Raw genomic sequence first — 114,757 nt, 5'->3', positions numbered from 1 at the left:
GGAACTCCGTTTTTGGTAAGGTCAGACAGCTGCAAAATTGTACACGCAAGTCATTAAATGTTTTTTTTTTTTTTTACTATTATCTATGTATATAGTCCGTTTAATATACAGCTGCAATTCCAAAAACTTGAGATGCTATTTTTTTCTATGTAAAATATAGAAAAACACAATGTAATGATTTTCAAATCTCATAAGCCAATATTTAATTCACAAGAGAACATAGAAATCAGCTGATCTTGAATTTCATAGCAGCGATCAGTCTCCAAAACATTGGGATGGGCGGGAACAAAAAGCTGGAAAAAAGAGATAGTAAAAAGAAACAGTTTGAGGAACATATTGCAACTAATATGTTAACTGGCAACAAGTAAGTTACATGACTGGGCACAAAGAGAACACCTTAGAGACACAGAGTATCTCAGAAGATGATCAGAGGTTCAGCAATCTGCAAAATAAACTGTATACAATTTGAGGCAAAATCTAAATATTATTCCGCAAAACTGAATTGTGAAAACTTTGAATGTAGGGTCCTCTACAGTACATAATATTGTCAAAATATTCAGAGAAATGTCTGCCTGCAAGGGTCAAGCCCGAAAATCTGATTTTCAGGCCCTCAGGCATTATTGCATGGGCTCTTCCACATGAAAATACAGATTAAAGTTCGACCGTGCAAATAAGAAGTCATACGTGAACATGACCCTCAAAGGCAGTCATATTCTCTGGGCCAAAACATTCAAAATGTACTGAGGCAAAGTTCAAAACTATTCAGATTGATTGATAGATAGATAGATAGATAGATAGATAGATAGATAGATAGATAAATAAATACTTTATTCATCCCAATTTGGGAAATTGGGTGGTCAGGCGATGTAATTTGAAATTCTTTTTTGGAAATCATTGACCTTGCATTCTCTTGACTTAAAAGGAAAAGGACCATCAATCTTGTTATGAACACTTAGTTAAAAAATCTCTGACGGTATGGGAGTGCATTAAGTGCTTATGGAAATGGGAATTGGCGCATCTGGCTTCATCAATGTCGAAAGGTATAAACAGGTTTTAGAACAGCATATGCTCCCATCCAAACGACATCTTTTTCAGGGAAGGTCTTGCATATTTTAGCAAGACAATGCTAAACCATATACTGAATCTATTGCAACAGCGTGGCTTCCTTGTAGAAGAGTCTGGGTGCTGGCCTGGTCTGGCCTGCCTGCCGTTCAGTCCAAGCCTTTCACCTGTTTAGAATATTTGGCACATCATAAAACACCAAATTAAGGATAGTTGAGCAGCTAGTCCTTTATCAGAAAACGTTCTTCTCCGAACTGCTGTGAAGAGGGGAATCCAGCAGTGGTAAAACAGACATGTTGCTGCCAAGATGAGCATCGTAAAATATCTCCCTCTCAAGATTTGATATGTTTTCTATGTCCTACTGTGAATAAAATTTCAGTTCATGATATCTGCAAATCGTTGCGTTGTTTTTATTTGACATAATATTAAACATCCTGACTTTTGTGAATTGCAGTTGTAGAATATTTATAGACAAAAAATGATGTGAGACAACTGGACACCTTTACAAAAAAAAAACTGACAGTGTACAAATTCTACATGAATGTATATTTGTTAATATTTATGGCCTCTCATAACCTAATAATTATTCATCTTGGAGCATACTGTTGGGGAGCTGGTGGGAATCCAAACAATGACAGCTTCCATCCCAGTGGCCTGCACTCAAAACTGAGCTCAGACTTCAAAACCAGCAATTACTTTTCTCCTCCTGTTCTTATCCACATCGTGTTTGTTCTTGTTGAAGGATGCATAAAAACTGACCTCAGTACAGCTTAGAAATAGAGATTTGTTAAATGCTTTGTTAAATATTTATTATTTATAACAGTTTAAATAGAACAATCTCTCCAGTAAGTTTTGCCGCATCACAGTTGAATTTCTAAATGCATTTAATATGAAATAACAGTTTTCATCCTCCCCTGTTAAACTGTTAAATGAACACAGACCGTGAGACTGAACTTAGCAATGGGCACACATATATCCGTGTGGATATTTTGATATCAGTGCCAAACAAGAACATATTCTAATGCAGTTAAACAGGTATAGTGCAGTTCTATTATTTCTATAGTTGTTTTGTTTTTAGACATTCAGGCACATGTATGTACTGTACAGTCCTGGAAATGTCTGGCATCGCTTTATCGTCGCAGATCATTGCTCACAATGTCAATTTAAGTCCATTCTCAACAAAAGACTTCCATGCGAAGTGCAATGATCGTTCCAGCATCTTCAAAAACTGACAGCAAGCTGGAGCTTAAGTTTTCAGCAGTAGGCACTACCAACAGGCAATCAGGTGAATGTCTGTTTCCACTGAATGGATCACCCCAATGGACGATGCACTTTTTCTCACACCGAAAATGAAGAGAAATCTTTATTCACAGCCAGCTGGATTTCTCTTCCTCAAATTTCTGCGGATCAATGAAAGGCTTGTCGATGGATTTGATCATCAGCTCGCCACAGTACGCGCACTCCGATGCGATGATGTCATCAATGTCCGATATTATTTGTTCACGGCTTGTACCGGCATTACCCTTGCCCAGACTGGAAGTGTCTCCTTCTTCTTTTGGGGCCGGACGGTGGCGTGATTTGGATTGCGTTGTTGCTGCCAGCTTTTTCTGCAGCTCCTCCAGGCGACTCTGTTTGTAGGCCGACAAGTGAGGCGTCACTTCCTACAAGGCAGAAGAAGAAAGAATATTATCCCCATGCTAGCATTGACATTTTCAGAATATATCTTTCGGAGTAGGTTTTGTCAAAAATTGGTTACCTGTTAAAGAAAAGCTAAATATCTGGTGTGCAGTGACATATAATGATGTCATGAAGTGTTTGCATTATGACTGAAAAGGCAGTATGAAAGCCCTGTTTACCTGGAACAGGCAGTCATAGTGGAACATGTGTCCACACAGGAACAAGTAGAAGGGCCTGTTGAGTAATGGAAAGTCACACCCAGCACACTTTTCTTGGGAATCCACAACACCATACTTGTTCCTCATTTCCTGGATGTCCTCTCTGATGCGTTTGGCGCTTTCCGTGGCCTCCTCCATCTCTTGCTTTAGCTCTTCAATGTGCTGGTTGTACTCCTCCAGGGAACTGCAGATGGCCTCCTGAGAAACCACGATGAACGAAAGATCGACTTTAAGGGATATACTACGTGTAATTTTATTTTTATTTTAACAGTGTAATGAGCTCACTTTCACTATACAAGGGAGATCATTAAAGAATCAAGTGTAACAGTCAATTCACAAAGAAAAAAAAGAAGAGACGTGCTTGTTCTGGTAACAGACCTTAAAGTGGTCAATGGTGACAAAGTCTGGAAAAAAAGGCAGGATATCTTCAATCTTCAGCAAGTCGCAGCTGGACAGACAGTTCATGGCTTTCTTTACATCTTTCTCCTCCTGCACCACATGTCTGGCGATCTTCAGCCAAAGCTTTTTCCTCATCTCCTCGTCATCCTCGGGCAGGTCGGCACAGGACTTGGCTAGGTCTACATCGACCTATTGACAATAGATAAAAAAAAATTTAAAAAATAAACATAAGAGACATCTGTAAAATTTAGTCAAAGTTTATGTTTTGCTAATAGAAAGCTATTTTTTTTTCTCTTTACATGCAGAGCTGACCCAGGTACAGGCATCACTTACTTGTAAAGCGAGATCCACTGCCTCCTCATACAGTTCCATAATCCTATAAACTAGCACACAGGCCCGGAGGTAGCCATGCTCCGCACACAGCCTGAGGGCGTACTTCAGATCATAATGGATCTCTGAGGCGTGGGTGCCAGCCTGCTCCAGATACCACAATAGTGAGTCTGGCTTATACTTTGCGTAAAGCGAGAGCAGGTAGTTGTGAATGGCCTCCTCTGTCACGTTCAGCTCGTACACGCAGAACTCCATGTAGCGGATGGTTTCGCTGATCTGCTGGGTGCTGCCCATCTGGCTGTAGTTCATCAGAGCCGGGATGAGCTTCTTAGGATCCAGCCTCTTGCCCATCTGGATCCACGCATCTACCACATTTTTGGGAATGTGCTGCATGAGGACGGGGGAGAACTTGTAAAAGAGATTTTCGTCGCAGTGCTTGGAGAGCACTTCCAGTGCAGCGCTGTAGTTGTCGTGCTGGCAGTGGTGAGATATCACCCGTTCGTAGTCCTGCATGACGACTGAGAAGTAAACCATGTCGTCCACGTTGCCGTGGCTGGCCAGCAGGTCGTAGATGGTGCTGCGGTTGTTGAACAGACACTCCTTATTCTTGGAGCTGCTCATGAACTGGCGGAACTCATCGCGAGTCTCCTGGAAGATGAGGCTGTTGCCATCACTCTCCAGCTGCCCAAGGCGGTTCAGGTAGAGTTCTGCTAGCCAGGTGACCAGCAAGGTGATCTGTGTTCTTTCACTCTGTTTGAGATTATTTAGCTTCTTCAGTAAGAACTCCTTCAAGGCCTCCTCTTGTTTGGCTTCGATGAACTTGAGTGCAATCTCTTCAAAGTAGTTCTGTGTTAGTGCGTAGCACTTGGCGCTCTCCAGGTATCGCTTATTCTGGAAGCAGTGCTCAGCCTCTTTGGCCAGCACCATGTCCATGCACTCAGGACGGTCACGGCAATACTCTTTGGCTAGATCAAATTTATTCATGCTCATGTACATCTGCCAGACGTCCCTGGCCTCGCGCTGAATGTGATATCGGAAAACTGCCCGCTCAGTGTAGATCCACACCAACCCGCCCACCGGGTCTTTGATCATCCTCTTGAGGGTGCCAAATTTATCTGGGAACACATCCTCATAGACCACCTGTCCATTCAGAGTGCAGATGGCCTTAACTCGGTCATGAAGCAGGAGCAGGAAGTGGAACTGTGTCAGCACTATGGAGATGGGTCTGTTGAGACTTAGATCAATGTCAGGAGTGTACTCCCATACCTGTTTAATTGACAAAGATGAAATACAGAACTCAGAAAATATGTAAAACATAGAGATAAACACAACATGGGTAAATGAGGAGGGTTGCTTGGGACTATATAAAACGTAGAAACTTTTAATAATCTCCCACACAGAGACAGATATTTACCTGCACATCACTTAGCAGGGAATCAGGTCTGACGTAGTCTAGCTGACCATAAAGAACTCCATTACCCATCATCCAGGCGAACGCCTTCGGGGAGGTTCGAAGCTTTGAAGTGTAGAAGGTGATTTCGCTGTATCCCATGTTGGCTGGGAACTCTTGGAAACTGGGCAGCATGTCCTGGTTCTGGTTGAAGATGGAGCTGAAGCCTTGCTGCTCCGATCCCTCTGGCACCTTGCCCACAAACTGGAAGAGCCGTTTGCGGGTGGTGGCTATGATAAAGTATTTGTTCTCCAGGCCTCGTTCTATCTCCAAGCAGCAGATTGGTGCAGGTTTGCCATCCTCCTCCAGGGAGTGGACCTACCTCAGGAAAAAAAAATTAAAAATTAAAAAAATACAACTTTGCCAAGAGAAGGAAGTGAAACATGTGGGTCAATCTTTTTCAAATGTGGCTTCATTTTCTAAACATAATAAATACGTGATAAAAACTGACAATATGTCGGACCTGTCTGAAGTATTGATCTGGATTTGTGTTGAAGAGGCTGCCCTCATTTGCAGAGATCTCGGCCTCAAAGATGGTGCCTTGACTGGTGCCAACCAGGATGGGTCCTGTGCTGGTCTCATTGCCCAGCAGCTTGTTCCAGCCCACGCTCTCTATGAGGTGGCCCCTCCAGCGGGAAAGACTGCGCACCTTCTGGGTGTTCCTATTGAGGTATAGGCACTCACTGGTGCTCAGGCTGATAAGCAGATGGGAGCCTGCGGTGGCAAAATATGGAGGAGGATAGAGCTGTTGTTTTTAATATGTCATAACCATGACACTGCAACACTAATCTTATGAATTATGCAGAGCAGTTGGGTGTGCAGCTTGACGGTTCGGTGCGCAAGCGGAAGGCAAACTGTAATAACAAGTTGCCTAATTATGCTTTTTAGACAAATCTTTGTGGTTTCGCTCACCTGTGGGATCCAAGAACAGTCGATGCACTTTGCTGTCATCTTTCCTTCCTAATTCAGTCTGATTGGGCTGATCTGGTTTGGCCAAGTCAATCCTGCAAGTAACAGGAACAACTCTTAATTCAAACTAATCAAATCAAAACAATGCAAACACCAGTAACACTTAATGCTATGTTTCCCGTATTCTTAATAGCGCTTTTTGCCTCAACAAGGTGTCCTTTCCCAGACTCATGCATAGCTGGTTGTTGCAGACCGCCAGATGGTTTATCTTCTCGGGTGGAGTGAAATCGATCCTCTGCTTGTTGAATATAGGCTTCTCTTCCTCCAGTCTCACATTAACAAAGCCTTCAACGACAAAACCGGTCCGTGTAAGCATAAGCGACGTTTCAACAAAATGACGCCTCGCTTTCAGCGTTTTATTACAGCGCAATTATCTTTTCTGCGCAGCCTGCTATGTGGCTCATGGTGAAAAGGGGCGACTTACCTGAGTGCGTTATCCCGATGTTGGCAGGAGACAAGCGGCTATGCTGCTGCGAACTTTGCCTGCTATTTTGGGAGTCCTCGTACTCGTCGAGGATTGAAGCCATGATTAAACGTACAACGAATAAAACAAAAATTAACTCAGAAAAAAACAACAACACGTAAAATGACTGGCGAGGAGTCAATCCAAAGACGACATGCCAAAGAAGCTAGTGGCTAGCTAGCTAGCTACAATAACGTCTACCAGTCATCGGCTCACAAACGTGTTTCCTTTCTCCGCGCGGGTCTTAGCTTATAAGAAATATTAACATCATACGTTTTTACCCAGCAGTATAAACATGTGAATTTAAGAAAATGCAACCATTCAGGCTACAATAGCATCCAGTTTAGCTTTCGAGTGCACTACACAGGGTGGACCATCATAATCAGGTGATACATGGAATCATGTGATCTGTTTTGAGGTAGTGCCGTCTTTAACAGTAGGGGGCGCACTTTGTCCGGATTTAGACGTTTGTTTTTAACTGTTGAGGAAGAATTGTGCAGAAACCTAAAAAAAACTTTTTACAAACTCAAGCTCAGGGGTATACATGCGATTGTGTTTTGTACTAAACTCACCTTCATTTATTCTGTCAATGCAGTCAAAACTCTATGGAAAGACTGAAAATGATTAATTATTTAATTTGTTATGAGTTTCTATTTAGCAAATGAGCCTATATTGTGTTTTCGTGGCTTTGAATGCCGTTGTGATCAACCTGATCATTCTCCCAGCAATATATCTCACATTCACAAATTCAAATGTAATAATGAATGTCCTGTAGAGAGAGATGAAACATCTCTCTATTTCTATCTGTGTCCATCTAAGTGCTGCTCTCTGTTTTCCTTTTCTCGGTGGGAGTGTCTATGCAAATCGCAACCTGTTTGAATAGCATCATCATTCCTCCCAACACATGTTGCCTCTCCTCAGGCTGAGCCGCGTTCTCCAGTCACAGACGGACATTCAGCCAGGCGGCAGTGTGTGTTGCAGACCCGCAAGCCAGCTGACGCTCAGTGTCTTCTTTCACGCAGACTAAGCAGAAGGAGAGTTTACAGACAGACGTTTCATGCTCTGCTCGACATGCCACCCCAGATGGATTACTTTTACCACGAGTCCCGAGTCCCCTCAGCTTGCGGGCTTACCCGGGAAGATGAGCTGGATCCCGGTGTCATCAGCTGTATGCTGGTCGGAGACGGAGAAGTCGGGAAGACGAGCATGATTGTGAGCTACATCTCCAATGGATACCCGACAGAGTACAGACAGACAGGCTTTGATGTGTTCTCCGGTGAGTTATTTTGACTTAAACTGAAAAAAATTCTCGTTTTTATGGCAGCTAAACATGTGTGATTTTTATTTTATTTTTTTAAATTTTTTATTAATGTGACATAAAGTGAAGTTAGCTGAAACTGACTGATCCTTGTTTCTGGTTTCCAACAGGTCAGGTCCAAGTAGAGGGCTCTCCGGTCAGAATTCAGCTTGTAGACACTGCTGGACAGGTATGTCTACTAATTTTTTTTTGTTTTCGATTGCAGATAATGTAGAGAGAAAAATTATCCCTGGGGTGTTTTAAATTGGAGTTCTAAAATCACATCTGATGAGTGTCAAATTATATGTTAGACACAGTTATTTATATCCAATTTCCACTGCTGTTTTTTTCTTTATTAATTAAGGCTTGAATTTTGACGTACAAACTCTGCAATATCCTTGCTTAATCCAAAATGTGACTCAGTAACAAGATTTCTCCTTGAAAGTTATGGCTGATCTTTTCCTCTCACTTTAGTGAGTCACTCTCAGTCAGCTTTTCCTCCATCATGTCTGTTCAGAGTTTGATTGACACTAACCTTTGCTCTGTATTCCACGCAGGAAGAGTTTGATGAATTCAGGGCTCTTTCCTATGCCCACACGGACGTCTTCCTACTGTGTTTCAGCATGGTGAACCCCACTTCCTTTCACAACATCACCACCAAGTGGGTCCCAGAGATCCGGGCCCACAATCCGTCCTCGCCCATCATTCTTGTCGGGACTCAGTTGGACCTGATGCTGGACGTGAACGTCCTCATCAATTTGGACCAATCTAACGTGAAGCCAGTCCTGAGCTCTCGGGCCCGGAGCATGGCGGACAAGATCAGGGCGGCAGACTACATTGAGTGCTCGTCACTCACGCAGAAGAACTTGAAGGAGGCATTTGATGCGGCCATCTTTGCTGCAATTAAGAACAAAGCCCGCAAGAGCAAGAAGAGGAGGTTTTCGGACAGGCGCACTAAAGCTTTCTCCAGGTGCAGCTGGAAGAAGTTCTTCTGCTTCGTCTGAACTCTTCGTGTCAACCCTGTGGGTTGTGGACAAGACTTTTAATTTATCCAAATGTCTTACTTTCACTTTCATCACACATATGATTGATGGCAGCCTTTTTAATTTTTAACAAAAATTAGTTTTGTCTTGGATGCCAAAAGTAATGGGGACTTACGTCAAGAGGATTCTTCGCATTCACAGCAGTTTCACTCCACATCAGACTGATGCATATTCAGTGTTTGATACAGGAAGGCAAAAAACAGATCTTCCTGTTTTTCCAAAAAGTATGTGTGTCTGCTATGCTGCAATACTACGGGGAAAAGGGCAGTCATACGAGACTTTGAGGGGTATAAACGTATCGACTTGCAGAACCCAGCCACAGAGAGAAAAGCCAGGCCGATATGTAAAAAGCTGTGAATTTGCATGCTGCCTGGCCACCGGCTGCAACCTTTAAAGCAAGTGAGGGGAAAACGGAAAGTGTCAGGACTGTGCGTTTGGGCAGATGGGTGTGGGACTGCACCAGCCTATTTATACGCAGCAGCTGCAAGTTCTGCTCACAGTGAGACTTGCTGCATTCTTACCTCCTTGTGAAAGCTTCCCTGTCTGGTTTGGTTGGTTGTTTAGAAGTCTTCAAGTGAGCCAGCTGAGAATCTTATCAAGCCTACCATTTGTTTTTGACCAGACTTTTTATCACCTGGTGATACACGGCAGGAGGATTTTTTTTGTTTTCGTTTGAGGCAATCACAAAGATGTGTATCTTCACTGTCTTAATCTTTCAGTCAGGAGAGGAGCTGGTTTGAAAACCCTCTTGTCTGCGGTGCAAAGTAGCAAGAGAACAGTAACCTTTGGCTTTTTGTCCCTGACTCTCATCAATCTGCATCTGTAAAAGCAAGCCCTGTAGGAGGCTCTGCCTCCACCGTGCAGATCCTCCCACCACCATCATCAGCCTGCCTTATTCACCTCTAATTGTCCATATCCACAATATACCCCTGATCCCCTCAAACCCAGTGAGTGTAGAATTAGAGGATGCTTAACAGCCTCTATGTGAATGTAACTGTAAGAAAATTCTCCTTTAGAAAGTAATGTTTTGCCCTGCAGCGTGTTAAGATATGATGCTTGTGAAAGTGTAAATAAGTGTGGGATTTGCTATGCTTCTTATAGAAGCCACCTTGATGTTTCTGTTTATTGAAACAAGTATGTAAGCGAAATATGTGATGAGGCAAAAATTAAATATCACTGTCTTAGCCCGCAAACTATGTTTTGTCACCTCTTTGCGTCACTGTCATTGATCTCAACAAACACATTCTTCTAACTTGTGTGTCTTTTTTACACGGTGGAGTGATTTGATGTAAATAAACTAAGAGAAACTTCCATGTGTGTGTTATGTATATTTTTAGAACAGCTCGCCTGCAATGTTGTGACTGTGCAATTCACAACCACCTATCACGTCTGATAGTAGCAGCTAATTTACACTGAAGGACACACTCAACAGCTCACTCACAACTCCACCAGGTAGTTTTCCTGAACCACCTATACACCCAAACATATGATAAGTAACCTCAGGCCTCCCGCCGTGCATTGGGCTGGCCGGCTCTAATGCAATCCACATGACTGTCGATGGGGTATGGCAGTTGCCATGCTGTGACTGATTGCTGTGTCTGAATGTGTCTTTTCCAAAGGGACCTGTGAGAGTGACAAGTCACAGGAGAGTGATTGGGAGGATTCACAGATGAAGAATAAACATTATCAGCAGGCTTCTTTTCTTTCTTTCTTTTTATCACAACAATGGAGTGCTGGACATTGCTTATAAAACCTAAAGGCATCATTGGCTTTTGTCTGAGAAGGGAGACTCAAAGCAGCATAAATAGGTCTGATATGCTCGTTTATACTCTGAGCTGGGGGGAGATGAACGTGGAGAGAGGGCCGTTTCTGCCATGCCACAAAAAGTGAGGATGGGTTATGAAAGGGTTATTAAATATTCAAAGACCTGACAGCTCTGCAGTGTCCTTGTCCTGAGCTGGGTGAGTCACAACTGAGCTGGTGGATAAAAACACACATCACCCCAATACATCGGCAATCTGTTTACCATTAGTCATTGTACCATCCATCATGTGGTTTTGTGTCAGGGCTCTGTTTGAACTTCCGTTGTCAGTGGGTTAGTGTGGGACATCCTGCGTCTGACCTCATATGGAGGGGTCACAGGAGGGTGCTGGTGTTTTGTCATCTGACACCCTGTCACAAGTGGACCCACAATGAACTTTGATTTGACTTTCAGGGACGCTTAGTGCCCCAGGCAAGACAGTTGGGGATTGTTGTTAAGCTGCCCGAATCTGATGTAAAGAAAAGCCATGTATTTAAGGTGTATACACATTATACGTTTGTTTTTTTTTTGATGTAATACTGAGATGCTAACAGTTTTTATCTTAAAGCCCTGATAAGTGAATGCACGCCACCTGTCCGGCGCCAAAGGAGGATGCGAGACTTTAACTTTAAAAGATGTGATTCAGGGATATGAAGCAATGAAATAAACTAGTCAGCGTAGTGTGAAAAGGTTGAACTATGCATGGATATAACAAACAGTTGAAATAAGTTACTCAAAGCATATTATGTGCATTATGTTTATATTATTATTTGAAGTCTGTGGGTGGTGGGCATCTTCTTCAGTAAGAAGTGGAATAAGCAGATCAAATATGTGATTGAAAAGGTGATTATGTCAAAGCTTTTTACAAGATTAGCACATCTGTCTCTCATTGTGCTCACCACTATGTAGAAAAAAGCAAAATACCCTGAGTGAGTATCAAAACTTTTCCTCAAAAGTTTTCACATGTGCTTTTCTTACATCATACTTAAAAATCTGCATGATAACAGAGATGGCTGTTGATTGTGAGTAACACAGTAAGCAGGCTGTCATGCATACTGCTAAACTCTCATAGGAACAAGTCAAAAGAATAACACGTTTTTTTTCCTAACCTAGGATTTGTAGACCAAAGTTGAGCCAAAATGAGGTAATGTTTGATTGAAACCGATATGGTCTCAAAAACAACACCCTATTAGATGCTAGTAGCTTATATCCCTGTGTATGCTGGCTCTTTTAGCTAACACGGTTTAAGATTTAAAAGGTCATAAGAGATTAATGTCGAGTCTATATCCTCTTGCATTGCTCCAAATTTTTTAAATTTGAAATTGGTTTTAAAAAATTGTACATTTTGTGCATTTGTACAATTTGTGCATCCTTTTAAAAATAGCGAGTTCGCCACTACAGGTATCAGATGAAGGGTAGGCTATCGGCCGAATCCCCACACGTTCAGATCCACTTCTTGGTTCAGTTCGGACTCATTCTACCAACTGTACTTGTGTATATGAACAGTTTTCCTGTGCAATAAAAAAACATTGATATCAGGGTTATCACGTGACTGCTTTTGCGATTTACACCAGCTGACTTGGCCATGTTCCCATATTTAAGCACTTAATCTAAACCATGTCCTGATCTTGTCACAAAACCTGTGTACAAAATAAATAAATTCCACCGACATTGTAATTAACTCAGATGTGCTCTTAAATGTGTTTAAATCGTGCTCTACATTGGTTCAAATGTAGCTAATTGATTAATTATCATTTTGTGTGGAGTGTGTGAATGAAAGTGATGGTCTCTCAGGTCAGGGAAGGCTGTGAGACTCTTTTCAGAAAGAGACTTGAATGTCACATCTTAGTGATTATTCTATACTGGAATTATATTACCCTAATCAAATGAAAACAAAACACAGATATTTTTTTTTGTCAAGTTGACAAAAGAAATGTAATGATATAAATGATAACACACATATTCTTCAGTCATTTTGGTTGAACATGATGTAAACACAGGGACTTTTATGTTGTGCAGTCATCGTGCACTCATTGAGCAACTGCAAAGGTAATGTTGGACAGGTTTTAGGTTCCCAGGAGTTCAGTGAACTGTTCCTCCTCCCCCCTCTGCTCCTCCTTTTCTTCTCATGGTTAGTCATCCATTTTTTCTCTCATCTTCTCACTGAAGGCTGGTCCTCCTGCGAGGATCCCCTGCTTTTAGTGATTGAGTCAGAAGTAGTCAACCAGCTCTTCTTCTGGCTCGAGGCCAGTATCACTCTAGGTTTCACTGTAGGCCCAGACTGGCAAGGAAGCCTGGGAATCAGCAGGTGCACTGACAGGTCTGCCTGGCTCAGGACAAAGCCTATTGGTTAGATCCTCCCGCTGCTCTTTGGCCACCCAAACTGGCAGTTTAACAGTTGTGCACAGGAGAAACCTTGGCACCATTTACAGTGCATCTTTCTCACAGATATCGAAACTGTCTCTTGTGTTCTTATTGTTGCTTTTGTTGTATTTCTCTGTTTTTTTGGCAAATTGTGTGCGTCTTAGAATAAATGACACGTGTGTATGCTACATTATGATTGGGTGACAGTGTTTAAAATTAAGACTAAAGGTAGACATGCCAAAACAACTAAGTATTTTACACAACATAATTAAAAAATGTCCTCATAAACATTAAAAGGAGATTCTACATGCTATTGTGTTCCTGTTTTGTTATCATAAAGCCATTTCCATAACAAACAACCTGTCACTCACACCTAACGTGCAAGTCTGTGGATATAACAATAAACTCCCATTATTTCTGTCAAAACATAAACTGTCAGTTTCGATGTGAAGCATTGCCAATGAGAATTCACCTAGTTCATGAATGGCTGCCTGGAGGCAACAGCAGTTAGGTCTGTATAACAGTCAACAGCATAAGTTCCCCTCCATGCATCTGCAGGGCTGCTCGTGCAGTTGAGCAATACACAGAGAAGTCGATACGTAAACCCCAACACTTTCTTTCAGCGTTGAAAGAAGTGGATAATCGGATGCTTTTGTTGATTCTTTGCATTTAGGGACTTAAAAGTAATTCACAAAGGTTGAAATGCAGAGAAAGCCCTTCGATTCATTGTTGGAAGCAGTATCTTCTACTGTGTGTGATCAGTTTAACCTGTATCTCAATCTACCATCTTTGAGAGGGACATAATGACTTTTAGAGTGACCGTCAATGACCACACATGATCAAAGGAGTGCAAAGATGAAGTCCACACACAGATGAGATGAGATGAGACAAACGACGAGATGATTTGCACTTCAAACAAGCCTCGTCTCCAGGCTCATTGTGCCACCGACGACTAAAGGACGCCCAGGATGTTATCAGTCGTCCACAGCTCAGAACACCAAAGGAGCTGTCCAAAAGTGGGGAAATCAATTGATCTGGGTAAAAGGGGAGAGTGAGCGTGTAATGTTACACTTTTTTATGTGTTTCTACTGAACAATTAGCTTTTTTCATGAACTCAATGCAGCACCGTGAACTTTGGGGCTGCATTGGGTCCATGAACATCCGCAACAATCCCTCTGGCAGAATTTACCCAGTTAGTTCCACGGTCATATTTCTAGAAAATCACCTAATGAGAGCTTGTTGGAATACAACAGCAAATCTTCCGGAGAATTTGCAGAGAGCGGATTAGCTGATGAATGCTGCCTCATACGCGTCTCTCCTGACCTGTATGTTGCTTTCCATTCACTTGCTGGTCTTTGCACATAGGTCAAAGCACACGTGATACCGATCAACAGAAAAAGTGTCATTATTACAAATTGGAAACTTCATTTGTACTTCTTGTAATGTCATGGTCGAAACACTGTGATTTACACAGCGTAGCGTCCTGCATCTGGTGTGCTACCCCGGCGCCACTTTAGAGTATCTCTGGTTTTGATTGGGCATCTCCAGCGGGAAATCTCTTAAGTGAATGTTTAAATGGAAAGTGCTGAAAAAGTTAGAATTTTCCGCACATTCTCCAAATTTTGTCTGATGTTTATATCTGAAAATGGCTACATTTTTTTGCTACAAATTTTTGACTTCATTATCACAACGTGATGGTGGTAATAACACATCCAGCAGCAATGCAGTACTCACACATGAATTCAAACTCAGTATACCTTTTTCATTTCATTCAGAACCCCATGCTAGAGCAGACATAAGTCTGAAACATATTATAAAGGTTATAGAGATAATAACATAAGGCCTAATAAATGTACAATTGAGGATTTGTAATTTGTTTGATTTGTGCTCGCAGCTCTATCTGAAGCTGTTGTTTATTGAAACAATCAAGTCCAGCCTTCTGTGAACCTGAGATCATTTCTAAGATGAGCAATGAGTGATGTCTTACTCACCAAAGGTGTCACAGTCTTATCAACACACTGTCCTGATGACCACTAAATGAATGTACTGTCTATCCAGAACAGGGATTGGAAATTTGTCATGCCAAATCTTTGCACCTTTCTTCAGAAGAGAGACTGATGATAAATTCTGAGACACCTCAGCAGTCCTGTCTGCGGGGCTGTAGGGAATGAGACAGGCCGGCGTCATTATCATGTGTCAAATACAGAAAGTTGTGGATTGAAGTTGTCTGCGTTTGTTTTTCTAGAATCAACTCATTTGTGACTGATCACGGAACTACAGGACAAAATTAAACTGCAGCACAAAAAATAATGAAAGTGTGTAACTTGTTTTTGTGATCGTAATGTAATCATAGGATGTGTTTGTCTGGTGGTAACCAGACCTGGACTCGGATGCCCAGTTGTAGTGACCGACAACAACCATGATTATGAGTTTAGGAGCTACACTGAAGAAATAGATAGATGAATACAACTATCATCCCTTTTACTTTGGTATGTTAACATCGAAAGAAAGAAGCAGTGTTTGAATGTTTTACTTCAAAGTAGTATTAAAGTAGTATATTCCAATGCATTACCATCAGGCACAGTTAACGTGAAGTAAATTGTACCACAGAGTTTGGTTTCATGCTGAGAACAGACAAATAACTGGCTGTTTATGAAGTGGCTTTGAGTCATAGTTTTATAAAGTGACAGTTATCCATGTTTAAAATGGAATACTGAGTGCAATTTGCATACAGGAAGTGTGTGATCTGATTGGATGTGAGATTGTAAATTGGGTGTGTCTACGTCTGGGAAGCAAGGGGGTGAGGTGTTCTCACAGTGGCGTTGGGGGATGATTAGGAGGAGGGAGTCAGGGGGTGTTGTGACATCCACACAACTCACATGGTGGCAGTGAAGCAAGCAAGTGCTTTAAGCAAGTCTACACAACACCCATTATCCCGAGAGCACTCTCCTGTATGTCTGTAGGCACACACATGTACACATACAGGAACAAATACAGACATATGCAATGGCACATACAAGACAAGCATGCACACGGGACAATGTACATGTTTACATAATCACAAACTTCGGGAGACAGACGTTGATTTGCCTCAACAGGACATTGGTCCAGAAAACAATATACATAATGCATACAGTAGGTAGTGTATGTTTCAGTCATGTTTTCAGAGAGCAATAAGCTGTGTCTGGACTTGTTCAGCAGAAAGTGACTCTGAGTAGTCCGATACTCACAGAAGAGTAAATCGGCTTACTCAGTTTGTTTATGTCACCAGCATAGAGGGAGTGTGTGCACGTGGTCGAGGCAACTTCATCACAAAAAACAGATTTACCATGATAAGAATCACTTCTAAAAATCGTCTGATTTCTCAATATGAACAAACTGTGCAACAACATAATGCACTTTATGCTTTATCTTAATCCATCTGGCTACATCCTGTTGCTACATATTACTCAACTCTCAGCTAGAAAGTCAGTCTCGGCATAAAAACAGTGAGATATTTTGTTACGTGAGTGGTAAATAGAGAAAAGAAAGTAGGGGTGTTGTGTGTTTTCAATATCCTCATTAAAAAAGTACAGTTTTAATTTTTTTACTTGCCAGGTAATGTTGAAAAAAGAAAAAAGAAAACACCTAACAACCAATCAACCAAATTCTGCCAAATGGCGTCAGGCGAGTAACATGACTGGGCATAAAAGATCACAGAAAGTCTCACAGAAAGGCGGTTTGTTATTATTTTGCAGTTCAAACCCCAGCACACCTCGGATGGTGCATGGAAGCTAAATCACATATGCAAGTTTTGGGGCAACATCTGCTGTTGCGGTTGATGTCTAGTTTGCATAGGAAACCTTCCTGACTGTGCAAAGTGACCCGGAAGAGCAGTTTGAATTCCCCAAACGCTAAGGAAAGGAGCTCCAATTCTTATCTCCTGTAGTGTAGGATACAATGGACTATCCTTTATGAAAGGTTTATTAGTGTAGTTGGATTCACGATGAAGTGCAGTTGTCTTTTCTGAAGGCCTTAAGAATTTTTTCCCACCACTTTTCCGTAACCCGATGACATTCTCCGTCAAGGTCAAGGAAAAAAAGCTTTAAAAAAGACCAATTGCAGGACATATTAAAAAATAAAGAATTAAAAAACTTTAAAAAAAATTTATTTCAATATAGAATTTGAAATGATTATCAGAATAGAATAACCGGAAGGCATTAGTTGTGAGGACGGGACTCAGACATGAACAATGCCATCGTCCACACTCTCCAACCTCCAAAAAAATGCTGACTTGGTTTCCTGTTAAATGTGAGGTCACAGTCAAACTGTGACAATTTAAAAAAAACTCTATGGAGTAATTTTCGTGTTCAGAAGGGAAAAAAAGTGAAAACGTGTCCATGGACGCAAATCGATAGAATGAATTTACACAACTATTTCACATGTTGCCGTGATACTGGATTGTAATATGACGATACATGTACCTGTTTTAGCAAGGTCTCTTTTTTCCTTTTGGAAGAAGTGAACTTTGGCACTCAAGCTGCATTGACTGATGGGAAATCTTGCTATTCAGCTAACCGTGAAGTAAAGAGCCATTGTTAAGTTCTTTCCTGTACAGCAGAATTCCATTTTAAGCGAGTGTCTCTGCTTCCCCACAATTTAGAATCTCACTTAACAGGCAATTTCTGGGCAATTGGAAAGCACCCTCGGAGTGAGGCACATCCTAAAGATTGGATATAGTAAACATAGGACAAGAATGCCTTGAGTAAGAAATTCATGGACCAAGTCTACCTTTTTTATTGACCCCCAAAACATAGAAGTGAAGAACTGAAATATAAAAGGGTTACAGGTCCATATGTGATATTTGATGACACAAAAACAGTTCCAATTCATTCCATGACTTGAAGTCTCACAACTGTTTGTTTCAAGAGAAGAAGAGGGAATTCAAGTGAACCGAAATACAGCGGCCAGGATAAAAACTTTTCTTAAGCGGTTTTACTCACTTCTCGTGTATACTCAATAACTGCTAAGAAGCCCTAAAAGTTTCTGATATCATAGCCCAGGCAGGCATCCACTTTAGAGCGTGGATGTGTCATGAGCGTCATGTGTTCACGTCAGAAAAGGAACTTTCCACGGGCGAACCTGAGGAAATGGATAATCACACAGTGTGCAGGATATACATCTTAGGTGCTTTTCCATGTTTGGAAATAAAGAGCAACCATGTTAATCAAGATATTAAGTCATCTCATCTCACATTAGTATATAACATTTCTTTGTCTGAGAAAGAAAGAAAGATCAAGATTCATTTTATTCTTCATTAAAAGAGTGTTATAAGAAGACAGGTTTGATCTACCTTTGTAGAGCCCCACTCATGTCACATGAATCAGTGAAGGAGCGCATTTCAGTCGTACCTCTGAAACTGTGGAAATGACTGAAAGGGGTCTGGGTTATAGTAATCTTTCCTCTTCACCGTGACTGTAGTCTGCTCCTCTCTTTAATGCTCTCTATTGTCTCTTAGAAACTGATGTCATTCTGCGTGTGGAGTGCATACCATTACTGTGTGGTTAACGATGAGGGTATTTGTGAAGAAGCGTCTTCATAATTCCATTCTCTGCAACACCTGATTACAGAGCCGGCATACTTATCCCTGACACACGTACGCTGTCTGTGCGTACACATCTACAGTCAGACATGTGGACTGAGGAGGCCTGTCATTACAGCATATTTGTTTTCCACGTTAGGATGATTCATGCCTCGGACTGACACAAAAGTTTGACATAAAAACTACAAGCAAGCTTCAGATAAAGCAATAAATGACAATATTTCACAACTTTGTAGGCTTGTTTGTAGTCCGCTTCCTCTATGGGAAAAACATAAACTAAGGCTAATAATCCAAACACTTCATCAAGTAGACCAATCTTCTTTGCAGTCTTTTAAAATGGATGTCCTTTTATGTGTATGCAAACCACAGTAACATTTAGGCACCACTGAAAGCGAAAAAAATTGTGGCGCTCTCATCATCAAGAAGTGGGATATGGCTCATATATTGTGGAGTAACACAATAAATAGATATACAAAACACAATCAAATCACTTATTTCCAACCTGATAAAAGCCCAAATATGGTAGTTTAGGCCTGCCTTAATACACGTACACAAAACCACATACTCAGAGACTCTGTTTGGCTCGGCCTGGGTCTTTTTTTTCTTTCCTGTAAAGGCAAACAGAAAGAAACGGATGTGTGTTTGCAGGTAGCTCTCTGCTGTCAGCTTCCCTGACAGACCTGTAAAGCAGGCTTCTCGCTTTTATCTCCTGCCAGCTGGTCTGACAAGAAGTTTGTCTCACTTACCTCACATCTACCAGGTGTCACTGCAAGGGTGTGGCCGCTGGAGTCATCGGTTTCATTGTACTTTTTAAAAAACTGATTTGCGTCTAAACTGCCCGGCAGATTAGAAAACGTAGAACAAAAGAGACTATTGGCAACTAGTGAATGTGTTTCCAGTATTGTTAAAAGTCATCATTATTAAAAACAGAAGCTGCAGGCAATCTGGCTCAGGTGAAAAAAGCCTTGGGTGAAAACATTTCGGCAGCCATAATACTGAGGTTAAAAGCTGCAAACGGCTAGAGAAAGGGCTGCGCTGCTGGTCTTTCCTGTCTAATCCTAAAAACTTGTCTTTGAGTAAATGGAGCAAATCTGTAAATAAGAGCAGATGTCCACAGAACATGTCAGTTGATGGATTACACACTACCAAAAATGTCCATGTCACACTAAGAGTGGATCAAGCTTGTATGGGGGGATGTGCAAATAAACAGTCGATGCCGTTCTCAAGTCTTTCTTTTTCAAAACTGAGACCAACCCAAGCTACGCTCTGTGGATAGATAGCACAGCAATACTCGCAAACAATACTAAAAAGATTATGGTTAGGGCTAAAATACCTTATTTTTACAATGCAGCACCAAACCTTCATGGGTGCTATTTTGCTGATCAAAGCTGCGTGATCAAACTTTGCCACTTCCTGGTAGACTTTCGGCGGTAACATCTCTTGGTCATAGTTAGGGCTAAAGAAAAGATACAAGATTCAAGCGTTTATTGTCATATTCACTTACAGTACATGTTAGAAACACATTCCTGTACAATGAGATTCTTCCTTTGCAAGAATGCAAGAATGCTTATAGATTGGAAGGGCACAATAAAGTAAAGGCAGAAAAAATACAATAGGAATATACATACTTAAGTACGTAATTACAAGTCGTAACTACCTGTATGAATGAACAATCCATTGGCATGTTTTGGGGAGTTGGACAATGTGCACATCAGTGTCCACAGGAGGGATATTCTGCACGTGAATCAGCAAAGTCTGTGTCGCTAATACAAATTTGTGGCTACACAGACACCTGCACAGAGCCTGGTGCTAAGATCATGTCGGTGCAATGTTGATTGTGTTGTATTAAGCAGCATTTGCCCATCTATGGATGAATGCTATATAAAGACAGATTTGTTTTGGCAACAGAGCAGGCACATTTAAGGCATTAGGGAGGAGAACAAGGAAGCCATACGGTTGGAGTCCTGAGTGCTGAGAGCTTCAGTTTCAACTTTAAAGATTAAACCGAACTGATCTGAGGAACCTCACGCGTGCCCCTCTAACTTAAACTTGGAAGTAATCGTTTGAACAAAATAAACTTGTTATCAGGTAAACATGTAAGACGTCCCACAAGAAAAGACAGTTCCTCTCAATACCACTATACAGCAATGTTTGATAGATGGAGAGAATGAAGTGACAGTCAAAACTCCTCTGACATTACCTGTGAGGCAGGGAGGGATTTTTCTTTCTTTTGTTTTCTTTTTCACATTCAAATTTAAGCTGACATCATGTTACTCCTGCTTGTTTGAACCAGTAGGCAGAGTGAAAAAACGGACACCAGTCAAACAATTACATATAATGCATCTTCCCACGGCAGCTTGTAACTCTGTACACAAAGGTAACAATACAAAAGACGTGACATTACATTGAAAAGAGGCATTACAAACAGCTGACAAACCTTTTGCACACCATCACTGTGTCAATCTCTTTAAAACTAGTTACTTTTTGAAAAGGTTAACTGACGGGAAAGGTTTTCTTTTGAGAAGCGATTACAGTTTAAATTTTAGCATGCTTAAAAAAAAAAAAATCAAACATATCTAAGCTTCATGATTTAATACGTAATCCTCGCATGTTTAATCCAAAAGTATACAGATTTTTATTTATTTTATTTATTTATTTTCCTGAGGTGGTAATTCTTCGAGAAATAGCCAGCGAAGACTTTGCTTTTGACTTTTACTGGGACAGAAACAACAACAAAAAAATAACATGCTGGTTGGTTTTGGATGTTTGGAGGCAATGTTTGTCAGGCTAGCTGCTTCTGAGTTTCCTGTCTAGTTCATGCTAAGCTAAGCTAAATGGTTACTGCAGAGATAAAATAAAGCCCAATTCACATCTACGCGGGTATTTTTAAAACACGATGTTTCTTGCTTTGTTCTCAAACAAAAAAAGAAATCCCATCTGCATAGCACTGTTTCAGACCTTCCTCCAAAAAAAAGAAAAAAAAAGAAACCACAACTCATTTGAAGGGCTATCAAGGGCATGCCAAACTAATAGACATTTTCAGCTGTTTCTTCTCTGAAGTTTTTGGTAAAATACTTGACCAACTTTAGGCACAGTCTCTACTGCCACCGGAAGAACAGCTTCATGTAGACAAAGGAGGTAATATCTCACAAGCAGATGTCACAAACCACTCTCTGGTTCCCCCTGTTTACAATTCAAGAGTGCAGAGGTCGTTAATATTAGGATATTTCTATCACGTTGAACCAAATCTTTACTGCAAACATGTCTCATAAACTTTTTTACGTCATTATGTTCAGCTGTGTGAGTAAAGTTGAACTTGTGCCTGTGGGTGCACCCCAGGTGGTAAAGGGATAACTCCCCCTCTCAGCGGGTCTCCAGCCCCCTCTCTAAACCATTCGGTTCTCACACCCAAAATACTTTAATTGGATTCTACACGTGCCTTAACAGTGAGCGATGAGCCTGACCTAAAAGCACACACGTTTATTGATGCGGGTGAGAACAGAGAAGCAACACAAGCGAAGTGAATAAGGCTACGGCTACACGAAAACGAAACGAGGTTTTTTTTGAAAACGGGTACGAAAATTCTTGCGACCACACGGAAACGCGCTGCTGTCCAGACGAAAACGATGAAACGATACAGTACACACGCCACTGTGTCACGCCACGCTGTGAGACAATAGAGAAGTGTTAAAATTGGCTCCCAGCGTCAACGTGTGACTGACGCAAAAACGTTTTAGCTGTAACAATGGAAACGAAACGAGGCCGTTTTCAAACTTTCCCACTCTGGAACCCGTTTTCAAAAACTATCGTTTTGGGGTAGTGGGAACGCCGGCTCCGTGTGGCCGCGACAGCGAAACGATAAGAAAAAGTATCGTTTACAGTGAAAAACGTTTCCGTGTAGCCGCAGCCTAAGGCCGCAGCCTAAGGCTGCGGCTACTCGTTTTTCACTGTAAACGATACTTTTTCTTATCGTTTCGCTGTCGCGGCCACACGGAGCCGGCGTTCCCACTACCCCAAAACGATAGTTTTTGAAAACGGGTTCCAGAGTGGGAAAGTTTGAAAACGGCCTCGTTTCGTTTCCATTGTTACAGCTAAAACGTTTTTGCGTCAGTCACACGTTGACGCTGGGAGCCAATTTTAACACTTCTCTATTGTCTCACAGCGTGGCGTGACACAGTGGCGTGTGTACTGCCTCGTTTCATCGTTTTCGTCTGGACAGCAGCGCGTTTCCGTGTGGTCGCAAGAATTTTCGAACCCGTTTTCAAAAAAAAACTCGTTTCGTTTTCGTGTAGCCGTAGCCTAAAATTCGCTGAAAATACTATGGATGAGCATCAAGTGTTAGTTTACAGTTGTAGCCCTCCTAAAAACAGGGATAATTAACAGTTCCCACCTGTGGCTGAAGCAAGCCTCACTGAGCTTTTGCCCTGCCACATCTTTTCTCTACCCGTGGGGGTAGCTACAGCTTTATTAAGCCTATTCAGAAACCCTGAGGTGTGACTCCTGGCCACTGCCCGGTTTTCTCCTCTGGCTGGTTCCTGGCTGTTTCACACCTCCAGGAGGGACTATTATCCTGTCAGAGGGGTACTCTTCACAGCGGGGTAATGATTCATCCCGTGAATATCACACTCCTTTACTTATTTTGTTGACCTCTGCAGCGTAGAGTTCACACAGAAGTGCAAGTGGTGGTTGCAGATGGTTGATGGAAATTACAACCAAATAGCCACAACATTTAGGACATTGCGTAAACTGCAAATTAAGGCAGAATGACCCGATTTGCGCATCGTTTAAGCTGTATTTTTCAGGCACTGAAGCCATAGCCTTTTTCAAAAAATATAGGGTCATTTTAAATCTGATGGTGACAATAAGTTGTGATGTAGTGGAATATCTCATATTGAATAGCCACAGATCTGTAGAACGGGTGTAAAAAGAGCCCTGAGAGTCTATAAGACAATTGGGATTTGACTCCGTTTTCACTCAGTTTGATAACGTACAGTCTCAGGAAAGATAGTAACTGCCTTGTCCGGCCTGGTTTGGGAGGACAGGACAGAAACACACACAGAGACAATTCTGTGGTGGAAATCACTACATGGGCTCAGCAACACTTTTGGAAGTTATGGTCACTAACCACTGTTTATGACTGTATCCACAAATGCAAATTACAACTGCACTAAGCACAGAAAAAAAAAAAAGAAAATCCAGCAGCACTGCCCCCTTCTCTGAATGTAAATTCATTGAGGAACTGAGGTGAAGTGGAAAAATGTTCTGTGGTCTTTCGAATCAAAATTGGAACAACCTCTTTGGAATCATGGATTCATTATTCTCCAAGATAAAGAAGAGAGAGACCATCTAGCCTGTTAGCTGCTTAGAGAGCCCAATATCTGTGATGACATGGGGGTATATTAGTGCACATAGCATGTGTAAGCTCCACATCTGTTAAGGCACCGTTGATACTGAATAATATTAACACTTTTTAAGCAATGCATACCCCATTACCCGTGAGCAGCTTAAATTCCAACATGTTTCTCTATGACACTGCAAAAAGGAAATCGTTGAGCTTTCAAACGATACATTTGATATATTCTTTGTCCCGTTTTTTTTTATTAAGCATAGGTTTGAATTGTTAGCAACTAATTGTTTTTATTCATATCTTGCAGAGTTTCGACCATTCCTCAGAAACAGCGTTACCTGTTACCAAGTGGATGGAAAAAACTGAGCGCGAAGAGGACACACTTATGGAGCGATGGTGCACAATGATTCAGAACTTATGTTGGTCTTTCATCACTTAAGGTAACAAGTTGGATGATGGTTCACAGGTCCCTATTTAGAGTTGATACCACTGTCATGTGAAACCAAATTAGTTCTGAAATAATCCACAGAAACATCTTAATATTATTCTCGTGCAGCAAGGATGCGTTTGAAAATGAGCCAATCCTGATATGATTATCATTCGATCTGTGAGGTGACTTTTAATGACACTCGGAAAAAGGGGTCTGACATCTGAAATTGATGTAACCAAGTGCCTCTAAGAAATAAAGGAAGCAAAAACACATTTGAGGAAGATGCAGCAGATGTCTATTTATAAGAATATGTAGTACATATAGCAAAGCACTGACACTGTGTCAGACCTGCCTATAATTCCTCTGGTTCCTCTTAGAGAATAAAGTCAAAACAAGTTACACGATGTAATTTACAGTGCAAACAAACACCGAACAGGACAAGTTGCACGTGCATCTCAAGGTCCTCCAAGACCTAATTCATGAACCTAAAGCCCATAGGTTAAATTAAATGTAATGCTGCCCCCTACTGGTAAATGCGGGGCGCACTCCACAAAGACTCGAAAAAAACAGCTTTGAAGTTATGTTTTATTTAGTTATTTTTTGAGAAAAAAATACAATGGAAGAATACCAACAAAACAAAGGGACTGGTATAGCTGGTCAGTTTAAAACTAAGTATATAGATTTTAAAAGGTGCTTTAATAGAATTTAAGTTTTAGCTCTACGGGTTTACAAAACTTGTCTTAAAGTGATAGTTCGGAGTAGATTCACCCTAGGGTCATTTGAACCGTGACATCCAGCCAAGTAGCCCACCCAAAGTTTTTCCGATCTTGGCTGAACATCAGCCGAGTTACTGAGTTATCCCGAATAGCTTAGTACAAGCGCTAACGGACCCTGGCAGTATCTCCAAAATTACCACACTAAAATCACATGCCATGACACCAAACTTCTACAGTAGTACAAATATGGTCTGTACTCACAAAACGATATATTTTTGAAGTTTGTACATAGTCCAGGAGTTTATTATTATCAACACAAGCCTAATAGCTTCTCTGCTGCTAAAGCTGCGTCGACGTCACTTCCTTGATCTGGGAGCTTCAATGTAAGATGAGGGTTGATCTACTACTGTAGACAACAAAGCAAGGCTGCTCAATTTCTCCATTGATAAAATGAATTCACAACTCTACAACATAAAAATTCATAAAAAATCATGTAGAATATAGCATATACTTTGTTGTCTACAGTAGTAGATCAACCCTCATCTTACTTTGAAGCTCCCAGATCAAGGAAGTGACGTTGACGCAGCTTTAGCAGCAGAAAAGCTATCAGGCTTGTGTTGATAATAATAAACTCCTGGACTATGTACAAACTTCCAAATGCATCGTTTTGTGAGTACAGACCATATTTGTACTACTGTAGAAGTTTGGTGTCATGGCATGTGATTTTACTGTGGTAATTTTGGAGATACTGCCAGGTTCCATTAGCGCTTGTACTAAGCTATTCGGGATAACTCAGTAACTCGGCTGATGTTCAGCCAAGATCGGAAAAACTTTGGGTGGGCTACTTGGCTGGATGTCACGGTTCAAATGACCCTAGGGTGAATCTACTCCGAACTATCACTTTAAAGGAGAAGTTCGTTTTTTGTTTTTTTTTAAACCTGGACATAATATACATTCATCTACTCACTGATAACAGTTTGGTAAAAGTCGGCGTCCTTCGGACGATATTTAGATATATAGGGGCATCGGCCAATGCCCCCCCTTCACTCCTGCTATATGGATATATGCGGATCTAAATATCGTCTGAAGGACGCCGACTTTCCCCAAACCCTAAGTTCTCCTTTAAGACCAGTGGTACTTTCCCTTGCCGATTCCAGCAACTATATCAAAAAGTACATGGCCAAGGAACACATCCACCTCCCTTCATGTGTGTATTCATAAGAGCAATAAGGAGAAAACATTTTCCAAAAAAAAATAAAAATACACTGTGCATCACTTGAAGATGTAGAGGGAAAAGAACGCTTTCTGCTTTCATCTGGTGAAAAAACACATAGAAAACATTGGGCATCCACAAACGCTGCTTATGTATGACTGGTGGGTCACTGGCACTTTGAGAGAATCTCTTGACAGCTTTTGTAAACTTTCACCAAGCAGTTGAGCCGTGGCTTCGAGCTCTGAAAGGCAAAGACAGGACGCCCATAGGGAAATAGTCAACCTTTAACAACATTGCATGTATTAAAAAAACGATTTAGACTACAAAAACAAGACAACAAACTCAACCAAAACAGGATTTTTTAGATATGGGCACACCTTAAATTCAAGCTTACCTGAAACAACGGCACAACACCTGACACTGCGTTATGTTCTGACGGGTCATTCAACAGCACACAAAGATAGTAGATGATCTGATGCTGCAAAAAGATGCATTAGATATCAATCCAAATGCTCTTAAGATACACATATTATGAAAAAAAACCAAACATCTGCACACAAGTGACAGAGACATAAAGGTGCATGCGTACCATGTAAATAGCTTCATTGATGACAATATCTTTGATTTTGCTCATCTCAATGAAAGTGGTGGTCTCGCGGCCTGAGGCGTAGCTGGAGGACACCTGGATGCCCAAGGAGCCAATGATGAGAAGCGACTCGTGGTCTACTTTGACAAAGTGGATGTGAAGCATCATGCCAATCAGGGTGATGAATATCGCGCTGGTGAGAACAGCCGTGTTCTTGAAGAGGAGTGAAAAGGGTCAATTTTAAAAACGTTCATTTGGCTCTTGTTTAGCGATAACTGAAGCACACCGTCTTACCTCTGTAAAGCAGAACACGACATAGGCTATAAGCCACACAGAGCAGGTGTACACTGTCACCTTACCGATGGACATTTTGGCTGAGCTCACAGTGAACTCCCTGCAAAAGCTAGAGTGACTGTGGCAGTCCAGAGATATGGCTTTTCCACTTATGTCGGTGAAGACTTCGTCCTCCATTGCGCATAAAAAACCCTCAACTTAATGAAAAACGAGCTGAATGAAAGCGAGCATTGATTGAGTTCTCAGACTGTTAGCAACAAGCTAACCTCGGCTATCTGTTGTGAACAGAGGTCAGCGGCATACGAACGCAAAACAATGATAAGACTGTAGCAACAAGGGAAGGGTATAAAACTGTAAGAATATGGCTTGCTCGAAATTATCACAAAATAATAAAAGCACAACTAAAACAAGAGGGAATATCCCAAAGACAAGTGAAGCTGTACTGGTGCAATAATCAATCTCCACTTTGGTTGCACTATTTTCTTCACCGGGGCATCCTTAGAGAAGTTGGAGCTTCAACGAGCGCTGCTGAGCTCCTGTAAAAGGCAGCAAACTGCTTTCGTAAAAATTTAGATATTAAATGCACTTATAAATGTAGCACTTATGGGTCATTCATAGGCTGTATCGGCTCGTATCATAATGTATGACGAAATGTGTGTCAATTTCAGTGTTTGTGTTTAGCTGGCCATGTCGGTTCGGTGTGCGCGGGTATATAACACAAACGGACCCTAAGGAAGCTGGAAAGAGCAAAGAATTGTGGGTAATGTTGATACTTAGCTCGATGAACGTTCTCTTGTGATTGGCTGTTATTTTGTTAGGCGACAACAGACCCACCAATTACAGCTAAAGAAAACGTCCTGACTGATCCAATTTGGCAATACTCGTTCTTTTCGCTTTTTAAAATTGCTAAGTTGCTTTTGTAGGGATACTTTCAGATTTCAAGCGGGGAGTGAATGCTAGCAAGTGTACTATGATTATAGTTAAATATCCCTCGTCCTTAGAGACCGGCTCTCCGTGCAAATAGGAAATCCTTCATTTCCCAAAATGCAATGTATTTCTACGACTTTTGACCTCTGGGTAAAAACAAGCCGATCAGCTGATGTAAAAGCAACAACATCTACTAGGAGTTGCTGATACAACGTAGCTTAGCTCGGCCGGTTAACTTTCTCCCCGACGTTAGCTATATGTGGCAGTCGGCAGGATGGTGCAAGATAGGGGACGCGTCCGGTTTTAGACTGTGTCGAGGCAGCGTTTTAGTTGACGAAGCGTCCCGTCGGACTGTTAGCAACTGCTAGGTCAGCGGACCGAAATGAAGGTTGTTTGTTTCATCAGGAGTGTTTAACTTTGTGTTGTAACCAATGTTAGCGAACGACCGTGTATTATTGAGTATCACGGTGTGTTATGACGAGCATACAGGGCTATAATAACTAGAAACTTGGCATCGTTTGTCGAGTTGAAGCGTCTTTACAACAAGACAAAAGATGCGGGGCTGCTAATACTAGCGAGCAAGCTGTTATGCCCAAACAAAAAAAAGTCATTAAGGGTTACGAGTTTACTTACTTTTGATTAGTTATATTAATATGAACCAGTTATTACATCAATCAGTAGTAAGCTATAGTAGTAAGTAAGTCATTTTGGGTATGAGTGAATTAGAATTTATTTTTGTAGGGATTTGAACAAAAAGGTTACATGACACTTGCTCATAGAGATTTACCTAAAGGTATCATAAACGTATGTCCTCCTGTACGCTGGTTTTGGAATCCCTGTTATTCGCAGGTCCACCTGAAGTTAAGGTCCCCATTTGTTATCAAAACTAGGGGTAACAGCCTGTCCTCAGGTTTAACATGAGTGGTCCAAGTCCAGCTGTGGATAAAGGATTGAACCCAGTGCTCGTCTGTCAGGAGAGTTATGCCTGTGGTGGGTCAGATGAGGCTGCGTTTGAATGTGATGAATGCGGCAGCTTGCAGTGTGCCCGCTGTGAACTGGAGCTCCATCGTCAGGAGCGTATGAGGAATCATGACCGGGTTCGGATCACACCGGGCCACGTTCCCTTCTGTGACTCCTGCAAAGGTGACAACAGCTGCGCTGTCAGACTCAGAGCTGTGGTACGCTGCCAAGGCTGTAAGATCAACCTGTGTTTGGATTGCCAGAGACGCACTCATGGTGGAGTCAACAAGAGGAAGCACCCTCTGATACCGTATCCTCCTGCCAAAGCTCCTCAGGACAGCGGTGTTACTGCTGGGGAGACGGAGATGGAGATCCTCAAATCCAAGCTGGAGAAGGTGTGCAGCTTCCTGCTAGTTGATGAGAAGGAAGAGATGCAGGTAGGCGCCTGAAAAACCAATCAAACACTTAGCAGCACAACATTTTTTGTCATGTTATGATACAGAAGATGATTTTGTCTGGATTCCCAGATGAAGGATGAGGAGGACTTTGTTAGCAGACTGGACTGCCAACCAGATGAGCTCCTGAAGGTGGTCTCCATCTTTGGCAACACCGGGGAGGGCAAATCCCATACGCTGAACCATACCTTCTTTCTTGGAAGAGAAGTGTTCAAAACCTCCCCCACCCAAGATTCCTGTACTGTGGGTGTTTGGGCAGCTATGGACCCTCTGCACAGGGTGGTGGTCATCGACACCGAAGGGTTGCTTGGCGCTGGTACGAGACATAAAACTGATTTTTCTTAATTTTGTGAGATATAAAAAAAAAAAACATTAACAACCATCTTTTTTTCACTCATCAGGAGCTAATCAGGGTCAACGAACACGTCTTCTCCTCAAGGTACTGGCTATCTCTGATGTGGTTATCTACCGAACACACGCTGACCGTCTCCATGACGATCTCTTCAAGTTCCTCGGTGATGCATCAGACGCCTACTTGAAACATTTCACAAGGGAGCTGAAGGCGACTACGACCCGCTGTGGCCTGGACGTTCCGTTGTCCACCCTGGGCCCTGCGGTGATCATCTTCCATGAGACCGTCCACACCAAGCTGCTAGGATCAGGTATCAACCCCGTTCATGCTTTTACCATACTGACAACTGGAATGCATCCCATTCCTTTGTTCTCCGTTTGACTCCGTCTGTGTATGTTGTCCAAATTTAGACAAACCGTCTGAATCGGCCGACCGTTTGCTCCAGGAACGTTTCAGGAAACTGAGCCTGTTTCCGGAAGCTTTCAGCTCCATCCAGTACCGCGGGACTCGGACCTACAACCCTCCCACGGACTTCAGCGGTTTGCTGCACAGCCTGGAGCACCAGCTGGATAACAACACCACCCGCTCGCCACGTTCTGCAAGTGTCATCTACAAGGCCCTGCAGGTAGCTATGCTTGCTTCCAACAATGTGTCTGTATCATGTCGTAATGGGATATCTCACATCTTCAAATCTCCTCGTTGTTTCAGGCCCTGAGTGAGCGCTTCAGTGGAGATATTACAGATGAGCATATGACCAGCAACTCCTTCTTTCCGGATGAGTACTTCACCTGCTCCAGCATCTGCCTCAGCTGTGGGTATGTGTCTCTCTGCTCACTGTGACTAAGCAGAAATTGGTCTTTGCAAAACACAGAAAAAAACATTCTCAGCTGTTACAGCAGCAGTCTAAAGTTAGTTTGGTCTTCGGCGCGTAAATGCGGCCCCATCTGGTTGAGATCAGGTTACCGACTCGTCCATCTCCGAATATTCTTCACCCTTCAAGAAATCCTGAGTTGCTACAGCAGCATGTCGGAAGCATCCTCCAATCAGCTTTCATTCATCCACGCTGAGCTCATTAGTGAAATTTTATTTTTTCTGTCTCTTTGTCTCTGACTCGGTGACCTCTTTTTTTTTTTTTTTCAGGTCAGGCTGTAAGAGAAGCATGAATCATCTGAAGGAAGAACTCGACCATGAAGCCAAACATCGTTGCCGCTACTCTGCACAGTACGACAACCGCATCTACACTTGCAAGGCGAGTACAAGCACACCGGCGCGCGTGCATGTGGTGAAGTACGCCTGTTTTGTCAAGGTTGTAAGCGTCTGTGCTGAACTCCTCAGGCCTGCTATGAAGGAGGAAAGGAAGTAATAGTGGTTCCCAAAACGACAGCCTCCTCTGACTCACCGTGGTTTGGCCTGGCCATCTACGCCTGGTCGGGGTGAGTGCACAGAAACCTTTGGAAGATGATTGAAAACCGCTTCATTTCCAGCACAAATCTGATTCAAGTAAAAAATAAAGCATTGGCAAACATTTCATTGTGCGTTCCACAGTCATTGTTAGCTTGTTAATTGCTATATATATATATAAAAAAAAATGCTGCGCCACAGTCTGTCCACTTGAGGCTGAAAGCGATCTGTTTTTATTGTCTTTGTCCAGATATGTAATTGAGTGTCCCAACTGCGCTGTAATCTACAGAAGCAGGCAGTACTGGTATGGTAACCAGGACCCTGTGGAAACAGTGGTCAGGACGGAGATCCAGCACATCTGGCCCGGGGTAAGGCCACAGTGGAACGAAGTGAATTAGATTCCGCTTAAAACCAAACGGAGAAAAAATTGAAGCCAAGACTTCAAAGACCTCTAAGTCAAATCCTCTTAAAGGGTTGCATGGGGGAATGTAGGCGTCGAGGAGACTCTCACACAACAGCATTAATCAAAGTGATTGGTCAAAAGATGAGCGTTGAAATGAAAATGCCAGCGAAGCGTGAATCTACTGTGCTGCCTTTTAGAAATGTACAGTCGGAGGTTGTCATGTTACTTTGAGTTACCCTTCTTCAAATGTGATTTAAATTGTCTGCTGGGAACATGCGCCGTGACTTGCTGCGTTTGCTCTCTTTTCAGTCGGACGGTTTTCTGAAAGACAACAACAATGCCGCGCAGAGGTTGTTGGACGGAGTCAAATACATTTCTCAGTCCGTGTCTGAACTCAGCGTCAAACCTGCCAAAGCGGTCACCTCCTGGCTCACCGACCAGATCGCTCCCACCTATTGGAAGCCCAACTCCCTTATCCTGGTGCGTAGCCAAAAAAGTGTTACGAGAAGTCTAAAATAATACGAGCACAAAAAGTCTTATTCTGTGGATTTCTCTGCCCGAAGCACAGCATTTAAGACACAACCCAGGGATGATCGAATGAGTTTAACAAGACGATGCAGAAGATATTTATCACCAGTGCTCTTTACAAGGCGACAACTGGCTGTAAGCTCGGGTATGTCATTTTTTTCCCTAAATGCATCTCTCATTTGTTGCAGAATTGTCAGAAATGCGCTGAGGAGTTCCAGCCCAACGACACTAAGCACCACTGTCGTGCCTGTGGGGAGGGTTTCTGTGACGCCTGCTCCTCTAAAGCCCGGCCAGTCCCGGAGAGAGGCTGGGGCCTCGCACCCGTCAGAGTCTGCGATGCGTGCTTCCACAACAGGGGCATCTCAACCGGTCGGTATATATACTAATCTCCATATTTGAATGAGACAAAGTTTGACCACCGTGCGTCGGTTTTTTTCAAGGTTTCCTGGATCGGATTCTTGTATCTGACTAAATTTTGCCCTGCTGTAGAGTTACTGGATGCTGCCTTGGAGGAAGAGGGAGGCACCCTGATAGCCAGGAAGGTTGGAGAGGCTGTTCAGAACACTTTGGGTGCTGTAGTTGGCGCCATCGACATCCCTCTCGGTGAGCACAAGTTCTGCCTGCATTATCAGTACAACGAACACTTCAAACTGAAAATATCACAAATTAAAAAGGATGGTTAAATGATGTTGAAACCAAATGAGAGCCATGCTAACTAGTGCCTTTTTTCACGGGGGTCTCCAGGCCTAGTGAAGGATGCAGCTCGCCCGGCCTACTGGGTCCCAGATCAGGACATCCAGTCCTGCTGCGAGTGCCAAAGGGAGTTCACGCCACGTCTGTCCATCCACCACTGTCGCGCCTGCGGCCAGGGCGTGTGCGATGACTGCTCTCAGGAACGCCGCCCCGTGCCATCCCGCGGTTGGGACCACCCGGTCCGGGTTTGTAACGGATGCACCCAGAAACCTGGGGACCTCTAGCAGGACAGGAAGCAGGGGGTCAGAGCAGGAACGGTTAAAGACGCGAGCCACCGCGGAAAAACTGGAAGGGAGAACATTTCGAGTCTGGATAAAATACTTCAATTGGAGTTTTCTAGCTGCCTTTAGACTGTGGGAAGTTGGACTGATGTTTATTACTTTTTAACGCTGGCATTTCAGTCCCTTGATTTTATCTTTTTTTTTATTATTATTATTTGATTTTGATATGCTTATTATTTACACTGTGAGGTATACCAGTCAGAGCGAGACTTGAAATTACAAAAAGACGGGAGACAAAACTACTCGGAGAAAAGATCACGCTCGATTGCAGCTGACTTCAAGCGACTTTCCACGTGTCCTCTTTAATAGATCCTTTCAGAATTGTGTTTGGGCACACAAATCCTTTGCCCCTTTTTGACAATCCCTGCCAGTTTGACACACTAGTACTATTAGCACCTTTTTCCTCTAGTTCTGAGCTACTCGTTTAAACCGTTTCAAAAGAGGAGTACTGACTGATATTATACTGACTGTAGCCATGACTTGTTGTAAGATGGGTTTCTGCAGGATCTCTTTTAGCTAAAGGTCAGGATTGGCTTTTTAGGATGGAAAACCCTGGGAAGTTTTAAGCACATTTAAGATTTATACTTGTCTGAACAATTCTGAAGCTGTTTTCCTCCAACCCTTCCCTCAGCCCTGACGGCATTACCTCTCTTGCCACCCTTTTAACTCACGAGGGGTCATATTAGAACAGTCGGAAGGCGCTGGTGTACTGTAGCATCAAGATGCATTCCATATCGTATAATTACTTAGTAAAACTAGCAAGACTACCTACATCATCCCTTGTTCCTGTGTGGTCGTGCACCTAAACGGGCCGATGACAAGACAACGGCCTTAATAACGCTGTCCACCATAACTGCGTCACTTTTACACGGAATATGTTGGGGATAGTTTACTGCAACAGGGAAATGTTTCGATTATATCGCTTTTAAATGTCAAAACTACTATCAAAACTTTCACAAGACTAGTTTGACTGCGGCAGAATCAAATGCAACAGGGACTGCTTTTATAGAGTGGCTGGCTCACAGTAGCAATAAGGCACAGAAAAGACTTTAGTCTTGAGGCTGGCCCCTCAAAACAGGCTATCTGAGGAGTAATCTTTACTCGTCAACTCAGGCCGCGCGGCTGGTTAGCTGGGAACTTTTGACGAGCCGCAGCGCCGAATAAGCCGTGTTTGCATGCATTGCGACTGGATATCATATAGATATGACACACGATGCAGTCGGGCGTTTCACTAAAGGCCTGGATATAGAGATTTGACTGTGTGAGAGTCGGCTTTGGTTGTGAAGTCGACACATAAGCTGAAATGGCCGACTTTGACTCGAGTCAGAGAATTCGCTTACCGCTGCTTCTATCTCAGTAAGTGACGATCACCTTATATCACACGGAACCAGTCAATAACTCATGTTTATGTATTCTCATACAGTAAGTATTAAAACTGCAGAAACTCTTATCTGTGTGTGTGTGTGTGTGTGTCATTGCAGCGCAACAATGATGCAACTGGTGAGCATGTTCTCTAAAAGATTTATTCTCGGACCACGGCATGACAGTTAGAAAGCACAATGATTTACAACCCACACAGATCATTGCTTTTAAAATTGGATTACTATCATCCTAAATCCCTATTAAATCATCGGCAGCCATGTCGCAAGTAAGTGCACTTCTGGAAGAACGCAGCACTTCTGTAGTCAAAAAAAAAAAAGAACATTCCTCTGAGATTCAAATGTAATTTTTAGGCCATCTTTCCAGTCCAGTCTTTATTTTGGATAAAGAAGATTCCTAACTGAGTGAATGAAAGCATCCAAAGTGGTCACTGGTTGAATTCTCGCAACACGAAAAAGGTGCTTCAGTACATGTAAAGGTGCCATCCGATTATTTGCTGCAGCGATATACAAAAGGATGGGCCATCGTTTTGTATAAAATCATCAATCTAGTTGGGACTTTAAAGGAAATGGCATTAAAAAAAAAAAGAAAATAAAGGAGAACCAAGGTGACATACTGGTGTTTAGAAGCACCAACACTTCTAATCTGGAACAAGGAGTGGTGTAAAATGAACATAAAGGGACCTTTAAATCGGATGAAGTGATATTTTTCACAGTGTTGCCCACTTTTCTATAAACTGAAAGCAACAAAAAAAAAAAAGGTTAAAGATTGCACGGGGTTGGGCGTCCACGGCTCTTTTTACGCCTGACATTAACATGCATCTGAGGAGATCTGATCACAAATGGACTTAAAACGCAACCGGAGGCATCTAAACTCTGCAGATTTCATTCAGGTCGAGTCGAGGAAAAAAAACAAAACATAAACCCTGAAAAACCGCTCCGCTCGCTGTAAAAAAGTTACTTTGCTGCCTTTAAAAAGTATCCAGGGCCGAAGATCCACGCTTTGTAGTCCGGCTTCAGATCATGCGAGTTCACCACAGCAGAAACGGTCGCACAGCACAGTCAAAGTGGAGTCTGACTAAGTTGCCCCGTCAGTCCCCACGAGTTCTCCTCCGGCCTCGTGAAGTTTTCCATTAAGAACAACAAAAAGGTGTTGAAGGCGGCATAGGACAGCATTAATTTCAACATTTTGACAGCACCCAGGAGTCGTCGGAACTTATTTTAAATGGACTGCATATTGGCTGATGAGTTAGTCAAAGCACAATTTTAAACACCCCTTATTCATCTGGGAAAAAAAAAAAAAAAATGAAAACGGTCATCTGTTAGAAAAGGCATTTCCACTCTGTTCCTCGAGTCCGGCCACCACCTCTCCTCCCTCCTGGTAGTCGGTGTTGTACGGAAAGTAGTACAGGTCGTGTTTGACGGCCATGAGCAGCCCTGGGAGACCCCTGCAGCCGCCTAAATTGGAGGAGAAGACGACGCTTGGGATCATGTCGTTTGCAGCTGGATGAGGGGACGGGATGGTCCGCAGAAGGTGGCCGTCCTTTAGGCTCCACAGCCTCGTGTAGCAATCTTGACCCACTGTGGGAAGTAAAGGCGAGTCAGTTAAACAGTGGACGTCTGGCATCGTTTAAATCTTAGTGAGTATAACTAAATATGGGAAGCCAAAAGAGACATAATCTGACAGTTGTTTTTCTTCATATAATTTGCATTAAAATTATGCCCTTAGCAAAAAAAGTCAAGTTTTACAGCAGTTAAGCCCCTCCGTCTGTTTGGAATAACCACAAAACATTTCTGTAACCTTTTAATGAGGGAAAACAAATGATGGTGCTTTTGGCTTTCCATACAGATTCATTTTAGTCTCCTACCTGCCAACAGAAGCCCTTCACGCTCATTGACATGGATGGGAAGGTAGGCATGCTCATTGTAATGTCCTTTATACTCCTGCACTGGCTTTGTCACTCGTACATCCCACAGCTTGATCTGCGCATCGGTTCAAAAAGCGGTTAGGTTCAAAACGATTCAGTCTCTTAGCTTTTCCAAACAATTCCTTCCTGTCGCTATCCAAATCGCAGGACCAGAGCATCATGAATACGATATTGATTAAAAACGCATCGCTATCACCGGAAACCAAAATAAGTCATCAACAGTTTAGGAGGAGGACTCATTTGAATATAATAATCTGACCTGGCCCAGCATGTCAGCAGCCAGGAGGTAGTTCTCATCCTGCAAGACTCGCACGGAGGTGATGGCCGATTCTTGATGGAAGCGCTTGGCTTTCCAGCTGTGATCCCTGCGGCCGCGCTGCCGGAGGTCGATGCTGAAAATCTCCCCCGATCTGCATCCGTTAAACAGGACGGGAACCTGGGCACATGACGGTATTATATTTCCTTCTGCTTGGAGTTGTTCTCGGCCACGTTATAAAAACGGCATACAGTGAATCTACATCGACTCTAAATGAAGTTGGAATAACAACTGCCTCACCCTGAGGGCAAACTGCTGAGCCAAGACATCGCTGCCAACGCTGTACGTCTGCGTTCGTCCCGTCTCGGCATCTTTCACAATGACCCTCCGAGACAGGCCTGGAAACGCACGCAGAAACATGACAACCACAAGTCCCGTCAATAATGCTCATCACGGAGTATTCCACACGATGATTCACCAGCACTACCACGCAGCTACAGCTGAACACCTTCCGCATCTATAGAGGCTTGGTGGTTATCAGATCTGATCAGGTGCAAGAAACAGAATGACCGTGCGACTGACCAGTGCTGAAGGTCTTGTCAAACTGAGGATTGAGGCACCAAGCACAAGACCAAGCTGTGGATATCTTGAAGCTACACAGCATCCCAGGCTGATCTGAGAAGAGAGAGTGAGAGGTAAGTAAAACAAGAGTTTCTACAAACCATGCAAGGATACCTAAGCTTGATATAAATTTTAAAAAAGCCCTTTGAAACAAATACCCCCCCCCAAAAAATAAATCTATGAATCAAAACTTTGCAGAGATTGAGCCAAAGGAAGATGTTTATCAGATGAATACTACATGTTTTACCAGAATTGTAGGGCGTGGCTGTATAAATGGCGACACAAATCCAAAGTGAACATCCCAAACGGCGTGAGACAAACCTGGGTTAGAGTTGCTGAAGAGGGAAGCGGGGAGTAAACTGACGCAGCCGGGGGTGTCCGCTGCTCCCACCAGACACAGCCTGTTCGAGGGGTTCAGTCAAGGAAAATGTAGGCTGCCATCACCGAGCACTGGTTAGATTATTATTATTATTATTTTTTTGTTTCATTTGTGGGTTTTTTTCACTCTTACAACGAGTCCAACATAAAAACAAGCGCGTTAGGAACACATGTAAAACAGTTCAAACGTAATGCTTAAAGAAGAGTTTCGAACAGAATGGCATCATTTACAATCAACCTCTCAGGAAAAAAAAATATTCTAAACTACATATTACTGTTGTCTCACATACCTTTGCTTCAAAAACGTTTTAAATCTACCAGACATATTGCCGTCACAACAAGGAATCTGCCATATTTCAAGCCACGTGCCTAACAGAGCTGAGGCATCGTTCTATTTACTGTCTGAAAGTTCTTATCTTTGGAAAACTGTAGGAAATTACTGCTTTGTGTGGATACGAAGTAATTCACATGAAGTGTTTGAGCTGAGCTGAGCTGAGTAAGAGCACTACTTCAGCTGAGGAAGGATACAAAACGTGAGAATCCGGGTAGTTGACCGAGGCCCAGCAGATGGAATTCACCTGAAACACAGAGACATTAATATCAAGACAACGGACCGAACAGACTTTAGAGTGTTGCTCTGAGATGGGCCTCTAGGGGGATTCGGGATAAATCTACACATCAGGCACAAAGTAAGTGCCTCAGCGCTGGTGAAATACTCCCACCTTGCGGTTGGTGAAGTAGAGGTTGTCACACATTTCCACAGACAGAGAGCCCCGGCTGCTGCTGCTGAAGTTCATGATGCCGTACTTGCAGCCGCCGTGAGAGACGTCGTTGACCGTGAACACTCGCTCACAAGCGGAATCCCCCTGAGAGAGACAAGGAAGTAGGAGGATCAAGACGCAACAAGTCACGCACAATAAAATATCTATAGTCTGAGGTGATATATTAGGTCCAGGGTGTTTCCCATGAGTGTGTGTGTGTGTGTCTTCTCACCACTATGAGTCTGAAGTTGTCGGTGTTTGGGCTGCTGTTGTCTGTGCTCTGGATCTCTAGTTTGTGGCGTCTCATTCCACTAACCTTCACCTCATGGATGAGCCTGAGGACCAGTTGTAACCATAGCAATACCCATTAGTGATGTCTGCAGACGATCGCCCCCGCGACAATAGTTTACATACTTGTGAGCATGCATGGTTAGTCTTTATTCTTTTTCGGAGAAATCATCTGGCTTGTCCACAGATCAAACTGTAAAATCCTACGCCAAGACTGATTAGCATCGCCATTAGCTGCCGACAAAGCTCCAAAGGAAAACTCACTCTACACACACAGAACTGATTAGCATTGAAGTTGGCCTTTGGTCTGTTGGGGTTGGATCCTGTAATGCTTTACAGCTGGGGGATATGAAGCAAATATGCACACAGCAGTGGTCTACTACCTGCAGTAGGAGTTCTCAGGTAGCAGCCCAACATGTCTTTTCTGCAGCAGCAGTGAAGTGTTCAGCCCTTTTCGGGGTGCTTTCTGTAAAAGAACAAGATACTTGCCCTGTCACTTCACTTGCATGAAAACCAGGATCCCAGAATGTGTATGCATGCTTTCGGCAAGGGTCTTTCCTTGAATGCAAAATCTGTCCGTGTGGCAGGGCAGGAGCAATGAAGCAGGGCTGGATCTTCAAGTACAACAAACAATAACAGAGAAGGGAAGAAATAGTTTTTCCTCGCAGACCTTCAAAGACTTACTTTTCTTAGTTTCTCATCCTCTGCCAACATCTTGTGTCTCTGCTTCTCTCGTTCTTTCTCCTGCAGCTGCTCTCTGGTGAGCGGGTTGCAGTTGTTGTGTCCAGGCAGCAGACGGAAGTAGCGGTTTTTCTCAGGGTCAAAGTAGAAACCTGGCAACTCTGACAGAAGCAAAAGAGGTCAACTGAGCACTCACATCCTACTTTGATTTCATTTGCAAAGCTTATTGCTGCAATATTCCTCACAATCAGCTCGTCGCTGAATCCTGAATCTGATAAAATGCCAAATTGCTCCCATGAGGCCACCACAGTATTTCTGTTCTAGAGCCTTCTGGTGGGTCTCCTTTACTATTTTTTTTCCTAAAGTCCCTGACAGAGGGTGGAGTTGGGTACAAACCTGGTGCTGTGCTGCTTGATTTAGAGGAAGATGAGGAAGGTTGGGGCAGAGAAGCAGAGGCAGACTGGCTCTCATATCTCCTCTGGGTTGATCTGTTTGATGGTCCAGCATCATTATGTCCATACCTGTCAACAGAAAATACGTTAAAAATCAGTATCAATCATAGGATCCGAGGCATTTTTGGTATGAAGCACTGTATATGCAGACCACATTCTCTTTAATATAACTACCACTGTTCGTCGCGTCCTGACATCTGCCGGTTGCCCCTGTACCATCCATGGCGTTGACCAGCACCTCGGCGCTTGTGCGGTCGTCTACCTTCTCGCCAGTTCCACTTCTTCATCCCTTTTCCTTAAATCCCCAAATCAGGGTTGTCATACCACGTTGTTCTTCATTTACTCCTGCAAGAGTCTACAACGTGCAACGTGTTTACTTGTTAGCTTAGTTAGCAATGTTAGCTAAACACTTATCTAAGCACGTTTAATATATATTTACTGGATTTTCAACGTGAGTTATATAGACAAGTGTTCCAATAGACCAATGAATAAAGTTCAAGATAAACAAGCTTATATTTCTCAACAAACTGATAAAAACGACTATAGTACTCAAGCCTGCTGAGCTTACCGATTCACACACACACAAAAAAAAACAGTATTCCATGTACCTCGAAAATGGGAAACAACTTGAGCTTTGAAAGCGCGAAGTGGGGGAAAACATCACTACCCCCAGGTTTTCTCTATTGCTTGAACAAACAATAGTAAATAGTCATATAGTTCCCTTAACTGAGATGGTCGACGAATATTAAAAAGAGCAAAATATTGTTTTAAAAAAATAATTGTTCGAGAACAGAGTATCAAGAAATATTTTTCATTTTAATATGCAAGCCCCTGCATAGAGAAGTCATGTGAGATGAAAAACTTTCCTGGCTGACCGATGGGGATAACTTTTGGAGTTTTTTATTTTTAGCCATTTAATTTTTTTTCCCAAGTTGCAGGTTAAACCTTCTGTTATCCCAGTTGTCATCAAATGCAACTTAACTTCCTTCCATGTTGTCCCGCCTTGCGTGTCATCCATTGGCTGATTTCTCAAAAGAGGGCTCTGTCGTTTTAGACATTCATTGGTTACTTTCTTAGTCAGACAGTGCTGCATTTTTAGCAGAAGGGAAGTCAGGATTTCCAAAATTGGACTTTTTTTCTTGAAAAGAAATTGCCACAAGAAGCTGTATATCCCTGCCGGTAACTGGGTTATCTCAGCACTGACTTCAAAATTCCACCTCATTACTCAAAGTGGGCAACTTGCCCAGGAAAAACACAATCTATTATTTATTAATTTATTAATCTTGATTAATCACACTTAAGACAAAACACCGTTAGCCTTTTTTTTTTTTTTTACCTAATCTGTTTGTCAAGCAAGCCTAGTGACTTACATGACAGCCAACAAGTGTCAATAACAGAGCAACAAAGCAAAATGTAGAAGCCAGTTTGTTTGTGGTCTCGGACGTCAGAGGGGACTTCGAATGCAGCATATGCAGCGCGTTAGAAATAATTTCCATTTACCAGATTGACGGATATTTGACATGAAAACACAACACATAGTTCACACCTGTTCAACATGTGAACTCCACGAACTTGACTGACTTTTGGTCAGTGGTAGAATAAAAAACAAATGAACTTATAGGCTGTTGCATTATTGATAAAGAACTTCAAAGCACCGAATCCAACAAAACACACAAAAAACCCCATAATGAATATTGTACCATATATATAGCAGTCACGTTGTTTAAAACTGGTCGCTTTCGCGTAATAAAGCTAAATCAACTTAATTTCGCGATGACTCCAATGTGGGGTCTGTTGACATATTTCCTTGAGGCCACGCCTAATGTCTTGATGCTGGTGTTGTATTGGTAGGCAGCACAGTGGACAGGACAGCATTGGCTGTTGTGTTTTTTTTCACAAAGGTCCCAAACTACACCGAGATTTGGATTATTGCGTTACAGTCCTGCATGAAGATGGCGACTGTCATTCATAATCCTTTAAAATCGTAAGTATATTCCTTTTTTTTCTTTCTTTCTTTTCTGTTATTGAAGCATCGCATCGTTTGACTATATGCAGATACGGCGATTTATTTATATATGTTTTTTTTCTCTTAATGAGTGTGCTACATGTAACACATTTGCCGTGCACTTGAGCAGTCTTCAGTTACCGTTGCCTACTTTTGAGGGTTGCGCAATACTAATACAAAAGCGTGCACTTCTGCACAGTATGTGGAGAAAAAGACTTATGGTCCAGCCCGCGCGCACACATTCTCTCTCGTGCACTTGGTTTCACGTAGGAAGTTGTGCACGGTTGATTTGAAAGAAGCGACTGGCAGAAGTTTGCATTGGAGAGTCAAATTTCAATGCAAGTAATGCCGCAAAGCTTCTGCTTGATGCTTGCTGAGGGAAGTTTTTTTTTCTTTGTTTTTTTTTTCTTTGACCTTGTCAAATTCATGCACACCAGGTTAGGATAGGCAATTCACACCGATTCATGCATGTAGAGGAAAACCAGCAATGCGCGATTTTTGTGATCCCTGTAAACACCAGTTTTAGAAAGAAAATAAGTAAAAAAATAAATAAAAAAAAGAAAGAGAACAAAAAACCCCCCAAAAAACCTCATGTTCAAACAACCCAACTTTAATTTTACACGCTTGCTTGTTTCCCTGCTGGCTGACAGCTTGTCATGTGGGATGTGCAGAGTTTGACAGTTAGTACAAGGTGTATTGTGCAAGAAGCTTTATCAAATCTTGTAATCAATACATGCTTTTACTGGAATGAAGATGCTCTTTTTTTTAACATTTACATCTGATGTTGTTCACGTGCAGTTTCCAGCTGCCATTAGCATCACTTCTTTTAGAGCCAATAATATGAGGACAGTTACTTTCTGGATTTTCTTTTTTAATGAAAAAAAAAGGGGGGTAAATGTCCCCTGCAGTCCCCACAATGCTCTTGTTTTGTAGAGCCCCTTTGTTTTCAATAAATACTAAAAAAAATAAAAAACCTTTAAGCTGTTGTATTCCATCATAACAGATTAGGATGTTGAGAGTATACTTTATGTGTTTGCTTTTGTGTGTCTGCAGTTGGGCACGTAGCTCAGCAGATTAGCAGCGTCCCGGTATTTTTCTGGATCCATCTGTTCAGAGAGAGGTGGATGTTAAGAAAGAGAGACTGATGCTGGGGCAGAGGGAGGATTGAGAAGGGGTCGGTGGGGGGTCCCATCTGTCCTTCATGGGCAGCACACCTCCACGTAATAGCTGCGAAAAGGGAAAACAATGTGCCTATGTGTATATCTGGAGCAGGGCTCCATTTATCTTAACAGACATAAATGCATAGAGGTAACATTATAATCCAAACTCTATGTGAGATGATTGTGGGGGGAGAATATTGGCAACCTTTTGAGGTGTAATGTGGTCTACTTTTGAGTGTTCGAAACAATAGACCCCACTGCTCATCTGTCTGCAGGATGTGGACGGTAAATCATACACACACTCCGTGAGGAGGCGGTAATAATCCTGCCTCCTCTTCTCTGAAAGATGAATTCTAACCATCAGCACCTGGCAGTAAATACGTCTGGCTTACTCGGCTCAAACGTGTTTAGCAATGCATATTTTCTTGGCTGATTTAAACTAGCATTTACACAAAGACGTCTTTGTGATTCAAACCTGGGAGGCAGTGGGACTGAATGAGGGGCTGACATGAGAAGTATTCAAATCAGCAGTGTAATTCATATGCAGAGATGTGCGTATTACATGTCCTGCTGCTGTTTCGTGATTAGGTTTTGGGTGTATAATGTGAGAAGGAGCTCAGGTGGGAAATGGTTTGGTTGTGCGTGCACGAGGACTGAGCGGACGTGAGCTGAGATGTAAAAGAGATCAGGAGGGGGAGTTCATGTGTTTGGGACTCCGCGTGTTTGTTGCATACATGTGCAGCCGTGCGCCCCTCCCCCAAGTTTGTTGGAACGGGAGTGAGTGATGGAGGTGGTGGGGGGTGTCTGTCTGGCTGTATTTAGGCCTAATGCATACATTTTATACTACACCCACAGCACGGGGGTGAACCCTGGCCTTTGTCTAATCGAGCTCAGGGAATGGGAATGTCCCAGAATGGTTTCCAGGCTTAAGGAATTATATACCCAGAGACATTTTTTTTTACATAGAAAGCCCCATGCAGTGATTAATCTCTTTTTTTATCTGTTCTGCACATGGAAGTGGCACATTTCCCCCCCCACCTCATGCTTATGTGTGAGACTTGTGTTGGGTGCGCAGGGTATCTATGGTATTCTCATTTGGTGTGGTATTCTTCACTTATTACATTGTGTCTGTTACTGGACACCTCCCCCCCCCCCCCCATTTTAATCCAGTGATCCCACACTGACATGAAACCAGCTATCGTTCAGCTCCCACTCTTTCACCCCCTTCCGCACACTCACCCCCTCCATGGCCAAACAACAACAGATCATCTGATTCTGGGTTTCCCCTCTGCAACACTCCTTCCTTTTTCACTCCCTTTGTGTGCCTTTTTGTGCAAGGACATGTGTGTGCTTGGGCATACACACATCCGTGTGTTTGAGAGAAAATGAGTGTGACAGGGTTTGAAAGGGAACACGTGTGCCTCAGGACATGTCAGACCTCATCCACCCCCAGTCTCCCCTGCCACTCTACCTTATCGCCCCCCTTGTCCTCCTAATTCAGCCCCCTCTCTGCTTCACCCAGTGCTTAGTCTACCAAGTCCCACAAAGACAGCTATCAGCAACCACATGCAGTCCCACTGTTCTCTACTTCCTCCAAGGCCTCTTACTTATTCAAAGCCAGAGCTGGACTTAATTTTCCCGATCTTACTTTTGCCCAATTTGTGGCCATCCTCCTTTGTTTCTTTACAACATCACTATGTGTTTATTGTGTTCATATCTGCAGATATTAGAACATTTAAAAAGATCTAGATACCCATACACTGCTGCCGATTAAGTGTTCTGAATGCTGAGGATTAAATGTTGGGAGGCTCTGCGGCTCCGTAATCTGTGACACCCCGCCTCTCATCAGCTCAGCTCAGCTCAAACATCAGTGAGATTGTTTAGTTTTCCAAACTTGAAAGTTTTCTTCAAGAAACTGCATATTTGTGCGGCAATAATAATCTGAAAGTTGATGAATGTACAGCTGGCCAAGCAAATATACTGCTACAGCACAGAAAAATTTTGACAAAATGCAGCATGCAGCAGAGATGAATGATTAATTAAGCAACTACTGAATATACTTATATTTAAAATATACTCAAGAGAGCTGCTACTTAGGTATTACTAACAATATTAGCTCGTTAGTCTTATATGAGTATTTCTGTAGTAATTTGTCAGAAAACATGAAATAATAGAAAGAAATTAAAGTATTTTTCTTAAAAATAGATATTTAAGAAATGTTCAAACTTTGAAGTACATCTACTGTTTATTATAGTTTGCATTTGAGTCTTGTATTTATAAAAGCAGATATTAATATCCATTAGACTGTGTTGGTCCTATCTATACATCATGAAATTCATGAAACCACCAGTCCATTTTTCATCCCCACTTAATCTTGTTCAGGGATGTGGGGATGCTGGAGCCTTTCTCAGCTATCATTTGGTGACAATTTGGGGACACGCTGGACAGGTCACACAGACACACTCTCTATTGGAATCTTCCATTAACCTAACAATCATGCATGTTTTTGGACAGCGGGAGGAAGCCGGAGTACTTGGAGAGAACCCACGCAACCCACATGGCAGCTCCACAGAAAGGCCCCAGCAGACATGCGAACCGGGAACCTTCTCGCTGTGAGGTGACACCATGGTGAGAATTTCTCCTTTTTTTTTTTTTCCTACACTCATAACTTCAGAGTAATAATGGTTTAGAGGAGTTTTATGAAAACGTCAGAAAATGAGTGATTATCAGCATTAACAGATGAAAATGCCTGAATTAAGACGACAAAGGGGTTTGGTGTATTCCAAAATACATTTAGGTATTTCCCATATCGTTGAGTATATTATTGGAAAATTGATTTACACTGATCCCATCATTTTACCCCTTTCAATTTAACTTTAATATAGTATATATATTTATCTATTTTTAGTCATAAATCATATCACTCAATACATAATATCAACATGTTTTACACCTCAGAAATCACAGCCAACATCAGCCAAAGAAAGCCATTACCAGGGGGCCTGTATGTGTGTTGTAGGCTGTTTGTGTACTATGATATAAAGTGGAACTGACAATAATAGTAACAATGACAGAGCAGATTGACCCAGACTGTGTGTGTGTGTGTGTTTTAGACTACACACGCACTTCCTACTGGAAGCAGAGTAAGACAAATGAATCTACTTGATCTTAAGGGGCACATTGATGAAGAAGCCTTACGTTTATGTAACCTATGTGACGCAGAATCAACACTTTAAAAGGGATACTTGTTTTTTTTTTATTTTACAAATAACAAATTTGTCCATCAAAATAACTGTCTGTCAGTCCCTTAAAGGCCAGTCATGGTCTCATGGGTGTTTTAATCTCAGCTGGGTCAGTCAGTTGACCCAGAAAATGTCTCGCAGTATTTAAATGATTTAGCTCACTGTGCTAACTGAATGACGGTCAAACTGTGACATAACATTAAAAAAAAAGGAAAAAAAGTGTCAAACATTAAATTTGCAAATGCGGAGCTACAAAATGGCTAAATTGGCATTTCTGCTTTAATAGATCGCGAGGAGATTATTATAAAAATGGTTAAAAATGTAATCAAACCAAACAGGTGTGCCAGCTTTAAAGGTAACACATCATATGTAACAGTGTTGGATTTGAACTTTTCAGAAACAGGAAAGAACCAGAGTACAGTGTTGAGAGATGAATACAGATATGAAAAATGACTGAATTACTGTGCGGATGATGAGTTTTTTACTGACTGATTATTCTATGCAAGATGAGGATGAGATGGAGGAGAGTTACGAGTGAAAGTTACACTCTAATTTTCAGTGGCAGATGAGATTAAGATTGACAGCCGTCATCCAAACACATTGACTGACTTGAGCCTCCAAACCCCCTCGGCTGATGAATAAATGTAGCTTTGAATATTTGTGATGTCCAATAAGCTCTTCTTTGGAACTCAACTGTTTTTCCTTTTCTTTTTGTAAATCAAATCAGCCCCTCAACGGTAGAATGATTTCTGTTTGAATGAATGAATGAATGAATGAATGAATGAATGAATGAATGAATGAATGAATGAATCATAGGCACCTGTGAGGGTGATGGCCTCTGATGTCCAGCACAGATGAAACAAGAAAAAGATAGAAATGTTGGGAGAATCCGGTTCTCCTCACCTCTTCTGTCTACGAGCTTGTACCTAGGCAGACTGACCTGTAAACAAAATGGCCTGAGCTGATGAAATGGCACTCTGCCCGTCGTAGCCTCTGTACTTGGCAGCGATAATATTGTCTCTCATACACACAAAGCTCCACTGTGCAAGTATGGGAGCAATTGATTCAATCAAATTGGTACACACTGACACAAAAAACACACAACTGTAGATTCCATCAGTGTCCAGGAAACTGTTGTCCAAGAAGAATGTGCTGCCTAACGTGCGTGCAGAGCTCCACTTACATAAGGTCTATCACCGTGATCATCCATACATTTAACTAATGGGTACAAACAGTGGCGCTTTAGAATTTCCGAATCAGGTTTGAGAGGGTTGGGAGGACGTCTCAGGACACGAAGTGCACAGACAGATGGTCTTGGAGGCATGCACATACCCTGTTTCTTTACTCACGTAATGAAAACACCACACGGACAAATGCACAGCAGCTCACTTATGTAAGAGTTTGCAAAGCTGCCTGGGGAGGCTTTACAGACGCTTTATTGTTGGAAATGGGACAGAAACATACAGCCAGTGTGTGGGGAAGAAAATGGGGATAGAAAGATGACGAGAAATGCCTGTGGGTCCACATACACACTTCAGTTCAGGCAACGAAAAGCGACAGCAGAGATAACATTTTACCTCTGGGAGCATGAGTTATGTGACAGGAAGTCTCTTCTGGAGAATTGCCTTTGACCGGATCCCTTAGACTGCTGGTCTCATACTGTATAAACATGTGTTACCAAAAGCACCAGCTGCATTCCTCATTTCTGTAGGTCTCTTTGACAAAGAAACTGCAACTTACAACCACGTGCGTTTAAGGCCAAACACTTAGGTGCCGAATGGGAGAGCCACTTCAAGTTTTTAGTTTTTACATGTTAGCGATTCCAGTTTACTATAGTTACAAATCATGAATAAATATATAAATGGTTTAAATAGAGTGCTTCACTGATGATGATTCTCTTTGAATTCTTTCAGAAAAAAATGTGTGGGAGAAAGATATCTATACTTACAATGAGCAGTTTGATATTTTTATGGCTCTTTGCCGACAGACAGAGAGAAAGATTTTCACAGACGCTCCAGACAGGACAGCTGACAATCGGCCTGTTAGCTGTGCAGCATTGTCAGAGATTATTTCGCCCACTTAGTACAGTTTCTCCTTATGTTTTGTCTCCAGACCTTTGTGTCTAGTTTTTATGATATAGCTAGTGAGTTATTTGAACTGTTGGTTGTGTTAAAAGGTAGGAAGAAACATTTTATGGGCTCTTATAACCCTAAGCCAACAACCGGTGCCGCTTTCTTCTGGACTGGTGAGCTATATCTTCTTGTACAGGCATTTTTTAAAATATGTCCTGCCTGGCAATGTTTTCATATTGGTTTGGTGTATATGGTTTGGAGCCCTTAAAGGTTGGTTCTGTCCAATATTGAAAATTGGCAAGAGGTTTTTGGACTGCATAACATCCATCCATTTTCTATACCCGCTTAATCTAATTTACGGTTGCGAGGGGGAGACTATCCCAGCTGTTATTGGGCGAGAGGCAGGGTACACCCTGGACAGGTCATCAGTGCATCAAATGGACCACGCAGAGACAAACAAGACACACAACCATGCACGCTCACACTCACTCCTAAGGCCAATTTAGAGTCACTAATTAACCTAACATGCATGTTTTTGGATGGTGGGAGGAAGCCGGAGTACCCGGAGAGAACCCACGCGTAGACGGGCAGAACATGCAAACTCCACACAGAAAGGTTCAGCATAATGTGTTATTTAAATATAAATAATTCCCAAAAGACATATCGTGCGCAAGAAGGAAATCACGTAGCGATACCAGAGACAACCAAGTGAGCATCAAGTGGGACTTCATCACTTGTTCATTAAAAAAAGTGTTCAGGTGCAAACTTTGAGATAGAAGCACCTTGTGTGACCAACTTCTGATGCTGTGAACGTTTTGCTCACTTGACTAATCCCATGAGCGGTCAGCTGTTTCTGCATCCGGAGAATATACCGGAACTTTACTCGCTGACATTGTAGAATAATCACAACGTACCAAAATAAAAAATGAAATGTTTGAAGACGTCTCATAATTCTTTTTCAGATTTTATATGACCAAGGCAGCTGATTTAGTTCGTGTGTTTCCCCCTGTGGTGTTGTTCCCAGTATGGGACCACGAGCCCGTTTAGTACAGCCTAACTTTGCCTAAACCGGAACCTTTTGATGACACCACAAAGTTTATTTTTTCCAAGCCAGTCTATCGGAATTCTTTCTGAGGTTCCCTTTGATCTTGCTTGACATTTATAATCGGACACAGCAAGTGATTAAAGATGACATCATAAAAACCTTATTGTTGTGATAAAGGAGTTCCACTTATCTCCTCTTGAGTTTTCCAGGGCAGCAGAAAATCCTAGGTTTAATACCCGCTTCTCTGGTAGGATTGCTTATCACTGCCTCTTATTTGATTTTTGTTGTTTTTTTAAAATTTTTATTTGAATTCAACTTTTTTCTGCTTTCATTATATTACCACATGCTCTTGATTTTGTGCACTCAGCTTGAATTGTGAAAACATGTCTTATGTTGGGTTCTTTTGAGCCCCCCACTCTTAAAAGTTTCTCTCTAATCTCTGATCTTTGTCCAGATGGGTCTGTAGACGAAGTTAAAGTGCAATTCACATTTTACAAATGTAAAGAAGAGGGTATAATGGGAACCTTGATCTGTTTTCCATATGTTGAGTGTTGCAGTTTCCCCCTTTTTGTATTCATATTCATGTTTCTTCTTTCCTTTTTTTCCTCGTTCTTCTCCACTTATGTGTGTACCCCTGCTCTGCTTCATCTTTTCGTGCAATACATAGGTCACGGCTCAGCCTCCTGCCCTTCCATCCTTTTCTCCCTTTTTCCATCCACTCTTCCATATCCTCGCACTCTCTTTGAGATTCATTGCGACCAGAGTCGTGGCCTTGGCCCTGCTTGGCATTCCTTACATGCCTGTGTAGAATATCCACAGACTGCCAATTTCAGCTCAGCCCATCAGGGAGAAGCGGGTGATGGTCAGGCAGATAAACATGTATGCACATAAACAGAGATACAGACACAGCCCTGTTGCTTTGGATATACTGTAACCCCACAAGGATTAATTCTGCTGTCTTAAGGGATAAATTCTTACTTACGTTATACAAACAGCAAGGTCTTCTGTATGTATGTGGGGTTTTTTGTCTTTGACAAAAGAGAGCTCATCTTGGTTTGATCTGTCTGTGTTTAATAGTCCTGGCCTCAGAGTTTAGAAGTTATTAATGGCTCACAAACTTATTTATGTTCTCTTATTGGTCAATAGTGTGTGTGTGCAAAGCCCATCTGCTGTGTGGACTTCGATCTTGCACTTTCACTAATCTATCGTTTTGACAGGATGAAGCATTTCTTCTGTTCTTATGGCTCATCATTTTCATTAGGTTTTTCCATGTTAGCTCAGCTTGCGTTGACTTTTCAGCTCACCAGCTTCCAAAGCCAAACTTCCCAAAACAAATTAAGCCAAAATATGGGGAGAAGTAGCTGCTTATGACACACTCATCCTTGATTTCCCAGTGATACTAAATCATCAGCCTCCCTCCATATGTTATTGCCATCCAAAACGTTTGTTTGCATTTAGATGGTCGGTCAGCAGTTATGACTCATCACACAAAAGGCAGAAATCAAAGCGACATGCTTCAAACTCCCTTGATCAATGGCAGAAGCAAGACAATAATGTTGTGGTGAACTTTATTTCCACATAAAAATGTTTTTTTTTCTATTTACTACAGATGTTGAATGAATGGGGAAACCGTTGCAGAAATAAATATAAGTTAACCTGATACATAGCTGAAGTCCTTTCTGCTTTTCTATCTCTGTGACTGGTTACCGGCCGTGTTCTTTTTCAGCCTGAGTCCTTGTTTCTCTGTCTGTCTGTGTCCAGTCTCGGTGACCAGTTCTATAAGGAGGCCATTGAACACTGTCGCAGCTACAATGCCCGCCTCTGTGCTGAGCGCAGCGTGCGTATGCCCTTCTTGGACTCACAAACCGGCGTGGCACAGAACAACTGCTACATCTGGATGGAAAAGCGCCACCGGCGGCCAGGTGAGAAACACCGCAAGGGCGAGAAAAGCTGCATACGCACGCTTTTATTAACAAAGTAGTTCTATGTTTTAGGAAATAAATTTTTGTGCTAATTTCTCGAGCAGGCTATTCAGTCATTCAGACATAAGACACTATTTTGATGTTCCACACGACTTTTTTTAGACATCATCAAGAGCGACAGACAGACTTGGTCAAATCATGGGGTAGGAAAGCTTGAACAGTGCTGTTATTTATTCCTCAGACCTCTGCTTTTGTGTATGGCTATTTCTTAATGTGACTGGATCAGTTGAGACTTGTGTTGTGTTGAAAGTGACACATAACTGTCAGTAGGTCTTACTTAGTAAGATTGTTGTCACAATTTGTTTTGGGAACACGCCAGCGTGCTCACGACCCTGACACATTGAGTTGCTGCCAGATTATTGGGAAAGAAAGCACGTCTAAAAGCATGTCTGTTTACGATATGTTGCACATTTCATTACATGTAAACTCAATACATTTTGCAATTATGGATTCAAGTTTGAAATATAGGCAAAAACTAGCAAAAATAAAAACCATAGAATTAAGAGATAGCCACTGAAGAAGAATTTTGTTGAGCTATTTTCATTGTTTTAACACCTATAGGCTCTTAATGTCAGTTTAAGTTATGCCTTTATTTTTTGCAACTTATTTTTTTAGTTCTAAATATTGCATTTATTTATTTTAAATCAATTCCAACATTTACATTTTCATGTTTCTCTCCCTTTTCCTTTGCTGAGCCTGGCCGTAACATCCCTCTTTGTTGTTTATGCCAATTATGCATTCAATGAATAGCACAGCGATTTAAAAACTCCCAGACGCATCAACATAATAAAATGGCCCATATGCAGTAAAATTGTACATGAAGCTTCATGTAAACAAACACATGCACATTTAGATTCACACACGCACTGTATCAATGTTTGGCTCGTGAGAATAGGAGCATCTTGAGTTTTCTTTCGGTTCTGGAAATGTAATGAAACTCAAGTCAGCAGACCACGTCTTCCAGAGAGCAAGTCCAGCTTGCACCCATCCTGAGAGGCCTGATCGGGTTATAGATAAAGTTTTACATTGATCTGAGTTATTTATCTAACAAGTTAGTGTGGACAGGAATGATTTACATGGGATATAATGACATATGACTGAAAAGAGAGTTATGCGAGCATGTAAAGTAAGAGGGCCAGTTGGCCCCACTCCATACTTCCACTGCTCTTGCTTCCAGTAAGTTTGAAACACACTGACCTGTACAACATGTCTTGTTTTTGTATAGGTACGAAAATGTGTGAAAATATGATGTTTGCAATTTTGTGGAAGTTGCTATAATTCTTGGCCTGAATCAGGCAGCTGTTGGAGGATGTTGTTACCATGATCTTTACAGGAAACCAACGTAAACTCCAGTGTGAGACACAATATATTAGTTAATGAGCTTTATGAGTGCTAATGCAGTTTTTTTTTTTTTTTTTTTTAAACCTATGAACAAGAGCTAGGTTAATGTATTTCTTTCCCCATGCCTCCAGCCCCAAGCTAAATTAAGCTAGCCTGTTGGGATTTGATATCTACTGCACAGACCTGAGAAACTTTCAGCAATAGTGTAAATATGCTTTTTTCTAAAAAATATTGAACTAATGCATGCATAGGACATATGAAATATAGATACTACCCTTCAATGAAAAACTCAACTCATCTTTTCTATATTTCAGGAGTTTCCACTCACTGCAACTAGCAGTCAGAATGCATTATGCACATGTGGTTCATCTGTACAGCTGAAAGGGACAATCTGCTCTTTAGTTAGAGCTGGACACAAATAGCCCGCTCTCCATCTTGTATGCAAAGCCCTTCAGGCGACACCCTATACTTTGTGGCAGACCTAACTCACATTATATGCATTTATTCTGGATTTATCCCTCCCCCTTCGTCTCTTGATTTTTTTTTTTCTTCTGCTCATTGCGCACGTTAAAAAAAAAACTTTCACTTCACTTTATCTCTGTCTTCTACCAAGCTAATGGTGTAAAATGATTAAGGGAAGAGAGACCACAATATTTATTAGAATAAAGTGAAGTATGCTTCTTTTAAAAAAAATCTATCTATTTACTTGTTTATTTTTGTACTTGTAAGCCAACAGGCATGCAAACAGGACACTAAAATTGAAAGACTAGAAATCGAACATGTGAGTAAAAGAATATTCCCTGCAATCTGACCATGCTAGTAGGATTTCTCTGAAGATATGGACCATTAGCCTGAGCACTGCTGAAATCGGGACATATTAAGTGTTAGGAATACAAGTAGAGCCTGTGTGTGTGCGTGTGTGTGTCTCTACATGTGTGGGTACGTGTGTGTGGGGGGACTCAATGTGAGGTTTGTTAAAAAGGTTAGCTCGCTAGTGGTTGTTAAAATTCTTCCTGTGTGTTTCTCTGCTTGTGTTCCTGTACACTTATATATATATGCATGTATGTGTGTGTGTGTGTGTGTGTGTGTGTCTGCACCCAGGCCAGGCAGCAGGACAGATGTATACCTACCCTGCTCGTTGCTGGAGAAAGAAGAGGCGACTCCACCCTCCTCTGGATCCCCAGCTCCGCTTGTGTGAGCTTCGACTAGGTAAGACAAACAATACACACAGCCCAGCAACACATTCACACATTTTCACACAGAAAGGCATAACTCAGTTACACACAAACAGCCATTTTAACTCATGCATCCCACTGCTTTTGCAAGCTGCTTGAATAAAAATGTGTTTTATTTTTGCGTTCTGTGCTGTTTTGTGGCTGCACGGATCTTGTTGCATTAATGCTTGCTATCTCACCATCTGGCTCTGGTTAGCCTCTCTCTCTCTCACCAGGTCTCTAGGTTCATTCTCTCTCTCGAATCAATGCCCTTTCTCACTGTTCCATGGCTGTAGACACGCATGCACACACACACACACACACTCATGACTCTTGCTCCTTGCTGCAGCACAGAAGCACCCTAACTGGGCCTCTGTAATCATTTGTCCATGAGGCATTACAATGTAAGCGAGTCTTATGAGGTGGCACTGTGTGCTTTATGATGTGAGTGTGCATCCATGCATGCATACACTATGTGTGTTATAGGGGATTTTAGCAATGGAATGCCCCAGGAACCTGATAAGGGGGAGAAATAAAGGCAAGCCTTTGTTTCTGCTTTTCTACTCCATTGTCTCCCCTTTGCTGTCTTCCAGACGCAATATAATACCCTAGTGCTTTCCACAAAGAATGGTTTCTCTTTAAGCAGAGGACAGGGAGCTCTTCTCATGGAACCAAAAAAAAAAAGAAAAGAAGAAGAAACTCCCAAAAAGTTGCATCTGAGCAACCAACCAAAGTGAATATCAGGAGAGAAAAACAGTGATACACTATAGTTAACAGATAAAGTGGAAGTGGAAGCGAGCAGCTTTTTAGTTTTGTTTTTCAGCTGGTTGGGTGAAGGTTGGCCCAAATATCTATAATAACATGGTGGAGGAATGTCAGTTCTCCCCTCTTGAGATTTTGCAAATGCTTTATGTTTATTTAATACTTCCTGAACAGAGAGGATTGCCTCTGTGCGTGTGCGGGAACGCAGAGGATCTGTCACAAGAATGCTTCAAACAATGTGAATCCCGAATTCGATTTATTGTTTTGCTTTTTTTTCCCTAGAAACGTAGCTTTTTGGTTTTTCATGTCACAGCTCACATCGGGGATCTGGAGCTGATTTGCTTTCTTTAGTATGCCGCATATTGTATCTCCAAAAACGTTGGTATGTCGAAAGCAAAAACACTTCAGAGACACATGGCATTAATTTCTCCCAGAGAATCTTGAATACTGATTGGTCTGACCGCAATACACGTTTCAACTGTGTGATGCTCCCTCTCAGATGCCTCCGAGCCCAGAGAAGTCGACTGTTGAGATAAAGCATGAAATATTTTCGATTCATTCGGTCTGCAAAGAAATAAAGGTACAAGTAAATGTAAGAAGCACTCTTTTTTCCCCCATATTGTCCCTATTAATTTCTTATGTGGGGTTGTAATATTGATAAAACATTCAGACAGTCTGGAGAAAACTTTACAAGGCAAAGCACCGATATTGAATGGCTGTTGCCGGCGACAGCGCACCGTTAAAACTCAACAAGATTTTGCTGTAGAAATCACTTAATGGGCTCAGGAACACTTCTGAAAAGCACTGACAATCAACAAAGTTTGTCGCTGAATTCATAAACACAAGTTAAAGCTCTACAACACAAAGAATGATTCTGAATAAACCAGATCAAGAAATATCACCTCCTCCTCCTTCTCTCAGGCTGAGCTCAGCCTGGTGCTGTCGTCTGATGAACCCCAATTTGAAATTCTCTTTGGAAGTGACTGCCACCACTTCAGTGTTAGGGGAGAGAAACCATCCAGCTTGGTGTCCATGCACAGTTCAAAAGCCGGCCTCTGTGACGCGAACGCTGCACAATGTATACAGGCTTTGAAAAAAGGTTTTAGAGCCTTTAAACTTTTCTGCTCTGTGAAGTTTTGATTCAGTAGATGCTAAAAATTTTCGGACAGCCAATCTTTCAAAATTTTGAAATGCCTAGATGCAACATTTTTCCACTGACTCTCTCTGTCCCCTGATTCCCTGCTTCTTTTAAACCAGTCCAATGTGTCTGCTTGATATTCTCCACTCTGAAGACTAATATCAACATGACCAGAGTTGCATTTTCAAACTTTCCAAAGCATTCTCAAGAGCCAAAGGAGGTGATTTCAAAGGTAGATGGATAAAATGAACTCATACAGAGTTTAAGATTAGTGAAGGGCCTCTTTAAGATTAGCAGAGAATTCAGATCAGTTGGATTTCTGTGTGCTTGTATAAATGTTTGCTCATATGGCCTCTGGTATGAAGGTTGATATAAAATGTAGGAGAAAAACTGAAGGTGTAATGCAGAGCAAAGATGGAAGTTGTCACAGAAGAACAGACTTAAAGAAGGAGGCATATGGGATGGGGAGGGAGGTGGGGGGGCTGCCCGGATGGAAACTAACTGTCAAGGCAGTTCCTCTTCAAAGTCACAGATGCAAAAAGACAAAGAAATGAGAAGGAGGAAAGGGGAGGGGAGGGAGTGCTCTGAGGTGCAGTAGCTTTGTGTTCAATACGTGTCTTACAGCCTCAGCAGCCGGGCTCAGTCCCTGCCCTTCTTTCTACATCCCCGCTTTCTGTTTTTATTCCGGTTTTAGAGTTCAAAGGGGAGGACAGAGAGTCAGCGCAGCAGAGTACATCTCTGCGGAAATGAGTAGAGAGAGAGGAAAGATAAAGTCTGACGGGCAGAAAATAAAGACGAGCAGCGCACCACGGGCTGCTCACCTGGCGCATCTTAGTTTTGATTGATGTATAATCTTGTAGTCTGCCTTTGAATTGTTACCAAAAGCCAATTTATTTCTGATGCAGACAGAGAGCACACTGTAATGTCCGCACTGATTCTCTTGATTTGACTCTGAAGGAAACGATTCTGGCTATGTGTAACATCTGCATCCTGATGCAAAAGTTTCAGCGCTGCAACATGAAGCATGATAAAAATAAAAATATATATTTCGCTCATCTGTGCATACTTTTTTTTATTTGTACTATTTTTTTCCCTGTTGTGTTTGTTTTACGATATTAATCTCACAAAAATAATTATTTACTGCCAGTTTTGCACACCTTTTCTTTACCCTGTTGCCAATGCTATTTCTCTCTGTTGTTCTTTTGCTTCTCTAACCCACAAATGTCCTTTGTAGTGTCAATAAAATATCTATCTATCCGTCTTTCTGTGTAGAAGAACCCTACTGCACAGAAAGTCCTGTAATTAAGGGTTAAATCAGTGCGTCTTTGCTTTGAGGCTTTTTGCTCACTTCAGGTCTTTGTCTGAAAGAACAAGTTCAGAAAAAAACATTGAAAAAGCATGATCAAACACACACACAAGCCTTAATCTTTTCTTTCTGTTATTCTCTCCCAATGTGCCTCTACAGAAGCAGAGCTGGCCCCCAAGCGAGAGGGGCCAACGGGGGAGGCCACAGCTTTGGAGGCTCTCCTGAGGGCGGACAGCCTGCTGGAGAAAAAAAACAACCTCAATAAAGAAGACGAGACCTTGCTGGAAATACAGGTCTTATTTTTGTTTTTATTATGAAATGAAAAGTAAAAAAAATATATATATATATATCTATATATATAGATAAGCAAAATAAGCAACATCCAACCTTATCAAGCTCTATCAATAAAATGTGTTCTAAACCTTAAAGCCGTCGGAAAAAGAAGCCCTTCGGACCAGAGGAGCGTAAATGTATCCATGTCTTATTGTCCTCTTTTCCAACCTCTTCAAGCCTAGTGTTACTTTGATGTAACCCCCATACGTGTTTGCACTCTGCAGAGAGTACTGGAGGCAGAGGAAAACGGGGACAGTTTCCATGATGATGAAGAGTTTGATCTAGAGACTCCAAAGAGAAAGAACAGGAACCGAGGCAAAGTGAGTGTCCGAGAAAGAAACAGAGGTTATGTGTGTGTTTGTGTCCTAAAGCAGAGGAAAAATAAAATCAAGGTAATATTTTCTGCTGGTTTGATTTGTGCTGCAGCGTGCACTCGTTGCAGAATCACATATCTGATCGATGTTTGTTGCGTCTCCTTCCAGAGCAGAGGATCCACACGCAGAAGATCAGAAGCTGTTAATACAGACGACCAGGATAAACCATATGTCTGTGACAGTAAGGAAACAGAAAACTTGTACTTTTTTTACACCATGTGCTACTTTATACCATAAAGTCAGGAGCACAGTGTTTTCTAAAAGTAAAGAACATCAGTTCAGCAAGACAGTGGCCCTCATTTATCAAGCCGTCGTAGAAAGCATCGTAGATATGAGCGGAGAACTCGTCGTACGCAGAGGTTCAAGTGAGATTTACAGAACATGCGTACCACACCAATCCCATCGTAAGATCGAGCGGCTGTTGATAAATCCGGCGGCCGAAATCCATCGTAATGATCATAACCACGCCTTCTACAAAACGGGGCTGAGAGGCCGCACCTCTAGAGTTTGCGACATGGATAGACGAAAGGCGGCAAAGAAACGCTGTCAACAGCGTTGACAGCCGTCCCAGCTGTCAACAGCGTTGGCGTTGTAAATCGCAGACCGGACGAGGTATGTATTTTCCCCTACTGTGATGGTCAATAAAATGTGATAAACTCCAGATTAAATTAAATCTAAAATTGAGCGATGTTTTACTTTTTCTCCAGTAAGATCAGGAAGAAGTGGTCCGATATGAAATTGGCCAAAAAAGAAGGTCGCAGCTCTCCGACGCAGCATGTCACAAACGGGAGGAGGAGGAGGGGGGGGGGGGGGGTCCAGGTTTGGATTTGAGTGCCTTGGAGGAGAGGGTGGCTGGCCTGATCGGAGCTACGAAACTTGACACTGATGCGCCCATGTCAGAGCTCGAGAATGGTAAGAATGACTGCACACCCAAGACGTTTAAATAAAACAGTTGCTTTAATTTTCAACACAAATGAGGTTCCTAATCAAACTAATATTTTTCATTCACAGATGAATCCAAAATGGCATCCGGGCAACCTGACCCGCGCGACGAATACGCGGCCCCGTCAACATCCGAAGCCTCTGCCTGCCTCTGCCCCCCGGTCTGCAGCGTCACACCGGCCAGCCGTGTTAACCACAGAGGTCCTAGAAAGACAAACAGAGATCGTGAAGTGGATGATGGCTTTAACACACACCGTGCAATCTATCGACAGTACATTGAAAGACATAAATGAAACACTGAAGTCACAGAATAAATGCTGAAAGAAATCGTTGTTCTCCTTTCTTTTTTCCTTGAATAACAGAATGCTTACCAAAAGTCAGAATCGCTGAAAACGTTCCTCTCTCCTCCTGAGCGCTCTTGGCTGTGCAGGCTGGTGGAAGGGATCTCTGGGTACGGGGTCCTCTGGATGTACATCTGGAAATGGCACTCCATTTTTTTGGGCAATGTTATGGAGATCCCCGCATGCAATAATAATATTGCATACCTTTTCGGGCGTATAGGGTTCCCCCCGCAGCCGAGAGACAGATCCAGCTTTAGGAGCCCTATACACCTCTCCACAGTGGCACGCGTGCGCGAATGCGCAGTGTTAAAGCGCCTCTCCTGTTCGGTGTGAGGGTGCGCGGTTGAATAATGAGCCATCACTCTCCCAATTACGGAGTTGTACTTGTTTAATTTATTTAATTTGCGTTTATGTTTATATTTATGTTGAAGTCAAATAAAACATGGGCCTTCTTTAAAGTGATAAGTCTGTCATTTTAACCTAGGGATTTGTTGCGACTCCTGAGCACGCACTAGTGACGCTGCTGTATTGTAGTCACCGCAAGTCAAAATGGAAAAGTGCGTACACGGCCTCAGACCTGTCGTGGCGATTTCATCTTTCCTGCGCTCACGATGGATTTGATAAATGCCAACCTTTGCGCAGAAAAGAACGTACACACGACCTACGCACGTTTTTCGTCTTACGCAAGTTTGATAAATGAGGGCCAGTGTGTTTAGAAAACAGATAAGAGATGTGCTTTTCTCTCAGCTTTCCACGATAGCCTTGATTGTCTGGTTCTAAGAGCAGTTTTCTGCAGCATGAAGAGTTTGCTGTTAATCCAGACCTGACTAGCATGCCGCTCTCGTACTCGGACAGAATCCCCTCAGGAATGGATTGCTACGGGGGATGGTGGATAGACATGCTGACTGAACCTCAAACAAATGAATCTCATCCTCATTTTATGTCTCGTTCTGTCTTTCCGTTATTGTTTGCCTTTGTTTCTTCTCTGTTCCAGATAGGTACAAACAAAAGCATAACTCAAAAAAGGCTGAAGAAGGTATCTGAACTTGCCGCCATCTTTTCCTTCTAGGTGCTCCATTAGCTATGGTTATGATCAGCCTTTTTTCTAACTGGCATCTGGCTTGGGAATGGCTGGCTGAATGCTTTAAATGCTTTAAATGCTTTACTCCTCTCCAGGCTTTCGATTCTTGGTTCAGTACAAGCACTGCATGACACTAACGCTATGCCATGCGCTTCTGCAATCGCTTGCTGAAAATTAACTTAAGCACCAGCTCAGCTACTGCTGCACTGAAGAATGCATGTTTCGCAGGTTGCTTTGTATCTACTTTGCAAATATAGCTCCTGTAAAAGTGTTTACACGAGGTGCATTTATTAACTCCTTTTTTTCTTTTTTCAATCAAAATGAATTTTAATTAAGTTCAAACTGAAGTGGCTGCTGGAGAGCTGTGTAATGAGGAACTTCTTTAAAAACCACAGCCTTAATGTGCCCACTGTAAAGACTTCTACATGATATCAGGAACACAAAGCAAGACTTAAAGAATTTGACGATTTCGCATTGAGCACGAGATCATGTGGTGGAGCCGAGGGATAGCCGTTGCCCCCACACTCTAAAGTCTTGCCACCAGAAACAAGCAATAGTGAAGTCCTTCAGTGGGCTGCTCGTGTACTCACAGACCTGGTGACATTTAGAAAAATCCTATTTCATTAATAAATCAAATCAATCAGTCTGCAAAAGTGCAAAAAAATCCAAATAAAAACCAACAAAAGCAGAAACAGTAAAAAGAAGCTTTAAAACCAATACCTTTCAAGCTGCTACCCCAGCTCGAATTGACCTTTAAGTCTTAATTTAAACAGGAAAAGAAAAACTGAGGTATGGGGGAAACATTTCCATATTCATATCCATATAATTTGCTCAGGGCTCTTACACACCAAACCGGCATGAAGAAGAGTGGCGAAGAGAGGCCCCCTGCTGGGTCTCCTAGTATGCGTCACCAGTGTCAACTTAAACAAGACGGCACTTTAACACAAAGTAAAGACAACATTTAACTCCCGGGACATGCAGTCATCGCCTATGCAATTAGATTTAGCTTGTCAGCGCAGAATGGGGGAGGTTGTGCATTAATTATACAATAAGGAAACTACAAGACTGCAGAGACATTAAACCCCCCCAAAAAAGCCATAACATTTGTGCTTTGTTTTTCCATGGGCTGTGCAGTGGTGTGGTGGTTAGCCACCATGGTGTCAAACAGAACTATGTGTCATAACTATCAGTTTGTACTCACTACAGGACCACATAGTTGCGAAAGTGTAACTTGGTTAGGAGAAATAAAGATGGCAAATCACAAGGGATTTTGAGGGAAAACGTTAGCTGTTAGCTGTTTCCTTGCTTCTTGTGTATTTACTCGCTACACTGAGCAGCCAATCAGAGTGAGTTTTCCCACCAGCGGCCACAACGTCAGTTCTACATTTTGAATCGGCTGGAGAAAAACGTCGGCAGAACCTGGCCAAAGGGTGCACACACCAAAAACATAAGAGACAGCCATTCAACAACCTTCCAGTGGTGCCTGATGGCCATTTGTCGACTTGGTGTATTAAGCTTCTTAAACACTGTAGGAAGATAAATGAACTGCAAAACTGTTCAATTCTAAAATTCACTCAGGAGTTACATAAATGTGGTACACTGCTACATCACGCCTCTGTATGTAAAGAAGAGTTACCTAAATAAAATGTATTATAAACTCTATTACAATGTGCCACACAGAGAATTAGAGAAATGTCTGTCTGGCTACCCCTATTAAGATTTTATGGCTCCACCACAGATGGAAATGCTGCCATATCAGTATTGTTCTGTTTTTTTTTAACATATATCTGATTTATGACATCAGTACAATTAAGGGTGGATAAAGAAGTTTATAAAAGCTTGACTTATAGCCTCTGGCCTTTAATCTCGCTCATAGTAATGAAGAAAAATATCATCAATGTAAAGCTAACTTGGAATCCTCAGTTTTTTTCTATCTATGAAATGCCAAATTTTATCTTCACTGTCTGTCGCTGATTTTTTTTTTTTCTCATTTAAAGTATGAAACATTTTCTTGGCATTGAATATTTAGCAGACAAAGCTTTTGTCTTGCTGCACATGAATAATGGAGCTGCAATGTTTTATCTGCAGTCTGTGGAAAGCGCTACAAGAACCGGCCCGGCCTGAGCTACCATTACACCCACACTCATCTGGCAGAGGAGGAAGGCGAAGAGGAGAAGGAGGCTGAGATGCCCCCGGCTTCTCCTCCGAGTTCAGACAACCACAAACGTGAGACGCTGCATTATATGTTACTTCAAAGACGTTACCACAAGGGTTCCACAAGTTGACTGCTCAGAAACATCCAAATTCAAGCAAGCAAACATTTTGTTATAAATTAGATGGCCTCAACCTTTCAAATATATCCTTCTCATCACAAATTCTTGTTCCTGCTAACAGCTCAGAAAGGCTCAGATGGTGCCGTTATCCCCAACGACTACTGTGACTTCTGCCTGGGAGACCAGGACTCCAACAGGAAAACAGGGCAGGCCGAGGAGCTGGTGTCCTGCTCTGACTGTGGACGTTCTGGTGAGTCAGCAACTGGGATTGTTAAAATCAATTTGATTTGTTCCCCTCAGCATTGATTACTATACTATAAGTTATAGCTTTGTATTCCTTCTAGACAGATTAAGGAATTTATATGAATGTCATATTGAGGACTTCAGTGGTTTATCAAAAAAACATAGTTGGAATACTCTTCTTTAGTTTTTTCTGCCAAGTTTGAGTTGTCTGAATTGCAACTAGCCAAGTTAAGCTGACATACATGGTGAAAGCTGAAAGATTAGCTTAGCACATAGCTAATTCTGCACCAAGACTGCAAGCAAGGGAAAACAGTCATTCTGGTTCGACCTTTACAAACTTCTTATCAAAAAAGCTGAAACATTAATCTCAATGTTCATGTTAAAAATAACAGGAAGCAACGATTTGCAAATCATTCACCCTACATTTAACTGAAAGTAAAGTCAAATGTTGATAGTGAGAAATTGTATGTTTTTTTTGAGAAATATGTGCTCATTATGAAATTGGCATCAACAGTGTATTTCATTCATCACCATTTGTCAGTGAATGAAGTTACAAAGAATTAAAGGATATCATCATCTGTGGTACTTAACATGACATGAAATTGCTTGCCAGTGTCGATGTTATCTTCAGGCTGCCACTCAGCACTGCATATGAAAAGAAGGAAAACAATACGAAATCTCTATGATTCAAACGAAACAAACACACTAACAAGACCCATATTTCATTTAATCCAGACTGAGACAAGTGAAAGTGCTGTCCCATGGTCCAAAGAAACTAAATTTGAATTACTTTTGGCAATCCTGGACAATGTGTCCTCCTTGCCAAAAAAAAAAAGTAAAAAAAATCCAGCATCCATGATCTTATGGAGGTGCATTATTTCACATGGCGTGGGCACTCTGCACATTTGCGAAGCCACCGTTATTTTAAAATGATATATTCTAGATTTGGGGCAACATATGCAGCCATCCAGACAGTGTAGTTGTTTCTTGCTGTCTTATTTCAGCAAGAAAAGGGCATGATATATGCATGGCACGATAGCGATGCTGCACTGGCCTGCAGACTGGCCAGAGCGGTCACCCACTGAATGCATTTTGGCAGGCGAGAAAAAAAACAACAGGCCCCAAACTGTTAAGCACGTGAAATGCTACATCAGGTAATTATGGAAAAGCCTTCCTCTTTAATGAACTACAGCAGTTAGTCTCTCAGTTACCAAACAGACTGTTGGTAAAAGAAAAGGTGAGTCAGCACAGTGGTCATCATTCCCCTGCTTTTCTGAAACGTGGCCGGCAATTAAATTCTAAACTGATTTGCAAATCATTGTGTTCTGTATTTTGATCCCATTTTACTCAGTGCCCCAACTGTTTTTTGGCTAAACCGAGTTGCTCACAGTGACTCGCCAGAGCGGTGTTGTTATTGTGAGCTTTTTGTACAGATTTAACAAACAAAATTGGAGCTGTAGAGGAGCAGGCAGCACAGCTAACTGTCCACCAGCTGTAAGCCAACACTTCATTGCTTTTAAGTTTTAGCAATCTCCTCCTCTATCAATATGCACGGAATGGGATAACTTACCAAAATGTTCACATCAGTTCTTTGAGAAGTAATTGAGATTTTCACAAATTTGTGGTCTGCTAAAGTTATTTTTCGTTTCTAATTCACATCTCAGTCACATCTGCCTTTTATCCACATCTTTCTCATGTGTATTTCTTGCTTTCTTGCACTTTTTTTTTTTTTTTAATCTTCGGATCATGTTCTTTTATGGTGTTTCCCCCAAAGCCACAAATGTGATGCAGCTTAAAACTCTGCATCAGACATTTACACTAGACAGCTTAAGAACAATCTCATTTCTCTCTGAAACGTATTTTGGAAGGCACATTAGTAAAGACACAATGATTATAAAATTTAGTTTGACTTATGGAGTTTGAAAAAGTGTTCACGCAGTTCAGTTTAAATCACTAACATCCAAACAAAGTTCTGTCTGTAACTGCCAATGTTGATTTAATTAGATATTGAAGATGTTGAGCTTTCGAGTCACTTGCCTTTTCAATGGGTTGTCAATGAGCCTCTCAGACCAAAATAATTAAAAGCTGACAGCTGGAATTCTTTGCAATTACCCATTTAAAATTGATGTAAGCACATAGAATCTGCTGCTTGCTTCCATCCTGCTTGCCTCTCCATGTCAGCCTCATCCATCAGTAAGGACTTCTGCCTTTCTACGACATGCCTTCACTCTTTTGTTGCTCAGTTTTCACGCATTATTACGCCACCTTTGGCTGCATTTTTTTTTTTTTTTGTTGTTGCTTTTGTTTTTCTTCCCCCGCTCTTGTTTTCCACTCTAGCTGAGCCACATCTGCTGGATATCTCAGGAAAGCATTTCTAACATCATCTGCCATAAGAGCGCAGAGCATTCATTCCAGCAAATGAGTTTGTTAGAACAGCTGCGAGAAAGTGTGGCCTTGTCTGTGTTGCTCTGACGCTGATGTTTTCATGGTAGCTGGAAGAGGAGGAGTGAAGAAGGATGGGAGGAAGCTGAGTGCTCTTGAAGAATTGTTTGGCAACGCGTCAGACAGCGAGGCGTCCACGTTTCATGGCTTTGAAGATCCAGATCTGGAAGATGTTTTGTGTTCAGACTCTGAGGCAGTAGCTGACGGCTGATTACGGGACATCCGGAGTATTCATGGCAATGAAATGCATTCTCCGACTAGAACTCTTTTTTTTTTTTTTTTAATTTCTGCAACAGTGACCCACCTTAAAGCCGAACCATGGACTGCTGTGGCTGAAGTTGAAGCAACCAATGAAAAATCAACAGATTGTTTTCATTTTTGGAAGATTTTCATAAAGTTTCAATCAACACTCAAGGATGAAATTACTTTTTTTTTTTCAACTACCTTCTTGGATTCTACTTTTCATAAACAACAAAAGCTCCCTTTTTTGACTTTGCTTCTGCCAAATAATCACTTTTACAAACTAAATATCACTACTAAATCAAGTAATTGTGGACTATAGAGTTTGAAGGTGCTGTGGACTGCAGAAATAGTAAACTATGAGTAAAGAGAGTGAGAGGAGAAAGGATGGACACATGGACTCTTGAGCCACTCCAGAGTACAGGGAGCTGAGAGGTAAGAGCCATTGTCACTACCTTGCTCCTCTCTGTGAGGATTGGATCCTCATTTTTTTATCAGTGGGCACTCAGAGGGAATACTCATTCTACTACCTGCTGTGAAGTGGTTTCTGTGTACGCTGATCTGGCTGAATAGACTCCCCCCATTTTAGAAAAGGAAAACCTTGTAAAAAAAACCAAAAACGTTTTGAACCTTGTTAACACAATCCAGGTACAGTATTTCTTACGTATTTTAAGCTAAATAGGCAGTCGAATTTGTGGCTCAGTGTTTTTAACTTGCAACATATCAGTTGCAGTTTCAAAAGCATGACTCAAGGGCTTTATCCATAAAAACACTAACCAAAACCAGCAATCAGAGACTAGGTTTATCTAACAGAAACAATATGCTATAAGCTGTTTATTAGCTTTAGAGTCCACTGTATTAGCAGAGTAGAGGGTGAGTATGATCAAATTTGCTTACTTACTGATCACTTGTGTTAAACTCAGCAAAAGTGTAGATTATCAGACAAATGTGTGCATATCGAATTTTTATTAACAGAGTTGAGCTTTTAGTTTGTGTGTAATAAATGCCTGGAGTAGGAGGGTAAAATAGTCACAGCTGATTTCTTCCCAACTGTAATTCTTTGGTCTTATTGGGGAGACTTTGGATTCCTTTCGGGTCGTGTTTGTTTTCATTCACCCATCAGTGTCTGGGATAGTGATCACTGTTTCTGGCAGCTTTTTCAGTTGATATAAATCAGTTTGTCGTTGATTATGGCTCATTGATACCCCATTGATACTAACAGAAACATAAGTCTGCACATAAGATATTTAAAACACTGTGATCCTTTGGTTTGAAGCCACAATACCCAGTTGCAGTAGCAGTAAACCTTTTCCACTTTTACTCTGATCAGCCACATCATTAAAACTACTGACAGGTGAACTGAATGACATCTTCTCTTTACAGTGTAATATTTCTGCTCGGAAAGCTCCCTGGCCTTCACGTAGATGTTATGTTGACACATATGAGCCACTTTAACAGTGTTCAAGACCACGCGCCCTCCGTGACAACAGCACTTTGTGAAGCCATCAGCTTCCCCAGCAGGACAAAATGGCATTCATGATTTGAGGAGCACAACAAAAAGCACAATGTGCCGACCTGGCTTTCAGGCTCCCCTGATTCCAATTTGATCAACCATCCACAAGATGCGATGAAACAAGCCCAAACCACAAAGGCCTCAACCTGCAGTCCATAGGACCCAAAGGATCCGTTGCCATGGACACCTCCAAAGGTCCCAACAAGACCGGGCTGTCTTGGTGGAATATTTTGCAGGTGGCTTTAATGTAATGGCTGATCAGTTTATATCAAATGTGTTTCTTGTGCTGCAGATTTATGGAAATGATGATGAAACATGTCTTTTACTGTGTTTTCCCAAACACACATGACTGCTTGTGTTCTGTTCTCCAGACATATGTATCATTTGCCTTTCTTGATGTTCAATGCACTTGTTAGCACTGTGGCTGCAGTTATAGTTTTCTGAATCACAGACACTCAATTCTTAAGAGTGTTGGCTATTTTTCAAAAGCACAGCAATTTGGATGTCTTGAAAAATGGTATCATTTTTAAATCGATGACTTATGCTGCATAACATTTGCTTCGGAAGTAGGAAATTAGAGCAGGGAATGAAAATGCACTCTAGTGGACTGCATTGTAGTTGCAAGTTGGAAAACAGGCTAACTATTATTAGCAATACAAGCTGATTACAATGCATTATGCTGTATTTTGTGTCTACAAACACAATAACAATATACTCACTGACATAGATTGAACAATACCATGTCTGCAGATGATTCTATGAGACTCAAACTGACAGGTGCATGTAAATAGTTTGTCTGCTGCTAGTAATGCTTTTTATGCACGAGGCAGCCATGTTGAACTTTGAGGTCAGGGCGAGGATCTTCTGACTTTCTGAAATGGAAATTCAACCTCTGGGTCCAGCCTAGTCAATTTTCCCTTCAGAGAACTGTTCAAATGTAATGCACCAAATTTCACCCCAAGCCAAACAAAATATGTTTAATCAGTTGAGCAAAGGAATCACTTAAGACTTCAAATTACTCTTAAAAAAAACCTCTCTTTTCCCTCTCTCATCTCCTGCCTCGCCGCCCCTGCGCAGGTCACCCTACATGCCTGCAGTTCACTGAGAACATGATGCAGGCAGTGAGGACGTACCAGTGGCAGTGCATCGAGTGCAAGTCGTGCAGCCTCTGTGGCACCTCAGAGAACGATGTATGTATCAGAGAGGGAAGCCTTGTATGTCCTCTGTGGCTCAAAAAGTTTGTCTTTCACCAGCCTGCATTCAGCCTTTCAGAGGCAATGTATTACACAGTAATCAATTCTGAAATCCAATGTCACAGCTGCTATATGTATGTGAAGATCAATTCTTGTCATATATTCTCATGTTCAGTCATATGCGCTGCTTCTTGCTGTGTTGTGTAAGGTATTAATTGTTTGCGTTTCATGCAGGACCAGCTGCTGTTTTGTGATGACTGTGACAGAGGATATCACATGTACTGCCTGAAGCCTCCCATGAACCAGCCTCCTGAAGGTGAGAGACACTCACAAGTTCTATTAAACCAGTCGGTGGATAAATACTATACATGTCACGTCGGGGATGGACTGCAGGCGAAGGCTATAGATGGAAAAGAGGGAAGGACAAAGATTTCAACCTGTCTCTGTCTCTCTTTGTCCACAGGAAGCTGGAGCTGTCACTTGTGTCTGGACCTGTTAAAAGACAAAGCCTCAGCCTACGGAGAGGCATAAAAACCCTTCCCCGACAAATACACAAAAGAAATATGTTTGTACATGTACATTAAATGTTTTGGAAATAACTTTCAGATAGAATCAAAATCACTCACAGATACTCACACTCACACCCATACACACACACACACGAACATTCCAGTGCATTAGCAGGCTCAGGGCAGCTTCCTGTGTGGGGCACAGAGATCCTCTACCTCTCATATAGCCAAGCAACACTCAACAGATGCAAATGCCATCAGCATGCAATCTCCACCACAAGTCAGCTAACAGCAGGTCTGCCGTTCAGTCATTTCTCTACCTCACCACCCAGCGGACAGCAAGAAGCCAACGCAAGACTGCCAATACTGTGCAGTGCATGTGTGTATGTGAAGTACAGGTTTATTTTAAACTAAACATGTCGAAGTGTCTGGATGTTTTCCATCCTGATTAAAATTTATTTGAATGAGATGTGATATATATATTTGGAAGGCATTTGCTTAAGCTGTATCACTTCTTGTGTTGTTTGAGATCTCCAGCAGGGGGGGGGGGGCTGAGTGAGTTTGACTTATGTTTGTTTAAAATTTCTCCCTCCAGCTCCACTCCTCGCCCGTGTTTAGACTTTGCAGTGACATTCCTGTTTTATATCTGGACAGACTCTGTGTTAGTTATCCCATCTTTCACAGGTTTTTGTCAAGCTTCGTGAAATTTATATCCACTGCTAAGAGGAAATGGGGGGGATAAAGCAGCCAGGACTATCAGTCCTTTGGGAGGGTGGTGACACTTATAACGCATATCTGTTTTGGTATGCTTACAGTAACTAGGATACAGCGGTGCTCAGAGTGACACTTAACAAACCATTTCACATTTCTTTACACAGTATGAAACATTTCTTTATATATTGCTGATAATGGTTCAGTGTTGCTGTCAAAGAAATCATTGTTACTGTAAATCGGTGGCCCCCAAACTGTTTCTGTCCGTATTCCACCAAAATATGTCGTACATTTATGCCATTATCATCAGCTAAATGATGATATATGAACATGACCTGAATTTTTTTTTATGGCAGTCTGGTCCTCAAATGAAAATTGCCTGTATTTTCGTTCTGGAGTTTTACAAATCAAAATCAATCTGGTCTCAAAATTAAGTAAGTACAACCGCAGATGTCTGTGTCATTACTGTACGTATTGTAGATACGTTGATATGATATGTTGTGCTTGGTTTTCACCAAACACGGTGCTGTCCAGTATGACCAAACTCCACTCTGGTCTTGTCTGCCCAAAGGACATCGTTCCAGAAGTCTTGTAGTTCGTTCAGATACAACTTTGTAAACCTAAGCTGTGCAGCCACGTTCTTTTGAGAGAGAAGAAGCTTTCTCAATTCAATTTAATTTAATTCAGTTAATTAATATAGCGCCAAATCACAACAAATGTAATTTCAAGGCACTTCTATGATACAGTCCAATTCTCTGCAACCCTTCCAAACAAGCCTTACTTGTTCAGTCTTTTTCTAATGGTAATGCCATGAAATTAAACATTTAACAGGCTCGTGCCGGTAGTGTCCAAAATGTAGCTGTTGGGTTTTGTTTGCAGTTTATCTGAGCAATTCAACCATTCCCTGTCAAGACTGTTCATCTTGTAGATACTTGTTACCTGATACCTGAATACTGTTTATATCAAGAGGACACTCTCGTTTGGAGCAAAAAGTTTGGTTTTTGGTAACAGCAACTGTAACTATCAGTGAAGCTCAGCAGCTCAATTTACTGTTAACATCTTTAAAAGTGTTTTTAAAAAAAAAAAAAAACACGAAAGCTATAAACTGCTGGCAGAATGTTAATGCAGGCTCTGATAATGTAAAATCTGGACTCCCGATAAGTAGAGCTGTTGACGTTACAGCTGTGAACTGTGACGGAGGAAACCTTTCTTACCTAAATAATGATATTGGTTTGACAATAGGCAGCTTTCATTAGAACAGAAACAATACACTGATTAAATTGTTCCATACTACAAGTAGTTAAAGCTCAACAGGCCAGCTGTGCTTAGTTACAGTTGCCAAGCTGTGATTGCACAGTCATTCTTCAATGGATGCGAACAGTCAGTAAATGTTATTTACTCTTGCATTATGCCTGTTTCATGGCTTGAATGAATCTGCTGAGAAAACAGGATTTTACAACTTTATGGTTTCTTTCCACATTTTACCTCCAGGTAATGCGCCTCTAAAGAGGGGCTCACCCCACAGTTTGGGGGCCACTGGTGTAAATTAACCATTGCAACATGTTTATTATCAACCCTCCAGGTTTTCCATAACCTGAGAAAGCGGTATTAACTGGTTTGTCCTGTTGAAAAACTGCCACAATTAATATGATATGTATGCAGTTAGAGCCAGAATATTCTGGACATTCTGCATTTATTTATCGATGTTTAAAAGGATATGAGTTCTTTGTTTCATGTGAAATAGATTTTTTTCATCCCAGCTATGTAATTTGTGTTTTTATACTGAGCAACTGAGCAAAATTTGCCACTAAATTAACGCTCTCTAAAAACAAGCTTGATGATGGAAAAAAAAAAATAGAAACACAAGTTACAACAAAAGGAAAAAGTAAACAACCTTAAAGCACAGAGTGTGCAAGCCTTTGCATTTGTGTTTGGTTACTGTGATTTTTGTGCTTGATCTTGCTTTTCCACGGACAATCATAAGTTAGCATAGATACATTCTGTTGATGCATCGGAGTTTCTTGAGCATTTCTTATGGCAGATACAATGGCCCTTTGTGTCTTCCTGTTAAAACAAAATGTAATTTTCACATGATGCCGTCACCACATTGAGTCAAAATATGTGTAGTATTTTATTAAAAGATGCATTTTGTGTTTAAATAAAGACTTCTCCGTAATTGTTGTTTTTGTGTCTGTAATCTATAAACTGGGAGTTTATTAGTCCACTTGTTTCTTGTCTTTAGGAATACTCTCTTTAAAGCTGTACCTACAGGTTAATCCAATACTATGAAACAAAAGTGCTATGGACATAAACTGAAAAAAACTGAAATCACATCCAGAGAAATAGTGCCTATCACAACGTCAAAAATACCTTTACCTTACTACCTGAAAAAGTTAAATTTTTATGATACAGGGTCACCACAAGGGAGCAGTATTGGATTGGAGTAGATCTCTTAGTGGTTCTCAATTTGACATGCAAGTTAGTAGACTGATCATCTTTACCGTCATGACAAATAAATCTCATTTAAGATATTCGTACATTTTTTTCAGTTGAGAGTTGTGGTGACATCACTTCTTAGCTATACTAAACTTTAAAGCCATCTGCCAGTGAAAGGTGTTCAGATCCTCAATTCTAGAAAACCTGCAGTTTGAACACATTCCTGTGTTATATGATTATTATTTGAAATCAGATTAAATTAAACATTTTCTCCGTGCAATGTGCATAATGTACTATGAGTATTAAGGAACATTACACATCATAAAATTGGATTTCTGTTGCTGATACATCAATGTGTACAACACACATTTCAGTCTGGTATTTGTGTTGAGGTAGAGCCAGAAAAGAAAGTTAAAGTTAGCCTTAGTTTGTGTGTAAAGACTGATATTCCTGTCTCCTCGTAGGAGTGCCACATATTATAAAACTTTTAAACAAAGAATTAAATCACGATGGTAGAAGTCAGGGTTTGTTGAATCTTTATTGGGACACAAACATTTATGGAACATAAGGATCATGTAATCTGAAAGTGCCTGTTAGTCAACAGCCTTAGGATATGGACAACTCTCACTTAAATTGATTAAAAAAGAGAAATCACTGTCCAGGTAAGAAAGTATTGAAAGGGTTGCGGCCTCTTTGTCTTTTCCTGTTTGTGTTAGTCTCAGCAGCTTGAGGTCATTCCAGTGATGATGGACAGGAAAGTACTTGTGGCAAAGCTGGGATTCAGCAGCAGTTGCTCCAACAACTCTTTCCCTCTCTCTCTTGTGGCCACCGAGCACATGGCGCTCTTCCACAGACGCACCAAGGTCCCACCTGGTAGATGACATGATAATAATCTTACTTAAAAGCAAACAAATTCAAATTAAAAACGAAAAAGATCAAATCAAATCTTTGTGTGTGTGTTTCTTACCGAGCATAGTATTTATGTTTCTCATCCAGGAGAAGATATACAGTGAATGGTTCTCGTCCTGACTCAGATCAGGAATGTTAGGTGGCACATCACCCTCCTAAAGGACAGTGCAGACAAAAGCTATTTGTAGGTACAAGTTAAAAAATGTCATAGGTAAATAAACGCATGGCGGAAAATGTATGTACCCGTAAAATTCGACCTGGCAGAGGGGTCAGGAACATTGTAGATTTTTCCAAGTTGGCCTGGAAATGAGCTGCAGATACGTACTCTGCTGAGTTCAACCAGTTGTTCATGAATGACACCTCCTCAGAGGAATAGTGGCTCTGCCTAAAGGAGAGAACACGAGAGAGGTGAAAATAAGAACGTTTAAAGAAATTGGTCGGTATATTAGGAAATTCACTTTGTCTTTTTTACCCCCTACGATTGTGTATAAAAGTTTGATGAAATACTATTCAAGCCAGGAAAGGCATTTTGTGGATTTTCTTAATGGTACTTGAAGGTTTGCAATTTCAAAAAAATAAAACAATGATGATGACCTGTCCTGCATTTGGGGGTGTAGAGTTTAACATCCAATGAAAGCAAGAAACCAATCAGAGCCTTTTGGCAGGGGGGCAACCACACATCTGTTTTAACAGTAAACACACCACTCGGCAAATATAGCACACCACCAACCGTTTAATGGGAAAATATGTATAAGTCCTACATCTGTGACCAATTCTTTTTCAGGAAGGTTTATATTACACCGTCCATTTATTTTTCGTTACTGGATACAGTCTGCGATTTAAAAATATTTTTTCTTGTCTTACATTAAAACAACATTATTATAGTTGGAGCAAGTGAAGCACCAGGGTAAAGCCACCGGGTACTGAACGGGGGGACTTCAGGGACGAATCAGATTCAGTAGGGGCCAGTGCCCCTCTGGCACCACCCACGGCACCACCCATGCTGGAAACATTAAGCCACGACCAGGAGAAGGAGCAATTCCTAAGTTTCCCAGCTCTATAAAGCAAATCATTGGAACTAGAAAAACAAGCTCCCGAGGTCTGTATTTGCTTAATGAAGTATGACATGAGCTATTGCAGCTAATGTGATGACATGTGATATAACAGAATGCAACGTTTTTGGTTTTTTTTTGTCCTTAGATGGTGCCATGGTAGCTGTTTCCCTTTTTCCATTTGTTATGCAAACCTAACTCACCACAGGGGGTAGCTTCACTCCACTGGGTGGCTAATCAAATGTTGTTTTCAGGCAAAACCTATCCATGCAAGTTAAAAGGTTTACATGTGCACAAAACAATTCCCACTGTTGATAGCTAACTTTTAAATAATATTTGATGGGACAAACACAAACTGCTGTCTACAGTAACAGAAGTTGTGCAAAATAGAACTACTACAGACGGACAGACGGATAGATAGATACTTTTTCAGTTCACATGACTATAGACAGTTACCTTGCGTTGCATGCTGCAGATGCATAAGTTGAAGCCATTTGAGCTGCCCAGTAGACACCAAGGAGAGAGTCTTTCTTCTCATTGTCAGGCAGTGCAGACTCACTGGAAACCTTGAGAGCCTTTATGGACGCACATAGATCATTAAAATCATATTTCAGCAGTTTAGTATAACAGGCTCTTGGGTAGCCTGGAAAACCAGCGCCAACTGCTGGACGGCAAAATGTTTTGCCTGCGGTTGGGTCTGGCTTCGAACCACTTTTCATTTTGAAAATACTGCCCTGAATCTGGCAGATGGCAACTAAACCAATCACAACGCAGAGATGTGTTTTGAATCAACGCGGGCGGGGCAGAGGGTCAGAGCGTTGGCCTATAGGCACAGACACGGTTTGAAAGACAACGGGTTGTGCTCATCAACAATGTTCCGTTGTATCCATTCATCGGAGCCAGACTAAATTAGACATCCAATCCATTTAGGCTGGTTTATCAGGCTAGCTCTTGGGGGTCAAGGAAGCAGACAAGACAGAAAAATATGGAAGCAGCAGAGGCCAGTATACCCCAATGTCAGACTGCACAATAGGTCTTTTTCTGAAAAGACTACATTATATGCTAAGGTGAGTTGGCCCTTGTGACAAGTTGACAGAACGTGTTATGTAAAATCTGTGCAGCGCGCCTCTCAAACTTTGGTATTTGAATTATTTTCAGCAACAATAGCAATAATAGTTTCTTTTTTTGATACCTGGAAAAAGGCGTCCCACTTCGACATGGCATCAGGGTAGCGAGTTGAACAGTCAGCATAGGTAGTACAGTAGTCCTCTACACCTGCAGGCACCTGCATCTGGACCTGGTGGTGTGAAAATCATCCATAGTCTTCACTGATATCAAAATTGTGACTATTAATTTTTGTGCAATTACATAAAAACATCCCTTGTACCTGGACATCTGGTCCCATGAGGCCCTGTTGTGCAGCAGACAGGAAGGGAAATGCAGCGTTGAAGTAGTTCACACCTTGAAAGACACAAAGAGGTGGTTAGAGATCTCTATTCGTTCTCGTTTGTATTAATTGTTAGTTTGTCGTACTTACAGCCCCACCAGCTCTGAGTTGAAATGCACATAGTATCTCCTGTTTGCAGACCACAGGTTGTTGCACCGGTTGGGTCAGCGAGTCGCCCTGCAGAAACAACAAATCATCAGCTGATGTCTTTGAATGTTATGCCATTAAGTAACCATAAAGTTAAAAAAAAGATTTGGTCTGCAAAGAATGATTGTTTTTTGAGTGGCTTAGGGACTCATCAAAACCTTGTCATAGACATGTACTTTTATAGCTCATTAGGGAAGCATTACTATTGATAAAAAAAAAAAAAACAATAATAATGATAATACCTGAAGTTAGCATCCATCCAAGCTGCAGTGGCAGCCCCCACAATGGACTTTCTGTAGGGCCCGTCCCCATGGATCCCATGTAGGGATCTGTCGCAGCTATCAGCAGCCGGTACAAACTCATACGGTTAAGATAATGCCAGGGATCAGGAGTCAAAATCCCATTTTGTGATGGCAGCTCAGTCGTTTGGCTAGCTGTTTGTGCCCAAAGGACAGGCATGCCGTTTTCTAAAATAACAGCAGCGCTGCTTAGAGACACTACACAAGCCAGGATGAGGCCGAAGCCTGCCGGACGCAACATGACTGCAGTCTTGGGACTACGCGGAACGATTCAACGAGTCAAGAGTATGCTCTCGGAACTGAGAGCTGCTTGAGACACAGGACTTATATACTCTTACTGTTTACACTAACATGTTCTGACCACCAAAAGAAAGCACCCACACACGTTATCATCAGTAGCCATGTGACAACTGGTTCGATGGACCTTCACTGACAGAAAGATAAGAGAATCTATGTACATAAGGCTGAATAGTGTCCAAAAAGTTGGGCAGAGAATAGAACAAAGTACAGTACTGGCCATTCTTTTGACGATATCATGTTTTGCTGAGCTTTTTAAAGACACACTTGCAAAATAACCAATGAGCTGCAGACTGCTAGTTTAAGAGGAGAACTGGCAGAACCCCAGCTAGGAGCCAACTGAAAAAGATGAGCAGAGTTTTTTAGTCCCACTATATTCAGTAGACAAAGATAACACAAACATTAAACCATGATTTTGAAATTGGGAACTCATATTGGCCAATGTTCCGTGTCAGTTTTATCGTCACGCGCCGTTGTCAATATAATCTATAGATTTACAACAGGCAAATTGACTCTTTTTTTAAGCTATGCAGTGAACATTAGCCTAAAATGACTATCTGTGTGTGAAATTAAAAAACTGGATTAAAGAAGGTCAAAGGTTATTCCATTATGGAGTCACATGTACCACAGTAAATGTTTGGTTAAACTGTGTGAACTTTGATGTGCTCACACTCTCCGTCTGGCTGAGCTTTCACATGGCAGCAAATGTTAAATAACATCAAGTATCCTCATCTTGTGTTTTCTAAAGGAATGTTAGACTATCAGCACTTCCATCAAAGTACAAATTTCCTTCACATGACTGTTGCAAAACACCATCTGATTATATTGAAGCTGTATATGGGGTCATAGAGCTAAGGTTATTTGAAGAATGAGGTCCGAGTTCTCCCAAAGTTAAGTCTCATTACACTTTTTATCAGCTTCAAATACACTATAGGGAAAAATATCTTACTGAGAAATACCGAGGATCTGAGGATATGATGATGAAGTGCTTACATAAATGTGTGCATTGACACAAGATTGCATTGAAGAATACAAATCCAATTTAGATCCTTTTTGTAAGGGAAAAGCAGAAGTCATATTGCAAAAATGAAAATATATTTTTAAAACTATAGCTAGTTGAGATGGAGCTCACTTCAATTACCAGAGTAGGCGTAGTTATTTTAATCTATAAGAATGCATCACATCTAGAAAACAAAATATACGCAGTGCACTTACCATGAATCTAAATTTTTCTTTGCACAATAATTATTAACAATAGATGTAATATTCAGTCACAATAGTCATCTGCCAGACCTCATCTGACAAAAAGGAACAGAACAAATGTGAATTAAATCAGCTTTAATGGGAATTTGGCTGTATTGATATACACATGCACTTGATTGTTTTTACAAAAAGATGGAACTTTAGAGCATGTGGAGAGCGCCTAGGCCCATCTGAGTCTAGTCGAGCGTGCACAAGCAGGAGTGATTAGAACCCCGACTGTATTATCTGGCCATGTCAGCCAGATTTTGAGAAGCTTGAATGATTTTGGTCAAGCCAACATGTTTACATGGAGTTTAAAAGTCCAGTTTCGGTTAGGCTGACACAATATATATGGCTATATCTAGATATAGCCATATATACAGGACTGAGGCCATTTGGAGTGCAGGGGGCACTCCTCAAGACGTTCTGACTCTGTGGTGGCATCAGCCATCTTTTTTGGAGTGGTCTGCTGGGCCAGTGGCATCTCAGCAGCGGACAGGAAGAGGCTGGAAAAACTGATAGAAAATGCAGCCTGGTGCTGGGATGCCCCCTTAACTCAGTTAAGGTGGTGGGGTGGGAGAGAGTAAATTATTAAGATCAGATTTATTGTCATGTACAGGAAAATACATGAAATTTCTAATCCATTTTTAACCCATCCAGGTTGGTAACTATTGAACACACATGAAGACAGATGCCATACATTGAAGCAGTGGGCAGCAATTCAAAGCCCAAGGGCTGACTGACACCCCTCCAGTTGACAGTGGGGATCGAACTACCAACCTTGGACGACTGACTCTTATCCACCCCCAAAACTGATGCGCCCAACGTGGGGCTCGAATCCACGACCCTGAGATTAAGAGTCTCATGCTCTACCGACTGAGCTAGCCGGGCCTGCCTCGCCATTGCGACAGGATACGATGATGGACTCGGCAGCTCCTTCGGCAGCAGACTGAAACATCCAAAATGTTTGAAGGAGCGGTATCGCAAGTCGTTTCTCCCCGCTGCTGTTAGACCATACAATAAACACTGTTCTCAACAGGCTCGGAGAAACCTGTAGGTTTGTATATAATCTGGCTGCTAAAGGGATTTGTTCCATATTGAATATGGTATCTTATTGTTTTATTTTTCTATAACACAATCTCCACACATTCACATTTTTTTCTATCTTACCGTCCTTGCCACTGTGAATTTACCCACTGTAGGACTAATAAAGGACTACCTTATCTTATCTTATATATTTTTATTTTTGTGTGTGTGTGTCATGTAAACATGCTTTGTGGGTGAATCATACCCTGTCTTAATACTCAATCACGCTGCTAACAATTTGTCAATTATTAGTTCTAACAGCCTTTTTCTCCCAGTACTTAGTTGACCCAGTTTCTTGAAATGTGTCACTGGCTTCAGACTCATAATTAGCACATAAAAGAAACACAGTAAAACATTATATTTCATTTGTGATATTTATTTACATTTATACAGTGTCCCCGTTTCTTTCTTTCTTTTCTTTTTTTGTTTTAAACAGGATTTCATTATTTACATAAGAGTCTAGAGATAAATAAATAATCATTTCTTTAAAAAAATGTGGTCATTTTTGTTGCTTCCTGTAACCGCGTGTCACATTGTGACTCGTACCAATGATGTTGCTCTGAGTGCAGCACGCGTCATGTGACAGGGGAGTGGCTGGAAATCAGGAAACACACCACCGCTGCAAGTCCCAAGAAAGGTAAAGGCAAAACTTTTCCACAACCGAGCCGAACATTTTTTGCAGGAATGACAGTGACTCACACATTAGAACAGAGAAACGCCATTCGACGGTACTGTTGTCACACTTTGTAGCAGATAATAGAACTTACACGCCAGAAAACGAGAGGTAAACATCTGCGACTTTGATTGTAGCCTCACGACTTTTGTACCCGCTTCGTGTTTGAGTAAACCGTGAGAGATTTGCACAAGAAAAGCTTTAACCTCGAATGTAACCAGCACACGAGTGGGTAATAACCTATTAGATACGATCATCATACGTTGTCATTAAAGTGTTCCTGAGATTTCCGCATTTTTCTGTCTTGGCAAGGAGACATGTAAAAAAAAAAAAAACACCAAGTGACAAAAAGAGAACGCAGACAAGTGTAAAACGCTGCTTTTGTTTAAAGTAAACGACATAAACGCATTTCCCTATTGTGAGAGTGTAATTTAAAAAAAAGGGGTTATTTGCATACAGGCACTAGTTTCAGTCCTCTTAAGTCACAGGAAGTCTGCGTGACTGGCCTGCAGTGATCATTCGTGACCCAACCCTGCTCCACCTCGTAGCAGAAAACAAACGCTCCATTAAGAAATCAAACAGTTGACCAACTTTCAATTGAACTGTCATATGTGTTCTTTCTCTGTATTTTCTCACTGACCTTGCAGTTGATTTTCGAGTGCTAAGATGTTAAGCAGCACTGCATACCATCTGATATTGTTTCTTTTTAAAAATGCTTCATCTGCCACTTTGTAATCCACCACTCTGGCCTTTTCAGACATTTATGGGTGTCCAATTTGACTATTTTTCAATGACTTTTAAAAGTTTATTTTCCATCTTAAACACATAATGTGTGCATATGTATTTTCAAATAAAGTCATATGTACCTGATGAAACATGCTGACGTCCCCTGTTGGGTTACACAAAGAGCATGTCTGCATCTAGTTTTCTAGATGGACGAACTTGACTTGAATAACCTCACCCATCAGCTTTTGTAGGAGCTGGAACAGAAGGCTTTGCTGCCTGTTGTGGGAATAAAACTCCAGACAGACTTGATGAGGCCATGAGTGGTGTCTCACCACAAGATCAAGAGGGTTATGGCAAAGACATGCCAGTAAGCCACAGCAATTAAAACCTCTGACCTCATATCGTGTAGCTTCCTTGCATGGCACCAAAGCAGGTCCCCCCCCCCCCCCCCTCTGATGTGATGCTTGTCCACATAATTTTTATGTGGCTTCAGTTATTTACGTGGCTGTTTTGGCAGCACAAGGGGTCTTGTTGTCCTGCTGGGATAGGCGTAACGTGCTGCAAACAGAATACTATTTGTGCAAGGAGCGCATAACAGAACACACAGTGATGCTGCGTGCATCTCACTTGTATCTCAAGTTATAGCTTGTAGTAAAGCGGCCACCAATGGGAGCATAGCATAGACCTAAAGTTCCAATGAGACGTTTGTTTTTCTGCAAACCGGCAACATATGGACAAAACACCCAAACAGATGGCTTGAGTCTGGATGCCAAAAGGTATTTTCACATGCCAGTCATGAGAGCAGCGAGCTAACCGCACTAACTGTGGTAATTAGATCACAGTGTGACTCATGAATAAACTGAGATTGTGTTGTTGTGTGTCCTTCCAGCTCTCATCATGGCCTACCAGGCTGGGAATCCAGAGGAGCCCAATGTTTTGGTTCAGAACATCAGTTCCAACATCCAGAGGATCACACTGCTGAGTAATACTCATATATTTATACGAGAAAGTCATCATCGCCAGCTCTAATGTTAATTTTACACCCACTTTACTCACTACAGCATTAGATTTTATGGCAGAGAGATGATTCAGTACAAATAAGCAGTGTTTTTTCTCACTTCTTCCTCAGCCTCTGAGTTGCAAAGGGCAGTGTCTCTGCTGGGAACAGAGCAGGACAGCAGCCAGCTAAGACAGACACTGTAAGTTATGAGGGGTTAGTTTGAGTTGCATGTATAAAATAACTTAGAGTCATGTGGGTGAAAAAGTGTGACATCTTTTGCCATCTTTTGATTCTAAGGTTTTACACAAAAAATACATAATAATAGGAATAAAATATATCCCCAGATAACCAATACGTGGGACATATTACACTTATATACACCACATATAAATATATATATATATATATTCAAATTCTTTACTGCTCAAATGTTCAAGTTCATGACGCATGGTGGTGAAGGAGTGATGATTTGGGCTTGTTACGCAGTCACAGGACCTGAGCACCTTGCAATTACTGAGGCCACCATGAACTCCTCTGTATACCAAGGTATTCTAGAGTCAAATGTGAGGCCATCTGTCTGACAGCTAAAGTTTGACTGAAATGGCGAAGCTTTAATAGTCAGAGATGACCTGGTAAGGACCAGATTACAGTTCTATACATATACAAATATATGTATTTTTTCGTCGTGATATGTAAAACCTTTGAATTGAAATATTTTTCACAGATCTTGGGTAGGGTTCCAGGATGCCTGACTCTCTCGGCTATCCTTTCAGAGATATCTAAGTAATATCTTCTTTGATGAAATGAAATATTTGTATTTAATCACCAGTCAACAGAAACAGCAGCAGGGTAACCACTTGGCAAAGGACACTGACAGACTCATGAAGGCGTTCAGTGCACTTCCCATTGGCCCTGATCAGGTACTGAGCTCTTAATTCTTCCTCATCTTGCTATAGATCTCTCAGATTTCTACTAATATTTCTTTGTGTGTTTGTGTGTGTGTGTTTTAGCGGCAGAGGAAGCTTCAGAAAGAGCGTCTGCTGAATGACTTCTCCGCTGCACTGAACAGCTTCCAGAGGACACAGAGGCAGGCGGCCGACAAAGAGAGGGAGTTTGTAGCCAGAGTCAGAGCCAGCTCCAGGGTGTCTGTAAGTAACAGCATTTCCCGCACGATTTGTCTGTCCACGAGTCATTACTTTGACTGATTTAGATCGATGTAGAGCCTTTTAAGGTTACAGAATGAGCATTTATTTTATTTCAGATCAATTAGATGGTGTAACATAATCAATGAAACAGTTTATACAGTCTGTAATCTGCTAAACTTTTACATTATTGTAATGTCACAACAGTGGTTAGCAGCAGGTGCTTTAGCCACTAAAAATATCTGCATCATTTTGAAATATACGCTATTGTCATCACTCCATTTTGCCATGAAACAACTCTTTTCCGAAGGGTTCACTAAAGCTGTTTTTTTCATTTGAGAGTGACGCAAAGCCTCCAGACTCCACAGACAAAAAGAACAGCAATTTTACCAAAATTTTACCTGCAAAATGCAGGGGCTGCTGCTCTGTTTCTGTCTCGATCAGGTAGTTCTATTTGAGCCTTTCCCATCTGCCATGGGGCGAAAAGTAGGGTACTCACTGGCCAGGTCGCCAGCCTATCACAGAGACAAACAAGACGAATAACTGTGCACTCTCAAGACTCGCCCTTACTCCAGCGGCCAATTTAGAATCATCAAATAATCTCAACCTGTGTTTTTGGATTGTGGGAGGAAGCCAAAATTCGAACCGAGAACCTCTGAGGTGAACGCACTAACCACTACACCACGTGTAGTGGTTACACACCCGTGTCAAAGATGACACGGTTTGACAGACATAAAATGGTCATTTTGCAGCAATAAGATGATTCCCAAAGAGCTATTAGCTGAGAACTTATCTCAACATGGTGTGCAGTGTGTCCTTAAAAATTTTAGGGAACTGGAAAAGCGGAGGACAAAAGTGGTGGCAAGCCGAAAAAAATATCTGCAGAAGCCTCATCTAAACGTGTCCTCTATTTCCAAATAAAGCACAATATTAGGCTCTCTTGGACTTCTGAAATGACTTCTCGCACCTCCCCAAACTTGCATTCCTAAATGTCTCTGAATTGTGCACACGGCTCTATGAACTCTGGCCTGTCTTCTCTTGGATACGCTATGTATCCATAGTGCATTCTTGCTGTTATTCCCAGGAGATGTGGAAATACACATGGGTCCTCTCATTTTTATAGCAGCTTATTCTGCCATGTTTTAGAAAGAAATTTCTTGGCTTCTCTTTGATTCCTCTGTTTAGTTTGTATCCACGAGACGCTCTCACATCACTGTGCCTCACACGGTGCCTCTTAATTGGTGCTGCTTTGGACGCGGATTCCTCTGAGAGAACCTGCTTGCTTGGCAACTTTCTTCCCTCTCGGCTTATCTCACCACACAGAAAAGTATCTGTTCCTTCTAATAAGCAAGAACAGTAACTTACTGTTTTAAATGGTTTCAAGTGAACATTTCTTGATGTATTTGTTCTACCTAACCAAGCTTACATTTTCACAATAAACCCGTTTTGCTGACACTGAGTTGTTATATTTTACGAGGTACAACGAGTATTATAGCACCCTGGACTTACCGATTCATTGCTGTACATAGACTGAAGAAAATTGTGCCGTTTGTGGTCAAATTTACTCAATCAAGTGCTTAAATATTCTTAAATTCTCTTTAACAGGGAGGTCAGCCTGATGACAGCTTTGGAAATGCGCCTCCGAGGTAAGTCCACTCACTCTGATCGTTATCAACCTTTCTTTTCTCGTCATTATCATTAATATGCAAACTGTGATTAAGCTTATTTTTTACTTCATGTTTTTCTGCAGTTACTCCCAAGTGCAGGCACAAACTGAGGCCATCACTGAAGAAGACCTGAGGCTGATCCAGGAGAGAGAGTTGGGCATCAGGCAGCTGGAGGTATAAATCGTAGTCAAATGTTCACACCTTGGACTCGAGCACCACTCTTCAGCTCTGACTTGTAAGTCACAAACACGAGTGACACCTCGAGTGCGCCTCTACATGAACCATCTCTCTTTATGATCTTTGATTCAGGCTGACATCACTGACATAAATGACATCTTCAAGGACCTGGGCATGATGGTTCATGAGCAGGGAGACATGATAGGTGAGTGCCAGCCACCGACACAAGTGGCACGCTATCTGTAATTTACACGACACGCACACTGTAATTTACAATAATGCGTGTGCCTTCCTTGCGTGCTCTGCAGACAGTATAGAAGCCAATGTGGAGAGCGCAGATGTCCATGTCCAGAATGCCACGCAGCAGCTGGCCCGTGCTGCAGACTACCAGGTAAAGTATGATGTGACAGGACAGGCAGATGCAATTGAGAGGAATTCAAAAGTTGGTGGAGGAGAGAGTAGAGAAGATGACTGAACCCAAGAATGAACTTCCTTATGACGCCACGCTATTAGTCATCTTGCTTTCATAAATATGGGTGAAAATAAAAGAAGAAGCTGAGTCATGCTATGAGTGTGAGTTACTTAAAAATACCACCGTGCCTGAGTAAAAATGACTCCACAATCCTTTCATTGTTATATGAAGTCTTTTTTCATGTGTTGCTTGAATAACTTTTTCCCCCTTTTCTTTTCTTTTTCCCCCTCAGCGGAGCTCCCGGAAGAAGATGTGCATTCTGATGATCGTGTTGGCCATAGCTGCTGTTGTAATAGGACTTATCATCTGGGGTGCTGTTAAAAATTGAGGCCTCTCTCCACCACCTCCTCTCTTGTTCGGACATCAGCCTGCACGACGCAGAAAACCCAATCCCTCTTCCCCTCCATCATCTTCTTCTGTCACCTCTCCTCATGATGGGTGTCGTTGAGTGTCTCTGTCTCTCTTTGATTCAATGATATTTTTAAGATAACGTAGTCCTCACCGATGGGACTGCACACTCCTTTACTGTGAAGCAAATCCAGCGCTGGTACCTTTTGTTGTTTTGATTGGCTTTAACAGAATTATTTTTTGCGTCTGATACTTTTTTTTTTTTTTTTAAGAAGAGCGATTTTAATGCTTCACCTGTTTGCCTTAAGGAGTAAACACAACTGGAGTATTGCCCGCGTTCACTTGTGTCATTGAGCAACTGTTTCCCCAACAAAGTCCGGAGTCTGTCCATTGATCCCAATGTTAAATATTACACATTACAGACGATGTGTCCAGGTGAAATGAAGCAGCAAGAAGGTGGATGAAGGTTCGAGGTGGCGCTGCACCCGGCCCCTAATCGAGATTAGTATGGAAAGCTACATGTCTTGTCAAGTCCAGTATGTAAATTAAAAACAAATAAACAAAAGCTTGCCCTGGTTCATAGTACAGTGTCCCCAGACCACATGCAGCTTATCAGAATGCTGTACTTGAAGAGACCAATGCCAATTTTAATCTTTTATCTCTCGTATTTTAAGTTATCAGAAATTGCCATCGATATTAATCACACTCATAAATGTATACACTGATTTGTTGTTGTGTAATAATATTCTGACATGCCTGTCTTAAATCCTGTGGCTGGGACGTTAAATTGCACTCCTCCAGCAGCCAGTCATTCCAAACAACCAGGGGGGAGACTTGTTTTACTCTTTAAGTCGGAGTTGCATTTCTCCCCAACTTACAGAGGAAAATGTTTCTTAAAAATTGCCCGTCGCACAACCAATGTAAATACAACAATGTACAGTTGTGAGTGGAGCCAAGGGTCAAATTATTCTTGGAATTCTGTTTTAAGCTGTTGAGGTGTGGCACGTGCAAGATTCCTGAGCACAGTTTCAATCTGTTGTTTGATAAGACCTCATTACAGGGTGATGCCTGTCATTCGTGCTCAGGAACGGTCTAATAATCAATAAGTGAAAGTTTTGCATGTTTCATTTGTGAAAGCAGATTTTTGTCTGTTTTTTTTGTTTTGTTTTGTCACTAACAAGCTACTTATTACTAGCAGTAACACAAGAACAATCCAGAACTTAAACCAAAGCCCCCCAAAACGTTAAGGCGAACACTAAAACTAGCATTGCCGCAGCTATGAACAATTGTGTACATTTTAAATATGGAAATTCAACTGCCTACTATTTGCTGAATAAAAGACTGGATCTAAAGTGAGAAGAGTTATTTTTATCATATGCAAAATGTTTGATGTATGCATATTGTGGAGCTGTACCATGAGAGAAATGTTTGTTCACATGTCCAAAACACAAGAGTCACAATAAAGCCACAGTTTTTCACCGCATGTTGTTATGCAAATGGAAGCATTCAGAAGATTTGATCCCAAATCAATCAGTAACAATCAGTAAACAATGGAAATATTGCTCCCTAGGAAAAGTAAGAAAACTTGGCGTAAGAACGTAATTTGACCAATTCAGATTGACCTTGTTCTGGATGATTTGTAACTTGTACAGTTAGTCTGATGCTTTTCACCATTCTTCCTAATACTTTTTTTGTTTTTTACTGCCAGAACCTTTTTCCTGCCATTCAGGTCAAATCTATACAGCCTCTTTTTGATTGTGGACAGACGAACCGACAGCTGCTTGCAGTTCTTGTGATAAAACTCATTGAGCTCTTTAGATCTTAGCAGGATGACACCACACATTCAAAATTGATTGATTTGAAAGTGTGATAAATGTATTGGATTATTGATCTTTTTTTCCAAATTAAATGACGAAAGTGACTTTTATTATTGGAATTCCTAAAAAGACAGGACACCCAGGGACACCCAGGAACACACAGAGAGGAAGTAGCCTTTCATACAATAGTTGAATTGGCCAAAAGAGAAAGAAATCCAGCACAGAAAGACAGCCTATCATTATTTTGAAGGTCTGACTTTGGCCACAAGACATGCTTGTACGCCCTTCCCTTAAGAGACCACAGACATACAGTCAATGCACAGCAGATTGATGCATGCTACAGATTGAATGTAGACGATTGCTGACAATTGGTCACCATACATGACACACACACCCACTCCAAAGGTCCTTTAGTGTGACAGGCTGGACTCTGGTGATCTTATTATAAGAAATACAAACCCTTATCAATAATAAAAAAAAGCTCACTGTGTAATTTGTTACAGCATATTAAAATGTGCTGCTTCTAAGAGGATAAAACAAAATAAATCCATCTTGTGATTTGTTTAATTGCAGTAGTTACAAAAACAATACTAAGCTTTAAATAGAAACTAACATGACAGAGAGAAAAAATGGTGTCTAAACCTTATTGCTGTAGATGATGAAAGCGCAGGTGGTATTATGTTGAGGGTTTCTGAATTTTAATTGAAGCAGGTTTGCCTTGACTAAAGTGTTTTGCTGGATAGACTGACTTTCAATTTAACTTTAAAAGCCAAGTCTAACATGTTAGCTGTGATAAACATGGTCATTACCATGCAAAGAAGATCATTGGGTGCATTTTTAGGGGAAATAAGTTGGTAACGTTCTTCCTACCCTCGTTTACCGCAGGTGACCATCTCGTCTTGCCCTTAAGTACAGATTCAGGTTTGTGAGTAGGGGTCAGTAAAGGTTATCGCTAGGGCATTCTAGGCAAAAGGCTAATATTTACCTGTCTGGACTTTGTTGCACAGAAAAGAATGGCAGCTCAATATGTCAACTAGAGCTGTCAAGCATTTACTTTTAAAAGCCAGAAAACCATCAATTCATCTGCTTGTTGTGCAAGAGTTTGTTCCCGTTTCTCGTTAACACCATTAACTCAGCATTTTCCACTGGTCTGAAGACATGTTAACTGAGTGAAAGCATTATTATTAGTTGGGGCTGAGCCAGACACAATGACATTTTTAATAAAAGAGGGCCAATATGAGGTCCCTGTAGTATGCCTCAGGAAAGTTTTTACTGGAATGATTTTGAAGTCTGCAAAGAGTTCAAATCCACATTGTACATTATGTCCTCTCCTTGTTTATTACATGGTATAAAGGAAGTAATATTCCTGAGAGGATAAGGTCAGGGAACAGACAGGAGTTAGCTCATATATGTCAGAATAGACAGTGTTGGGTTTGGACTGTGCTGTGGAAGTAACAGACTGCTGTGACGCAGAAGGAAAAAGTTTCCTTGGCAGAATGAGAGTTGAGGAGGATTTGGATCCAGTGTTGGGAATTCTTCAGCCTGGCACAGGATGGGTTGAACTGGGCGTCAGTAGGACAAGGAATATTTTGGGCTGCATAAACACACAGAAAGTTGCAGGTTGTTGCAAAGAGCTGAGCAGGATTTTCCCTCCTCACCAAAATCTCACCGCTATGGAGGATGAGGAAAAGTTCTCAGTGGTTTTGCGATGGGCTTATAGGGCATTACTGCGACGTTATCACATTATTTTCATCAGTGTTTATCTTCCTGATTCATTTCATGGAAAGGCTGAATGGCAAACCACAGGAGTATAAGCTGGACGTTAAGATGGATAACGTCTCCTGTGTGTTTGGGTTACAATAGTTTTTTTTTTCTAAGATGACGCAGAAAATCACAAATAATTACGCAACCGGACTTCACCATCTCATGCAACAGTTTGAAAGGTTTCACTGAAGTCTGAAAAAATCCGTTGTGACGAATTGGAGAGATAATTTGTCTGGGCAAACTGTGAGCTCTCTGACATCAGGTTTGTAGGTGCGTCATTAGACATAAGAGAGAGGAAATGACAAGTAGCCACTAGTTTTCCCTTCCATTCGGAGAATGAAAGAATCTCTTCTATAAACCTAATTTTTTTGATGAAGGCGACACTTTTTATATTTGCTTCGATTTTTCCGGAAACAAAGAGTAAGACATTGTATTGATGTAGCGCGAGACCTAAATACTTTAATACATGTAGCCCTGTAGCATTATCTCTTGCTATATTTGAAGACAGCTGTGTAAGATAAATTCACAAATCTTTAAAGTTCCTCTACTGACATCGATTAAACTTGTAAAATCTCATTTCTGTTCATTAGATTTACTTTGAATTTGAAGTCTGATAAAAAAAATAAATAAATCAGGCCTTAAAATGGCTTAGATGTAAATATATCTCCAGCTAATCACCAGTCTGCAGTCACAAACCTTGAACACTGCATAAACACTGTAGAACTGCAGTGTTCTACAGTGGCAAGTTATTACATGGTTAACCCATGTACTTCTTCTGTGACTGATGTACCAATAGCCACTTGTGAGAATTTTCTTCATTATTTTGTTGACAAAGTGGATAGAAATAAGGATCTACCTGTTGCCCCACCTCATCCTGCTGTGTTTGATCAGTTTGAGCTGGTTTCCCTCTCTTCTCTCTGTGACGTAGTGAAATCTCTGAAACCTACAAACTGTCCATTGGATACTGTCCCTGCCAAAGTTTTGAAAGTGGTTTTTAATACTGTGGGGCCCAATCTCCTGGTTTTTATTAACTCCTGTCTGAGATTAGGAACTGTCCCAGCTGCCTTTAAACATGCTGTGGTCAGGCCCCTTCTTAAAAAGCCTAATCTTGACACCTCAGTGTTGTCAAATTTTAGACCTGTTTCCAATCTACCCTTTCTTTCTAAGGTTTTAGAAAAAGTTGTTTTTACAATTACAGTCCTTTTATGAGGATAACTCTGTTTTTGAGAAATTCCAATCTGGGTTCAGGTCTCGTCACAGCACTGAGTCCGCACTGTTAAAGGTGCACAACGATATTGCTCTGTCTGTGGATGCCAAGTGCCCTGTTGTCTTAGTGCTGCTTGTTCTCACAGCAGCCTTTGACACGGTGGACCATGCAGTCCTCCTGTCACGTCTAAGTAATTATGTCGGCATCCACGGCACTGCATTGAAGTGGTTTGCGTCTTACTTGTCCAGTAGAACCTTCTCCGTTATGGTTGGTGACCTGTCCTCTTCCAGTGCTCCTCTCTCCTGTGGAGTCCCTCAAGGATCTATTCTTGGCCCTATACTCTTCTCATTGTACATGCTACCACTTGGGTCAATTATAGCCAGGCACAACCTTTCTTTCCACTGTTGTGCAGATGATTTACAAATTTATCTACCATTGAAGCCAAATAGTAACAGTGCACTATGTTCTTTGTTTAATTGTATTGCTGATATTAATCAGTGGTTGGCCCTAAAAATGTCTTCATTTAAATGATGACAAAATTGAATGCATTGTGTTTGGGGATACTGTGCCGGCTGGCTTTGGCACCTTGTCTTCAAAGCTTAGTTCAACCGTCAGAAATCTGGGAGTGACCTTTGACAGTCATCTGAGGTTGGACAAACAAATTAACAATGTTGTCAGCACTGGTTTTTTCCAGTTGCGTCTCCCGGCCAAAGTTAAAATGTTTTTAAGTCGCCATGACCTTGAGAAAGCCATCCATGCCCTAATAAGTTCAAGGTTAGACTATTGCAATGCACTTTATGTCGGCGTCTCCCAGTCTTCTCTCAGTCGCCTTCAACTTGTGCAAAACGCTGCTGCCCGTCTTTTAACCAACACTAACAGACGTGTGCACATCACTCCTGTGATTTGTTTAAACTGTTTTTAAAATTTTAATGTTTGTTTTTAAAGCTCTTAACGGCCTCGCCCCATCATATTTATCTGAGATTTTAACATTTACATTTAGGTAATTTAGCCAGAAATCAGTTCTGATAAGGACAAGGATTAGGATGAGGATGAATAGCAAGGGTAAAACAAAATTATTAATACAGATGAGTTGCACAAGCTAAGATTTACAGATTTTAATCCCTAAAACTTCCAATGTACCATCAAAATTCCACGCCAATGTCTTTAATGCAGATTTTTGTAATAAAATTTGATCATTTCAAACTGACTCTAATAAAAACTTAATGAAATTCCACGGGTTATTTTCTGTGTGCAAGTGTATATGTGTAATTTTGATTCAATAACAAAAAAAAGGAAAAAAAAAGAACGCTTTGTTGCCACTAGAGGGCAGTATTTCTCTGTTCACCAAAAACATTCAGCTGCATTCATGCATACTGCTTGCACACATGCATACGACAACATTTCAACTTCTGCAGCATAATTACAAAGAAAAATATTTATATATGAATATATAAGTAAGAGCAGTTGGAAAGTTGATGCAGTTGATGTGCTGGTAAGAACATTTGTTGCCCAGAACCGTGATGTTGTTAGCAATACAGCCATTCATATGATCAGGATTCTGATCAGGTTCCTTTAAATTGCATCAGTGTTAGCACAATCAGTCTGGGCTATGATCTGTCCTTCAGTGAGGTTTTTTTCAGGTCTGATCCTCAGCTTAGATTAAAAAGTTGCTCAGGTTTAAGCACCTCAGTAGACACAGCAAGCACAACATTTCTTTGTGTGAAACAGTGAAACTCGTCTTCTCTGGCATCCCCCATCTATTCTTTATTCCTCCTCTTCTTTCATGTCCTTCTCCTTTCCATCACTGTATATATCTGCAGTGCTACATCAACGGCTGTGCATGCCCTTCACAGTTTTGCTTAAACTCACACACCATAAACTTCCTTAACCCTAGATTAACATCTACCAAGCTTGTATTTTCGAAGGTTACAAAGTTTTACTGAAATGTTCTTTTGTGGTGTGGAACATATCAAATATGAATTTGTCATGTGCAGTTCAAAGTACTTGGCAAGTGGGCTGTTCGAACTCATCTTGGAATGGATGCTGTTGTGGATTCAGCCTGTCTCAATGCATTCTGTCTCTCTATCTTGTGTTGTCAAACTGACTCAGCGATGCTGACATCTGGTCACAGAGGGTCAAACCATCTACTGCCAGGATCCTGATTCTGTTTGTCACTGAGAAATTTGTTTTTCATAACTTTGGCTGCAAAACTTGGCATTGTCATTGAAGCCAAAACCCTGTTGCTGATGAGCGACAGTCAATGGAAATTTATTAGCTAGAATTTAGGATAGACTTAATACTAGTGTCAATTTCAAACCTTTTGGGGCCACAATTTCTATGCGTCAAAAAGTACCTCAAAGTTATCATTTTAGTATCAACCTCAAGCAATTAAAGCGAATCAAATCTGCAAATCAGATCAATGCACACTTGGTCAGAAGTTCTATTATTCAAGTTTGGGTGAGATAAAGTCTGTATTGTTGACATCATTTGTCAAACTTACCTGTCTGAGTATCCTGGCCTCTATCCACTTGTAATCCTCAGAGGTGGGGTGGGGGCACTGGAGCTGCAGAGGGTGGCATTCCTCCCTGCAGCCCAGGAATGCAAACTTTACTTTGGAGTCCAGCAGGAGAAACACAGTGTTTGCTGTGAAAATGTCCTGCCGGCGGTGTACGAATATTAAGTGAAAAAAGGTCATAAATAAAGATGAGGTACAGCTGCTGCTGATGGTATGACATCTGGAACCAGAACAGAAAAATGTGCTTGCAGGTTGGGGGGTGGTATGGCAGAGTTAGAGGCTCCTCTGTATTCCTGTAAATATTGATGTTTTTCTGAAAAAGGAAGTAGCTCTCAGGTAAGTGACAGGATGTCCCACACTGAGAAGAAACGGCTGCTTTCACCTGTCATTTTCAGAGTCAAAATTCTAAGCTCACACTGAAGAAACCCAAAGTGCACCTGTGCCAAACTGTTTATACCTTTTTGGACTGAAAAATAAATAAATGACCGACATCAAGCTGTTAAAGACAGGTTTTTTTTTTTTTTACTCTTACAACCTCCCATATCCAAGAATGCAGTTGGTTACCAAATATGCTGGCAGCTGGCACTGGGAGCTTGATTTGAAAAAAAAAAAAAAACTGCATACCTTCAATAACCAGAAATGATGGGATTTGCCCAAAAACATGCATATTAGGTATTTGGTGATTCTAAATTGAGTGAAGGAGTGAGTGTGAGTGGACATGATCATTTGTCTCTGTGTTGGCCCTGCAGTGGATTGGTGACCCACCCAGAATGTAACCCCATTTTTAGCTAATGGCATTTGGGGGAACACGTTACATGTTATGGTCTAAAATGCGGTCTATAGTCTAATGTTAATAACAGTAAAACTTAATTGACCTCATTTATCATTCAGTCTTGTGCACATCACGCCACTGTTTCTTTATGCCCAAGATGCTCTCTGGCCTACAATGAGCATGAGCAGAAGGATGCTGATTGTTGTTCAGTTAATGGTCACCAGTTTCATTAGTAAAGGTTTTCAGGAATATTACACAGACAACCATGTTGGAGGTGAGTAGGTGATAAAGCTCAGCTAAAGGAAAGGTAATATTGGTCTGACTTTTTTCAGTTGGCCATAATTGGCATCTCATCCTTTTAAAGGGGCAATAGGTGACTGTTCCATTCAGAGCTTTTTTGCAGCTTTTAATGTTACTTATAGCTCCGGACAGTTCACAATAAAATGTTGCACACTTTTCATTTCTGCTGTTGTCAGATACTGGTGTTGCTTCTTAGCTCGAAACTCCTGTTGGGCCTCACAGGTCGTTGTATATCTCTGCATGACAGAGGTACCTTACACTGACATACAAAAAGCAACGTCTCCAAGTTTGAATTTGGAAAAAAAGGATATATCCTACAAGTCTTATTTCTTTACAATCTTCAACAGTAATTTGTTACCGGTAAACTATTAGATTTGGGTTTAAATTCTGACTTTAAAAGTTTTTTCTTATTAGTGTGAGCTGAATAGGTGTAGGGGTTCCTGAACGTCGCCTACCCTGCAGAAAGTCTTACAATGCATTGATTTATTCATCTACAACAAAGGAAAAGGAATGGAGGCTTTCATCAACCTCCCCATTAAACTTTGTTTTCCATCTTGTGCGAACAATTTAAATACCATCCTGGTTTGCTCAGCTCAAATCACCTACTATATGTGCAGGAGACTGTTTGCACAGAGGAAGGTAACCAGAAGAAAAAAATGCTGGAAGACAAACTAACAGACGTCATAACCTCCAGCCGCATCACCGATGGTGGGAATGAAGAATGATGGATGGAAGAGACAGAGAGAAGCAGGGAAGTAATTGAGGAATGGATGTGTATCTCCTTGGTGGCCTTGTTGTTGTGCTGCGTGGATGTGGTTACCGGTCAGACCACACACGCATACACACAAACACAGATACACATAAAGGCAGTAGTAGTAGCAAGGTCATGCCAAACTGAAGTTCTTATTATTGTTCTGCAGCAGTAGGACTGAACTCCACAGTGGACAACCATAGGAATTAGAGTCTGGATCAGTACGATGGTAGGTATTTGGCTCTTGGTTTTTGTGATGGTGGGTAATAAATTGAGGGTTTATGTCTTGGTGGGATTGGAGGAATTTGGCTCTGGGTAAGAAGTTCCTGTTGAACCACAGTTAGAGAATCTCGATGAAGCAAGAAAAACATACCAGACCAGTACCCTAAGCAGTCCTCTTTCCAAACTGCATAATTTTAAGCAATAAGAAAACCAAATCCACAACATCTTCTGTTTGTTGTCCTTCTATGCACATAGTTATGTGCACTCAAATCATTTGGCTTTTTAGGCAAACCAGAGGAAGTAGATTTATTATTCACTGAAACTTTACTCATACTCTATATAAAGAAAGATTTCCAGTTATCTCAATCCAGCTGAATTTCCAGCCAACTTCACATGAGCAGTATTGCAGTCCTACGGTATTATTTACTGGTCCTTGTCCTGAACTACGTGTTAATCATTACTGTTGATTTGCTGCCCTAAAAAAAACGTTTGACGTCAGAGTTGGACAAAGCATTCAGTCCAAGAGGTGTGAAGAGTGTGTGAAGGGGTATGTTTGTGTAAGTAGGTGGGGCTGTTGAGGTCAAATGTTAAGAGGGGTTGATGGGTGGAATATTGGTGGTCGGGTGAAACATGGTCAGCAAACACAGCTTGCCGTCACAAACACAGCAGCTATGTGAACAGCAACAGGAAGAGGATGAGTGAATGACAGGGAGAGGAAGGCGGGCAGAGTAGATAGAGAGCTCACGTGAGAGCAAGCTCCAAGGGGGGAGGCCCCTGGTGAATTCGCAGTGTTATGACACGTTCGTCATGTTTCCACATCAGGGCTCCTCAGACTGTTTGTTTCCACTTTCACGCCTGGCATTTACTTCCAACTGCCAAGATGTAGCTTGTAGCTGATTTAATTACAGCTGGTTTGTGAGCCAAGTGAGATCAAATTTAAAGTTTCGAAGGAAATCCAGTGAAATATAATTTACTGACATGATCAGATCAACTATATTAAATGTGGTTAAAACTTGACATCATCGTTATGTAATCAGAGAAGTTACGTCACAAGGTGAGGTTCAGTGAGCCATGCTGAATAAGTACTATTGAATTGAAACATAATGACAAAAACTGAGGGTAAATGAGTTTAAATAACTACACGGATGAGATAAAAATAAAATAAATGGGTGAGCTAAATGAGACTATGCAAAATGAGACAAAATATTATGTAAGGAGGTGAAATGAGGAAATTAATTTTGAGATCAGGACATTAGATTAGTTGAGATGGAATTCATCCTGTGTTTAGGTGAGATGTGGCCAGAATAACCAGGAATTAGGAGAGGAATGAGGGGAAAAAGACGAGACATCATATCAAACAACTTTTGCTAAAGCATTGGTCTGTCAAGGGCTAAAAGAACTCTCCAAACTACAGCCAGCATCTGAAGTCATCTGTGGGAAGGACAACCTCACAACCGTCATGGCCTAAAGCTACAAGTTATGTCCTGGTTTCAGATAATCTAGGACACCCTCAGATGCTTATTGTGCGCTCCCCGACTCCCTGATTGCATAATAGAAATTTTTTTTGCATATGAACCCAGTGTCCTTGTTTCTGGATCATTAATGTCACATGAAATCTGCTACACAACAAGCAAAAGAGAATCCGTATTGCCAGGTGCTGAAGTTGGAACCAAATGGCATCTGATACTGGCAACTTCAAGGCTGGCAGGTTTAATGAGATTTAAATATGGCAGCTCCTAAAGAGTTTAGCATTGATGCTGCTATAGCATTAGTTATAATATATACTACAGAGTATTTCTTCATTGAAATAGGAGAGAACCATTACACTGAGGGGTTTCACACACTTAAAGGATGTTTTAGCTTTTCACCCCAACGGCTTCTGCAAGAAATTGAGTGATTTTACAAACTGATTTTGCTGGTAACTCTCCAGTGATCTGAACATTGATACTTAACTTGTGATGAAGTGTGACAGATGGCTCGTCAAGTCAGATTCCAGGTGTTTTTGAAAGTGTCTTTTCATTTTCAAACACTTTTCAGTTTCCAAATGGTTCTGTGTAACACACCATCTGGCACATAAAAGAAATATTGTTTTTTATATTGAACGATAGAATGCTTAGAACTAATGTTTCTTCACTGTAATTCGCAATGACATAAATGTCAAATTGCAAATGGGTTACTACTGTGATAAGTGTGACAACGCTACTAATTATGTTTATTGAAATGACTCATATGGCTACAGATCTTGTTGTCATACTGATATGTAATGACGCTTCAGGATAAGATCCTCTTGGAAAATGAGAAAAAGAAAGAAGATGAATATATGGTCCCACTCTATGAAAAACTCAAAACCAGTAATACAAAGTGTTTCACAGCCATGTTTGATTAGATAAGCAAACAGATGCGATTAAAGAGAAAAAAACATAGAAACTCTGTTTGACTGTTAATGTAACGTTGAGGATAAAATAGAAAAACAGGCTGGCAATTCAATGTGTTAATGACTACTTTTATTGGTTAATAAGAATTCTTCTATCCTACTCTTATTTCTTATTTTAGTTTTTTCTCTGTGACTTTAAGCAATGGTTCAATTCAACTAATGTGGCACAACTACACAGGTGATCTACTTAAACTTCATCTAAATCCGTTCCCATGTTCCTGTTCACACCGGTTCAATCCGGCCCTCAGAGGCACAAATCTGTCACCACATCAAACATTTTCTTTTTTTTGATCTCGGCATAGGCTTTTTGCTTTTTGCTTTAATTTATCTCGGGGATATTTGCCAAGAACACATGCTCTCTTTTATCAACACCCTACTCCCCACATACAAACACACAGGTCAACACACATTTATAACTGGCAGCTGCCCAGTGCAACCACAGTCTTCTCCTGTTGGTCTTGTGGGCAGCTCCACCAGAGCAATTTGGATGTTGAGAAAATTGCTCAAGGGCATCTCTATGGTATAACCTTAGAGAGGGGAGCAGGTCACATTCACCTCCCTGAACTACATTTTTCTTGGCCAATCTGGGTCTCATCGGCCTGCTTGTCTGAACTTAAGGCCAGCACATGTTGGAATTAAATAATTTCTGTAATGACAGACATGAAGAAGAAAACAGCATTGAGGGAAAGGAAAGCTTTGGCAACAAATGAATGAGCAGTTTTATACTGTACTCTACCAACTGAAATTTTGCTGGATAAATAGTAAAGGTATCACCAAATTCGTTAAGATGCATACTTTGTTACTTAAGTATTTGCACAAAGTTGGATAACCAGATCTAACAAAAATACATAAAATAACCACAACCTTGTAATGTCAACAAATCACATGCCACCACCGCAGGAACGATCCAAACTGAAAGTCAGTTACAGGCTTTTTTGTGAGCACGATGACTGATGAGGGTGAGGTTTTTGTAATCAAAAACAGCAAAGGTTTGGTATTTGATCTTATTGAACTAATCTGGCAACCCATAACTACTCAAATCATATTCAAGCCACTAATGCTTGCAGGGTCTGCACAAAGTTATCTAAATCAGCCATATTGGCTTATGGCCACTGTGTTCCTCTCAGGAATGTCATCTGGTATTGTCATCCCTAAACACAAGGCAGTGTCGATCCAGGCTGTTCTCATTTGTGGTTCCACAATAGTGGAACAAGCTACCAAATAATGATATGAGAGTGGACTTTACCGTCAAGACTCTCTTAAGGACTCATTTCTTCCAAGAACACTTCTCGCGACACTTCTAACAGCCTAACTATTCTCCTTGAACTCTGTCATTTAAATATATTTAGCACTTGATGTTTATGTCAGGGTTTCAAAATATACTGTAGCCTGAACATTGTTTCACTTTGGTCACTGTGGTTAAAAAATGTCAGCTAAAATCACTAAATGTAAATGTAAATGAAAATCAACTTTTGGAGGTACAAACGGTTTGTGAATGTGGGGCTAAAACAGAGAACCTTCAGTCAGCAGACCGGGGTTTATGGTGGGACCGTTGCACATAGACATAGTTGCCTTTCTACTCAGTTCTTTTAGAAAAAAAGCATATTACTACTTTATGTAGTTTGGTTTGGGCAATGAAATTTTTGGTTACAAGATTGTTGCTTGGACATGACAACGCAACCAGAAGAATGAGAACGGTACTCTGATAGTGTAGTTGTGACTGAAGTCGGACCTTCACAAAAGTTGTGTTGTCATTACATCTAAGGTGGGACATGTTACCCTGGTAAAGGGCAATAAGTCAACAGCTGTTGAGACGAAACTGTGCACTTAGTTGACGTTGCCATCACTAGAGCCATGCTGACATTGACTAAAACAGTTGAACCACATTACAATAAATATATGTGAATTCCATCTGTTGTCCAGAGTGAAACTTCTTTCTCCTCATAGACATATATTCTTAAAAGTTCCAAGTTCCACACAACATGGATGGTGAGCCTCATTGGTCTGACTGTGGCTTCCTGCTACAGGTAAACAGCCTGGTGCGCTCCTTTTTATAAGAGTTCTTCCTTCATGCGGCAACGCATTGCTCTGCTCAGACCAGTCTGAACTGCCCCTCGCTAGGACACAGCCGCTTCGGCATCAAACGATATTTTTAATCAAGTGGTCAAAAGCTATTGCACAAACATTCTAAAGTAGCTTAGGTCAACAGTGTCCCAGAGCCTGTTCTGTTAGCTGGAATGCTCCTGTATGCAGCGAACAGGCCTCTCTTTGTGTTTCAGTCCAGCAGCCTCATGCCACACCACACTGCTCTGGAATCCTGTTTGTTTTCTTTCAAATTTCTCGAGCTAGTGCACTTCGATGTAGAAGCGCTCTGTACTGCATGTGTATGTGCTTACTGTGTTTTAAGGTGTGCATCTGTGTTTGTATCAGTGCAGCAACAGTGTGGCTCATTGAGCATGTGCTCATTTTAAACCGGTGCCAAAGTTCACAAGCTTTAAAGTGGAACATACTCGAGAGTGAAAAATATTATAAACTTTCAGCCTGTGTAAATCCAGCCAGCCCCAGTGTAGGCTGTGAATGTGAGGAGTAACAGATAGGTGCTTATTGGACTGAAACTCGGGTTTTAATTAGCTCTGGTAATTTCTTGTGTCTGACTGAAATCGCAGGGTTTCTGAAGTGAAGATAGCAAAAAAAAAGAAAAAACTTTTTGCATTGTCGTTTTGCATATCTGTACACCCACACACTCATTTCTAGTCAATCCACTTATCTAACCAGTAATCTGCAATTATCCACAATACAGAGTTCCTTTTTAACGCCCTCCATGCTGACTGGACAAGCACCTCAGGCCTCCCCTCTCCCCATTTAGATCCTCCTCCCCCTTTATCCTCATATTTACTGTTGGCTGACCAAACCAGATGAATTCATTATTCCAGAAATCTCACAGAACAGTGTGAGCAGAGCAGGCACCTCCTGACAATGCAACTATGTCAAACAAGTGGCCTGTTATTTTTCTACTGACTACTGTTGTCTGTGCCATATGAACTGTAACCCTGGTTATCGGAAAGCCCTTAATTATCTCAGCGAGCCTGGACCTGCATGGGAAACGCTTTCCAGATTAGTCTGATTCTCACTGTAAGGCGGATCAACAGCATTCGTTTAAAATTGAAGACATTTTCCCCAAGATGAGAATGCTTAAGGATCCTTTCCATATCTCAGAATGGTTATCTCATGCAGGATAATCTTCATGAATTACTTTTCGGGTTGAGTTTAACATTGAGATTAGGATTTGCATTCAGGCAGTTTAAAGGTGGCAATTAAATAAACCTATGCATCTGTCAACTGGACCTTGGTAGGGATCATCATATCACTCAGAACAGGTTGGCCAATAAATAGCACAAGGGATATCTATATATAACAATATCAAATCCATCCATTTTCTATACCCACTTTCTATACCCCACCAATTTAGGGTTGCGGGTTGTGGGGGGCTATTGAACCTCCCACTTGGGCATGAAGCAGAGTACACCCTGGACTGGTTACCAGTACGTAATCCATGATGAAATACTTTATTATTAGCACTGAAATATACTTAAACACAGAATTTACATTTTTGAGGACAGTCACTAGTTTGAGATGCTAGCTGTTGGTATTCCTTCTTCTATTCATTCTTCTCAACACCTGTCAGATGAACATTTTGAAATTTTTGCAATCTAACTCTCAGCAGCAAGGCAAATGCTCAAAATGTAAAACAATTGCTCAAAAGGTGCCATAGGTTTTCCCTGGGTGTCATTCTGGAGTGTCAAAATCTCAGCCTGAAACCAACAGCCACAACTAAAAGTGAAAGCTAATATTGTGGTGGTGTGTTGCATTCTGGTACTTCTGGTTGATCAATGTGAACTGGGTTTTCTTTTTCTCCGCCTCCCAAAAAAACAATAACCTAGAAACAGGGTTAGGCAAAACGATTTATGTATTCTAAATGATTAACTTTGCTTTTGTTGGTCGATAATTTCTTCAGAGATAATTCTTTGTGTCTTAGAATTATTAATGCTGCACTTACATTGCATCAGGCTCAAAAGCCAAAGCGCACACATTGTGGTCATTTGGTCCAAATGGGTTAACCATCATAATAAAAGGTTTGGCAATTGATAAACACAAGATTTTATTTGCATATATGACATTACATGGTCACCACCAGAGAGCACAAAGCATGCAAAATAGCTGCAGGAGTTTTGTGAGTAGAGGGTGAGTAAGCAAGATATTTCATACCACTGAAATAAGTGACTTTGGCTAACTAAATGTGGCCCTGTGCAGTCGAGAGGACACTTAGCTTCTCCTCTGAAATGCCCTTGGTGTGACACCAATCCCCACATGAGGATATAGAATCGTCCCACAGTCAGAATGCAGCACATGTACATCTGGAGGAATCCAAGTGTCGCGCACCAAGATGCACACAAGGCCAGGCTGATGAGCTCAGATTACAACATACAAAGAAAAGAGTGACTATTTCCACTAGTAAGAATGCCATTACATCACAATATCAGTGTTCTTGCTTGCTGCAACCTTGCTTAAGGTTTAAAATATTGGGTATTGAATCATGAAAGTAGCAACCAGTTTGTAAAATAGTGTTAAAATATTGTCTTTAATAGTGAAATAAGTTCTTCTCTTCTTATTTTTAGTGCATAAAACTAAGAAGAGAAGAATATTACTGAATATATGGTGGGAATGAAATGCATAAACTTGTTTATGAAGCTGTTATCTGACATGTTAAGATCTCGCATCGATCCATTTCTGTTGCCATTAAAACATTTCTTACTTTGACTTGTTTGACTCTTGTTCAAACCCTTAACTTCTCTGTTTCCAGTAAAGAAAGGAAATGCCTTTTCTGGGCTGTCCCACTAAATGCCACATATAGGCGGCCCCTTCTAATACTGCAGGATAAGCTGCTCTGAAAAGCACCTCTAAAATACTCTGCAGGGCGGTGTGCCCTGAATGTCCTGCACCTGCACAAACACATTGAGCCAGGAGAGCGGCACGCCGCCCTGCCACACACACTAAACCACATGTCCAATAGGCAAGAGAATCAAGAGAATAACATACCTGGGAACAGTTACCGTGAGAAGCAAAGGTAACACAGGATACAGTTTCCCACAAAAGGTCACACTCAAAAGGCGGGGTAAGAAAGGTAGAACTTCCAGTTTATACATACTTAATTAAAGTCAGTTGGTTGAGTTAACAAAATACTGTGTGCCAAGTACAAAGCACACTTCACATGTGTGACACGTAACAGAGATGTTAAGAAATAAGAAATATAAAGCCGGATGGGTGGAGGAGCCAGAGAGAAGAAAAAAAGTGAAATCAGATTGGGTGAGAACAACAAATTGGAACCTTTATGGATAATTAAGTACAGCGAGCGCATGAAGGATAAAAGGAAAAATGTGTTGGGACCAGTGAGAGTGAGCACGGAGCTCCTGAGACAGGCTACGGATTGACACGCTGTGACAGAACACCTACCTGTGAGACGTGCCCGTAAAGGCTCTTCTCACCAGGACAAGGCTTCACATTCACACATCACATGACACCCTGTGGTTACGTAACTGTCGCACCCTTCAATCATTGTACTGTAAGTGAGACCTTACAAGGGGCCCTGGACACACATACTTTCATAGCACGAGAGCTCAGGTTTCAGCCGGTGGGCCTCCACATTAAATTTTAGAAATGTCCCTAAGAAGTGATTTACTTACTTTACATCTTGTTTCCCGGGACCATAAATATTTACTGTGCATAACAAATCACTTTTGACCTCTGGGTTTGCTGATGTAGTAACCAAGACTACGAGCCTAAGAGGACATCAATGATCTCAGAAGCTGCAATTCGATACAGTGAACTGTGATTAAGAATTTACTTTAAAAGCACTAAAATTGCATTACATCAGTTGTTAGAAATCCTAGTTTGCTGCCACTGATTTGACAGATACGTAGTGATGGTAGCTCCCTGCGTCATCACATTCTCCACCTCTGCTCTGGTAAGTTTGTGCCAGAGAGGACTGAATACAGCTGAACAAATTAGAAAGGTCACAACTGATGATGAATGAGACACATTTGGTTCTTGCACATATTCATAATGATGTTTTAAGTGTCTTAAGAATCATTATTATGAATGATTAGCAATCCTCAGAGAATGATGTTGGCGTGTTGCATTTTGGCTGGTGATTATGGCAGATGTCATTATGTTATTGGTAAAACCAGAGATCGAATTAGGTGGGATATTAGTTTTTAAGTGAAATTAGATTAAATATATTTGCACAATAATTATTAACAAGCTGACCGTCTATTTGATACAGTGGTCCTTATGTGCAAAATACAACAACAAAAAAGAAAGCCCAACAAAATCTCACAGAAAAATGTCATTTTTACAGAAAAGGTCGGGGCAAGAGTTCTCTCTTGTGATTGGGCACTACATTACTACTCAACACATACCACAACATGATATTGAAATTGGCATCCGATTCACAGCGGGCTGCATGGTGGTGTGGTGGTTAGCACCGTCGCCTCACAGCAAGAGGGTTGCACGTTCTCCCCGTGTATGCGTTGGCTACTCCGGCTTTCTCCAACTGCCCAAAAACATGCATTTTAGGTTGTTTTGTGTGCATGGTTGTTTGTGTCGTTTGTCTCTGTGTGGCCTTGTGATGGACTGGTGACCTGTCCAAGGTTTATTAAGCGGGTATGGACGATGGATGGATGGATGAAATACTGGCTGCGGAGTCGTGGCTCCTTAGCGAAGCACACAAAAGATGCTGAATACATGAACCTCATGTCCTATTGAAACACATTACTCTAAAAGTCATGTTGGGTATTTCTCAGCACAAAGTCTTCTGTTTTGTGACTATTTCATGGTTTCGTTGCTTTGAGGCAGGGCTGGTTAGTTTAATCATGACCAAAAAAAAAAAAAACTTTTGCTGAAGTTCACCAAGAAGGCTAATAATTCCCAGCATATTTTTCTCGACACTTACTCATCACTACATTAACTTTGGCATTGATGCGCTGATTCACTCGAAGTCAGAGTGGAAAACATGTTTCTCCCTGTCTGGACTGAGGTAGCAGAAACATGTGAAACTCGCGTTGTCTGCTGCCGGTTTGGCAGCTTGCTGAGTGATAGCTCCCTCCTGCGTCATCACTTCCTCCTCACTTTGCTGAGGAATTCACCTTCCACTGTTCCAGCTGTGGAATAATCCATGTTGTTGTGAAGAGGAAGAGGATGATGGGAGAATAATATTTTCCACTGTCAGTCTGCAGTGAGCTGGCATGCTGCAAGGTAAAGAGCCCTCAGTCAGCATGGGACAGATGGATTTTTTTCCTTACTCATCCGTTCTTCTTGTGCACCTGAACTTATTCTTCTCTCTTTATTTATTACGTGTTGAAGAATAAATGCAGGTGCTGATTACCTAGTTTTTCTTGGTCATCATTTTAGAGACATAAGATAACAGGATATGCAACAGAGGCAGCCATTTTTAGCAAAGGTGAGACAAACTGTGAATAACAACGGAACCAGCTGTGACCTTCCAGTTAGTCGACACGTCGACAACCAGAAAGATCTGATTGCCACCAGACCGACAGACAAACAGACAGATGTGAGGTGAGGGTGTAGGCTGCAGCCTGACCTTGCAGCTCGCAGACAGATGGAGCGAGGCCTTTCGTTCCAGAGGTACAGGCAGACAGGGAGGGGTTGTGTTAGCCACTGTGAAGAAACTGCATATCTGGAAACAATTAGCTCCAATGGGAACCCCAGCCAAAAACGTTTCTATAGGGCACAGCACAATTCTTCCAAGAGCTTATTGGGAACAGTTTGCTCTCCTTTCTTCACCAAACCCCACCACTCGCATCAGAGCCATTTTGATTACAACCCCATTTCTCACAGCTAACAAAGCTGTTTTATAATCCTTTCCTTCATTGAGCCCACACTAAAAGTTTATTCTAAGGGAGAGACCTTGAGAAGCAATATTTTCACAGCCTTTTATGAAAAGGAAGTTGTCCTTGAACTAATCTTTCATCTTTCACCTTTTGTCCCTTCACATTAGTCATCTAAAAACTGTGCTCCCTTCTGCACTGTTCAGCACTGACAGATCTATCCATTGTTGACTCTGAATATTTCTTCACTCCAAATACTGCAGAGATGTTTTTTTTCCCCTTCTTCTTCTTTTTTAATGCCAGGTTTTACTGGCAAAGCCAAAAGCATGGCAGTGATGAGAGACACTCATCACACACATCTCTAATAAAATAGTTTGTGGCTTGAACATTGTTCTTTCTGTTCTGTTCCTTTGTCTCGGTGCCAGGGTAGGAAGCTGAAACTGTGTTCGCTGATTTTATGTCTGAGCCACTCACAAAATACTTTGAAGTTCGAACTTTATGGGGTTGAGTCACAAGTCATGCAGTTGCTAGTCATAAAGTGTTATTACATTTTTTTTTGTGTGTTACATAAGGGCAGTAAAATAAGTGTTTGTCCAAAAGGTACAACATGTTTACCTCAACAGTAAAATGTCATTTGAAAGTTGCTCTCTGTTGATTTTCTGCATGATGGTCAAGATCATGGGGAACACTCTGAGCGCATTCGTCAGTACTGTTGAGACCACGTTTATTATGTCTTCTACATGTCTGGAGAAGTTCTGCCAAGTCTTACAGAATAATCCCAATGATGATGTAATGCTTATCTCAGCTACAGTTTAATACCAGAGCCGGCCCCACAAATCAGAGCCGTGGAGTTAGATGTGGCTGCTGACCAAGCAGGGAGGGTCTAACAAAAATACATAAATTGCAAGACAAGAGAATGTAGGTTAGGGTATTACTTAAAGTTGAACCTTGCAGTACTTGGACTCAACTGTATTACTCCTGATCATTTTAAAGATCAGTTTCATGAACTAATTGTCAGGGTGGATGGTGGGAAGAGGAGAAGGACCAAAATGCAGACATGGAAAAGGCAGTAACTCAAGATGATTTATTTTAAACTATAACAAAATGTGCAGCCAAGCTGGAACACCATTAAACTGAACTGTGAAAAAAAACAACTTAAAGGAGAAGTTCGGTGCTGCAGCGACGCACGTCGATGAAATCATCCCACTAGTGTAGAAAACCCCCTATAAGCCCCCCGATAGCCCGAGATAACAACAACATGGCAGCTATAAGCTAACAGTGTAATAGTACGCGTTCAGTCATTCATTCTTAAAGTATTGGTGAAATAAAGACAGATAATGCCTTATTTAGAGCCTGCATTGTCTATGCCCTGCTCTCTCCCGTTATACACTGGAAAAAATCAAAGTCTTACCAAGTATATTTGTCTCATTTCTCATTAAAATATCTCATTACACTTAATATAAGACACAACTGCCTAACAAGTACTATTTCAGCAAGATATAGGGACTTGTTTGAAGACAATACATCTTGAATATCTTGTTAAATGAAAAAGTCTTGAAAACATCTTGTTTTGAGACAAGCTTTTTTTGACATTTGAAGAGGTCTTTAAGCTAATTTCAAGATCACTTTTATCTCAAAAGTCCTAAATATCACATCTTATTTCAAGAAATCTTGACAAGCCGATATTCACTGGTTCCATTGGCAGATTGTTTTTTGCTTATTTCAAGCAAAAACGTCTTGTATTTGTTTTGGAGGGGCATTTTTTTCCAGTGTATGGATATATACGCGGCTCTCGAGTGATCTAAATATCTTTCGAAGGACTTTCACCGAACTGTTATCAATAGATGAACATATTTTATGCCAGAAATAAGGTCCAGGTTTAAAAAAAACAAAAACGAAATTCCCCTTTAAGAAGTGACAAAACCTGACGTTGACTACTTGACAGCAATTTGGACATGAGCATGTAAGAGCTGAGACACAAACCATGGAGTTGTTGCAAGGATCTGACAGCAGCTGTGAGAACACAGAGAGCTTAAATAGTGAGGAGAACTGATTGGTGAAAGGTAGCGGCAGAGAAGATTGAATACAGGTGAGAGAGTGGAGCTAATGACCTGAACATGGATACTGAGGGAAATATGGGTGAGAAATGTGAAACAAGAAACCTTCATGACAAAAAAAACAAGAAAAGTTGACTCCAGAAATATTGACAAAGATAAAATATGAGTGTAAACTAGACTTGGCAGAATAAGTCCTAACAAAAAAACCATGACGAAAACAATAAAGAAAAAAAAAGAATAGAACGAAACCCAGAAAAAAAACAAGACAAAACCACAAAATCCACAAACCCTAACACTACCCCAACATCCTAAAACTTTATGAAAGATTGATAGGAAATCACTTGAGTGCCTCTTAAATATTAGTTCATATCTTAGCTGTTCATGATCTTTTGGTAATATCCCACCATACAAAATGATCTATCTAGTTGTCTTGGGGGTGTAAATATGGAAATCTTAATAATTTTTTGTGAAAGTCCAATGCAAATGAGCCTTGAATAATTTTGCTGGTGATTGAAAGGGCACTCGGAAGAGTGCATTTTGTGCCAAGATAAATGTCCTATTTTGGAAATTTGTGTACAATCCTGATCCATCCCGAGTTCAGCATAGAATCTTGATGACAAATAGACAAACATACAAGCAAATCCTTTGCTGGATGAATTAAAGACACATGGGCAAGTTACATTACAAATGAGGGGATTAAGACTTTTTATACCTGATTAATCATTAAATTACTTTGTAAGCTAAACACCAAACATTTGATACACACTTCTCATTCCTGCAGCAGCTGCTAAAATGTGCTCAATAGAAGTGTTTTGTACTTGCATTTCGGAAGCTTCTGTCCACCTTTAACAATTAAGGTTTTATAAAACCTTGCAAAACTAGTTTGACATCTCAGGCACACTCAGCGTACCGGAAAAAAATTGCTTGAACTTGAATGAAAGCCTTTAAAAGTCCAATGACAGGAAAACACACTGAGTTTATTTGATGTTGAGAAATGTTAAGGTAACATCTTGACCTGGATAGCTACACATCACAGAGTGAAACACCTGTCTGGGAAGCCGTAACCCACATAGAAAAATGTCTGTTTTTTTTCTCAGCTTTAAGAAATATTTACCTTGGCAGTGAATGAGACAAAGCAGCAGCGTGTGATTAAAGCCCATGTTTTTATTCAAGGCTTTTACAGGAAGCTAATTAGCTGAGGTATGCAGTCGTGTGCCAAGCTAATAGGGGGGAACTGCCATTCCTGCAGGGAAGCAGTGGCCTCAGAAAGCTGCATAATATGTATTTACATTCATGGCCTGCTTGAGCCACAAGACGTTCAATTCAAACTACTCAAAACTCGGATTGAGGTACTGAAAAAAGTTAGGGTGTGGTCAGGCACACTGGACCGCAGGATGTGCAAATTTGAGAACACTGAATTTATGCCAAGGCGTGATAAAAGTCACTTTGAAATGAAAATAAAACAGCACAAATAGCTATGAATACTAGAGTTCCATAAACACACTGCTGCATTTGACTGACTATGAAACAACACACCCATCCAGGTAAAGTAAACCTCATTGAGTGAACTTACTTGACTAGTTTAGTGACTTTTAAACACAGGCTTAAAACTCCACTATCCGGGCAGGTGACTACATAGCAATTTTATCAGGATCCTGTAGCATCATGATCCATAAGGTTCCCATGAGGTCTGATGAGATGCGATGGGACCATAGCCAAATGTTCTCGCTGGTGCGGGGTTAATCACAGCAGTACCTAACCCTAACCCTAACCCATAAAATAGAAGAAATGTTTTTTTGCAGATGGTTAAGGAATCCCATTTAACATGCACTTAAAGTTGTACATGGAAGTTTCTTAAACCTAATAAGATGAAAATGAAATTTTTTAAATGAAGTTGTCACAATACCAATTGCTGACTAGACTTGAACCTCAGTCTTCAGGATGAAAGTCCTCTTTTATAGCAATACCACTTCAGAAAGATGTTTATGTAGCTTGTCTTTTGGGTCAAATGTTACCTTAGAATAGGTCTTTAATTTATTAAGCCTTAAAGTGGACATGTCACGATCATTTCCAGTGATTTAATTCCTAAACTTGGGTTCCTCGAGACTAGCTTTGCACACTTCTATACTCAAAATAGTTTGAAATTCTTTCCGAATTAGAGAGAGAGCTTTTTCTTAGGGGAAGCCTCCTCCAGAGAACAAGAGAATGTCTTCTTACTGGTGGAATTCCTGGAGGAAAAGGGACGATGATGACTCGTGAACTGCATTACTACAGTTGCTGGCCAGGAAGCTATGATAACATATATACAAGAAAAAAACGTTGAGAAACACTATGTTTTCAAGCATGACAATACATAAGATCCAGCCATACATGTAGAAGCCAGAATCTGATCCTGAATATCAAAGTGAGCAGCCTGATGAATCATCACAACATAGATTACAGCCGGTGTCTTTGTGCTAAATATGCTTAGTACCTGAAATTGTGCATTTGCTTGTGTGAGTTTCTGAACAGTTGTAGAAGCAACAAATGCATACTTTTTGTTGTCTTGTGTACACAAAGTATCGTTGGTCCTCTTAGCTATCTTTCAACTCAGTGTAACAGTGACATTTGACCTAAAATCCATTCTTACTTCTAATGCCAACATAACAGAGACAATTGAAACAGTTTCACTCGGATCTCGGTCCCTCCGGTCGTCAAAGGATTGTAGTCTAGCGGTGCCTACAGCACGCACAAGACAATCCAGACTCTTTTCATGTGTAGTTCCACGATGGTGGAATGACCTACTGAGCGCTACAAGAATAGGGGCGTCCCTGTCTATCTTCAAGAAACTCTTGAAGACCCAGCTCTTCAGAGAGCATCTCCTATCCTAGCACTTAGCCTGTACTTCCCTACCCCCTCTACTGCACTTTCTATTTCTGTACTTCCCTCTATGCCTGAACTCTATTTCTACACTGTCATCCCTGTCACCTCTGACAGAGCATGACTAGTGGTTTTTCCTTCTATCTAGCTTATTGTTAGCATTGAAGTTAGATGTAATGTTATATCCTCATTTGTAAGTCGCTTTGGATAAAAGCGTCTGCCAAATGCATAAACATATAAACAGTGCCTGCGGTTCAGACTAGTGGCCTTTTAGTGTTGGAACAGCTTAGATTTGCTTCAGTCTCCCCGCAAAGCCAGCATCGAATGGGGTCTTGTTCGTAAGACTATCCAAACCTTTTCCTGACTGTGCTGCTGGCAAAGAAAAACTAACCACATCCACTGATCCAAGATTGCTGGGTCTCTGGGGAAGCTGAAAAGGATTAACTTGCCCTCACGATCAAAATCATATTGTCTTATAGACATCTCTGAAGCAAAAGCAAAGTACTGTGCTCTGAAAAGTGCTAGCAAATTGCTTGTTCTTTGTAGCACAATAATTTCTGATTTATGCTGTGGATAATACCTCCACAGAACTCTACCATAAGAGGAAGGCCTGCCTTTCACTCACTGACACTTGAGTGAAAACATTGTAGAAAAAACTTCTTGCGAGCAAGAGTTTGAGACTACTGGATATAACAAGTACCTTTTTCATAAAAATACAAAAACATGAGAAAACCTCCTTTTTTTTTAAAGCTTTGAGTGATGTTTAAAGTGATATTACATTGTTTTAAGAAACAAATAAGTGCATTTGACAATTTCTAAACTTTTTCCATTAAATAAAGACATTCAGCAAGCTTCTAAATATTTCAAACAGTTGAAGGCCTCCATTGTACACACAATACTGCCCAGATAAGAAATCACCATTTGTAAATTGCAGATAATTTTTGACACACCATGACCCTCAGTGTTTTAAAGGTTATTTAGCAGCAAACTTATTTGAATTAGAAAAGTTTGAATTTATCAATGGTGATTGTGCCAGGATGATATACAACTTCCTCATTGAAGAGGAACCATTATAGTTTAGTGTGAGGTCCAGAGGAAGGGGTTCCTAGTGTGAACCACACAGACAGTGTCCAAGATTAGAAACCCCTTTGACTTCCAGTTTAGAGGTAACGGAAACAAAACCGAGGCTATTGTGGACCTACATGCAGCAGTGTTTAGGAAAAAAGACCACCTGACTTCCATAGCCATGTGTGTGGCAGTAAATCTACAGCTGAGATGAGTTTCTGTTGTTTGTTGAAAGAGTTACACCCCCAAATTCTCATCAGTGTCTCTAGTCTAAACAATTTCCAGGACGCAGGATTTAAATAGGCAGTTTCCACTCTTCCTTTCTGCTTTTGACAATTCAGCCACCCATCAGTCCCGCTCGTTATATCAGATGTTCCCAGGCTTTCAGCAGTCTTTAGCTAGTTTCCACCTGTGAGCTTCTTTTACAACCAGTCAAAAAAGGCTTTGTCCAAAGGAGATGAAATTGATATCCCCCTTACTTTTCCCCCTAACTAAATGATTTATGGGAAAATTTGGCCAAAAATGCAATCCTCCTTTCAAAAATGCCCCTCTAGCAACAAAATGCATAATACCTCAGCTCATTAACCCAAGTAATCTTATACCCAACTATTTTGTGCAGGCTGTTCTTGAAAAAGACTGGGTCTCATGCATGTTTCCAGGCTGAACATTTTCCACCACTGTGAGCTTTAAATAGATGCACTTTCCATCTTGACAGTTCATCTGCCCACCAACCCCATTGTTAAATCTCAACAGATCACCCCAGGCTCCAAATCCATTATTAGTTTCCACTGCTTGTCTCTTCATAGACAGGCCTCAGAAAGTTTCCATCAGCTTCCAAACCTTTCATCTGTCCGTGACTGGCACGTCCCTCTTTCATTGTTAAATGTCCACAGATCACCATCCAAAACATTTAAAATTTTTTCCCCACAAGTGTTTTTGCAGACTGGCTCCAAACTGTAAAATAAAGCAGCAGTTCGCTTTCCCAGCATGTCTTGATTAGCCTGTTTTGCTTTGCTGATCAAACTCAAATATCACAGATGACACAGGAATGTTATGAGCTTATTCTACTGTCTTGGCAGAACTGTTCCCTCATTCTGCATTCCTTATGAGTGGTGGGTTGCCGCATTGAAACACTAATAAAGACAACTGAAATGCCTAAAATATTAATAAATTACAAAACAGTAAATTATATGCTGTTTGCAGCCACGTTGTTTTCCACGTTTCCACTCTTACCGTCTCTCAGCAGGCAGCCAAAAAGTTCAAAGAGGCAAAAATATGCAGGCAGGAAAATCATTTTGAGATCTTGGTTTCATGTTCAGTTTGCACAGTGGTATATAGATGGTTTGTTTGAAGCCTAAAGCCATGGAACATTCTTCAAATGGCCTGCCAGCTACCACTAATGGAATTCAGTCTAATTCATCTGAATGTAGGTAACACTACTGAAGCTTCAAATGTGGAGCCAATTCGTTAAACCCTACGATACACATAAACTGATACATACCTGTACACATACATCACTTATACATCTATATTTATGAAGGAATCAACAGTAGATCACAAGCTTGATTAAAAAAAGATTTATTGCAGAACTATTTTATTAGACTGCCTTAGATTTAGCCAGATGTACTAAATAGATTGGCAACAGAATGCATGAATTTCACTAAGTACTTCTGCATGGCTTGGATAAATGCATCTACTAAACCACATGCTTTTGCCAAACAGCATTAAATGGATATTAAACAAAAGTAAATTAAAGACAGATGATTTCTGGGGAGTTATTTTTACTAAAAATGCCCACAGAGGAATTCAAGTCTGACCTGGTGTTGAACAAACATACAACATCAGAACAGAATGTTTGGAGCGACTTTTAATTTCAATGTTTGTCTTGCTTAGTTCCGAAAGTGATGGGAAGGTATGACTGCAGCTCCAATGAATACAGGCAGTATGTGGGAACCATGGAAACGGTGACAAGATTCCCCCTGTCGGACACAGAGGACCGCTCTGTAGCATCAGCATCAAGTATGACATCATCATCCTTGGTGTGATGGAACACACACACAAGGTGTCTGAGAAAACTGTGAGTCATTTCCACTCTCTGAGCCTGAAGGATAGACTAAATGAGGAAGGTGTTGTTACCAGGACCTGACGTGGGCATGTGAAAATGCAGCCTGCTCAGACACTGAGTCTGTCTTCTCCACAAATCCTAAAGTTGGAAACCTCCCAGCTCACAAGCTTCTGTGGGCTTGTGATGTCACACACTAACTATGAAAGGAGCCTAATGTGATGAGGCTATAACCGGCAGGTAGTAACTGTGTAAATATGGACTGGGGAAGGAGGCTGGCCTTGACCTGCAAATGCTGTGTAAGTCATATGACCTCAGATGTCACTATGACCAGACAGCTTTATTAGGAATATCCCTCTATCGGTTTCATCTCTTGGTAAGGCTTGAAGTGTTGAGGATCATTTCAATGTGGAAAAATAATTAAAGCAATGAAACAAAATAGAAGCATATTGTTTTCATAGATACTGCGACAACTAACAAGACAGATGTCAGTGTTCAGGGTTACTCCACACAACAAGTAAACTCTTGACCCTGTTGAGGCTGTACTGAACCAATCCGAAAAGACTTGGTTTCTCCCCATTTGAACTTTTGCTTGTTGAAAGAAATTTCAAGACACTTAATTTCAAGTAATACAAGAACATTTCAAGTGCATGTTTGCATTAAGTAGCGATTATTTCTTTTAAGTACTTCCCTTTTGTCTTCAGGTCAGCAACTTTAAACAGTTTGGTTCAATTTAACATTGTATTTGATTTATCCACCCATCCATCCATCCATCCATCCATCCATCCATCCATCCATCCATCTGCTTTATCCTTTATCCTCAGGGTTATGGAGGGTCTGGGGACTGTCTTTGTTGATTCTGGTCAAGAGGCACAGAACCATGCTCTTCCTTATACCTACACTCAATTTAGAATCAATAATCAACCAATATGCAAACTAATATGCTTTGTACAAGTACAAAGCTGCATATGCTTTGTACCAGGGTTCATTGTTTATATCTTATATAGGAATATATCATTTCCATCGAGCCAATGTTGGCAGATTGTGATCTGTTGCCAGCTTTAGTTTTTATTCAGTCTCACCACTCTTGCTAATAGTTTTCTTAAAAAAGTAATTAAATCACTACATACGCAGCACCATATGACAAAGTTTCCAAAAAGCCAGTGGATATCATGTAGAGCAGAGGTCTTCAACAGGGGGTCCGCGACCCCCAGGGGATCCGCGGAGGTACTGCAGGGGGGTCGCGAAATCTTTGGTTGATTAGACGATTTAAAAAAAAAATATATATATATATATTTTTTTTTTTTTCAAACAGTTTTTTCTCACAAATTGTGTGCAAACGTGTGCCATCCACAGATGCATGTAGATGGGATTCATTGTCCCATCTACATGCATGTTTAGATTTAAAATCTGTGGATTATTTGAATAGCTCAGTGTTGTATGCAAGATGTTTATAAATGGCAGTGGCACGGCCACCTTGTACCTTGCACATGTTTAAAATAAAAACATGAATATATTAACCTGTGTATTATTTGAATAGCTTAGTATTGAATGTACAATAACAGAGTAGCTATGTTTATACACGGCATTAGGCCCCATTAAATATAAAACACAATTGTATGCCATACAAATAGTAGGGGGGTCCCTGCTCCAACTCTCCATCAGTTTGGGGGTCCCTGGCCTGAAAAACGTTGAAGACCCCTGATGTAGAGTTAAATAGCAGATATGCTCCTCAGGAGTGGAGCACAAAACACATTTCAATGCGAGTATGTCGGATAGATGTGTAAAAAGGAAAACTGTTTCAAAATTAGTTTGCCATATTTATTTTTTACAAGGGATTCCTCTGTCATTCGATTGAATGAAATAGAATTGGTTTATTGGCTTTTCTTTGTGAGGGCTTTATTTGTATTTGCTCTCATCAGAGATTTCTTATGCACCCACTGGAACAAAACACTAAAGTTGTAGTTTCACTCGGATCAGACGAAGTCACATGCTGCTAAAGTGCTAAAACCCTCATAAACCACATCATAATGTATACAACTAACTAACAAGGTCACATACTCATTTTGATCTCCTCTGTGACTGTAACAGGCCTACATAGACGTAGCACAATGAACAACACATTTTCCAGTATGTTAAGAGGTCAGACAGTTAGCTCACACATGTGTTTAATAACACTGATGCCAACAAGTACAAAGCTGAGCAGACTCCCCTGATATTGTAACACCACCACAGCGCCATTACTGATTTTAACCCGCAGCAACTCTCGAAGACAAATATCTCTGTCTATACTTAGCCTTGACATATCTGAGCCTACCACACACAGAGCTTTATGTTTCCATTGGCCACAGCCATCCCATCCACACATCCAGATCTGCAAAAACAGTGAGTATGCAGCCAGT

The 114,757-nt window shown here is 41.2% G+C and overlaps 8 protein-coding genes, 1 long non-coding RNA gene and 1 other non-coding gene across 16 annotated transcripts; 4 read left to right on the top strand and 6 right to left on the bottom strand.

The window, feature by feature from the left end:
- Positions 1-1,485: 1,485 nt before the first annotated feature.
- Positions 1,486-6,992, bottom strand: vps18 (VPS18 core subunit of CORVET and HOPS complexes). Its single transcript, XM_075459209.1, has 9 exons — positions 6,530-6,992; positions 6,249-6,390; positions 6,049-6,140; positions 5,600-5,850; positions 5,101-5,454; positions 3,690-4,952; positions 3,336-3,545; positions 2,919-3,155; positions 1,486-2,723 (listed from the first exon to the last, which is right to left on the bottom strand). The coding sequence occupies exons 1-9, from the start codon at positions 6,630-6,632 to the stop codon at positions 2,430-2,432; spliced, it is 2,946 nt and encodes a 981-aa protein (XP_075315324.1). The 5' UTR covers positions 6,633-6,992; the 3' UTR covers positions 1,486-2,429.
- Positions 6,993-7,478: 486 nt separating this feature from the next.
- On the top strand, positions 7,479-10,219 carry rhov (ras homolog family member V). Its single transcript, XM_075459392.1, has 3 exons — positions 7,479-7,844; positions 7,997-8,055; positions 8,423-10,219. The coding sequence occupies exons 1-3, from the start codon at positions 7,640-7,642 to the stop codon at positions 8,867-8,869; spliced, it is 711 nt and encodes a 236-aa protein (XP_075315507.1). The 5' UTR covers positions 7,479-7,639; the 3' UTR covers positions 8,870-10,219.
- A 15,790-nt stretch (positions 10,220-26,009) lies between these two features.
- On the bottom strand, positions 26,010-27,762 carry pigh (phosphatidylinositol glycan anchor biosynthesis, class H). The gene is made up of 4 exons (XM_075459829.1): positions 27,241-27,762; positions 26,950-27,159; positions 26,755-26,838; positions 26,010-26,601 (listed from the first exon to the last, which is right to left on the bottom strand). Exons 1-4 carry the CDS (start codon positions 27,415-27,417, stop codon positions 26,527-26,529), a joined length of 546 nt encoding a protein of 181 aa, XP_075315944.1. The 5' UTR covers positions 27,418-27,762; the 3' UTR covers positions 26,010-26,526.
- A 355-nt stretch (positions 27,763-28,117) lies between these two features.
- zfyve1 (zinc finger, FYVE domain containing 1) lies at positions 28,118-34,750 on the top strand. 2 transcript variants are annotated; one of them, XM_075459825.1, is made up of 13 exons: positions 29,167-29,310; positions 29,391-29,564; positions 29,655-29,898; positions 29,984-30,244; positions 30,345-30,559; positions 30,643-30,749; positions 31,075-31,183; positions 31,270-31,367; positions 31,586-31,703; positions 32,048-32,218; positions 32,455-32,635; positions 32,756-32,869; positions 33,011-34,750. In XM_075459825.1, the coding sequence occupies exons 1-13, from the start codon at positions 29,257-29,259 to the stop codon at positions 33,241-33,243; spliced, it is 2,079 nt and encodes a 692-aa protein (XP_075315940.1). In that variant the 5' UTR covers positions 29,167-29,256; the 3' UTR covers positions 33,244-34,750. The 2 variants fall into 2 exon arrangements, with proteins under 2 accessions (XP_075315939.1, XP_075315940.1); XM_075459824.1 differs by having other exon boundaries at positions 28,118-29,564.
- A 60-nt stretch (positions 34,751-34,810) lies between these two features.
- wdr21 (WD repeat domain 21) lies at positions 34,811-40,986 on the bottom strand. Of its 3 annotated transcripts, none has more exons than XM_075459828.1 (14): positions 40,653-40,986; positions 40,219-40,399; positions 39,989-40,113; positions 39,596-39,753; positions 39,295-39,377; positions 38,856-38,958; positions 38,585-38,728; positions 38,391-38,440; positions 37,806-37,885; positions 37,446-37,538; positions 37,164-37,261; positions 36,867-37,043; positions 36,548-36,662; positions 34,811-36,260 (listed from the first exon to the last, which is right to left on the bottom strand). In XM_075459828.1, exons 2-14 carry the CDS (start codon positions 40,329-40,331, stop codon positions 35,995-35,997), a joined length of 1,605 nt encoding a protein of 534 aa, XP_075315943.1. In that variant the 5' UTR covers positions 40,332-40,399; positions 40,653-40,986; the 3' UTR covers positions 34,811-35,994. The 3 variants fall into 3 exon arrangements, with proteins under 3 accessions (XP_075315943.1, XP_075315942.1, XP_075315941.1); XM_075459827.1 differs by having other exon boundaries at positions 40,613-40,653; XM_075459826.1 differs by lacking the exon at positions 40,653-40,986 and having other exon boundaries at positions 40,219-40,597.
- Positions 40,987-41,941: 955 nt separating this feature from the next.
- On the top strand, positions 41,942-71,682 carry dpf3 (double PHD fingers 3). Of its 2 annotated transcripts, XM_075459186.1 has the most exons (13): positions 41,942-42,028; positions 45,724-45,837; positions 51,330-51,490; positions 53,993-54,100; positions 57,471-57,604; positions 57,869-57,964; positions 58,127-58,199; positions 60,296-60,337; positions 62,471-62,608; positions 62,777-62,905; positions 68,171-68,283; positions 68,521-68,602; positions 68,750-71,682. In XM_075459186.1, the coding sequence occupies exons 1-13, from the start codon at positions 41,991-41,993 to the stop codon at positions 68,815-68,817; spliced, it is 1,296 nt and encodes a 431-aa protein (XP_075315301.1). In that variant the 5' UTR covers positions 41,942-41,990; the 3' UTR covers positions 68,818-71,682. The 2 variants fall into 2 exon arrangements, 1 of the variants encoding a protein (XP_075315301.1); XR_012768901.1 differs by lacking the exons at positions 68,521-68,602; positions 68,750-71,682 and adding an exon at positions 65,391-66,015 and having other exon boundaries at positions 68,171-68,259.
- On the bottom strand, positions 58,957-59,799 carry LOC142375218 (uncharacterized). Its single transcript, XR_012768902.1, has 2 exons — positions 59,332-59,799; positions 58,957-59,164 (listed from the first exon to the last, which is right to left on the bottom strand). It is a non-coding gene; the product is annotated as an uncharacterized LOC142375218 (long non-coding RNA).
- A 978-nt stretch (positions 71,683-72,660) lies between the features above and the next one.
- Positions 72,661-78,238, bottom strand: leg1.1 (liver-enriched gene 1, tandem duplicate 1). Its single transcript, XM_075459813.1, has 9 exons — positions 78,213-78,238; positions 75,740-76,053; positions 75,441-75,527; positions 75,291-75,364; positions 75,096-75,200; positions 74,360-74,478; positions 73,095-73,236; positions 72,910-73,006; positions 72,661-72,812 (listed from the first exon to the last, which is right to left on the bottom strand). The coding sequence occupies exons 1-9, from the start codon at positions 78,236-78,238 to the stop codon at positions 72,661-72,663; spliced, it is 1,116 nt and encodes a 371-aa protein (XP_075315928.1).
- trnak-cuu (transfer RNA lysine (anticodon CUU)) lies at positions 78,154-78,226 on the bottom strand. Its single transcript has one exon. It is a non-coding gene; the product is annotated as a tRNA-Lys (tRNA).
- A 741-nt stretch (positions 78,239-78,979) lies between the features above and the next one.
- On the top strand, positions 78,980-85,978 carry stx7l (syntaxin 7-like). 3 transcript variants are annotated; one of them, XM_075459108.1, is made up of 10 exons: positions 78,980-79,058; positions 80,710-80,802; positions 80,950-81,019; positions 81,650-81,740; positions 81,831-81,968; positions 83,568-83,608; positions 83,713-83,803; positions 83,939-84,011; positions 84,115-84,197; positions 84,511-85,978. In XM_075459108.1, the coding sequence occupies exons 2-10, from the start codon at positions 80,718-80,720 to the stop codon at positions 84,604-84,606; spliced, it is 768 nt and encodes a 255-aa protein (XP_075315223.1). In that variant the 5' UTR covers positions 78,980-79,058; positions 80,710-80,717; the 3' UTR covers positions 84,607-85,978. The 3 variants fall into 3 exon arrangements, with proteins under 3 accessions (XP_075315223.1, XP_075315224.1, XP_075315222.1); XM_075459109.1 differs by lacking the exon at positions 78,980-79,058 and adding an exon at positions 79,091-79,205; XM_075459107.1 differs by lacking the exon at positions 78,980-79,058 and adding an exon at positions 80,406-80,596.
- Positions 85,979-114,757: the final 28,779 nt, after the last annotated feature.

Source organism: Odontesthes bonariensis, chromosome 24, assembly GCF_027942865.1.
Source record: "Odontesthes bonariensis isolate fOdoBon6 chromosome 24, fOdoBon6.hap1, whole genome shotgun sequence".
Lineage (NCBI taxonomy): Eukaryota > Metazoa > Chordata > Actinopteri > Atheriniformes > Atherinopsidae > Odontesthes > Odontesthes bonariensis.
The sequence above is the reverse complement of the archived record's forward strand: the minus strand, read 5'-3'. Positions and strand labels throughout refer to the sequence as shown.

Bases quoted from the DNA above. Each gene is read 5' to 3' on its own strand.
- pigh (XM_075459829.1), bottom strand. From the start codon at position 27,417: ATGGAGGACGAAGTCTTCACCGACATAAGTGGAAAAGCCATATCTCTG. The intron at 26,839-26,949 runs GTACGCATGCAC...ATCTTTTTGCAG, and splicing joins TCAATGAAGCTATTTACATG to CATCAGATCATCTACTATCT. The intron at 26,602-26,754 runs GTAAGCTTGAAT...TTTGCCTTTCAG, and splicing joins GTGTTGTGCCGTTGTTTCAG to AGCTCGAAGCCACGGCTCAA.
- stx7l (XM_075459107.1), top strand. The intron at 81,741-81,830 runs GTACTGAGCTCT...TGTGTGTTTTAG, and splicing joins TTCCCATTGGCCCTGATCAG to CGGCAGAGGAAGCTTCAGAA. The intron at 83,609-83,712 runs GTAAGTCCACTC...GTTTTTCTGCAG, and splicing joins TTTGGAAATGCGCCTCCGAG to TTACTCCCAAGTGCAGGCAC.
- zfyve1 (XM_075459824.1), top strand. From the start codon at position 29,085: ATGAGTGGTCCAAGTCCAGCTGTGGATAAAGGATTGAACCCAGTGCTC. The intron at 32,219-32,454 runs GTGCGTAGCCAA...CATTTGTTGCAG, and splicing joins AGCCCAACTCCCTTATCCTG to AATTGTCAGAAATGCGCTGA. The intron at 32,870-33,010 runs GTGAGCACAAGT...GGGGGTCTCCAG, and splicing joins CGCCATCGACATCCCTCTCG to GCCTAGTGAAGGATGCAGCT.
- wdr21 (XM_075459828.1), bottom strand. From the start codon at position 40,331: ATGAAGAAGTGGAACTGGCGAGAAGGTAGACGACCGCACAAGCGCCGA. The intron at 40,114-40,218 runs GTAGTTATATTA...TTCTGTTGACAG, and splicing joins TCAGGACGCGACGAACAGTG to GTATGGACATAATGATGCTG. The intron at 36,663-36,866 runs GTCAGATTATTA...ACCGATGCGCAG, and splicing joins CTGCTGACATGCTGGGCCAG to ATCAAGCTGTGGGATGTACG.
- vps18 (XM_075459209.1), bottom strand. From the start codon at position 6,632: ATGGCTTCAATCCTCGACGAGTACGAGGACTCCCAAAATAGCAGGCAA. The intron at 5,851-6,048 runs GTGAGCGAAACC...TTGCCACCGCAG, and splicing joins ACTGTTCTTGGATCCCACAG to GCTCCCATCTGCTTATCAGC. The intron at 2,724-2,918 runs GTAAACAGGGCT...TCTGCCTTGTAG, and splicing joins ACTATGACTGCCTGTTCCAG to GAAGTGACGCCTCACTTGTC.
- dpf3 (XM_075459186.1), top strand. From the start codon at position 41,991: ATGAAGATGGCGACTGTCATTCATAATCCTTTAAAATC. The intron at 58,200-60,295 runs GTAAGGAAACAG...TCTCTGTTCCAG, and splicing joins TAAACCATATGTCTGTGACA to ATAGGTACAAACAAAAGCAT. The intron at 68,284-68,520 runs GTATGTATCAGA...CGTTTCATGCAG, and splicing joins GTGGCACCTCAGAGAACGAT to GACCAGCTGCTGTTTTGTGA.
- leg1.1 (XM_075459813.1), bottom strand. From the start codon at position 78,238: ATGGCGAGGCAGGCCCGGCTAGCTCA. The intron at 76,054-78,212 runs GTCGGTAGAGCA...CGTTCCGCGTAG, and splicing joins AGGCAGGCCCGGCTAGCTCA to TCCCAAGACTGCAGTCATGT. The intron at 72,813-72,909 runs GTAAGAAACACA...GTCATCTACCAG, and splicing joins AAACATAAATACTATGCTCG to GTGGGACCTTGGTGCGTCTG.
- rhov (XM_075459392.1), top strand. From the start codon at position 7,640: ATGCCACCCCAGATGGATTACTTTTACCACGAGTCCCGAGTCCCCTCA. The intron at 7,845-7,996 runs GTGAGTTATTTT...GGTTTCCAACAG, and splicing joins AGGCTTTGATGTGTTCTCCG to GTCAGGTCCAAGTAGAGGGC. The intron at 8,056-8,422 runs GTATGTCTACTA...TATTCCACGCAG, and splicing joins TTGTAGACACTGCTGGACAG to GAAGAGTTTGATGAATTCAG.